Source organism: Culex pipiens, chromosome 1 (assembly GCF_016801865.2).
Source record: "Culex pipiens pallens isolate TS chromosome 1, TS_CPP_V2, whole genome shotgun sequence".
Taxonomy (NCBI): domain Eukaryota; kingdom Metazoa; phylum Arthropoda; class Insecta; order Diptera; family Culicidae; genus Culex; species Culex pipiens.
In genome coordinates, this window is record NC_068937.1 from 56,493,252 (window position 1) to 56,609,707 (window position 116,456).

Genomic DNA, 116,456 nt, shown 5'->3' on the forward strand with positions numbered 1-116,456 from the left:
CCTCCCCCCTACCCCCCCTCGACTTTGATCAGAGTCGAGGGACATAAACTTCAAAAAATATTTGCATCGGCCTAATCTAATTTCAACGAATCATATTTGCAGTTAACTGTACACAGTAGGTTTGACCCACAGAGATTACTCCAAATCCGAATTATTCCGCAATCTACGCCTTCTACGACTAATTTTAACAAAAGCATCAGAGAAACCCCTCAAAAATCTGTTTTGGCATTTCCGCTGTAAAACTGTCATCTTTTCCTATCCTTCTGGAGAAACGAAACGGCCTACTTTTCCCTACTGAATGGAAAATTAATACCGTTCAATACTAGTACATGTTTTACATAAAATTCCATTCATGCAGCGTTTTTTGGAATTGCAAAAAAATGTTATAAGCAACTCGTTGCAAACCTTGATTTTTTCATATAGAAATTAACCATTTTTTTTTACTTCTTCCAGCAGCGCCACCAGCAGGTACCACCACACAACCAACAACAACAACACTACCACCACCACCACCATCGTGAGTAGCAGGCAGTCCTCGACGTGCAGTTCCACCCCGAGTCCGCACTCCGTGAAGGCCTACGTACAAAAGTTCCAACAGCAGCAGGAATCCACAACCGCTACGACAGCCGCCGTTATGCTCCCGATGGAGAATGGATTCTGCGCCGCGGCCGCCGCTACCCTGTGCTGCCTCAAGTGCTCGGAGGAAACCATGGGCGGGGGTCCGGCGTCGGCTGCGGGCTTAGCCGTGGCCGTCGCGACCGTTGCCAGCCGAAAAACGCTCCAGTGTGGCGACAAGGGGATCATCTGCTGAGAGCCGGTTCCCGGCGGAAGACCGCTGAGCTAGTGTTTTGTTTAGGGCGTCAGTGCCCCCCCCCCCCTTCCCCACCTAACCCCTCCCTTACGCGCGCTGGTGTGTAGACTTCGTTCGGAAAACGCTTGATGCGTTACTCGATTCAGGGACGACGGGAATGGTCACACGCGCGGCCGGGGCACGGGGTTATTTTGGGAGAAAGTACTTATGTGAGCGAAAATTGTTCGGGAATCGAACCTACAAATCGGTTGAATATTTTTCGATCCCATTTAGGTTAAGCAGCAGGCGCGTCTTGTAAGTATAGTTCGTTAGAGAGAAGCGTTTTGATCATATTTTAGATCGTAAGTATGTAAGTTTATATTTTGCTATTTATGTAATTTTTCCCCTCCGCAAAACATACAAAAGGTGGAAACAACGAGAGAACTGGATGTTCTGTTCTGAAATCAAAATCCAATCTTTTGAATTGTCCCAACGCGAAGCCATTCGCTGTTGGTCCATTTTAATATGCTTTTCGTACGTTTTGGGTTGGAGCCAAAAATAAAACAAACTTTATTAAATTTGCGGCATTTAAGAAGCGTTCGAAAACGCATTTTTAGTTGGTGAACAATTGATTCGCGTCCCTTTTCCCTTGTTACTAACCCCATGTACATAGTAGATTATTCTCTAGATAAACGAATAAGCGGAAACGAAGTTGATTAGCATCAAGCAGGTCGAGTGACCCTTTGTTATATAGGAAGAATTAGCCAAGAGTTTGTACCCCGTAAATCGTTTCGCCAAACCTCTAAATAAAAAAACAGCCTTAGCTTAAAACCGTTGATTGACAAAGTTTAAATGGGCGTGTTATCGAGAGCAAATGGGACTACCTATTACAAAACAGTTTACACGGAAGTGGCCATTTGTTCGAGTTGTGTATGTGAGCGTGCGTGAAAAATGATCTGAAGCTACAATGCTGTGAATGTGTAAATATTGTCGCACGAAGGAATTGTGTGCGAACAACAACAACACTTACAACGCTTTTTTAACTTATTTCACGCAAATTTGGGCACAGTAAAGCGTTTCTACACGATGCCACTGCTGCTGCAGTGATACCAAAACAAAATCCTTCTACTTATCGTTAGTTTAACTCCCCCAACCAATCAACAAAACCAATTGGCAGGCAAGACATGAAGTTCAAAGTTTTACACCCCCCATTTCCGTTAACTTGTCTTGCAGAATGAGAATGAAAGAAATACTTTATATCTGTAGTAACCTCCAGTCGTTAGATTTTTAGTACATGCTGTTCTTTTTTATACGTGAATTTTAACAACTTTATTTTGTAAGAACGATACAAAAAAACACTCAATCGCGGCTTGGTTCGAGAAAAGAGGTACAATGCTGCTATAGGTTCTAGTGCTTGCTGATGTTTAACTGAACAGTGCAGATTGGGTGACAAATAGATTGTTCGGAAATATGAAAATCATTATGTTTCATTTGCTAAAACTACCGAAAGCCATCAGTTCTCAAATTAAAATTTATTTTAGTAACATTTTCTTATTCTTATTCAAATTATAAACCAAGTGGACTAAATACTTCTATGTATGTATGTATGTATGTATGATCCCCATACCCGCAGGCAACTTGGTCCTGGAACACATGTGAGCGCTAGGTGAACAATTCGATCATCTTTTACTCCATAATCTGTACACCCACGTGCATAAGTTTTTTTGCACGAATTTTAATGCTACAAATACCGGCGCATAGAACAAAATGGTTTCCCGCTTCCCTCCCCAAGCGCCGGAAATTTGTAGCGGGTGTAGGGACACTTTGTATAGACGCCCTTGTTCCCATCACGTCACTGAGGGTATGGAGCGACGAGAAATTAATAAGCATGCCCCCCCAGTCGAACCTTCATTAGAGAAGCAGGCAATCCACAACTCACAGCGAACGACCAAGGGAACACCCTACCGCGTATTTAGTGGAAATTGGCGTAGTTAGTCTTGAGTGGAATGAGTGAATGTAAGCGTATAAGTGAAAGTTTTTTTTGTATTATAACAAGAACGGGCTCACCAAATTATGTATCTTCAATACCAGCTTCATCTTCAGTATCAGAAGTGGTCCGATTTGATTAACTTGAGATCCGTCGACAAACTTGAAACAGCCAGATGGTTGATGATTCGAATTTCCGCCGAGTTTGAAAACATCACCGACGGGACCCAATGGTTGTCCGAGGAAACGCACCCGATGAAGATCACCATCCGCCGATGAGTTGCTACCAGGAAACGTTGACGTTGAAATCCGGAAAGCAGCTCATTTTTTTTTGCAACAGGCTTGGAAAATCCAGAAAGATGTGCTCCTGAAGTCACGCTGGAAACCACCGTCAGGACGCCTTTTCCGCAACCACCACCTTCTCCACTGGATATCGGCAGAGATAACGGCAATTTTTTGCACTTTTTGAAACGAAATTGTAGGAGGAGAAATTGACAGCGATTTTTTTTCGATCCGTACACACGCGAGGCTTACTTCGATCAACCAAGTGGACTAAATACTTCTCATGATTAAAAAAAATACCAGTGCTGCTAAGTTTACTATACTGCCGTTCTACGCATAATTGTCCCATGTTCAAAAAAGTGCAACTGAGAAAAACGCGATTGAAACACAGAAATCGGTCGAAAAACGTCAATCGTGTTTTTCTCAGTTGCACTTTTTTTTAATATGGGACAATTATGCGTAGAACGGCAGTACAATAAATGAAATAATATAGGCTTTATGGATGTCACGCTAAAATCAGCCAAAATTTAATTGTAAGAACTCCATTTTGTGCCTTACCTTTTAACCTTCACAGATCCCCAAAATTTGATTTCAATCCTGAGATGTTCAACGAAATCCGAAAAAACTCCGTGCATATTTGTCATGTAAAGTGATGAAATCTAAATCTTATCGTGCTATCTTGTCACTCCCTGAAAATTGATGTAAGTACGACAACAGGCCAAAGAGATGTCAGGTCAGAACGCGTTTGACGCACGTAAAAGTTAGACTACCGTAAACATTTGTAATCATAACTCGGGACTCCAGCAACCAACTTCAACCAAACTTCGGGACAATGCATAGAATGGTCAACCAAACAAAACGTGTTTGTTATTGTTTACATTGCGTGCTCTAATTTTTTGTTTATTCAAGGTCAAACATTAAAACGCGTTTTGCTCGTAACGTCGAAATGGCGACGTCGTCGAATTACTTGGTGTGAAGATGTCTTGTGGCATTCACAGGAAGAAACAAATAAGATTCAAGTCGAACTGATATTTATTGAACAATTAACACTAATCTCTTATAAACTAATCACAAACTATTATACCACTCCATCGCCCATATTACACCAAATTCGACGGTGACGAAGTCAGCGCACCAAACTCCACGTCCATGCCGCCACCAGTTCCGGATATCGGCCCAAACCCGATGGAATCGCTGGTCAACGCAAAGCTGGACACACTTTTTGTCAAGTTAAAGCCTCCTGCTTGTCCGCCAAATGCCGCACTCCGGTTCATCCGCTCGGTCGCGTCGATAAGGCCCATCATTGTTTCGATTATGTCCTCCTGCTGGGCCGGTGGCAGCTTCGCTACTCGCTTGCCGATGATCTTGAACAGTTCGATGGTTTCCATATTGATGAGTTGGGATAGAGTGAGGTTTAGTTTTGAAAGGGGAATGTTTTTATTGGTTTGGAGGTAGATTTTGCTAGTTGCTTCGATGCTACCTCTAAGAAAAACACGCACACTGCTATGGCGATTCCTAGCGCGTAGAATGTGTACCCATCGAAGAGATGTTCGTTGGTTAAAACCGTTACAGGTTCGTTGCTAAGCGTCATGGTCAGGTAACGCTCGTTCATCCAGTTTGCCTTCCATTTGCTGATAAGTCCCATCCCCAAAATTTGCCCGAGCACCACGTTGAAGCTCTCGATAAGAGGACACGCCCTTCGAAACAGCATGCTGTAGTAGAAGCTGAGCACTTTTTCTTCGGAGATGCGAAAGTTGATGCTGTCCGGGTGTCGCTTGTTGAAGTAGGCGATCATCTCTGGCTGGGAGATCAGGGCGATCCGTTTGCGACTTTGGATCACGTCGGCGAACATCCGCCCGAAGAAGTCCTCGTCAACCAGGGTGAACGTTCCGTTGAACTGATCTGAGTTGGCAAATAGCAGATCGTACAGGACGTTCGAAACCACAAATTGATACCCGTTGGCAGCCATTTTAGCAAAAGAGCTGATATCCGTTGGTTCTGGCTTGGCCGTGAGAAACCCGTACATGGCACAATTGTAACTTTCGCGAATCACAACTCCATAATAAAGCCACAAAAGCATTGCAAATCGAATGAAATTGCCCCTTGGTATCGACGGAAGTGATCCTCCCATCAACGATCGGTACAACATCAGCAGAGAATGATTTTTGAACGAATGGCCAACTGTCACACAGTTGTAACAACTTAATACTGCATACACCAATCCCAGCATGGCCAACACTGAGATCCACACTGTAACCTGGAACGGCTGCAGAAGCCGCTTCAGAGACGATATCGAGACCAACTCCTCGGGAACCACGAAGACGAAATCACTCACGTAATAGCCGGTTGTGATGCTCATCGTTTGCAGCAATTCCTGGTACAGCAGGTAACCACCAAGGGTGAAATCGGCCTCTCCACTAAAAACCAAACCCAGCGCACCAATCGCCGATCCATTCGGGAATATCTGACCCCAAGTAAATCCGTCCGTAGGCACCCTTACATTCACCGTAAAGTTCAGCTTCGACTGAATGATCTCCATCAGTTCGGCACCCTTTCCCGAAAGCACCAGCTGTCCATCGCCCCCCTCAACAACATCCCGGAAGGGAAACCACTTGAACGTTGCCAACCTCAGCGGGCATCCGTGCAGTTGGTCAAGGCTTCCTTCAAAAATCTTACGATTTTCACAAAAGTCACGATTGCAGCGATTCACAATCACCGGTTCGACACACCGACAGCACGTGACGCTATACGGCTGATAGCCAACAAGTGCCAATTCTTCCCCGATCGTCACCGCCAGAACCACGGTGATTATCTGAAGTGACCAAAAGTGGTTCAGAAGTTGGTTCCACCCCTCCGGACCGCTACTTTGCAGTTCACCACCGAGTATGACCACAAAGTGACCACGGAATTCGTAATTTGCGCGTTTCACCTCCCGGATTGCGTTTCGAAAGAACTCCCACGTGTCCAGAAGCCAAATTATCAGCTGACGCTGGTGAAAATTTAGCAACTTCTCATAGCGGATCAAATTGACGGTTATTAAGTTGTCGACGATTTCGAGTAGCAATTCTTCAACTAAATCTCGGGAAGTGTGCACGTTTTCGGTGAAAATGTTGATCTGGTTGTGGAAGGATGCACTGTTGAATCTGATGAGACCAGCTAGGCATGGTGCCAAGAAAGTTGAATTTTGAAAACTGAATACGGCAAAAGGTTGTAAAACTATGAAAAGCAGCATCAACTTCATTTTAAAACTGAACGGTATGAAGGCTGCGATTAATCGAAACAAAGTTAACGGACTGAAATGGTGTGATTAGAACCGCTTGAGTTATGTAAATATTTTATGAGCTTGTCAGACAACGTAACTTGAGGTGATTTGCAGATTACAATTAAATAAATTTAAAACAAAATGCAAGTCAGTCTTTGTTTTTAATATCGATTCTTGAACCTGACTTTTTACAACAACAAAAAATACAATAACAATGTTTAAACTTGTATAAAACTCGAAAACCTTTATTATAAACAGGTAAATTGCCACATTACAAGAGCGAAGCGTAATCGCGGTCTGCCATCTTGAGGCGCGTCTTCCGGTAGAAGGCACAGCTGGGCAGTAGGGTTCGGAGGGTGGCAATCTCCTGCTCGGAGCGCTTTGTTCTGTCCAGCAAGCGGCGCGGTAGTTCGATCGAGCCCAGCGCAGGCAAGCTGGTGGAGATTAGTTCCGACAGCGGAGTTCGGCTGACCGGAAAGATGACATCGGGAGGGTTAAACTGGAAAAAAGAAATTTATTGTTAATTTACAAAATGAATGAGACGAAGACTCACCGAGTCTATGTCCAGGACAAGCTTTTTAATCGATTTGCAAGGCTTAAGTTCTCCGTTGGCATTTATTCCAATGCACTTGAGTCGTAGTTCGGTTAGATGATCCAGCCTGTAGAGTTTATCAAACGTAGATACATCCCAAATGGCCTGCAATTTTATGAAGAATTCGTTATTCTGTTTTAAGTATAAAATTACTCTCATGCAGAAGTTACCCAATCAACTAAACTCAATCGCTGCAGGAATCTCAAGTTCTCACAGATCGCTGAAACAACGCCAGTGCTGTTGAAATTGTTCAACCCGAAACGGAATCGATCCAGCAGTTCCAGCACGACCAGCTTGGGCATCTTTTTCTGAACCTGGCAGAAAAAGGCATCCGGAGAGCTGATTCGAATCGAAAGACACGTCAGCTGGCGCAGCTCGGGAAAGCACTTGAACGACGTCAGCATTGCGGGTTGGACTTCCATTTTGTGTAGAATTAGCTGGCTCAGACGAGGCAGCTTCGAAAGCCTGGAAAATATCGTTGGAGGAACCTGGTTGGCGTCGATGTTCACGATCTTCAGCTGAAGGCACTGGGTCAACGTGCCAATTAGGTCAGCCGTAATGATGTTGTTGAAAAAGCTAATTTCTGTAAGGTTGGTACACTGCTGAATGAGGCTTACAACTTCGTTAGATGAAGCTGGATTGTAGATCGGGTAGAGCAAGCGAAATGTTTCCAGCGAAGGAAATTGTTCCTGGCAAAACGTCAGCTGGTCACGCTCGACGAACCGTGCATCGACGGATAGTACTCGCAGTTGACCACTGAATTTGGCGATAGCTGCAGGGATCTCTGTCCTGTTATCTTCCAGTGGAACTACAATGTTTCTGATGTTTGGAGCGATTACACTCCAGTCGATCACACTGCTGTCTAGGCAATTGGTTCCCAAACTCAAACACTTCAAGTTTGGCAATTGTGGAAAATCGACATCCGGCGAGACATTGTCGGATATCTCCAGTACCGTCTTAACCTTGAGCTCTCGAATACCTTCAAGGATGGACAACAACTGCACTAAATAATTTACAGAAATTTCCGAGTGCAACAGCCTCGCGTCCGGATCTTGCTCAATGCTGACATACTCCAAGCTGTACTGAAATTTGTCCAAAATTTTCAAAAGGTGCCCCTCCTCATCCTCCGCAAACTTGAGCACCACGTTGCGATAGTTCCGTGCACTGTGCTGCAGCACGTGCCAATAGTCATACGGGCGGCGTTGGGCGCAATTCAACTCCAGCAAGACGTCTCCTAGGGCGATGCGCGAAAAGGCGAACCTTGCCCATCGCTGGCTGACGAGGGACGCGGATTTGCGGTCTTCGACGCACAAGTTTGAGATAATTTGCTCAAATACCTGCAACGGAGGATGATCAAGAACTACATTTTACTAGTAATAGCTAAACTCACCTCGTTTGGTAGATCTTCAATAGATAAGCTGTCGGGTTGCATTATGCAGGACACCCAAAAGATACCTGTTGTGGGAAAAATTTCTAATTCTACATGAGCACGTTTGCGCATGCGTTGCAACATTACATACTAGAGGTGGGCAAAAAAAGAGCGAACCGCTCAAAGAGCCGGTTCACTGAAAAGAGCGAACGAACCGTGGCTCACAAAAAAAGAACCGCGGTTCTTTTTTAAACTCCGCTCTTTTGAAAAAACTGTTTCAATATGGCATGATTTTTGTTATAAATATAAATCATTGAATTTCCAAAAATTGTAGTATTAAATTTGTTTTTGAGCATTTAAAATGCAATTTCAAAAATTGCAATGCTTTTAAAAATTAATCCCAAAAGAAAACGATTCTAAACAAAATGAAATAAACTTTTCAGTGTGCAACTGATTGTTCATTCAAGTAAGAAACTTTCAAATTTTAATGAAAATACACCCAAAACTGGCAGCGCTAGTCCGAGAGAATGATGGTCTCGAGTCGAGAGAATAGTGGTACCATTCACGGACGCAGAGAACACAGCTCGAGATGGGCGATAGAACTATTCTCTCGAGGTTCATTTGCAAAAAAAGTTCATCCGTCAAACAAAAAACCAAAAGTGTCGACAACGGGAATCGAACCAGAGACAAACCAATCCAATGACTTAGCTGCCTCGGCCACCACAACTTGGTGACCAAGGAGAAGTCAGAAGTCGATGTATGACACTTGTTGGAGATTTATTGATTCAACTAACAAATGAACTCATTTGTTATGATGGTGTGAGTTGGTACCATTATTCTATCGATTTTGGCACTGAGCCCTCAATAAATTTTGAGAGAACGATTATCTCGATTCTGAATTTTGGGTGTAGAAGTTTTATCCACTGAAAACAATTAAAAAGCATATTGGGATCAATCAAAAATATTTTGATTTTTCGTGAAATTCCGTTGCACAGTACCTAATGCAAAAGTTTTTTTTCGGTTTAAAAAAAGTAAGAGCGAACGAAAATGAGCGGCTCCTAAAAAAGAGCGGTTTTGCCCACCTCTATTACATACCATGCTGTTAGGGTAAGGTCTTCTTTATTTGGATTTGCGTCAGGTTTTGATCAAAATCTCATACAATCTAAGGTATTTTTTCAAAAGGACGGAACATTGGATGTAAACCTATGTAACTTTCTTAGTAAAAACTTGCAATTAGGTTTTACGCAGACTCGGTTTTTAGGTTATAACCTAATTAGGTTTTGCAGCGTGACGTCACAAGCGCACACGCTTACACATTTTTGCTGAGACACATGTGCAAAAAATGTAAACAGTGCAGCCAAGCTGTCAAATTTCTAACCTAGAAACCGAGTCGGCGTAAAACCTAATCCAGATTTTTAAGCGAAGATGGCGTTACGAATGGTGAACGCCCGAAATGTCAAAATCACGCAGTGGTACCAACATTAAAAACAAAGTGTGCCATGGCATGACAGCCACACTTTGTTTTTAATGTTGGTACCACTGCGTGATTTTGACATTTGGGGCGTTCACCATTCGTAACGCTATCCTCGCTTAAAAATCTGGATAGAGCTTTATGACGTTTCGCGTACGCACACTAGCGCACCATTTGATTTTGCTGCCTGACAAAATTTAACCTCACTTTATTTTCGTGTACGTACACGCAATACATACGCACGTAGTTCACTCTATTGGGTTTTACATCGTGACGTTATTTGACAGCTCGTATGCACTTTACATGGTCTTCGTCGATTGTCGACGAATTTCCCCGAACAAAATCGACGACCGCATCGAACTGTGCCAAGTCTATGTAAACAGTGCACTCCTCCAAACCGAGTCGGCGTTAAACCTCATTATTGTCTTTTAAAAGCAGTAACATCATAATCAAACTTTTCGGCAACCTCAGCAAACGTCAAATCAATACAAATTGCTGCCGGATCTTTTTCTCGATCTCTCCCTGAAAAGATCCGGCATGATTTTTTTAGGGTCTGATTTTGCTGAGGGAGCCGGTAAACAAAAATCACTTCGTGCATCACCCTAATGGGACGTTCGATTGAAGGCTAGCTCCGCACTGAGTGCTGCAATCAGAGCTGTTGAAGTGTTTTTTTTTTAAAGAAACTCGCGCTAGTTCCGCACGAATTTCGCCGCCACCTAGGAACTGAAACTCTAGTGCCGCAGTCGGCCGCATTCGATATTTCCGTACACTGAAAATACGCCACACTTTTTAGTCAAGTGCCCAAACACTTGAATGATTCAATAAAGCCACATCTTAGATCTAATTTGTTTGTGTTTGAATTTCAATCCAATCCATTATCAAATTCAAGTGTTTTAGCGATTGACTTTTTGGTATTTTTTTACACCTTATTTTCATTCGGGTGGATCAAATTTTTCAAGTGTTTTGCTCATGAATTTGCCCCACTGTGCTGAACTATTCAAAGTGATGAGGAAAACACTTGAAATTGATCTTGTTTTGATTTGAAATGCAGTTTCGTGACAGCTTCGGCAGACTTTGCTTCGTTTCTTCATTTGTGTTTTGGCGGTCCGGTGTGTTCGTTTTTCGCAAGCTTGAATGACCGCGTGAGTTCGCTGCCGCCATGTTCCTGTCCAGTAAATTGCTTGCCCGGTTTGTGGCCGCGAAGACGAGCATCGTCACAAGGCTGTGTCCGTATGGCCAGCGGAAGGGCTCGGTCTCCCGGACCCGGAAAGAGGCCAACTTTGGCGATAGAGGTGCTTTCCGCAGATTCACCCACTTGGTGAGTGGGGAGAAAGATTTTTTTGTGGGGTTTTGTTTTGATTTTGGGATCTATTTTGTGTGATTTGCAGGAAGGATGCGATTGAGCTGCAGATGCCGTACCAGGAAGCGTTTGATGAAATTAAGGAAAACACCCGCCTGGTGCTGGAGAATCGGTGAGAAGCTGGATTCGAATGCATTCCACCCAGGGGCCAAGCAATGCGTCAAGGCACAGTTTGATTAGATGGAACCGACCGCGGTTCCGAATCAACAAGAAGATTCCCCGGGGGCCTCCATCTCCGCAGAAAGCGGTGGTGGCGAACAACCCGAACCTGATCAGGAGGACGATCCTGAGAGCAGGGACAACCGGAAGAAGAGACAATTCAACAACAAAAAAAAAACAAATTTCCATTTTTGACAAGCAAAGTTGATAGAAAATAAAAGCTGTCAAATTAATTTTATGACGCAACTTCACACAAACATGGATTGATTATAGAAGGAAACACCATTTAAAACCGATAGATATAATGTAGTTTTTCATGTGACACAACACATCAAATTCAAGTGTTGTGCTATTGAATTGACAGCATCTTAAGGTGCCCAAAATTCAAGTGTTTTGCGATTGATTTTTGAGTGCTCTGTACAGCAGGGCCAGATCATGTGTAGAACACTTCGTTAAGCTGTGTAAGTTTTGCTCAGTGTAGTAACAGTTCAATCGAGAAATTAAAAAGAGAGATGTGAGCCGGTAACATGGAGTTAAACTTTCGCAACTATCATGGTAAACTTCACAGAAGCTTGACAGAAAGTTTAACTCCATGTTGCACTTTTAATTTCTCGATAGGGCGAATCTACGTTTGTAAACAAGCAGCCATCCCCCTCTTAATTGACGTGAACTGTCACTTGAGCAAAAGGGATAGACTGCTTGTTTACAAATGCAGATTCGCCCTATTGAACTGTTAAATACTACGGAATTTTTCAGTTTCATGCGAGTTCCACGCACACTGACTAATGACGTTCGATTGAACACTGAGCAAAACTTACACAGCTTAACGAAGTGTTCTACACATGATCTGGCCCTGCTGTACAGAGCACTCAAAAATCAATCGCAAAACACTTGAATTTTGGGCACCTTAAGATGCTGTCAATTCAATAGCACAACACTTGAATTTGATGTGTTGTGTCACATGAAAAACTACATTATATCTATCGGTTTTAAATGGTGTTTCCTTCTATAATCAATCCATGTTTGTGTGAAGTTGCGTCATAAAATTAATTTGACAGCTTTTATTTTCTATCAACTTTGCTTGTCAAAAATGGAAATTTGTTTTTTTTTGTTGTTGAATTGTCTCTTCTTCCGGTTGTCCCTGCTCTCAGGATCGTCCTCCTGATCAGGTTCGGGTTGTTCGCCACCACCGCTTTCTGCGGAGATGGAGGCCCCCGGGGAATCTTCTTGTTGATTCGGAACCGCGGTCGGTTCCATCTAATCAAACTGTGCCTTGACGCATTGCTTGGCCCCTGGGTGGAATGCATTCGAATCCAGCTTCTCACCGATTCTCCAGCACCAGGCGGGTGTTTTCCTTAATTTCATCAAACGCTTCCTGGTACGGCATCTGCAGCTCAATCGCATCCTTCCTGCAAATCACACAAAATAGATCCCAAAATCAAAACAAAACCCCACAAAAAAATCTTTCTCCCCACTCACCAAGTGGGTGAATCTGCGGAAAGCACCTCTATCGCCAAAGTTGGCCTCTTTCCGGGTCCGGGAGACCGAGCCCTTCCGCTGGCCATACGGACACAGCCTTGTGACGATGCTCGTCTTCGCGGCCACAAACCGGGCAAGCAATTTACTGGACAGGAACATGGCGGCAGCGAACTCACGCGGTCATTCAAGCTTGCGAAAAACGAACACACCGGACCGCCAAAACACAAATGAAGAAACGAAGCAAAGTCTGCCGAAGCTGTCACGAAACTGCATTTCAAATCAAAACAAGATCAATTTCAAGTGTTTTCCTCATCACTTTGAATAGTTCAGCACAGTGGGGCAAATTCATGAGCAAAACACTTGAAAAATTTGATCCACCCGAATGAAAATAAGGTGTAAAAAAATACCAAAAAGTCAATCGCTAAAACACTTGAATTTGATAATGGATTGGATTGAAATTCAAACACAAACAAATTAGATCTAAGATGTGGCTTTATTGAATCATTCAAGTGTTTGGGCACTTGACTAAAAAGTGTGGCGTATTTTCAGTGAACCAAAACTGGCGGTTCAAACGAACGTACCATAATGCACAACTGTCAAACTCAAAACACAAACAAACTCCCTTTCTCTCTCGTTTTCTCTGTTTGTTTACATTCCGCCGCAAGTCATGTGTGGGAGCAGTCAGTGGTGGATGAAATTGTGACAAAATTTACCGGATGGAAGCTCCAGCACCGACGTCGGTCTGTCCTGCCGACGAAGACCGGCGGTTACGATGCCGACTATGTTTTCACACCGGGACCAGCTCTCAGTTGGTAGAGGTTTTCTCCAAAAGCCGCGACCTGTCCAAGCGAGTCATCAGCTCCCTGGGAGTGAAGGTATGTTGAGTGAATTTCGATCAGGACTGTAGAGTCGAAGTCGATGGATTTCGGAACTTTTTGAGGTTCCGGAGTCGGACTCGACAAAACTTTTGAAGTTAGAGTCGGCTAATTTTCAATAACTTTGTATGGTTGCTGTTATTGTAGTCAAAGTCTGCCGAATTTGGCTTCGCTGATAAAGCTATTTGATTTTGCAGCCCAGATTTTTGATTATTAAAATAGCTAGTTACATATATTCGTTCAATTGATCATTGTAGATAAATCGGAGCGAAAAGGGCGTCCGGATTTGTACGGTTTGTGAAACTATCGTCGATATCATTCAAAGCTTCCAAGCAGTTTGCAAGCAAACCAATCAGCTGCACCACGATCGGCGGAACTTCCTGCTGTACGAGTCGTTTTGGCCCGGCCACGAGCAGGACGCGGTCAAGGTTACGGAAAAGATGATTTTGAATCACCGCTCCCGGGTTGATAAGACGTTCAGCGATGTTAGCGCCCTCTTACCTAAGGTTGAAGTAGAAACTCAAAACCGACCGATGGTAGCAATTGCGGCCGTCGACTTGGAGAAGGGAGACAATCCGAAAGAACGCGACGATAGCATTCCTGCAACGGAGATGGTTTTGTGTGAGCCAGAAATTAAAGAGGAACCTGGAGAGGAGGACCACTTTATGGAAGAGTTTCCCGGGGAGTTGGATCAAGAGCAGTCGTTTCCTAGCGACTGGGCTGAGAAAGATTGGAGTGATTCGGACAGTGATTTCCGGATAGAAGTTGATTCTGTACCGGGGAATAGCGAATCAGAGGGCGAAGAAGAAACTTCAATTTCGAAGGTAATTAGTTCATAGTTGTAGGTCATATTTTGTCCATGTAACAGTTGTTATTTTTTTAATTCAATTAATTTTTACTTTGCGAAAAAAACAGAAGGTTTTGTATGAAAATTTAATCCAAACGTAAGCTTCCCAAACGCGGACGTGAACTTCAATTACTCAAGAGAACCTTCATGTTCATTGTTTATTTGTCAAGCTTATGTATCGTCATTCGTCATCAGTGTGACAATGGGTCTGTGGGGTGCGATTGTGTCATACAAATTCCAGCATTTTTGTGTGAACGAACTGGATGGATGCCAGAGGCGAATAAGGCATGTTAATCGTACTGCTTGTAAGAGCTAATTAGTCTAGGTTATTTTGTGATTTAGCTCGATTAGCTACCTAACAAAATAAACTCATTCGGTTACCAACCATTAGAGAATTTGTTTCTTTTGGATACTATATTGCTGACGGGAAGGCAAACTGTCGACAAACCCGTTTATCATCTATCGATCTATTAAGGAACAAGTTGGGTCAATGGAGTACGGACAGGGGAGTTCCGCAAATTCGCCGCAAGGGTTCGTAAAATGAAATTCTATCCCCCAGTGTTATTTTTGTGGAACTAAAATTTAAATTATTGATGGCACTAGTGTACTCCAAACATAGCAAACCCAAAGTGTGTTAATACTGGCATTTTGTAAATTAGATTTGTGGAAGTTATTCGAACAGCGGATGCTCTCCAGCACGACGTATGACATTAGCGACGGCATAGTTAGATAAATGCGACCACATGATTATCGGCGAAAAGTTTCTGAGACCGGCCAAATCGAACGACTTCATCAATCGCCCGGACCAAGTGCAAGGTCACCTGCCACTCAGACAACGAGCTATCGAAGGAAGAATTGTTGAAGCGCTAGCGGGCCAGACGTGACCTTTTACCTTCAGCGGAACGGTGGTACAGATTGAACTCTTCTTCGGATTCGAAGGAATCGTTGAAGATCTGGTGTATATGAACCACATACTTGCTGATCAATTTTACCGGGTATAAGCGGACGCTTAAGTTGCTGCCGGTGGCGAACTGACCACTAATCTGTTGGCACAACGGAAAATCCAGACTGTTGGTTAGGGATGGTAAGCAACGTAAGCAGCTCAAGGAGAAAACTAGCATAAGCAAGCTACAACGTTGGTATCCGGTGCGTTTAAGTCCAGCTCGAGCTCGGAAGTTGGTGTGCTGCCATTCGAATGTAAAGAACCACTAAGTACTTGAAGTTTACGTCTGTGTTAGGGAAACGCACGTTTTGCGTAATTCATTGGTTTCAAACCAAACTAAGTTAGCTTCCAAATCTATGTACTGATTACCGTCATCTGGGCGAATTGGGACAGCAGTTTTAGCAATGTTGCAGCCTAATATTTTTCTTTTATGAAGTGGTTTCGGTTAGACCAGATTCAGACCAACAAAATGTGTACATTCATTCCCAAATTTGAAACTTTGAAGAGCTCTAAAACTCTATTCAGACTGTAGTCCCGATTCGCCCCAGATGAGGGTACTATTTCTTTTGTAGAATAATCATGAATTTTTTGTAGCAGATCAAACCGGCCAGAGATCGCAAAAAGCAATCAGATTCTATCGATGAAGAGAAAGATTTAACACCTAATGTCAAGGTTTGGTTTCAAACTACCTTAACTTGCAGACTGAAACTGATAAATTTTCCTTTCAGGATCCCCCGCGTCGCCGTGGTAGAAAGAAGAAAGCTGACGCTGAAAAAGAGCAAACCGAGGACGACGATGATGAGTACGAGCCGAGGGAAAAGGGCAAGCGAGGACCTCGGCGCAAAAAGGTTCGCAAATCTGACCCAAGCGTTTGCGAAATTTGCGGCCAAACCGTAGCTTACTTCGTCAAGGAATCCCACCACAACCAGCATCTCGGCATTCGGCCGTACAAGTGTGACTTTGATGGCTGTGGGCGGACGTACTTTTCGCGCAACGATTTGAGAACGCACAGCAAACGCCACCAGATATCGTACCACGTTTGTGAGATCTGCGGGCGGAACATCAAGGGCGTGGAGTGGTTCCGGCGGCACGTAAAAACTCACACGGAGGGACCACAATTTACGTGTGAGGTGTGCGGGAGCAAGTTCCGCCGGAAAGCGCAACTTCAGACGCACATGGTCACTCATACGGGTAAGTGTCGTCGATGCTACGGGGTGGACTGGAGAGATCGAATACTTGATTATTTGTTTATTCCAGGCCTTACTCCGCACGAGTGTGGAACCTGTGGGAAACGGTTTGCACTGAAGTACAATTTGGAAGCGCACGTGAAACGGCACCTGAAAAAGGAAGAATCAGAACCCGACAGCAAAGAGGACAAGGAAAAGGAGAAAATTGAAGAAGGTCAGAAGGAAAGCGTTCCTGAAAAGCGAACGTGGAAGTACTACGTAAAGTCAGAATCATCCGGTAAGAAGCACCACCTTACATGTGACACATGCGGTGAATCGGTCCACAAGCGGGAAATGGAAGGTCACGTGAACAAACACTTGGGGCGGCGACCTTACTCCTGCGATGTGCCTGGATGTACGCAAGCCTTTTATGGGTTGCGAGGAATTAAGGAACACAAGATGGTGGTTCACTCGGATAAGGTCATTCGGTACGAGTGCAGTATTTGCAACAGGTCCATAAAGGGTTCCGGAACGTTCAAACGCCACGTCATGATGCACAATTCGGACATGAAAGTGTCCTGCCAGCACTGCGGGAAAAAGTTCACCTCCAAGTGAGTACAGAAAAAACATGATCGAAATCCACTTACAACATTGTTCTTTGCTTTTCAGGAGCTACCTCAAGGCGCACGAGCTCAAGCACACCGGTGAGCGTCCGTTTGTCTGTGAAGTTTGCGGAAGCTCATTTGCCATGAAGGCCTGCTGGAAGATGCACATGAAAACGGTTCACCAGCCGGGGAAACCACCAAAGAAGGAGCCGAAGCGGCCGCCGCGCAAGCGCAAGGCTGCCGTAAAAAAAGATCCCCCTTCGGAACCGGCTGCCGCTCAGAAGCAGGTGATCGTGGAACCACCGGTGGTGCCCCCACAGGCGTCGTGGACCATCAACATCCAGACGGCTGAGCAGTACACGCAGTCGCAGCAGCGAAATCAGCATCAAGTGACGGCGCCGCAGCAACAACAGGTCATTGTGCAAATTGTGGAAGCTCCCAGTTATGCCACGGTGGAAACGGTGCGGACTGATCATTCGTACTGACAAGAAATGTAAGTATTTAGTATTTCGCTCTGAAGCATGGAACATAATGTGTACGATATTTTTTTAAAGAGACACATTGTATTATTTAATCATGTTATCACAGTCCTGATTAAGGTAGAATTCTTTAACAACTAACATTTGCTCCAGCCTTTACGCAAGTCTGACAAAAAAAACGTTACTTAATCCACCCTTAGGTGGTTGGCGCCTTCCTCACATTTAAATGGGGGCTATCCAAAATAGACACAAAATGGCGGTGTTTTCAGTGTTTTATCAATTTATTAATTTATTCATACCACTAGATTGGGTAGTCAGATCTTCATATTGCAGGTCACTTATGTGCTTACAACTTATGATAGGGTAGTCAGATGAAAAAAACGAAAACGAAACTATTGGCACTACGCCCCCCGGGGCATGGCCTTCCTCTAACGTGGGATTTCTGCTCCAGCGCCTCTGACGAGACAGGAGAAACCGGGACCGACGTTTTACTTCACCATCCGATAGAAGCTCAGTGGATAAGGCGGGAATCGAACCCGCGTCTCATAGCATCATCGGGATCGGCAGCCGAAGCCGCTACCCCTGCGCCACGAGACCCACAGATCCACGAGGTAGTCAGATCTTCAATTCAATTCTCATGCTTGATCTGAGATCCGGCCTCTAAAAAATACGTAAATAACACTTAAGTGCTTATAACTTTTGATAGGGTTGTCAGATCTTCAATGTCTTGGACGAGTTGGAAAGGTCTTTTAAATACCTGTTTGAAAATGTATAACAAAAACCACCCTTTTTACAATCTTCCGGACTTTTGCTAAATTTGTTTTTAGCATAACTTTTGAAGTACTTAACTATGCAAAATGTGCAAACTTCAAAGGAAACCACAAAGCAAACTTTTGCGATTGCACCGGGAAGTAAGACGTGGAAGGAATCTATATCTAATAAATATTGACCTGATACTTGCACAAATTTTGGTACATATAACATATAAGATTTTGGCGGGACGAATTTTTCAAAAAAAAAAAAGAAAACATTTTACTTTGCATTCATGTTTGGTATTCCCACCCTGATTGAAAAGTCCGTCGGACGTCCGTCGTTTGTCGTCCGTGCAATCGTACGACGTCGCATGACAATGTCGCGCGACTATCGCACGAATGTCAAACGTTTTTGCACCAAAATGTCGTATTTGTCGTGCGATCGATAATCGAAATTGTACGACATTGTCGTACGACATTCGACCGACGTCGCACGGTTTTGTTATTTAGAATGTCGTGCTATTGTCGTGTGCTGTCATTTCGGATTTTTGGGTTATGTTGCAGTTGAAAAAACTGTTGTTTTGTTTTTATTGATTTTTTTTTATTCCAGTTGTCAAAATTTCACAAAAATATTTATTGTACACTTAATTTCACTTGCGGATCGCCGATTCTTCCCCAATTTGGATTCCTTCTGGATTTGCCTTGACCGCAGCTTCCGGCTTGGGTGTTGGTGTTCTTCTGAGGCGGCCGTGGCAGCATCTTGGTCGTGTTGGACTTTTGTTCCTCGACGAGCTGATCAAAACCCGACCCGAAAACGCGACGTCTTGGCGACGATCTTGGATCTCCGACGGATTGATGTTTACCGGAGTACGAGGAAACGTGGGTTTTGTGGAGTACGAGTACGAAAAAAACGGGGCTGCTTTCGTGGATTCTACGGAAGCCACGAGTGACCACACGGGAACGCATTCCGGTTTCCGGTAGAATCAGATTGGAATATGTTTGTTGCCTGAAAAAAATATATCATCAATCAACAATTGGCAAGAATTTATAAATTAAATTCAGATTTCAATAATAATAATAATTATAAAATTTCAATTCAATAAAATTTCAAATATGTTTTTTTGAACTATGAAAGAAAAACTTAATTTATGAACTTTCAAAACTTAAACATTTAAAAAAGAATTATAAATAATGGATGATTAGTATTGAAATCCGAGAATATTATTATTTGAAAATTGAACCTAATTTAAGAATGCTAAAAAAATCTCAAATTCAAAAATTTTAAAATTCTAAAATTTTAATATTCTAAAATTCTAAAATTTTAATATTCTGAAATTCTAAAACTCTAAAATTCTGAAATTCTAAATTTCTAAAATTCTAAAATTCTAAAATTCTAAAATTCTAAAATTCTAAAATTCTAAAATTCTAAAATTCTAAAATTCTAAAATTCTAAAATTCTAAAATTCTAAAATTCTAAAATTCTAAAATTCTAAAATTCTAAAATTCTAAAATTCTAAAATTCTAAAATTCTAAAATTCTAAAATTCTAAAATTCTAAAATTCTAAAATTCTAAAATTCTAAAATTCTAAAATTCTAAAATTCTAAAATTCTAAAATTCTAAAATTCTAAAATTCTAAAATTCTAAAATTCTAAAATTCTAAAATTCTAAAATTCTAAAATTCTAAAATTCTAAAATTCTAAAATTCTAAAATTCTAAAATTCTAAAATTCTAAAATTCTAAAATTCTAAAATTCTAAAATTCTAAAATTCTTAAATTCTAAAATTCTAAAATACTAAAATACTAAAATACTAAAATTCTAAAATTCTAAAATTCTAAAATTCTAAAATTCTAAAATTCTAAAATTCTAAAATTCTAAAATTCTAAAATTCTAAAATTCTAAAATTCTAAAATTCTAAAATTCTAAAATTCTAAAATTCTAAAATTCTAAAATTCTAAAATTCTAAAATTCTAAAATTCTAAAATTCTAAAATTCTAAAATTCTAAAATTCTAAAATTCTAAAATTCTAAAATTCTAAAATTCTAAAATTCTAAAATTCTAAAATTCTAAAATTCTAAAATTCTAAAATTCTAAAATTCTAAAATTCTAAAATTCTAAAATTCTAAAATTCTAAAATTCTAAAATTCTAAAATTCTAAAAATCTAAAATTCTAAAATTCTAAAATTCTAAAATTCTAAAATTCTGAAATTCTAAAATTCTAAAATTCTAAAATTCTTAAATTCTAAAATTCTAAAATTCTAAAATTCTAAAATTCTGAAATTTTTAAAAATTTTAAGTTCCGAAATTCGAAATTAAAAAAAAAAACAATTTTTAAAACTTTAAACAAAACTTGAATTTGTATTTTTTTTAATTTTGTAATAATTTTTTTTTAAATTTTAGTTTGTTAAAGTTTTTTAAATTTGTATTTTATTGAAAATAAAAAAAAAGATCTGAAAAATCAGTTTTTTTTATTTTTAAAATTTTAAGAAACTTATTAAGTTTTCAAATGCCTAGAATTAAAAAATAATAATCTTTGAAATTTTAGAATTTAAAAATATAAATTATTTCAATTATAGAATTTACAATTTTTGAATTTTAGAGCTCATAATTTTTAGAATATTAGAATTCAAAATTCCAACTCGTGCGTCCAACGTTTTGGGAATTTAAGAACTTTATAATGTTAGATTTTTTGTATTTAGAAATTGATGAATTTTAGTACTTAAGAATTAAGGAATTTTAGTGTTTAAGTTTTTGTCAATTAAAAAAAATCTTATTTTTGAATTTAATTTTTTTTCAAAAATATTTGAAGACTTTGAGAATTTTAAGAATTAATAAATTCTAGAATTTAAGAAAAGAATACTAACAATTTGCACAATATCAAGAAATTCAATATTTTTAGAATTTTCGAATTCTTACATTTTTAAGTTCTGAAATGCTAGAATTTTACAACTTTACAATTTCAGCGTTTAAGTTTTTTTTTTAAATTTTTAGTATTTTTGATTTTTTTATTTTTCAGTTAGGAATTATTGGATTGAAAAGTTGAGAATTTGTTATGTTCCATTCATCCTATTTTTAATTTCGATTGTCCAATCGCACTTCCAGCACACCTCCATCGTTTCTAAAACATGACTCACCAGTTCCATTAGGTATGCGTCGCAACCTCCCGCGGACGGTAAAACACCAAACACCAAACACCAACCGCTTCCACGATCGCAAACTGGTTCCTTCCCGTCCCGTCTTCCGGAATGGCCCGCCGAGTAAACCATATTCCCGTCCTCCTCCTCCTCCGCCACGAAGACCGAAATCTGGAATAAAAGACACTTTGATTCTGTCGCTCACCCACTCCGGCCGGAACTTTCCGGCAGAAAAAGTAGTTGAACCTAGTAAACAACTTACCTATTAACCGTCCAAAACCCTCCAAAAGCCTAAAAGCAGCAACAACTGGTTCGACTTGGTTGCAATCAAGTCCGAACAAGATCAACTGAAAAGAACTGTCAAACTGTTTGCGTCGACGATAATCGACGTCGAATTGAAGTAAATCGATTGAAAAAACCATGTCGAGCATGTCGAGTATTTGTCGTCCGTTTGTCGTCCTTTCGACCAATCGATATCGAAACGGTAAAATCACAACCGTGCGACAACTCGTACGACGTGCGACATTTTTCAAACAGGGCAGAGAAGAAATTTTAGTGGTGGTAAAAACTTTTTGCCACAAAAAAGGTGCAGTGGTAATCCTACAGGCATAACCATCATGACGAAGAACTTCGGACACAAAAGTAAATGAAATTTTTATAGTTTTTTAATATTTACGTTTCTTTGCCACAAAATCAATCACGAAATAGTTATTTCGTAAGATCTATTATTTTTGCTCAAAGATGGTCTCATGGTATTTTGACGTTTGATAACGTTTAAAACCTTCAAACGCTTCTTCAGCTAATCATAATGGCAAAATTTTCGGGCCAGTTGATATGAAATCATTTCATCAATTCTCTGTTTCGGCACTTTCGGCAATGAACAATTTTCAAGTAATATTTTGCAAACAATAAAATTTATTACAAAGAGTAATTCAGAACCATGTGTTAAAGACACATCACACAAACCCTAGAGTTTGATACCCATATTGCCCCAAATCTTATGGTTCCGCAAATGTCCCCTTATCGGAACATCCCCGGGGCCTCCGGCCACTCCAGGTGGTGGCCACTACTGCCAAAATGTCAAATTTCATGTCCAGTACCAAAATCCCTAAAGTTTGATACCCATATTGCCCCAACTCTTATGGTTCCGCAAATGTCCCCCTATCGGAACAACCCCGGGGCCTCCGGCCACTCCAGGTGGCGGCCACTACTGCCAAAATGTCAAATTTCATGCCCAGTACCAAAATCCCTAAAGTTTGATACCCATATTGCCTCAACTCTTATGGTTCCGCAAATGTCCCCTTATCGGAACATCCCCGGGGCCTGCGGCCACTCCAGGTGGTGGCCACTACTGCCAAAATGTCAAATTTCATGTCCAGTATCAAAATCCCTAAAGTTTGATACCCATATTGCCCCCACTCTTATGGTTCCGCAAATGTCCCCTTATCGGAACATCCCCGGGGCCTGCGGCCACTCCAGGTGGTGGCCACTACTGCCAAAATGTCAAATTTCATGTCCAGTATCAAAATCCCTAAAGTTTGATACCCATATTGCCCCCACTCTTATGGTTCCGCAAATGTCCCCTTATCGGAACATCCCCGGGGCCTGCGGCCACTCCAGGTGGTGGCCACTACTGCTCAAATGTCAAATTTCATGTCCAGTATCAAAATCCCTAAAGTTTGATACCCATATTGCCCCCACTCTTATGGTTCCGCAAATGTCCCCTTATCGGAACATCCCCGGGGCCTCCGGCCACTCCAAATGGTGGCCACTACTGCCGAACTGTCAAATTTGTCAAAGAGAGAGCAGCTTTCTGTGTAGCTGTGGATTCCGTCACCCCTCGCGTCCTTCCTTGGTTCTGTGCCTCCATGGCAACACGATGCACGAAATCCGGCCGCTTCCTCAACCCGGATGGTAAGGACAGGTTTGATAAAGGATCACGAGCAGCAGCTACCTCGAGGTGTGAAATCCGTCACCGGTTTGGGGGAGCGGGGTGAAGGCAGCTCGCCGAGCTGTGAAATCCGTCACCCCGCGCGTCCTTCCTTGGTTCCGTCCCGCAAAATCTCCATGGCAACGTCGTCCGATCGTGGATTCCTCGTGGCTGGTTTCCTCCTCGGTCCCGCATCAGCATCAGCAGGAGCTCCTTCCAGGTCGGCGTCCAAAATTGATTTGCCTTGATTTTGGATCGGCACCTCCTTTTATATCAAATCGTTTTGGCGTTTGGCGAAGCAGCAGCACAAAAGGAAAGAATCGCCAAATTGTGTCAAGGCCAAACGCAGGCAAGGCTTTGGGGCGGAGTCAAGAGAGAGTGTGCGCGTGTGTATGTTGTGTGCGTGCTTGCTTGCTGTGTGGAAGCAGTTTTATTAATTTAAACTCAGTTTTTAAGTGCTTTAACTAAATTTCATGGCCATTAATTAGGTATAGTAAGAATGCGTGAAATCTCCCCTTTCGTTTGGTGGGTACCACTTTTACGTGTGTTGAACAGGAGCTGAGATATTAATGTTACAAATCTTGCAGTCGCGTTTATTTTCTTTTCGTTACATTTCGCTCCGCGAAATTTTGGATTGCTACCCTGTATAGAGCCCTAAGACGAAGTTCTTCGTCAAAAAACAAGTTAAGCTTAAATACTTGTTTTATATTTTCATGTTTGGATCAGTTTTAGATGACCAAAAATGAAATTTTAGGAGCTCTTACACAAATTGAATAGACAACTTTTTTTAATATTGGTTTTTTACAATATATCGAAATCATGATTAATAAACATTTGAACTCAATATTTTCGACGATATTTTGATTTAAATTCGATTTGAAATCGAAAAATATTTCATAAAGTTGTAAGTTTTTCGCCCATTAATCCGATCATAATATTTGTATTTCACAGGAGAGCGATGTGGCTCTGCCGTGGGTAAATGGATGATCAAACTCTGGTCTCTTGAAAGAACCGTTCCAAGATGGATTTTGTTAACCTGAGTTTATTTGAAGTTTCTGAATAAAATTCATAGAATCCTCAACAAATTGTAGTATAAAATTACGTTTTCAGTGTTGAAAATGTTATTTCAAATATTTCATTGCTTATGAATTTGTCAAATTTGTCCCGCGGTGTACTTTTCCTAGTACAGTAGTTGTTCGGTAACTGGGCTGAGAACGTAGCCCAGTCACCGAATGTTGCCCGTTAACTGGGCTGAACAAAAAATAACGAGGGGACCACCGATGAATAATATTTTCCAGATGAAATAAAAAAATAAAAGTTACTCAAATTTATTTATAATTCTTACTTTTCATATTTCTTTAATTGTAACTTGAAATTAAACAAAAGTTTGATTTTTTTGTTATTTATTAAATATGATTTTTGCATCCATTAACCCCTCGGTCATTTTGGTTTGTTTTGGTTTTTGACGTTTGTCTGCTTTTTAACTGGGCTCCGGCCCAGTTATCGAGCGCCCTGTACATTAAAATAAAAAAAGCAGGTTAAAGAGTGGCTATTGCCCGACTTTTTGAGAGCTAAATAGACATTTTTATGGGGTTCAATAAGGCTTTCTAGGCCCAGTGAAAAAAATATAATTTAACCCAAAAATGGCGAACTCCTCGTCAGAGTGTCCTGATGCAAACATTGATCGAGCTCGAGCTGTCACAGTCCTGCGAAGTATGTTGGCTGTCATATCGAGCGGTCAGTCAAAAAACCAGCTTGAAGTCGCCTTACAAAAAAACTTTTGCTAGAAGGAGAAAGGAAACCTGATGCAAACAAACGTCCAGCTGTAATGTAAACATACTTTGAATGTGTTGGTAAACTTCTGACTAGAAAGCCTTATCGAGAAATTAAATGTGAGAGTGTGTGCGTGCAACATGGAGTTAAACTTTTCAAAGTGCCATGGTAATCTTCACAGCAACTTCACAGAAAGTTTAACTCCATGTTGCACACACTCTCACATTTAATTTCTCGATTGCAACTATCTCATCAATACTTTTGATAGCATTTATAATAATATTTGAACACCACTTAAAAGTTTTCAAACCCTTTATATGCAGTTACCTAGTACATACCATACCAATCAGCATAGCGCACCAGGTACGCGTGCTGTAGCAAGAACCAGACTAGACCAGGCCTGCCCAACGTCCGGCCCGTGAAGCCATTTCATCCGGCCTGCGACGGTTTTTTAAAATAGTTCTATGAACGGCCCTAAAGGCCCTCAGTAAGTAAATTGAATGTCAAAATTATAACAGATATTATAACAAAATATTTATTTGCTTTTGACATAAAATGTTGCTAATTTAACGTTTTGTTTGGATTTTGCTTTTATATTTTTTAAAATGATTTAATTTCATATTTAAACATTCTTTATGTATGAATTTAATTCTTATTATTTCTATATTGATATTTCCAGAGTCTACTATTACACTTGAAAAATGTGCAAACAGATTACAAAAATACACTCAATTTAAGTTGCTTGATGGTTTGGCTGTTTTCACTTATAATTGAATTGTTTCTTTTTTGGGGATTTTTATTGAAATTGATTTTTCATAAATGAGTAAGCAAAAATGTTTTTTTCAGAAGAACTTTTCAATGATATTTTTTCTGGATAAAAGCTTTTCAAAAGGAAATTAATCATATTAAAAATAAAGATCGCGGCAAATATTTTAAAATATTAAAAAAAAATTAAATTGAGTCAAGAAACCACAATTCTTTAATTAGCTTCAGCATTTTTTTTGTTTCATAGGCTTCAATAATTCCAAGAAATTTGAAGAATGTCGCATTTAAAAGTATTCGATATATGGGTCATTCCACCTGAAGTGTGCAAGAAAAAACGCAAATTTGAAAATTACCATCTCCGATTCTGCTCAAATTTGGCAGAGCTGTTGAGACTGTCAAAACATGTAAAAATCCCGAATTTCATCCAAATCGGACCACCCCCTCCATTTTTGTACCCTCCCAAAAAATCGACTTTTTGGCTATTTTTGAGCGAAACCCCTATCTTCGAACGACGATAACTCAGGAACCACAAATCTTAGAGAGTCGGTCTTAGACTCAATTTTGAAGGAAATTGGACGTAGAATCCATTTCCGTGATCAAAATTTGGATTAAAATATTTTTTCTACCTGTATTGCGCAATTGAAAACTTTGAATGGCCGTATCTCAAAACAGCCCTATTTATTTTTTTAAATTTGACCTCACCATCGTATTCCCTGTCCAATTTTACATAAGAATCACTTATGGACAGAAAGGAATATGTTTCGTTCCAGAGATATCGAATTTTAAAGTTTTGAGTATTTATTTGAGATTACCTAAATTAGCTACACTCGCCACATATGCTAGAAGGACTCGGGCGCGCTGATCAATAACTGCTACCTGTTTATTTATTGAAATACGATTTCATCCCAATTAATCATTAGCAAATTAGGCAAAAATTGTAGGAAAATGCTGTATTAATCTTAAATTTAAAAAAATAGTATGGGGTGAATTTATGTGCTAGCCCACAGGACAGAGCAAGAACGACACGCAATACAGAGCAGAATGGAATTCCCGCTGTGCTAGCAGGAAATTGAAATTGATGTTGTAAGTAACACTTAAGAAAAAGTGTACAATACATTATCGTATCAAAAATTATGAATTAACATGAATAATACTCTCGTGAAGCATGATTAAGCAAGAGGATTTCTGGAAAGTATAAAGCTGAAAAAAGTAAGAAAATCACAAAGATTAATTAACCGTTCGAACAATTATCTTTTTTTTTGTCAATCATTTCGAAATCTTGGAAAACGATACAGCTGCTGTCCACATGTATCAGAAGTATATGGTTTCGTTTTTGAAATTAAATGTACCAGAATTGAAAAAAAAATCATCAATTTTTCAGATGAAACTGGTTCACAATATAAAAATCAGTTTAATATGATCATGCTCAATCTTTCAAACCGTAAGGCAGATTTTGGGGTTTATTGCTGAATGACACTATTTTGCTACCGCACATGGCAAAAGCTCTAGAACCCATGAGAATTATTTCATCTACTACATCCAGCTCTACATTTGTTCTTGCTTCAAATAAAAGAAATAATTTGATAAAGTGGGAAGAAATGAGGAATTAGGAAAAATATGAAAACAATAGATTTTTTTTAATTGTGTTGTAAAAACGTTGTAGCATTTGCAAATAAATATTGAAAGTTCAAATTTTACCTAATATGGTTCAATGACACTGACATCAGGAAAAACAGTGCATTCAAAATTACCCAATAAATATTCCTTAAACAAAAAATAGATTGTTCAAGGTATTGATTATCTCAAAATCGTATAAAATTATAAAAATAATTCATCTTACAGAACACCAGGTAGTAATTATTGATCAGCGCGCCCGAGTCCTTCTAGCATATGTGGCGAGTGTAGCTAATTTAGGTAATCTCAAATACTCAAAACTTTAAAATTCGATATCTCTGGAACGAAACATATTCCTTTCTGTCGATAAGTGATTCTTATGTAAAATTGGACGGGGAATACGATGTTGAGGTCAAATTTAAAAAATAAATAGGGCTGTTTTGAGATACGGCCATTCAAAGTTTTGAATTGCGCAATACAGGTAGAAAACATATTTTAATCCAAATTTTGATCACGGAAATGGATTCTACGTCCAATTTCCTTCAAAATTGAGTCTAAGACCGACTCTCTAAGATTTATGGTTCCTGAGTTATCGTCGTTTGAAGATAGGGGTTTTGCTCAAAAATAGCCAAAAAGTCGATTTTTTGGGAGGGTACAAAACTGGAGGGGGTGGTCCGATTTGGATGAAGTTCGGAATTTTTGCATGTTTTGATAGTCTCAACAGCTCTGCCAAATTTGAGCAGAATCGGAGATGGTAATTTTCAAATGGTGTTCCGCTTCAGATGGAATGACCCATATATTTTTCTACACTTTTTTAAATTTTTGATTTTTGAAATTATTTTGAAATGTTTTGTAAAATATTTGAATAAAGGTGAAAAACAAAGAAAAAATTGTTTTTTCGTAAAGAAGATTTGAATCCAAATTACGTTTCAATAAATGTTATCTTGTCTCGTTGATTGTTCAAACTTGAAAAAATGCAACGATGAAATTTTAAAGGTTTTTTTAGTTAATGATATCAGGGTAATTAATTTCAATCGACAAAAACTATACAACACAATTTTAACCCAAACAAAATAAAAATGAATCAAATAAACACATCTTTGAAAGATATCTTAGTTTTTTTTTCGTAAAATCAAGAAATATAAATCTTATTTGCAACACTAGTTTATGTATTTCATTATTTGAAACAACCTAATAAAATAAATTTTATTTTATTTTTTTTTTACTTTTTTCAACTTTTACCAACATTAGTTCCGGCCCGCCACTGCTTCAGAAAAATCAGATCTGGCCCGCAGGGCCAAAAGGTTAGGTACCCCTGGGCTACACGATTGCAGTCATCATGCAGTTAACAGTTTGAAGAGATAGCAGGATATTTCCACTTCAACGCAAACATGAAGCCAAATGGAATACCGAGCAACGACATGCTGTTCAAGATTCGCCCTTATCTGAATTTCCTGAAAATTGAACCTGACCAAAGTATCGACGAAATAACGGAGTCAAAACAAGTTGAAAATTACAGGACGTGCAGGACAGAGTAAAGAGAAATTACAGTACTTCGATGTATACAAGGGAAAGGGGGCTGAAGCTCAGCTTGACTCTCGGAGGAGGAATGATGTACAATTGGTTTTCATAAAACCCGTTGCAACGGGAACCATTTGACGAAACCAAACGCCGAATATCTCTCTGAACCCGGACTATATGCCTAACAAGGACAAACAGGTCAAACGTTGATGTACAAAGGACAAACGGTTCGTTGAAGTCCAGCGCCCAAGCAATGGTAACACAAGAGTATGTGCGGTTTCAATTGAAACGGTTGGGAAAAAATGCTTCTTCCGCATATTAAACCACTTACTCGATGTAAGAAAGGATCCTGCGATGTGCAGGTCATTGTTGTGCATACCGAAAGGTGAGGTGGGTTTTGTAAAAGCTATTGCTTTTCTACTATTGTGTGTTCCTTCAAAATTGTATGCAGGCTAGGCACTTGAAGTTCACATCTGTGTTAGGGAAGTGCAAATTTGTTTGACATAATTAAAAAAGAAATTAAAGTCGAATGCATTCGGACCATTTCGATTTATCTGGTGCATCATTAACAAATAAATAAATGGAAATAAAAAACTATTTTGAATGAAACTATTTTTAAGGCAATTTAAAAAGTATTCAGTATTTCAGTATTTCAGTTTTTATTTGAACTAAATTCGCTGTTATTTTTCTTTTATAATTTCAATCAAATCTCGTTCACTTCTTGAAAACATTCTATGTATATAGTGCATTGGTTTTTTTTTGAAAAGGTAATCTAGAAATTTATTGATAATCGATCTATTCGATCATGCTGTTAAAAATTAAGCTTTCAACATTCTTCAAACTGGCTCCACTTTCCATTCGCTTGACAAACGGTTTCCACGGTACGCTTGTCAGCGCAGAGAATTTTCATATCACACCCCCAGACTCAATGTCATCCCTGCAGAACTGGATGGATGCCAAAGGTTAATAAGGTATGTTAATCGTACTGCTTGTAAGAGATAATTAGTCTAGATTATTTAGTGATTAAGCTCGACTAGCTACCTAACAAAATAAATTCATTCGGTTACCAACCATTAGAGAATTTGTTTCTCTTGGTTACTATACTGCCCCTGATCGCATAAATGTCCCATATGCATTTTCATCATTTTGGAGTTAATGATGCAGTTTGATTCAAAATCGTGTGCTCTTTCAGAAAAGACTATAACATTCAGTACTTTGTTCTAGAAATCAGGAGGAAATCCAGTCTTTTCGCAAAAACTTAACACGTACAGTCATCCCACATATTCGGAACGGTTTCCAGATCGGTCAATGTTCAAAAACCCGATTTAATCCCACCTGGGGTGAGATAGAGCCTTTCTTACAAAAGGATGTTAACGGCAGTTGATTTTTTTTTTTTTTTTTTCAAAGAAATAGCAATATAAAGAATGGTCCATTCATAATACAATTCGAAACTCAACCATATTTTTTCATATAACTGAAAAGCGCTGGTTTTTGCCCCATTTGCCATGGCCGGTTGTAAACTGTGCTCGCACACAAGCATTTTCGATTTTTAAAATCAGAACACATTGTTTTTGAGACAGAGAATTAGCTCACAATTTGCGATGTTCGTAATGTTTTCTGCATATCGCTAAATTGTTCGTATTCTCTGAGTGTTTTTTTGCACTTTTCAAAATATTAAAAATTAACGAGAAAACAAAATAATTCCGTCTTGCTCCAGAGCGTTAAAGTGGTAACAAAATGACTGGCAGAAAGTGTTTCAACACCCGAGAATTTGCCGTGTTGTAAACAACAATGTAACGGTAAAGCCGCATCAATGTTCTTGAAAGCTTTGAAACGCCTACTGTAATTCACTAAACTGTCATTTAGGCGTTAGGCAAAATTGAGAGCTTTCAATAAGCAAGCATTTAGGCGTTTTTGGGATTGGGAAGCATACAACGACTGAGCGCTCGGTGGGACTTCACTACGACAAACGCAAACGTACCGAAGTTGATTAACCACCGTGGTGCGCTGGTACGATGAACAAAAATACTAATACACAAAAAGGCTAGTACCGAAGCTAGAAAACCAAACCCGCGATGTGCGTTGTCACTGGCACATGGGAAGCTTGAACGCTTCCCAGAAATTCGTTCGCTCAGAGTTCGATCAGAGAATGAGCAAAACAAAAAAAGAAAGGCAAAAGAATGAGCATGAGGCTTCAGAACAGATAGCTGCTTGCGTCTAGTTTGCGTTAACTGAAGCTTAGCATAGAAAATAATGATAGGCGATGTGTGATGAACGAGCAATCGATAAAGCAACTTGCACTAAAAGGGGGTAATCTAGTATCAAAACTCTATACGCGCCAGCATCACGCGCCAGCATTGCTCGCGTCTGCATGTGAAGCTCAACTTGGCAACTTGTCGACGAGGCGACGAAAATCGATCGTCCATGATTTTTTGCAGATTTTTCGAATGAATATTTCTCGAGAAATGATTTGGGAACGAACGGGAACACTATACCTTTCTTTAGTAAGAAAGGCAAAAATGGAAATTTTCTAAAATCTGAACGGTAAATCCAAATGAGGTCAAATTTGTTTCAGAACATCGAGTATGGTCTAGATTATGATGTGGAGAAAAAAAATAGATAAAATGCCAAAGGAATAGTTTTGGCATTTGGTGAAAATTGGCTTTTGAGCAGTTCTCTAGGATTTCGGTCATTCGATTTTTTTTTTGTATTTTTTAATCCGACTGAAACTTTTTTGGTGGCTTCGGTATGCCCAAAGAAGCCATTTTGCATCATTAGTTAGTCCATATAATTTTCCATACAAATTTGGCAGCTGTCCATACAAAAATGATGTATGAAAATTCAAAAATCTGTATCTTTTGAAGGAATTTTTTGATCGATTTGGTGTCTTCGGCAAAGTTGTAGGTATAGATACGGACTACACTGAAAAAAAATGATACACGGTAAAAAAAAATTGGTGATTTTTTTATTTAACTTTTTATCACTAAAACTTGATTTACAAAAAAACACTATTTTTAATTTTTTTTATTTTTTGATATGTTTTAGGGGACATAAAATGCCAACTTTTCAGAAATTTCCAGGTTGTGCAAAAAATCATTGACCGAGTTATGAATTTTTTAATCAATACTGATTTTTTCAAAAAATCGAAATTTTGGTCGCAAAAATTTTTCAACTTCATTTTTTGATGTAAAATCAAATTTGCAATAAAAAAGTACTTTAGTGAAATTTTGATAAAGTGCACCGTTTTCAAGTTATAGCCATATTTAAGTGACTTTTTTGAAAATAGTCGCAGTTTTTCATTTTTTTAAATTAGTGCACATGTTTGCCCAGTTTTGAAAAAAATATTTTTGAAAAGCTGAGAAAATTCTCTATATTTTGCTTATTCGGACTTTGTTGATACGACCTTTAGTTGCTGAGATATTGCAATGCAAAGGTTTAAAAACAGGAAAATTGATGTTTTCTAAGTTTCACCCAAACAACCCACCATTTTCTATCTTCAATATCTTAGCAACTAATGGTCCGATTTTCAATGTTAATATATGAAACATTTGTGAAATTTTTCGATCTCTTCGAAAAAAATATTTTTGGAATTTTCAAATCAAGACTAACATTTCAAAAAGGCCAAACATTCAATATTACGCCCTTTTAAAATGTTAGTCTTGATTTGAAAATTTTGAAAATATTTTTTTCGAAGAGATCGAAAAATTTCACAAATGTTTCATATATTAACATTGAAAATCGGACCATTAGTTGCTAAGATATTGAAGATAGAAAATGGTGGGTTGTTTGGGTGAAACTTAGAAAACATCAATTTTCCTGTTTTTAAACCTTTGCATTGCAATATCTCAGCAACTAAAGGTCGTATCAACAAAGTCCGAATAAGCAAAATATAGAGAATTTTCTCAGCTTTTCAAAAATATTTTTTTCAAAACTGGGCAAACATGTGCACTAATTTAAAAAAATGAAAAACTGCGACTATTTTCAAAAAAGTCACTTAAATATGGCTATAACTTGAAAACGGTGCACTTTATCAAAATTTCACTAAAGTACTTTTTTATTGCAAATTTGATTTTACATCGAAAAATGAAGTTGAAAAATTTTTACGACCAAAATTTCGATTTTTTGAAAAAATCAGTATTGATTAAAAAAATCATAACTCGGTCAATAATTTTTTGCACAACCTGGAAATTTCTGAAAAGTTGGCATTTTATGTCCCCTAAAACATATCAAAAAATAAAAAAAATAAAAATAGTGTTTTTTTGTAAATCAAGTTTTAGTGATAAAAAGTTAAATAAAAAAATCACCAAATTTTTTTTACCGTGTATCATTTTTTTCCAGTGTAGTCCGTATCCATACCTACAACTTTGCCGAAGACACCAAATCGATCAAAAAATTCCTTCAAAAGATACAGATTTTTGAATTTTCATACATCATTTTTGTATGGACAGCTGCCAAATTTGTATGGAAAATTATATGGACAAACTAATGATGCAAAATGGTTTCTTTGGGCATACCGAAGGCACCAAAAAAGTTTCAGTCGGATTAAAAAATACAAAAATTAAAATTGAAGAAAAAAGACCGATTTCGTAGAGAATTGCTCTTTTACCTTTTTTAGGGGTTTTTCCCCCTCACAGTGAATTAGTCCACAAGCTGTAAATCAAAAACCACATTACCGACATGGATGAAAATTTGGGAGGATGTAGGGCTGGATAATTGCAATTTTTTGGACAAATAAACGATTTCAATACTTCAATTTTCGACCGAATTTTCATTTGAAAACCGCCTGATTTGGTGAAAACACACTCCGAGTCCCCATAAAAAATGGATAAATTCAAATTTGGTATGGAACTGGTTCAGGTTTAGCACATCCCCTTTCAAATGCGCCCAAGAGAGCTTAAATCCATAATGTGGGCTCTGAGAAACCCCCTACCACAAAATTGAGCACTTTTTTACCACACACGGACGTCACGCGTGCTCTACAGTAAATTAAGCGCCAAAATTCGGATATTGGAGGTAGACGAATTCTGTCATTGTCAATCGATCGGGCGTCGAAAATCGATCGTCCATGATTTTTTGCAGATTTTTCGAATGAATATTTCTCGAGAAATGATTTGGGAACGAAGCTTGATTTGGCGTCGGAGCCAAAAGCAAACACTATACCTTTCTTTAGTAAGAAAGGCAAAAATGGAAATTTTCTAAAATCTGAACGGTAAATCCAAATGAGGTCAAATTTGTTTCAGAACATCGAGTATGGTCTAGATTATGATGTGGAGAAAAAAAAAATAGATAAAATGCCAAAGGAATAGTTTTGGCATTTGGTGAAAATTGGCTTTTACCTTTTTTAGGGGTTTTTCCCCCTCACAGTGAATTAGTCCACAAGCTGTAAATCAAAAACCACATTACCGACATGGATGAAAATTTGGGAGGATGTAGGGCTGGAAAAATGCAATTTTTTGGACAAATAAACGATTTCAATACTTCAATTTTCGACCGAATTTTCATTTGAAAACCGCCTGATTTGGTGAAAACACACTCCGAGTCCCCATAAAAAATGGATAAATTCAAATTTGGTATGGAACTGGTTCAGGTTCAGCACATCCCCTTTCAAATGCGCCCAAGAGAGCTTAAATCCATAATGTGGGCTCTGAGAAACCCCCTACCACAAAATTGAGCACTTTTTTACCACACACGGACGTCACGCGTGCTCTACAGTAAATTAAGCGCCAAAATTCGGATATTGGAGGTAGACGAATTCTGTCATTGTCAATCGATCGGGCGTCGAAAATCGATCGTCCATGATTTTTTGCAGATTTTTCGAATGAATATTTCTCGAGAAATGATTTGGGAACGAAGCTTGATTTGGCGTCGGAGCCAAAAGCAAACACTATACCTTTCTTTAGTAAGAAAGGCAAAAATGGAAATTTTCTAAAATCTGAACGGTAAATCCAAATGAGGTCAAATTTGTTTCAGAACATCGAGTATGGTCTAGATTATGATGTGGAGAAAAAAAATTAGATAAAATGCCAAAGGAATAGTTTTGGCATTTGGTGAAAATTGGCTTTTACCTTTTTTAGGGGTTTTTCCCCCTCACAGTGAATTAGTCCACAAGCTGTAAATCAAAAACCACATTACCGACATGGATGAAAATTTGGGAGGATGTAAGGCTGGATAATTGCAATTTTTTGGACAAATAAACGATTTCAATACTTCAATTTTCGACCGAATTTTCATTTGAAAACCGCCTGATTTGGTGAAAACACACTCCGAGTCCCCATAAAAAATGGATAAATTCAAATTTGGTATGGAACTGGTTCAGGTTCAGCACATCCCCTTTCAAATGCGCCCAAGAGAGCTTAAATCCATAATGTGGGCTCTGAGAAACCCCCTACCACAAAATTGAGCACTTTTTTACCACACACGGACGTCACGCGTGCTCTACAGTAAATTAAGCGCCAAAATTCGGATATTGGAGGTAGACGAATTCTGTCATTGTCAATCGATCGGGCGTCGAAAATCGATCGTCCATGATTTTTTGCAGATTTTTCGAATGAATATTTCTCGAGAAATGATTTGGGAACGAAGCTTGATTTGGCGTCGGAGCCAAAAGCAAACACTATACCTTTCTTTAGTAAGAAAGGCAAAAATGGAAATTTTCTAAAATCTGAACGGTAAATCCAAATGAGGTCAAATTTGTTTCAGAACATCGAGTATGGTCTAGATTATGATGTGGAGAAAAAAAATAGATAAAATGCCAAAGGAATAGTTTTGGCATTTGGTGAAAATTGGCTTTTGAGCAGTTCTCTAGGATTTCGGTCATTCGATTTTTTTTGTATTTTTTAATCCGACTGAAACTTTTTTGGTGGCTTCGGTATGCCCAAAGAAGCCATTTTGCATCATTAGTTAGTCCATATAATTTTCCATACAAATTTGGCAGCTGTCCATACAAAAATGATGTATGAAAATTCAAAAATCTGTATCTTTTGAAGGAATTTTTTGATCGATTTGGTGTCTTCGGCAAAGTTGTAGGTATAGATACGGACTACACTGAAAAAAAATGATACACGGTAAAAAAAAATTGGTGATTTTTTTATTTAACTTTTTATCACTAAAACTTGATTTACAAAAAAACACTATTTTTAATTTTTTTTATTTTTTGATATGTTTTAGGGGACATAAAATGCCAACTTTTCAGAAATTTCCAGGTTGTGCAAAAAATCATTGACCGAGTTATGAATTTTTTAATCAATACTGATTTTTTCAAAAAATCGAAATTTTGGTCGCAAAAATTTTTCAACTTCATTTTTTGATGTAAAATCAAATTTGCAATAAAAAAGTACTTTAGTGAAATTTTGATAAAGTGCACCGTTTTCAAGTTATAGCCATATTTAAGTGACTTTTTTGAAAATAGTCGCAGTTTTTCATTTTTTTAAATTAGTGCACATGTTTGCCCAGTTTTGAAAAAAATATTTTTGAAAAGCTGAGAAAATTCTCTATATTTTGCTTATTCGGACTTTGTTTATACGACCTTTAGTTGCTGAGATATTGCAATGCAAAGGTTTAAAAACAGGAAAATTTATGTTTTCTAAGTCTCTCCCAAACAACCCACCATTTTCTATCTTCAATATCATAGCAACTAATGGTTCGATTTTCAATGTTAATATATGAAACATTTGTGAAATTTTCCGATCTTTTCGAAAAAAATATTTTTGGAATTTTCAAATCAAGACTAACATTTCAAAAAGGCCAAACATTCAATATTACGCCCTTTTAAAATGTTAGTCTTGATTTGAAAATTTTGAAAATATTTTTTTCGAAGAGATCGAAAAATTTCACAAATGTTTCATATATTAACATTGAAAATCGGACCATTAGTTGCTAAGATATTGAAGATAGAAAATGGTGGGTTGTTTGGGTGAAACTTAGAAAACATCAATTTTCCTGTTTTTAAACCTTTGCATTGCAATATCTCAGCAACTAAAGGTCGTATCAACAAAGTCCGAATAAGCAAAATATAGAGAATTTTCTCAGCTTTTCAAAAATATTTTTTTCAAAACTGGGCAAACATGTGCACTAATTTAAAAAAATGAAAAACTGCGACTATTTTCAAAAAAGTCACTTAAATATGGCTATAACTTGAAAACGGTGCACTTTATCAAAATTTCACTAAAGTACTTTTTTATTGCAAATTTGATTTTACATCGAAAAATGAAGTTGAAAAATTTTTACGACCAAAATTTCGATTTTTTGAAAAAATCAGTATTGATTAAAAAAATCATAACTCGGTCAATAATTTTTTGCACAACCTGGAAATTTCTGAAAAGTTGGCATTTTATGTCCCCTAAAACATATCAAAAAATAAAAAAAAATAAAAATAGAGTTTTTTTGTAAATCAAGTTTTAGTGATAAAAAGTTAAATAAAAAAATCACCAAATTTTTTTTACCGTGTATCATTTTTTTCCAGTGTAGTCCGTATCCATACCTACAACTTTGCCGAAGACACCAAATCGATCAAAAAATTCCTTCAAAAGATACAGATTTTTGAATTTTCATACATCATTTTTGTATGGACAGCTGCCAAATTTGTATGGAAAATTATATGGACAAACTAATGATGCAAAATGGTTTCTTTGGGCATACCGAAGGCACCAAAAAAGTTTCAGTCGGATTAAAAAATACAAAAATTAAAATTGAAGAAAAAAGACCGATTTCGTAGAGAATTGCTCTTTTACCTTTTTTAGGGGTTTTTCCCCCTCACAGTGAATTAGTCCACAAGCTGTAAATCAAAAACCACATTACCGACATGGATGAAAATTTGGGAGGATGTAGGGCTGGAAAAATGCAATTTTTTGGACAAATAAACGATTTCAATACTTCAATTTTCGACCGAATTTTCATTTGAAAACCGCCTGATTTGGTGAAAACACACTCCGAGTCCCCATAAAAAATGGATAAATTCAAATTTGGTATGGAACTGGTTCAGGTTCAGCACATCCCCTTTCAAATGCGCCCAAGAGAGCTTAAATCCATAATGTGGGCTCTGAGAAACCCCCTACCACAAAATTGAGCACTTTTTTACCACACACGGACGTCACGCGTGCTCTACAGTAAATTAAGCGCCAAAATTCGGATATTGGAGGTAGACGAATTCTGTCATTGTCAATCGATCGGGCGTCGAAAATCGATCGTCCATGATTTTTTGCAGATTTTTCGAATGAATATTTCTCGAGAAATGATTTGGGAACGAAGCTTGATTTGGCGTCGGAGCCAAAAGCAAACACTATACCTTTCTTTAGTAAGAAAGGCAAAAATGGAAATTTTCTAAAATCTGAACGGTAAATCCAAATGAGGTCAAATTTGTTTCAGAACATCGAGTATGGTCTAGATTATGATGTGGAGAAAAAAAATTAGATAAAATGCCAAAGGAATAGTTTTGGCATTTGGTGAAAATTGGCTTTTACCTTTTTTAGGGGTTTTTCCCCCTCACAGTGAATTAGTCCACAAGCTGTAAATCAAAAACCACATTACCGACATGGATGAAAATTTGGGAGGATGTAGGGCTGGAAAAATGCAATTTTTTGGACAAATAAACGATTTCAATACTTCAATTTTCGACCGAATTTTCATTTGAAAACCGCCTGATTTGGTGAAAACACACTCCGAGTCCCCATAAAAAATGGATAAATTCAAATTTGGTATGGAACTGGTTCAGGTTCAGCACATCCCCTTTCAAATGCGCCCAAGAGAGCTTAAATCCATAATGTGGGCTCTGAGAAACCCCCTACCACAAAATTGAGCACTTTTTTACCACACACGGACGTCACGCGTGCTCTACAGTAAATTAAGCGCCAAAATTCGGATATTGGAGGTAGACGAATTCTGTCATTGTCAATCGATCGGGCGTCGAAAATCGATCGTCCATGATTTTTTGCAGATTTTTCGAATGAATATTTCTCGAGAAATGATTTGGGAACGAAGCTTGATTTGGCGTCGGAGCCAAAAGCAAACACTATACCTTTCTTTAGTAAGAAAGGCAAAAATGGAAATTTTCTAAAATCTGAACGGTAAATCCAAATGAGGTCAAATTTGTTTCAGAACATCGAGTATGGTCTAGATTATGATGTGGAGAAAAAAAATTAGATAAAATGCCAAAGGAATAGTTTTGGCATTTGGTGAAAATTGGCTTTTACCTTTTTTAGGGGTTTTTCCCCCTCACAGTGAATTAGTCCACAAGCTGTAAATCAAAAACCACATTACCGACATGGATGAAAATTTGGGAGGATGTAGGGCTGGAAAAATGCAATTTTTTGGACAAATAAACGATTTCAATACTTCAATTTTCGACCGAATTTTCATTTGAAAACCGCCTGATTTGGTGAAAACACACTCCGAGTCCCCATAAAAAATGGATAAATTCAAATTTGGTATGGAACTGGTTCAGGTTCAGCACATCCCCTTTCAAATGCGCCCAAGAGAGCTTAAATCCATAATGTGGGCTCTGAGAAACCCCCTACCACAAAATTGAGCACTTTTTTACCACACACGGACGTCACGCGTGCTCTACAGTAAATTAAGCGCCAAAATTCGGATATTGGAGGTAGACGAATTCTGTCATTGTCAATCGATCGGGCGTCGAAAATCGATCGTCCATGATTTTTTGCAGATTTTTCGAATGAATATTTCTCGAGAAATGATTTGGGAACGAAGCTTGATTTGGCGTCGGAGCCAAAAGCAAACACTATACCTTTCTTTAGTAAGAAAGGCAAAAATGGAAATTTTCTAAAATCTGAACGGTAAATCCAAATGAGGTCAAATTTGTTTCAGAACATCGAGTATGGTCTAGATTATGATGTGGAGAAAAAAAAAATAGATAAAATGCCAAAGGAATAGTTTTGGCATTTGGTGAAAATTGGCTTTTACCTTTTTTAGGGGTTTTTCCCCCTCACAGTGAATTAGTCCACAAGCTGTAAATCAAAAACCACATTACCGACATGGATGAAAATTTGGGAGGATGTAAGGCTGGATAATTGCAATTTTTTGGACAAATAAACGATTTCAATACTTCAATTTTCGACCGAATTTTCATTTGAAAACCGCCTGATTTGGTGAAAACACACTCCGAGTCCCCATAAAAAATGGATAAATTCAAATTTGGTATGGAACTGGTTCAGGTTCAGCACATCCCCTTTCAAATGCGCCCAAGAGAGCTTAAATCCATAATGTGGGCTCTGAGAAACCCCCTACCACAAAATTGAGCACTTTTTTACCACACACGGACGTCACGCGTGCTCTACAGTAAATTAAGCGCCAAAATTCGGATATTGGAGGTAGACGAATTCTGTCATTGTCAATCGATCGGGCGTCGAAAATCGATCGTCCATGATTTTTTGCAGATTTTTCGAATGAATATTTCTCGAGAAATGATTTGGGAACGAAGCTTGATTTGGCGTCGGAGCCAAAAGCAAACACTATACCTTTCTTTAGTAAGAAAGGCAAAAATCATAGCAAATCGATAATTGAACTTAATGTTTCGCTTTTACCTTCAGCTTTTCTTGCGATATTTCGAATGCAGTATCGAACATCTGCAAATTTTAACTTTTATATGAAGTTTTTGAAGAATTACTTTGACCCTTGAAATCCACAAATTCGGAACACTTTTTTCTTACGAATGTAAACAAACTTTGGATCTCTCCAGGAGTACATATTTTTTACAAAAAAATGACTTCACACTCTGAAACCAATTAAACTCAAGCTTAGTGATGTTTTATACATGGTTTGATAACTTTTTTTGTGAAAATATCAGTTAAATTCAGGTGTTCCACAATTGTGGGAGGCACAATAACATCCCACAATTATGAAACAGGCCATTTGGAGGCAGTGTTTTGCTGCTCTGGACAAAATAGTCTTGGAATGAAGTTTTTGTTCAAAAAGTATTACTTTTACTAGTGAAATAGCAAGATAATGTCCAAATGAAGGTTCTTAAAATAGTAGGGTTGACAGAAAAGCTACTTTTGGCATGCTATTGACAAATTATCATAAAAGTGTTCCGAATTTGTGGGTGTTCCGAATATGTGGGATGACTGTAGCCTTATGTATGGGACAAACTTCAAATGCGTTTTTCTCAGCTTGCTGTTTTTGCATATGGGACATTTATGCGAACATAGGCAGACGGGAAGGCGAACCCGTTAATCATCTATCGACCTATTAAGAAACAAGTTGGGTCTATGAAGTACAAGTGTTATTTTTGTGGAACTAAATTTGCAATTCGAGAACGCCAAGGAAATTTTTTGAAAATGATTTTTTGAAATTTTAAATTATTGACCACACATAGCAAACCTCAAGTGTGTTAATACTGGCATTTTGTAAATAGGATTTGTGGAAGTTATTCGAACAGCGGAAGCTCTCCAGCACGACGCACGACAGCATTATCGACGGCATAGTCAGATAAATGCGACCACATGATCATCAACCGGCCAAATCGAACGACTTCAATGTGAAGGTGATGGAACACACCAGGCTCAACCGGACCAAGTGCAAGGTCACTCAGGCAACGAGCTATCGAAGGCAGAATTGTTGAAGCGCTAGCGGGCCAGGCGTGAATTGTTACCTTCAGCGGATCGGTGGTACAGATTGAACTCTTCTTCGGATACGACGGGATCGTTAAAGATCTGGTGGATATGAACCACATCCTTGCTGATCAATTTTACCGAGTATCAGCGGACGCTTAAGTTGCTGCCGGTGGCGAACGGATCACTAAGCTGTTGGCACAACGAGCCATCGGACAATCCAGACTGTTGTGCAGTTGGTTGATGATAGTTAGCAACGTAAGCAGCTCAAGGAGAAAACTACCAGAAGCAAGCTACAACGTTGGTGTCCGGTGCATTTAAGTCCAGCTCGAGCTCGGAAGTTGGTGTGCTGCCATTCGAATGTAAAGAACCACTAAATACTTGAAGTTTACGTCTGTGTTAGGGAAACGCACGTTTTGCGCAATTCATTGGTTTCAAACCAAACTAAGTTAGTTTCAAAATCTTATACTGCGTACCGTCATCTGGGCGAATTGGGATACATGGGCGAATTGGGACAGCAGCTTTAGCAATGTTGCAGCCTAATATTTTTCTTTTATGAAGTGGTTTCGGTTAGACCAGATTCAGTACTACAAAATGTGTGTATTCATTCCCAAATTTGAAGCTTTTAAGTGCTCTAAAACGTGCTTTACCTATTCAGACTGTAGTCCCGATTCGCCCCAGATGATGGTAATATTTCTTTTGTAGAATAATCATGACCTTTTTCTAGCACGTCAAACCGGCCAGAGATCGCAAAAAGCAATCAGATTCTATCGATGAACACCTAATGTCAAGGTTTGGTTTCAAACTACCTTTGCTTGCAGACTGAAACTGATAAATTTTCCTTTCAGGATCCCTCGCGTCGCCGTGGTAGAAGGAAGAAAGCTGACGCTAAAAAAGAGCAAACAATATTTGAACACCACTTTAAAAGTTTTAAAACACTTATTTTCAGTTACCTAGTTTTCTTTGTAATTACTCCAAAAGTAAATATGTATGATGTTTTAAAGTATTACCTGATTAGTGAGCTGACCACGGGGACGCGCTGTCTTGTTTTTGCATGCTCATTTTCATTTCTATTGTGTCGCTGTTTGTGTGCTTGGGTGCGTGGTTATTATATATATGTGAAGGGATTTTATTAAATGATCATTATATTGCATTATTATATTCAATTGATTATATAACCACACTATATTTTACACTTAACACATTATACAAAACACATATGAAACTGTAAACAGGAGCGTTTGGTACGGTATGCCCACGCATCCTTCCTCCCCTGTAGATTCTGTGAAATGTGCTCCGTTCACAGAATCTGTCTCTGCGGTTAATGCAACGCAGTATGCCTGGCCGCTTTAATTTATGCAATACATCTTCGGGGTTACTCAAGTGTACTGCAATAATTAATATTGACAAGATAGAACTTGGGGCGTAATCTAACCCCAAGTTCTTCCAGGATGCTTTCTTCGGACTGGCTGCGCTTGTGTTCGATTAGATTAGATTAGATGTTTAAAAGTATTACCCGACTACAAGTTTGAGGATGTCAAAATTCTTAACTTCGAAAAATCATTGAAAGCCCATAAATTTTTGAAAAAAAAAACTAATTCTCTTGCCCGATTAAACTTTGGCATTTATAAACTTTATCGATTAAATTAGAATTAAAAAGAGTTCACACACAATTCATAAAATTAAACCGTTTTTCTTCAAAATCCTAGATTTAAATTTGGGTGCTCTCCCTATGGGACCATCCACAAACCACGTGGACACTTTTTTGTAAATTCCAACCCCCCCCCCCCCTCCCTCGTGGACAATTGTCCATACAAAAAAAAACTTTTTTGTATAGAGCGTGGACAATCGCCATACCCCCCCCCCCTAAAGTGTCCACGTGGTTTATGGATGGTCCCCTATATTATTATTCGAAATGATTTTAATGTCCTACAAACATCCAATCTTTAAAATGGCCTTTTTCAAAATTATGAAAAACCTGAAACCTCTAAAATATTACTATCGAATGACTAGACGATTGCAGTCATCATGCAGTTAACAGTTTGAAGAGATAACAGGCTATTTTCACTTTAACGCCAACATGAAACCAATAGGAATACCGAGCTACGACAAGCTGTTCAAGATTCGTCCTTATCTAAATTTCCTGAAAATTAAACCAGAAAGTATCGACGAAATAACGGAGTCGAAACAAGTTGAAAATCACAGGACGTGCAGGACAGAGTAAAGAGCAATTCCAGTACTTCGAAGTATACAAGGGAAAGAAGGCTGAAGCTCCCAACTCTTTGGGGATTCAGTGGGAACATCTTCGTGAAGTTCACTTTGAATCTCGGAGGAGGAATGATGTACAATTGGTTTTCATAAAACCCGAACCATTTGACGAAACCAAACGCCGAATACCTCTCTAAAATCGTACGATATGTTGAACAAGGTCAAACAGGTCAAACGTTGGTGTACAAAGGACAAACGGTTCAACAAAAAATACTTCTTTCGCATATTCAACCACTCTCTCGATATAAGAAAGAATCCTGTGATGTGCATGTCATTGTTGTGCATACCGAAAGGTGAGGTGGGTTTTGTAAAAGCAATCGCTTTTCTACTATAGTGTGTTCCTCCAAAATTGTATGCAGGCTAGGCACTTGAAGTTCACATCTGTGTTAGGGAAGTGCAAATTTAGTTTGAAATAATTAAAGATATTTTTTTAATCGAATGTATTCGTATGGTGCATAAATTATGCCATTTCGATTTATTTGGTGCACAGCAATCAAGGAAGTTGTTGTCTTCTTATTCCAAAATTTTCAAACTTACGGACCCAATCCTGCAACAATCTGATTGTAAAAATGGTCAAACTTTGTTGTAAATAACATTGAAGACAGTACTTTAGGGAATTAATTAAAAATCTTATCGTTCCCGTAGTTTCAAAGATACTAAAAAGTATGCAACAAACATCTAGGTGCAAAAGCTATGGTTGATGTGTACCGTTAAAAACAATGAAATGAAATAAAAAACATTTTTGAAGCAATTTCAACTGTATTCAGTGTTCACAATGTGTGATTTGAACAAAATGTAATTTATATTTTCATTTGACCTAAATTCGCTGTTATTTTTGTTTTATCATTTAGATCAAACCTCACTTACTTCTTTAAAAGGTCCTTTGTACATAGGAAACCCATAGTGCATTGGTTGATTTTGAAAAAGTAATCTACAAATATTATGGATAATCGATCTAATCGATCATGCTTTCAACATTCTTCAAACTGGCTCCACTTTCCGTTCGCTTGACAAACTGTTTCCACGGTACGCTTGTCCGCGCAGAGAATTTTCAGCTGTTCGTTAAACTGATAGGAACTTCCCGATATTATTTTAGCAGCGGAGCTTATCTTTGGTTTACCGCAAGAAATTTCTGTAAAATAAAAAAAAAATGTTAAAATCATCCTAAAATTCTATCATTCGAACACCTACTCGTACATCTCGCCACTATCGGCGACCACTTGCCGGCGATCGAGCATTTAATTATCGGATGGCCCTGCATCACGTACCCCTCCGAGCAGCGGAACTCGATCTCGTCGTCGTAATAGTACCGCGAATCCACCGAGCTGGCCGCAATTTCCATGCCCGGCAGCAGCGGAGGCTGATCGCACAGAACTCCTTCGCAGAAGCTATCAAAGTAACTCCAGTGGCCTTCCGGCGTACACTCCGTGTATCCGGTGCCCTTCATCGTGAAGCCGGCGTTGCACCCGAACCACACGCGATCCCCGACGTTCAGCGTGTCCGCGCGCTTCCGGAACTTTTCGATGCGCAGATCCAGCGGTCGTAGCTCTAGGGCGGTGCTTTCCACCGACTTGATACGGCTGTCGATGGGCGGATCCGGAACGGCACTCAGGCGACATCGTTGGACCAGCATGCGTTCCACTTCGGCCAGGGCGAGAATCTTCTTTAGGGCGTTCCGTTGGTTCTCCAGTTCTTGTTGGCGGGTGTTTTCTTGGTCCCGCAGGTGAGCTTCGTAGATTGGTTGAACCACGTGTTTGAGCAGGTTCTTAATCTTGTCGTTGATGTTTTCTCGTGAGTTGATGTCCAGGAGCACTTCGTCATCGAAGGTCACTTCGCGATCCATCATTATTATGTCAATGAACAGGCAGATAACAAATCGATACGAATCTTCGATTTGCTTGGGCAGTCGGAGCGCTTTGTCGATAGGTTCAATAGTCCCGTACAGGATGTAGTCTAGAAGATTCCGTGGGTTCAAGTTGGCGTCTGGTTTGGTTGTTTTCGACAAGTATTGCAGAAGCTTAGCGTCCATGTTCTGATAGTCTTCTGAAACCGGTACTTTGAACGCAGTTAGATCAGTGAATATGTTGTACGAATCGTCGGAAGGTTGGCAGATAGGTGATTTTTTATCCGGATCTAATGGACTACAACCGTAGAACAAGTAATCTCTCAGTTGCTTCCAAAAGCGGACGTCTGGTCGACGATTGATCTTGATGATCGTTGGGCCAGTTCGTTCGCTTGTCGGACTCAACTCAGTGCTACTGGACACAACTTCTGTTGACATGCAGACAGGAATCGGTATATCCCAGACTCCAGTATCCAAACATGTTAGTAGATTCTCGCCGTCTAGATAATACCCGTCGTTACACCTGACCTCGACCAGCGTACCCACTGCGTAGTTCTCGTACACCTGATTCAAAACTCCTCGCTCCGAAGCGTAGATTAGCATCGAACCTTCGGTTGCCGTCAAAGCAGGACATTTCACTATACTTATGCACTCCGGCGGAGGACTGGACCAATTACCGTGTATCGTACAGCGGGTCGTTTGATCTCCCAATAGATAGAAACCGTCGTCGCACACGAACCTCGCAACCCCGTTGTAGCTTGACTTGGAGATGATCACCTTGCCGTTGAGAATCGAGCTCAGTGAACCACATCGGATTACTGGAAGAAAAAGCTTGTTTAATACACTTGGACGATTGTCCCTCTCTCAACAACAACTTACACTTGCAAAAGCTGTTGGCATCGCTCCACTTGGAAGTCCGCAAGCATACCGTTTCAGACGGTCCGTGCAGCTTGTAACCCTCGTCACAGCTAAAGTACGCCCGGTTTTCGTAGTAGTTCACGAATCCGTTCTGCAGAGTCAAATTTCTCTCGCAGGCACGGCAAAATTCAGATTTGTGCACCTTCACCGATCCCACAACCTTCGACTTCAAGTCAGTCCACTGGATGAGATCACCCTGGTAGGGTTCACAGCTGTAGTACAGTTCTTTTACCTCGTATCCGGCGAGCGATCGACTCCAGAGATCGAAGTACGCCAACTTCCCCACGAATGATTCCGATTCGCTGAAGCTTCCTCCTAGAGAATCCTGTTCCTGTCCGATCACGAACAATCCGTTGGCTTCAATGACCTTACCGGCGCTCAGATCATGTCCTGTCGTATGCAGCTCGCCATCCAGGTAGATCTCGTACACTCCCTTGTGGCTGGTCCAAGTGAGACAAACAAAGTGCCACGATCCATCGTTTATGTAAGCGTTCGTAACCACGTGATCTCCCGATACGTACAAAGCAAATCCGCTGTAATCGGTGAAGGTGAAGGCGTTGTCGGTCTTGGGAGTAGCGTAAGATACTACCGTCCCGTAGTTGAAGTCATCTTTTGTCTCGATCCACGTGCAAAGTGAGATCTCCGTGAGGTTGCGCTTGGGTCCTGCTACCTTGATGTAGTCGTTGGTTCCGGATTTTTCGAAGGACATGACAAAGTCTGGCGTTGTCAACGTCTCACAGAATGCACCGTAGAAGTAGGGTGCACACTCGCAGCGAACCTTCGTGTACAGCTCGTCACCTTCCAAGTCGCTATGTGCACTGATTCTCGAGTTCATCTCACGTAACTTTACCGGCGTGCATCGTCCATTGTTCCTGCAAGGATTCCGATCGCAGGGATTGTCTATCTCGGTGCAGTTGACACCCTTTAACCCTTTGGGACAAACACATGTGAAGTGAGTGGCGAGTGTGATAGCTTGGCGAACATTGACGCAGATAGCTGCTTCGGGACAGGGTACGTAATCGCAAGGTTTCAAGTGGCAACGCTTGCCCATCTGGCCGGGTGGACATGAGCAGCTGTAACCATCTTCAACTACGGAACATATTCCTCCATTTTCACACGGGTTCGGAGAGCAACAGTTCTTCACCAACTCGCAACGATCTCCTTCGTACGGACCCTGGCATTCACATACGGCATAGCCACCAGACTCAACGCAAGTTCCTCCGTTTAGACATATGTCCGATCTGCACGGATCCAGGTATTGTTCACAGTAAGAACCACCGTAAGGAGGCTGGCAAATACACCGAACCGAGGTAGCGCTCAACGCCACACAAGTCCCAGCGTTGTAGCACGGTGCCGAAGCGCATATTTCCAACTGCTTTTCACAATGGGAACCCGCGAAACCCTCGTCACAGGTACAACTGTACAGGTAGTCACTGACAGGATCCGGAACGCATTGACCGTGCGATCCGCACGCGTTCCGATCCGCTAAACACGGCCGAAGAACCTTCGGGACGCAGTCCGCAATGGAGGTCGAACCACGCGGAGAAATGTGCGTCGGCGGACACTTGTCGCAGCTGATGCGGTTGTACAGGCCTTGGTACTCGCCGGGTTCGCACCGGCGGCAGAAGGGCATCAAACTTTTGTGGTACTTTTGGGCCCGTTCCTTCTTCATTAGCTTCAGCTTGGCGATCGTCCCGGGCGGACACTGGGGCTTACACTCGGTGGAGTGCTTACTGTTGGGCTTCCGCGTTGAGTGATACGGCGGACAGTGGATGCAGTCGGACTGACCGGTTATCTCGTTGTACGTCCCCATCGGACAGGAGACGCACGCGTTGGTGGTGTGGTTGTGGTAGGTACCGCGGGGGCATTGCACTAGAAATGTAAAGAAGCATATTTTTTATTTTTAACTCTTGATACGAACTCGACAACTTATTCTTACCGCATGTCAGCTTTTTGGCCACACTACCATGTGGGCAGCGTATCGTTTCGTCCAACTTCAACACGCTGAGGTCCATGTTGAGTTCGCCAAGGCGCTTTCTCAGCTTCTCGTTGTTATTGATGTTTTGTAGTTCCGCTTTAACTCTCTGAAACAAAATTGAATCTCAGTAAAATCTAGCTTGTCTGGTAGATTTATCAAAAACATACCTTAATATTGTCTGACTTCTTCCCGTCATGCTTCCACATCCCAAGCCTTTTCGACAGCTTTGTGTACACGTTGATCTTGATGGACGCGCGATCGTCCCGCTTGTTGTTCTGCCTTCTACCCTTCGTTTGCCCTTCCGTAGGAGCTTCTCTTTTGACGATCTGATATCGCGTCTTGTCGTCGGGTTCATCAACGCTGTCGCACGCCGGTATGCTCGTAGTTATCTCGCAATCCGCTTGATCGCCGCACAGCTGCTCCTTTAGGTTTGCCTCGAACACGGACGAAACCTCGTCCTTGGCTTCGGCGTCCTCGCACAGCGAAGAAACTTCCGTTCCCAGATTGATGGTGAACACCTCCTCCACCGCTACGGGCCGTTCGATCGCCGTGCACTCCGGAACCGACTGCAGGCCCGTATTCCAGGATGGTTTACGGTTATCGCAGAACAGCGTTACTGAGCTGTCGTCCCGATCGTGGAAGCTGTGCTCAAAGTGGCAGGTCACTTCGCACCACGTGTGTGAAGCGTTTTTCGCGCAGATCGTTTCACCGTTTGGTGGGGACGGAAGGTTGTCACATTTGGATTCCTTTACGGTGACGTTCAGCGTGCATTCGGCCACGTTACCTGAAGTGTCCGACGCTCGGTAGACGACGCTGTAGTTGCCGGCCTCGAGGTATCCGAAGTCAACACTTCGTGTCGTGGTTACGTTTTCGTTGGAGTTGTCGAAAACGCTTGGCTCGTCCCATTCTACAAACGTTTCGTTATCGTTGCTTGCATTCGTTAGGTAGAATATCGGAGGATCGTAGCAGTTCTCGATGACGGGAGCTGTACTATCGACTATCTCAACACTGAAGTTACACTTGGCTTTGTTCTTGAACGAATCAACGGCGACGTACGTGAACAGATGAGTTCCGGCGTACAGCTTGGTTCCCTGCTCCTTGATCGCTGGCTTGGACCAAAACGTAAAGTTGTCTCCTCCGTTGTCGAATACGTACGGCCGGTTCAACCGTTTCACGATCGCGTAGTTGAAGTCGTCGTGCATCGGTAGCGTATAATTGTTCGGGCACATTAGGTGTGGCGGCGTCACGTCTATGCAGCGCGGAGTTTTGGCCTTCTGGGTCCAAACACCATTTCGTTTGCCTGCACAGGATTTAGTGGATGGTCCGCCCTTCAACTCGAACCCAAAGTTGCAAACCAGGGTGCAGTTGGACCCGTGGGCGGACTTTTGCTCCGCACAATCCGTTGGATCGTACTGGCTGAAGGGGATTTTCGGCAGCGGAGAGCAGAGAATCTCTAGAAATAAATGGACGCTATGGCATGGACTTCTTCAAATCACAAAATACTTACGTTTGCACGAGGTTTGTAATCCATCCCACTTGGACAGTGGTAAACAGTTCCTGCTGTTCGATCCCACCAGGTAGAACCCGTGGCCACACTTGAACGTGCAGTCCGTATCGATCGGCATCGGTTCAGTGGCACGATCCACCGAAACACTGTAGTTCATCAGAAATGACTTGTTCCTTGGAGAGTAATCGAAGAACAAATTAAGATCCGGATTTTTGCACACTGCCAGTCCATAATAAGGTATTTTCAAAGCAGGGCATGTTTTTACTGGAAAATATAAGTTAAAAGTTAACAATCTAAGAAGTTTCAACCAATCTCTCAAAACTCACAAACACACTTCGGATCATTCCCAGACCATTCTCCGTTTTCCTGGCACAAACGGATGCTGTCCCCGACCAGCTGGTACCCAGACTGACACCTGGTCCCACATGCCGCGTGCAGCACTTGCCCACACCCGCTCGGATGTTTCACGAAGTAACCATTCTCCGGGGGAGTCAACTCGGGACACGTAATCACCTCACAAAGCCCACTTTCGTCGGCCTTGTATCCGGTTTTGCAGATGCAAGCGCTCGAGTTCATCGCCGGAACGTCCACCGTGATGTGGTTTGCATCGGGACAATTTGTGCACTGGTTTGGACCGTTCCAGAACGTACCATTTGGACACGGATGGCAGGCTCCCCGAAGACCGGAACCAGAAAATCCAGACCTGCAAATGCACGAGTAGTGACCCGTAGTGCTACAGCTGCACGTGGCGTTGGGATCGCAACACTCGCCATCCAAGAATTCCTGATCGTCCATGCACAGCACATCGCACAGGCTTGCATTGACAAAGATGCTCTCACCCGTTTTGTAATCGCTGTGCAGGGCTTTCCGCGCCAGCGTCTCAAAGTGGTCAAAACTGTCCAACAGGTAGCAATGGTCACCCTCGGGGGCACTGGCAATGGCATGCAACTCGGCGTAGTTGCCACTTTGAATGCCAATCGAGTAAATCACAACGTTGTTGTCCTTTTTGAGGCGGCCCGCCAGCGGAATCGGATCGCGCCCGTTCGAAAATCCATCCGTGATGAGAAAGATGATTTTTTTACTATCCAGGCGAGCATTTTTGAAGATTTCTTCGGCTTCTTTGAGCGCGCCGTACGTGTACGTTCCTCCGCCGGAAAAGGCGATCCGTGGGACCTGGTAGTTGAGCAACAAGCACTTGTCGTTGTCCTCAACCGATTGCGAGATTTGGTCAATGTGGCGAAACTGTGAAGGAGAAAGGTCAGTTGAATAGATAAATTTAAATTGTAAATCATAAAATAAGTTGACTACACAACTCACAATTATGGAAGTTGATGTCAGTAAACGCTTCAGTTTCGTATGTATGAAAGATTTGGGCTCTCTGAACACACTCAAATCGATAGAAATGAATTTCGTGTCAAAAATAAAAATCGCAGATTTGGGTATTTTTTTAGCCAACCAGAAACACGTGGGTGCGCTTGGTTGCTTAAGATTATTCAATAGCATTTATACCCGAAATTTAAAATTGTATTTATTGGCAGAAAATTCACTTAAATTTAATTTTTGAGTCAAAAATCAGGAGAGTTGGTTAGAGGAAATTGTCTTGTGTTTGGCAGGTTAAGGATTCGATCTGATTTGTCTCATTAATTTAACCATTTATTTTGCAAAACTGGTGATAAACACTTACCTACTCACGTCCTACTAAGGTATTCATTGCTTGATTTTTGTTCAAAGCCTTTTCAGAAGCATAATTAAACGTCAAAGAACTGATGTGCCAACATTAGGTGATCGATAGAATTTTATGCTGTTCCTCTATTAAGTATTGGCCTGACACAATTTAACATGAAATGAAAATTAATGCATCTTGTTTCAAATTTTCAGCAGAAAATTTAAATTCAAGAGATTTGAATATAACTCCAACTCTGAGCTGATTGATTCCAGTAAGTGAAGAAAAATGTGAACATTTTCAAAATTGTTGAAATTTATTGTCATAGCATTCAATTGTTGCAAAAACACAACTCCTATGCCGTCATAAGCACATTTAAAATGTCAGTCTTCATATAATATTTTTTTCCAAAAACATCATAAAAATTTACAAATGTTTTATTTTTATTTTTAAACAATAATCACTCCTTAAAGTTTTTGTGAGAACGTTTTTCTCTAAACATCGAGTTGATTTACGGGTGCCACGATATCTTGAGTTCGGATGGACCACATTGGCTTAAATTTGGGGTGAAGACTCTCAAGACATATCCCGTGGGCAATGGAATAAATTTTCTCAATTTTATCGCTATTGTGTTGGTTTGAAAAATTTAGTGGAAAATAAAAATGATAGAAATCAAAATGTAGAAAAGGAGGGTTTTCCATACTAATTCTCATTCAAAATTGAAATTCAATGCGCAAAGTGTGGATGCAACCAATCGCTCCCAAATTTCGGGGAGTTTTTTAATTGCCTAAAAGCAACAGAAAAAAACCTGTTCTGAAAAATCGACCATCTCGAGCCACCCTAGTGTGTATGACGAAGGCCGATTTTTTAATTTTGCTTTTTCAAAAAATACAAAAATCAAAAACTATCGATTTTTTAAATATGAAAAACATAAAAAAATATTGTTATATTTTGTTAAAATAAACTTTTCGAAAACCGGCCTGCGTCATGCACACACTTGTTAAACGAATCTTCACCAAAATCGTGGCACCCTCATATTCGGAACAGTTTAAAGATCGGCCAATGTTCAAAAAATCATAGCAAATCGATAATTGAACTTAATGATTCGATTTTACCTTCATCTGAAAGCTTTTCTTGCGATCTTTCGAATGCTGCAAATTGTAACTTTCACATCAAGTTTTTGAAGAAAAATTTTGACCCTTGAAATCCACAAATTCGGAACACTTTTTACCTTACGGATGTAAACAAACTTTGGTTCTCTCCATGAGTACATATTTTTTACAAAATACAAAATAATGACTTCACGCACCGACACCAACAAAATTCAAGCTAAGTAATGTTTTATGAATGGTCTGATGGTGTGAAAATATCAGTTAAATTCAGGTGTTCCACAATTGTTGGTGGCACAATAACAATTGACAGAAAAGATGCATTTGGCATGCTGTTGACAAATTATCACTAAAGTGTTCCGAATTTCTGGGTGTTCCGAATATGTGGGATGACTGTACCTATATCTCGACAATGATACAACCAAATGACTTCATATTTGTCTTGTAAACAGATAAACTGTATATTTTTATGCCCTGAACGCAGATTTAAAAAAATATGTGTGCTCATATCAACCTCTGACGTTTTTGTCGATTTACATGTATAATCCCTTAAATATGATACCCCCTCCGCCCTCCGCCCGTCGTGGACAATTGTCCACACAAAAAAAAATGTATGGATCATGAACAACCCTCCACCCCCCCTTCCCCCCTGAAGCAGGGGTGCCAGGTTGCCAGATAAATCTGGCATTGCCAGATTTTTTGAGCGCCAATTAGAAAAAATAATTTTCTATTTCTTCCTCACATTGTTTTATTGACGTATTTTTTTTTTATTTTGTAAAGCTATAATGTATAAAAAGTTAAAATACACAGTTTTTGAACAAAAAATTACTTATTACTTTGAGAAAAGTGGCTTGCCTGATTTTTTACTCTTCAGATCTAGTAACCCTGCCCTGAAGTGTCCACGTGGTTTATTGATGGTTCCATTTGGGCTATAGAGTTATCTAAGCCCGCTCTCACGCACACTTGCACACCATTTGTTTTGCTGGCAGGTACAAAATTTAACCTCAATCTTTTCCGTGTACGTATACGCAATACATGCGCACGTAGATAACTCTATAGAGTTATCTGAGCCTGAGCTCACGCACACTAGCATACCATTTGTTTTTGCTGGTGGGTACAAATTTTAACCTAAAAACCCTTCGTGTCCGCACAGGCAATACATGCCCACGAAGATAACTCTATTACACTGCCACTAGAGTTATCTACGTGCGCATGTATTGCGTATACGTATACGAAAAAGATTAAGGTTAAATTTTGTACCCGCCAGCAAAACAAATGATGTGCTAGTGTGCGTGACATCGGCCTTAGATAACTCTCTACACTCAACCCCAGCTGGTTGGTCACTTTTTCGTTTGACACTTTTTACCTCGTTGGTCGGTCAAAGTCATACTAAAAGTGATGAACTGTCACTTTTTACATGGCGCTCACACACACTATGAAAACAAACGTTTAATAGTGTGTGTGAACTCCGTATAAAAAGGGTGTCAAAGTAAAAATCGACTCCGTTCGTTTGACAACAGTTGATGTCAAATCATCGGCGTTTGAGTTTACTAAATTTGCACTTATTTTACTGCAATTGTAGGTAGATTTTTGTAGTTTTTTTAATTCACTTACAATTTTTTTCTGCGAGCTAAACGTAACCACCGCAACCCTTGTGTAGTTGTAGCTAACGTTAAAATCCGACAGCAGCTTCTTCACAAATTTGATCTCACTCGCAAAGTTCTGCCGGCCCACGCTCGAGCTAGCGTCGATCAGGAACACAATGTCCACCCGTTTGTTTTTCGTTTTGATCTTCTCCACACTCTTCTTGAACGATCCGCTCAGCCGATCAACCTTGACCTTGATAACAGAGTTCTCCGAGCGCAGAATTTCGTTGCTCGCACTGACGGCGGCGGCGGCTTCGTCTGCAGCTCCACTCGTCTTGAACTTTGGGTCTTCGTCGAGGGTAATGTGACTCATTACTGATAAGCCAGGAGGGGGCAGGTCTTGTGGTGCTGGCGCCGCCGAATCGTCATCGTACTCTTGATAGTCCTCGGAGGTTCCCGCGTTGAGCGTTGTTGTTTTAAAAGTGGGTTCGTCGCTTGTTGATTGCGCAGTCGCCAAGCCGGCCGGCCACGTGCTGCTGAGTAACGCCGTAATCGCCACTAGCAGACAGAGTGGCGTCGGGCCCATGGCTGGAATTTGTGGTGATAGCGATGCTGTTTACATAGACGAAGAAAAATGGGGAGAGTGAGAATGTGGAAGTTGGTTTGGATTTAAAAAAAGAATAAAATATTGTCAGGGTTGTTACGAATAATAGCGGATAATTATGTTGCAAATTTTGCACCTAATTCGACACACAGCCAGAAAATATGCACACCTCAAACATGCACTTATTTAAAAAAAATGAAAAACTGCGACTATTTTCTATAAAGTCACCTAAAAATGGATTTAACTTGAAAACGGTGCACTTTATAAAAATTTGACTAAAGTACTTTTTGAATGCAAATTTGATTTTACATCGAAAAATGAAGTTTACAAATTTGTTCGACCAATGTTTTGATTTTTTGAAAAAATCAGTATATCAGATTTTTTGCACAACCTGAAAATTTCTGAAATTTTGGCATTTTTTTTTTCATTTCTTGATATGTTTTAGAGGACATAAACATATCAAGAAATAAAAAAAAATGGGTTTTTTTGCAAATCAAGTTTTAGTGATCAAAAGTTAAATAAAAAACTAACTTAATCCACCTATGTGGTTGTTGCCTTCCTCACTTTTTACCAACATTTGGTGATATGATGGGTTTGGAAACAAATTCTATCTATCTTTTATATATATACAAAATTTCGACGGTTTTGTTCGAACGAGAATCAATTCAACACGGAACGATCGAGGTGCTCTTTCTTGCGTTGGGTTCGTATGGTAAGTTCGTGAGTGCCAAAAAGTTACAACCGATTCCGGAAAATTTGCAGATTATATGGGAAAGGTTTGAATTAAGTTTTGATCACAGGAGGCTGAATAAGCAAAAAAGCCAAAAACGTCAACAAAAAGCAGAACGAACTTTGTCAGGTAAGGCTTGTTTCTCAATAAAAAAAATACACAAATGTCACTTAAGCGGTCATAACTTGAGACTGAGCGTTGTCTGATCTTCAATGTTTTGGACTCATTGGAAAGGTCTTTTGATGACCTATCCAACGATGGTCTGGATGATGGATCCGGACATAGTTTACATACATTTAAGTGAGATCCGGCTTCAAAAAAGTACATAAATACCACTTAAGTGGTCATAACTCGAGACAGGGTTGCCAGAACTTCAATGTTTTGGACTCGTTGGAAAGGTCTTTTGATAACCTAACCAACGATGGGTCGGGTGATGGGTCTGGATGTAGTTTACATGCATTTATGTGAGATCCGATTCGCAACTCTGACACTTTTTTATACGTAACTTTTGAACTACTTATCGGATCTTCAAACAATTCAATAGTGCAGTATGGGGCACCAAACCGGATCGAATGCAACTTATTTGACTCAAATCGCATCAGCCAGTGCCGAGAAAACTTGGCAAGAATTTTGAGCACCAAGGGGAATACGCACACACATACACACACACACACACAGACATTTGTTCAGTTTTCGATTCTGAGTCGATAGGTATACATGAATATAGGTCTACGAGCTGTTTTTCAAAAGTTCATTTTTCGAGCAGGATTATAGCCTTACCTCAGTGAGGAAGGCAAAATCACCAATTTTTTTTACCGAGTACCATTTTTTCCTGTGTAGTCCGTATCCATTAGCCTGTCCCATTTTGAGGCCATGTCGAGGAATTTCAGGTGCTCACTTCTTAAATGATAGATTATGATGTTAGGAACAATGTTTTCTTAGACAAGAAAAAATTATAAAATACTTTCTCGCACCCCCTAGTCGATTTACTGAAAAAGTCACTTTTTTGAACAAATTTTCTAAAATCGCTTGGAATCAATACAAAAACTGTTTCAATCAGGTGTGTATTTTCTTCAAACGATAGGTTTTTGTCCATAGATTAAAATGCACTATCAATATTGGACCAAAATTTAAGTTTTTGGACTCTCCCAGGCGGATTTGTGTCGAAAAAATCGCATTTTTTCGAAACTTTTTTCAGAAATGTTCATTTAATTTAGGATAGCCTATTTTTCCCAGTGAACCCAATACATGTAGGAAATTTCATGGCGAACATTTTTCCCTCTGAGAAAATGCAATTTCAACACTCCAGAGCCGAGATATTTGAGTTTTAGTGAGGAAAAAAATGCCAATTTTCAAAATTTCTCAGAATTCAGAAGCAAGGCCTACTAATTACACGATGTAGCAAGCATATGTCTCAAAGGTCAGGGTATGCTTTTTTATAGTAATTTTGGCCGGTGAATCCGAATCTGAAATCAAATTTCGTGTAAACAGTGATGTTTTGGAGCTACACCCTTTTGGAATGTTATTTGCGTGTTTAAGAGGCAGTTTTTGTAAATATTGCTCGGTTTGTTCTAGAGGTCGTATCGAGGTGCTCCGATTTGGATGAAACTTTCAGCGTTTGTTTGTCTATACATGAGATGAACTCATGCCAAATATGAGCCCTCTACGACAAAGGGAAGTGGGGTAAAACGGGCATTCGAAAGGTCTTTTGAAGCACTTCAAAATGGGCCATAGACATCCAAGATTTTTTTCTGAAAAAAGTTTCGAAAAAATGCGATTTTTTCGACACAAATCCGCCTGGGAGAGTCCAAAAACTTAAATTTTGGTCCAATATTGATAGTGCATCTTAATCTATGGACTATGGGGTGCGAGAAAGTATTTTATTATTTTTTCTTGTCTAAGGAAACATTGTTCCTAACATCATAATCTATCATTTTAGAAGTGAGCACCTGAAATTCCTCGACATGACCTCAAAATGGGACAGGCTAGTATCCATACCTACAACTTTGCCGAAGACACCAAATCGATCAAAAAATTCCTTCTAAAGATACAGATTTTTGAATTTTCATACATCATTTTTGTATGGACAACTGCCAAATTTGTACGGAAAATTATATGGACCATCTAATGATTCAAAATGGCTTCTTTGGGCATACTAAAGGCACCAAAAAAGTTTCAGCCGGATAAAAAAATACAAAAATCAAAATTGAAGAAAAAGACCGATTTCGTGGAGAATTGCTCAGAGGCTAACTCATTGTGATGTTTCAAGCCACAAACCATTATTAAAATGATTGATTTTAGTTTAAATACATGCATAATTTGCATAATGCTCATACATCGTTTAAATCATTTATTTTGATGTTTTTTGGCAGAGATTGAAGAAAAATAAAATTTCTTCTCCAAGCCAAAATTCTTTAAAAAGATTCAAATGCTCAGGGTGTGCAGATTATAACATTTTCAAGACATGTGTCGTGCGAAATTTTTTTCAACACCTGATAATAGAGCTTTATGACGTTTCGCGTACGCACACTAGCGCACCATTTGATTTTGCTGGCCGGACAAAATTTAACCTCACTTTCTTCTCGTGTACGTACACGCAATACATGCGCACGTAGATATCTCTATTGAAAAAATATATAAAAAATTGAATTACAAGCCATAGTATAAGCGTTTAAAAAAATACACCATTCCAGTTATTTTGTATCATAAGTAGTGTAGTCATAAGGTTAGTGAAATTTCACCATTTCACGGACAGCGTGAAATCCGCGAAATTTGGCTTTTTCCGCGAAATCCCGTGAAATGTTATGTTTGTGTGAAAATGTAATGATTTTTCTCAAAATAATTCAACAAACTCAAAAAGGAATAAAAATAATCTTATGAACTACTGTAGAATTAAGCGAGTGAATATCCTGGTTTAATAGAGCACCGGATTTGAGTGATAGAAATGACAGTTCTCCCATAAGTAGAGTAAGTGAAATTTCACGATTTCGCGGACAGCGTGAAATTCGTGAAATTTGGCTTTTTCCGCGGAATCCCGTGAAATTGTATGTTCAATTACTTATATGGGGTTAGTGAATTTTGACGATTCCGCGGAATAAAATTTATGAATTTTCTCAAATATTTTTTTTTTTCAAATTGCTTCATAATAAATATTTTAACCATAAAGACTATTTAAGTAAATTTTATTAGTCTTCGTTTGATAAGCTTGATATGAACCATTTGAAGAATTATTAAAATTTTCAGTTTCTATAGAAACTAACTAAATTTAGTAATATTTTAATTCGCTGTAGTACAAATTTTACTGCTATTTTATTTAAAATGTATGATTTCAAAAGAAATTGAAAGAATCAAGCTTTGTTTTATTTAAAATAAAATGAAGAGTATTTTTAATCTTTGAACTCACCTTTTTAAAACATTTCAGATTTTTTTCTGAGTCCTGTTTTATTTTAGAAATATTTGATTATTTGTGTGAATAATTCCCTTGAAAGTTAAAAAATACATTTTTTTTGTTTTCTGTTCTTATTTTGAATAAAACTTTCGATTTCGTAACAATTTATAATATTTTTGCCTATGGATTTTAAATTTAGTTTTTTTTTTAAAAGAGAGATGAAAACCTTAAACATTATTTTGAATGGTCTAAATGTTGAAGAAAATTTAAACTATTTTAGTCAGTTTATTGAAGAATAATATATAATGAAGCATAAAAAGTAGTTTCTGTGATTTAAACATAAGATTTTCAGAATTATTTTAACATTTTTCACGTTCCGCGAAATTTGCGAGAAATTCGGTGTTTTGAAATTGAGGTCCCCGTGAAATTTGCTATTTTCGAGCGTGAAAAATCACTAAGCCTAAATTCATAAGTTTTGAAAAAATTAAGATCAGCCGATAAAAAAAATAGCGACATAAAACTTTTTTCGGCACAGTCCAGACTCGATTATCCAAAGCGATTGTCCACGCTCCATAGAAAAAAGATTTGTCATGTGGCAAAAGAATTTTTTTCAGCACGAATCGTAAAAAAGTTCAACTTTTCAGCACCAAAAATAGTACAGAAAGTACTACTTTTCAGCAGAGAAAAGTAGTCCGTTTCGTTTCTCACGAATTACAGGAGAAGTTGACAGTTTCACAGCGAAATTGTTAAAAAAAAATGATTCCAAACTCAGGGGAATGCTATTTGAACTTATTTCAGCTGATTCGTGGTTGCCCCGTTTTTTGGGCGATTTTGCAGGGAAAACCCCACATAATAACCCAAAGAGTACAGTCCAAAGAAAAGATTTTTACTCTGCTACTCTGTGGTAAAACGTTAAAATTAGAACCACGAAGGTTTGATCCTCGGGGCATCTTTTGTTTCCGAACTCATGACTAACAACCCTGCATACTTATCGCATAATCAGAGCATTGAAATTACTATTTAAAAAATACGCACAGTTTGAGTACTACACATAAATAAACGTAATTTTTTTATTATTATTTGGGCCGCATCGAAACTACAGTTCGAATAGGGACAGCTGTTACAGACAGCACAATAATGCTTCATATTCGGAAATGGATTAGCAGAATGGCAATAGATTGCGCTAGTTTTTAACAGAATTCAAATATTAGTAACGCCTTTTAATATTCATGTCGTTTTGTCGTTGGCTTAAGCAAGAATACTTACAACTTTCGGTGTGAATTTCGACTCCTTCTCCTACAAAATGATGTCAGTTGTGATTGTTACATCTGCATAAGTAATTATCTTCAAAAAGCACTTTGCTGTGGCCAAACCGTCGCGCATTTGAAACGTTCAGAACTAGGTCCAATTAATGCTTCAAAATAATGTTTTGAAGTCTATTCGATATTCACTAAATGCTGCGAAAACAACAAATTTCACTCAAATGTTTCCGCAAACGCTCATTCACACATTCCATTCACTAAGAAAAACTTCCGTCTATTCACTACAGCAGAGAGGCGACGCACTGATAAGAAGTTTGTGTTAGCTTCCGTTTTCTATAGAGTAACATTCCTAGTATACTCTACTGTAACACTGAAACGCTTAGAAGAGGAGAGCACTTGGATTGAATGTTTCCCGCTCAACGGTCGGCCGAGTACTGATTGAGATTTTAATGTTGTCTGGTTATGCTGAGACTGGCCTGCTTGAACGGCAAAGAACAAACGGGTGGCGTATCACGTTTTGCCCTTTTTTATGCTAGGGTGTTCCAGAAAGTGGGAGTTGCTTTAATAGCATATTTTTGTTTTTTTTTCTAAATATATTTTAATGAAGTGATATTTTCTGTAAGAAAAAAATAAACCAAATATTTTCATTTGTTTATGTTTCTATTAATATATACGATTTTCTGCTTGCTTTTAAAGAATTACAATAATATAAATCAATGTAATAAGCAAATACATATTTAGTACGTTGTTACATTTTCTTTGTCACTTTCCTTCTACTTCACTCGTTGATCCTGCCTGCCCCTCCTTTTTTGGATTATGAAACTTTGCAGGGTTCCGTGCACTCGTGATTGTTACTCTTTGCTCTGTGAAGGTGGTGTGGTTTGGTTGGTTTTAATCACGAAACTTGCGCTTAACTCGCTGATGCTACACAATTTCTCTCGCTCTGCAATACTTTGTACCATTCATTTTCATTATAGAAATTTCTGTCCTAAGATTTCTAGCTCTTCTTCCATCTCATACACGTGTTTGTTGCTGACTTCTTACAATTTGTTTCACTTTTTTTTTGGAAATAAATTTCAATACAATTTTATCGAGTGCTAGTTGAGTCGAAAAATAATCATGAGGTATCACCGTCGTATAAACTTTTTTCTCCTTTAAATTGGTACCAAATGTAAGTTCATGAGAAGATTAATTATAATGATGAAATTTCAACGGTTGATGCCGATTACCCTTTGAAAACATAAATTAAAATATTTACATTCTGTGTTGCGCCAAAACCAGGTATCATTTTAAATCATATCACAATTTCAAATTCAGAACTAAAAATACCAAAAAAGAACACAATGTGCGATAACAACCACACCTCCTCAACAACAAAAATTGTGCAAACGACGGGTACCATCTAATTCATCAAAATGCCAATGTGTTTCAACGATACAAAACGCAAAGCATAACGCTGATGCTGTTTCAGTTTTATTTCTTTCTTCCTTTCTTTTGTTTCGCTACTAACTAGAACTAATCACATTTTGCTGTTTTTTTTTTTATTAAATATTCTGCTCTACATTTTATTATTGATCATAGCTACTTTTTTATGTTTCGATTTCGATATTTTATTCTGTAAGACTTGTTTTTTCTTTCTTTTGCGCCAACATTGAATAACGAGAACAGAAATTGACTGCTGAAATGTTTGTAAGTTAAAAGTACATTTTTCGCAAACAAAAAAATTCCCACAAATAAGGATGCTGACATAAAAAAGTGATTGTTTAATTGTTTGAATTTAAACCATATCGCTGAAAATCCCTTTAAACTCATTCAACTGTAAAAAGAAGCATGTTTGAAACAAATATAAACCTATTTTCTTCATTTAATTTTGTTGGTATTTGATGCACATAGAGATGTTTTAATGAATTATTGTTTATTTGCTCATTCACGATTTTAGTTATTTTATGTATTTTGTTATTCTAAACATAGCGTTCATTGTTTAAATTGGAAATCCTAATAGTGTTTATATTTCAATAATAATATTCTATTTTGTATTATCTGGTATATTCTAATTTTCTTCCTTTCATTCACATATATAATATAGTGCTTTCTTGCATTTATAATATTTTGAATCATTTGTTTATATTCAATCACTGGATTCTTGTCCTCTGCGTTTTTATTTCATTTTATCGTCATCTTTTTAATAATTTGTTACCATAATCTATAAAATATATTATCATCAATTTTCGAACTTCCTTCTTTTGATCAACCGCACTTTTTCATGTTCTGTTTTTGCGTGTTTTCTTGTTTTTTTTTCCTTTTCTCTTTCATCGCCATACTAACAATTTGTTATTGATTTTCGTGTTTGCAGTTGTTGACGCTTTCCAAAATTTCTAACGGGGTTCGGGGTTTGTTACCGCTGGATCGAATAACTATTGCTCTCACAAACTGCTGTGGCTACATGCATTAATTGTTGCTTTATCAATTTAATCATCCCTCCCCTGCTCTGCTCTTTTCATTGTCATTCATAAAAATCTGTTGTTTCGCACCGCACTGTGCTTTTTTGAATTGTTTAGTTTCCTAGTAATTTGTTTGTCTCTTATTTATATACAAATTATAAATATATATGTATATAGCTTCACAATATTTATTTTTTCCATTCCACATTTTAAAACTTTTATAATTATATCAATCATTGATTCTGTTTTGTTAATATCACTATAAATATTTTTTCATCAGATTTCGATCGTCTGTTTTTATAGAATTTTAGTTTGAAAATAATTTGTTAAACTTCCTACCTATGAAGCAATAAAAAAGTAAAGCAAAACAAATTAATTATATGAGATTTTTATGGGTTTAAACTATGAAAAAAGAGACCGAATAAAAGCAAGAAAAATGTCTAACAGGGTACTTTAAAAGTGAAGCGTAAGAAAATTTCTAGATTGACGATTTTTAAGATATTATTTGTATCATTTCACGAGAAAAATGTACAAAACAAAATAATTAATGGATTGGTAATCGAGATAAACATAAAAGTGTAACGTGTACGTTATGATAGCGTTCATTGAAGTATTTGTAATTACAGTCGCATTGTGTCAAAAATATATTCGAGTAGAAAACATAATTCATTTTGAATTCATTTTGGAAATTGTTTTAGCTACCGCCGAATATACAGATAAAAAAAATGCAAGTTTGAGATATTTGAAAAAGCCTTTAGTTTTCAGAAATAAATTAAAACAAAACGAGGAATGCTGAAAAAATAGAACAATGCATTATTTAATTGTTGTATCATGGAAAAAGTTGTTTACTCTACGCAATGAATCTTCCCTCGTTCTGGATGTGTTGTTACCGGTTAGACCAAAATTTGAGCGGCGCAATATTTTGTTAAACTGAAATATCAACTGATTTCATGTTAATTTGGCAAATTCACGTTGTTTTTTTCGAGCTGTTGATTTTGAGAAAATTGGGAGATCGTCACCAACCTTTGACACGTGCGGTGGGTACAATGTTTTATTTAATTTTTATTGTAAATAATGCCTACTACGATGGGTGACGAGGGAAGCAATTCAAACGGGAAACCATATGGATTAGGATGTAACAAAACGGGTTAATAATGCGAGCATTTCAGGGCATGATCCGCTAGATGTACTATGCCCGAATCCCAAAAATTAGCTAGATTGGTTACTATAGGACCTGGCGATTCAACTATGAAGTTTAAATGAGATTTAAACCTTAAATCGTTGCATTTCGGTTTTTGCCAATTTTGAGCCACTTAACGATTTTGGAATCTTTCAAAAACCTCACCAGCTCATAGTTTGTGTTTGTGATTTGTCAACTATTTTGAAGGTTACAGAATTTATATTACTATTACACCGATTTTACGGGTTGAATTTCATTTCAGCTTCAAAAGGACAACGCGCTAGGCCCTGTCGCAACCAATCAAGCTCATATTTGGGATTTGGGCTCATTTTGTTACAGCCTAATATGGATACGTGAGAACTTTAAGCAGGTGATCAGGATGGTAAAATTAGGCATTAAATCATATACAGACCCAATTTTACCGTCAGCTTGAAAATAATATCAAATTTTGATTCGGCAAAGTCTCGTGTACTATGTACTAGGGGAAATATACCCATATAAATCAGTCTAAGCCGTTCGACCAATTTTCATCACTTTTGCTGTTTTGCAAACATTTCCAGATATATCAACACTGGAGAGTTGCTAGCTCACTTTTGTTTGAGCTATTTATTACCTTGGAACAGTCAAAAACACTTTATGAAAGCTGTAATTCATGATCAAAGTGCTGATAGGCCGATAATAGAAATAGGCTGAGAAATGGTATATTTCCCCTATTGGTTCAAACAGACAACGATACTTTTTGAAACTTCTCCTATCAAAGGTAGCTTAAAATTGTTCGAGGGGCCCGTCTATTTTAAGCCTAAGAGCTCTCTTCACTATTGAAAGTATCGTATCAATCAACGACGCTGTACGATTTTCAAAGGGGACGTTAGAAGAATATACTTTTCCGTAAATATTTATCGAAAATATATGTGTAGTGTTAGGTGGCTGCCGCTGTCTCCGCTGCTGAGATTGCCCTCGGCGTCTGCTGCTCATTATTTCTTCTTCCTATTCTTCCTTCATTGTGACTGTGTAAAACGGGCTACGATTTGTTTAGTACCTTCTACTTATTCGCTGACTTGATAGGAATCTGTGTGTGTTTGCTACTGTTCTTCGAGGGAATTGTTAGCGTTTTGTTGATTTATTGTTTTGTTTTTATCTATGTAGAAAATCTTGATGGGATCTCGGTTCTTTGTTTGCTATCAACATACTACTATCGTCGAAACGTGGGCTATCTATTGTTTGTTTGCTTGAGAGATGTAGTTTCACGGCGAGTTTGTAACATTGCAGGAATATGCTCGGTTCAGTGTTTTAGTAAAAAAGGTGCGAAACTTGGGAATTAAACGAAAAAAAAACCAAAACAATTTTTTTTAAATGTAACTCAAAGCAACTCATTAGGCCTTGTTTTTTGGCGGCTGTGTGAATTCAAATGGTCGGTCGAAATCGTGCTCGTTAGGACTACTTTGATCTCAGTAAGCTGACAGTTTTCTATCAGTTTCACATCATAACGCTAAGAAAAAAAATACAAATTGCTTTGATTGATTGATTGATTGTTTTTATTTGACAGAAACAGTCAGCAAAGTGCAGACTGAAAAAACTGTTTATTTTAAATGTGCAATTTCATCAGACAGAGAAAGATGCTTTTGCCTCGCTGACATAACGTCGTCAAACCTTGCAAAATCTTTGAAAAATCCTGCCAAGAGTGGAATACTGAAAAACACAAAACGTTTATCTTCTGCTTTCAACTGAAACCAATGGTCCATGATCCAAGATGAACACTGAAAAATACTCTCTGCAAACCCTGGCCAAGCCGAGTGACGAAACCGGAACTGGCTTCCTCAACCAAAAGATCAAAAACCAAACACGAGGCCTGGGCTTGACGGATCAAAGCATCATCTTGCACGTCGATGATAAGGACTGAAAAAAGGCGACCAGGAAACTCATAACACGTCATAACTACAGCCCCGACTGAATGGAAATTGGAGCATTCGCAAACAGTTTCAAAATCGACTGAAATCGAGAATTTTACATAAATGTGGTATCTAGTTAAAAATAATAGCCGTTGAAACTCATACATTGTTACTCAAAATCAGGAGTCGAAAGAAAGATATCTAATAGAATGAGCCAAATATGACCAAGTTTATTCGACTGTTACGAATAACACATGTTGCGAGTGTTGACTAGTTAAATGAAAGGTAGTTTTTTTTTCTAATAAAAGCGACGTGTAGAGATCGACCAACAAAGACATCAGAAAGAGAAAAAAAAAGGAAACCAAGGAAGAGGAGTAAAATAAAACCAAAGAGTTAATATGTTTGTTTTCTTTGTATCTGTGATGGTTATCATTATAAAATCAATCTTGTTCTTCATCCTAACAACACTTTGCAAGAAAAGGGTTAACAACACTCGATTTTCTTCCGCGTAGTTTCTCCCCCATCTCTCTCTATAATGCTACATTTCACAGTTTTTGTGTATGTTTTGTTCTGCGCTTTCGGCCATTCTTCTTTCTCGTGTATTTTATTTATTATTCATTTAGTTCGCTACCTATCTCTTCAAATAGGATTATGAGAGTAATAATATTCAATTGATCTGCCGTATATAATAATATAGTTTTGTTTTAAGATTTGTTTTGTTTTACATTAAGAGAATAATAAGGAATATGCAATTTTTTCTAACGTGTTGCGTCGCGTTCATTTCACTTCTCTTTCTTTCTTGCTTTTGCATTGCCTCACAAGTTTGATGGCCGTGTGCGACTCGCGCACAAGCAAAAAATTTCTCTTTTTTTTTGTTTTTCATATAAAAAAGTGGCTACAGGCAATAAACAAAAACAAATTGGATTACCCTAAAGATTTGTTAAATTAGATAGCAAAAATAAATTATAAATATTTATATATCATTTTTATTTATAAATCGTCTCTTGTTTATTATTTGTTTTCCTACATTCCTAGTTCACACATCCTGTTCGTAATCATAGTTTGTATTGATTTGTATTTTGTATTTTATTTCCTATTACAAAGTATAAAGAGCAAATGCAATTTCATTTCTGAAAACTAATACGAACGGGTTTTGTTGCGCGCGCACTTTCGATCGCGTTGTACAAATCAGATTGCTTACTAATTGGAAAATAAAAGCTAGTCATCTAAGCGGGTTTTATGCTTCTTCTGACTTCCCCAAATTATTTCTTATTCTTTTGTATAAAAATTAAGGAAAATAAGTTAACGTGCACTAAACGCGTGCAAAAGGAAACAAAGCAATTCGATCGTCCCTGTCATTTTTTGTTTGTGTAAAGTTCTATGTTTTCCCTAGAGATAGAAACGCGATTCGATTCTAAACGGGAAATCAAGCAAAGCAAATGTCAGGTTGTGTAAAAATTACAAAAAAAATCTACTTAACGTTCGCGTTTTCTCCCTTTTCTGCGAATCATCAGTTCAATGGGCTTTTGCTTTGCGTTGTGTGGATTTGTGTTTATAGTGAATTTTTGTTCACTTTCGTCAGTTTGTTACTTGTCGGTACGAAAATATCACTTTTTGCAAGAATTCACGCAAAAACTAATTACAGAGTACAGGGTATAGTTCGAACGAGGACGTGACTCCTCCTAAAAAAAAAAAGCAGGAAATACAGACAGTTTCAATCAGTTGATCGGTTGCTTGGAAGTCGATCAAATGATGTCTCAGCTATTGAGACGCGATTGTGGGGGTGGGGTTTACGCCTGCGACGTGACCGGCGTCTGGCAATAGGGGCACTCGCGCTGAGTTACCGCGCACGAGTCGCACAGCACGTAGTGATTGCACGGCACGAGCGTCACGCTTCGATTGTTCTCCTCGCACTTCATACACTTGGTGGCGGTCTCCAGGTACAGGACCTTTTCGACCTCCTCGATTTCGGCGCGCAGCTTGGCCTAGAGAGAAGATTAGTTCAGTCAGTTTCGCTTGAATGAATACAATCTAACCCAAAAGCAACCCACCTGGATGTTCTTCAACTTTTGCAGCGGCATTCCCCTAAAGTCTGTCGTTCGGAAGTTGGCCGTGCTGTTGCCGGTGATGCTCATGTGTTCCATCTTTTCCTTGAGCGCCTTCACGTGTGACAGGGCCTCGTCGCGCTGCTGTTCGGCTATCACGGTCTGCAAGAAAGGGGAAGATTTTACAATTACAAAGTTTGTTTCTGCTGTAAAAAATGTGAAATTTTGCGGCTCCCTACACCCAAAGAAGAATGTACAATTCATGAATGACGATTTTATCTCCGGTTAAAACAACCAACATCGACATCTCCACATCTCTGTCCAACGGCGGGAGCCCATCTAACACCACCCGGTAGTGTCGGTCGTTTCGTTTTTCATAAGTGTAAAATTCTACCTTCTATTTCTTAAGGAGACAAGGCGTTGAATTTCTGTACAAACCTGGAGCAACATTTGAAAGGGGCGGTACGACATTGCTCTTAGGGCCTTTCGTCCCATTTAATCGCGTGTAATCAAAGGCCGTAAGCGCAATGTCGTACCGCCCTTTTCAAATGTTGCTCCAGAAACATGAAATCGTCGTTGTTTTTGTTTCTCTACTGCCTTGCCAGAAGCTGGAACGGCTTCTTTTGTCACTAAAGCGCATATTTTACCCAAAATTGGATAGCTAGTGTTTTGACAGCTTGTTTGACTTTTGCTTGCAAACGATGGACATCCGGTTGGGCCTCAAGCTGTAGGTGGGGATCAAAGTTGTGTACGCCAGAGGGCGTAGCACCGGCTCGGAGCTTCGGAAAGTAAACAATTTGGAGTAATTTGCCAGAGCGTACTTTCTGGAAGGGCGGAACGTCAAACGTGAAAAAAGACAAAGAAAAAAGTGTGCAGTGGCATGCTGTTGTGGTATGCAAAATCGATCGAGATTAGAAAGAAGCGCCATCCAGAAGATCAACCTGGACGAAGGTAAGTTCTCTTACTACTTTTACTGCTCGGACAACCTGCGGGTCATGAGCTGTCTCCAGATGCTTTGCCATCTAACTCGGTTCTGGGATGCTTCTCTCCAATTCCGACTCGGAACCCCCACACTTTCCAGATCTTCCTCCACTTGGTTCAACCACCTTGCACGTTGCGCCCCGCTCCGCCACGTTACAATCGACTCCGAATTAAGCATCAACTTTACGGGATTGATAGTCTGGTTCGGTTGACGCGCATCCAGCGCGTCCGGCATGCTCGCGACGTATCCGGCCCACCGGATTCGGCCAGCCTTGGCGACCTTCCGAATACTTGGCTTAGCGTAGAGTTGCGCCAGCTCGTGGTTCATCCGTCTCCTCCATAGAGTTATCTACGTGCGCATGTATTGCGTGTACGTAGGGGAGAGTGGGGAGACTTGATCCCCTGTTTTTGTATCGCACAAAACTCTGTCAATTTCTTACAAAACTATGAACTTTTTGCATGAATTGAAAGCTTAAACATTCAACTATGTTTGGCTGATAAGGGTATTTCCCCAGATAAACTCTTCGAATCATGCCAAGTGTTTTAAAAAAATATTTGAAACAGGCATTTTCAAAATGTTGGGGGTAATTTGATCCCCCTTTCATCATTTTGAAAAAATCTTAAGCAAAATGTTTCTTATTCATCTAAACTTTTAATTTTTTATAAGTTTCAGCAATTTCACATTAAACCTGTACGTTTGTGTTCAAAATATAACAAGTTTAGCATGCAAAATATTCAAAAACTAGAAATTTTCTTTTTTAGACCAAAATTGAGCATGTTTACAAAAGCTGGTAATTTTTGTTTACAAAACTTTTGAAAAATGGTTCAAACTGCAGTAAGTTATGTACAACTATACTAAAGGAAACTATGTACGAAAACCCAGCCCAATTATTTAATCTTGAGGCTGATTCCAGTGACTGTAAAAATGCAGGGATCAAGTCTCCCTAAACGCATTTTTTAAACAATTGATTGTAAAAATAGTATGACGATAAATTTAACGTCAAATGCGTAAGGGTTTTGGAGTTGATATGTTTATCAAACAATTCATGTATAAAAAATATTTTTTTGAATAATTTTTGAGTGTTTTCCAGACTTATCGAAACAAAGAAAGAAGATCTCTTGGAAGTTTTTTGTAGCACTTTTTAGAAAAATGTGGGTAACTCAATCTAAACATTTTTTAATTTTTTTCTTTGTTTTCTACAATGAGTTTTAGTCAATTTCGCGCAACTTTCTAGAACAAAGCTAAATGTTTTACCCACATGCTGACGAGATACAGGCTTGGGATCAAGTGTCCCCGGGGATCAAGTCTCCCCACTCTCCCCTACACGAAAAAAAGTGAGGTTAAATTTTGTACCAGCCAGCAAAACAAATGGTGTGCTAGTGTGTGTGAGATCGGGCTTAGATAGCTCTATACAGTGTTCTCACGCACGCCGCCAAAAATCATCCTAAGCACTCGCCGTTTGAAAACTTCAAGCGCTTGTAGGTGCCCGTAGAGAACGACCGGTCGTACATTTGCATTTGCAAAATCTGACAATAATTATGCCAAACGTCCATTTTGCCATACGTCCTTGATGGTTTTTGAACGAGTTATGCCAAACGTCCATTATGCCAAATGTCCATGATGTCTTGGACCAATTATGCCAAACGTCTTTCTTGAAAACCCGTTATGCAGGGTGGCCACCAGATTTCGATTTTCAATTTCCCGGTTTTTTCCCGGTTTTCTCCCGAGCCCAGAAGGAATTTTCCGAAATGTTTTTAAACCAAACTACAATGTTTTTTTTAGGCTAACGTTAGTACCAACATACTTTTTGAACGCATACATTTGGTTCAAAGTTTGAATTCCTCAAGAAAGCTTTCAAATCTTGAGTAAAAAGTAAGTAAGTTGTAAACGAAGCCGTTTTTATCTGTTTCCAATCCAAACATCTAATTTCCATAATGATTGGGATTTTTCATCATCATACATGTAGATTGTTTAACCTCAAAATTTAAAAAATCGTTTTATTTTTTAGAATGAGATTAATTATTACTACAATTTATTAATTTTAAAGAAAAGAATTGCAAAAATAAATTGTTATCAACAGTTGTGTAAATGCTCGTTAATTCGTTAGTTGCCTCGAAAAATCAGGGGGCACAAAATATTAAAAAAAAACATCAAAATTTCAATTGAAATTTAAGTGCAACCAGCTGAAATCAATATAAAATGCATTCCCTTGCGTTTGGAATCATTTTTAAGCATGTTTGGGTTAATTTAATAATCTTTTATTTTTTTAAATTTTACACCTTTAGTTTTTTTTTGTTACCGCCAAATCTTACATTTTTTGAAGACAAAACAAATAAACTAGTGTAAAATGTATTTGAACACTTTTTGCATTCAAATGTTGAGACTATGGATTATTCCCCCACTTGACCCCGGCCAGAGCCGAGGGACAAAAATTTTGAAAAATATTAGCATCGGCCTTATTTTCAACATGATCTCAATTTTTGTGTTGATGTAGTAACCACCTAAAAGTGATTGCCTGTATTTCAAGTGACGTTTTTGTAGCAGAATTCTAAATATATTGTTTTTTTTTTAAATTTCTGAAAATTTTACATAAATTTCAAAAAAAAATCAAATCAAAATCAAATTATTCGCTCTACAGCATTGCCTTGGCGTTCTCGATTGCGAGATTCCTACTCGAAACTAAGTGTTCGAAGGCTTGATTGTTGAGGCAATAGCAAACCTCTTTCTACACCTAAGCTTCCATCCACCCCGGGATTCGAACTGACGACCTTTGGATTGTTAGTCCAACTGCCTTCCAGCGACTCCACCGAGGCAGGACCCAGGGAGACGACTCCTACACCTGGACTGAGCTAACGACCTAACCTTTTTTAGGTTAGTCCGGGACCAACATTTACTTCCCTTCCGACGGAAGGCGTAATCAGACAAATCTCGTCTCGAAAAGTGCCACCGGGACCGTCTGGGATCGAACCCAGGCCGACTGGGTGAGAGGCAATCACGCTTACCCCTACACCATGGTCCCGGCCATGGTGTAGGGGTAAGCGTAATTTCAAACGACATTTAAAAAAACTTTGTCTGGCTGAGAATCTCAAATATTATCAAATAAAATAATATTTACAAACAGAAACTCCATGATATTATTATTTTTATGTTGAAATATGTTATAATTCAACGGTTCTCAACCTTTTCTAGGCTAGGTACCCTTTTTCGTGTTACTTAAGCTGCTGGTACCCCCTAGCGTTCATACATGAAATTTTTCGTTTGCATGAGATTTTTTTACATTCCAATTCACGAAGAAAGAAACATGAATTTTGAAGTATTAAAAATGTCGTAAATCTTGTTTCTAGAGTTGTTTAAAAACATGTACTGGATAGGCCCCACAACGTCCATGTACATTTCTTCAAATCAGTTTTTTTTTTCTTTTTTTTAATAAAGCTTCATAATAAAATGTTGTTTCCTGTTTTTCTTTAAAACTACTGAAAATGTCTTTAAATTTAGAGATTTTTTTTGTAAATTAAATTTTCGTTGTCTTTTTCATTTCTACAAGCATCCCCCATATTTTTTTAAATTTTATTTTTATGGAAATTTAAATTTTGTAAATAGTATTTTTTTGAAGTTGTAGCTATTTTCAATTGAAAAATTATTCTATTAAATGGTTGAGAAAATTCTTTTCTGCTTTCTTTTTTGAACATTTTTTATCCATTCTTTTGTTGCATATACAAATTTAAAACAAATAATTGTAGAAAAAAAAACAAAAAAAAACTCAAAAACAGTGCACTTTACTTCAAATTCATAAAATTCGCCAAAAACAATTCGCCTGTAATTCATTGCACCTTAAGCATGGTTGTTATTTTTTTGATTCAAAGCAATTTGTTTTTTTATTCTCTCAAATATTTTGTTTGGGACAAATGTTCGCCATTGCGGGGTTTGTCCTCCGAACCCCCTGAGACCGCTCGTGGTACCCCCAGGGGTATATGTACCCCAGGTTGAGAATCGCTGGTAGAGGAAACATTTTGCTTTATTAAAAAAAATCACCTTGTAAAAATATAATAGGATACAAAAAACATCCATAACCAAGAAGCATGAGTCTACTACACAAATTCAAACATAGTTTTCGCGAATTCTTCATTTATAATAACAGGAATAATATTCTAATTGAGAAAAGAACATATTGAATAAATTAAAGAGGCTTTTGTAAAATTTTAACTAAACTTAAAATATTTTCCCGGTTTGTCAGTCGAATTCCCGAGTTTTTCCCGGTTTTCTCCCGGTGGATAAAAATCCCGGTTTTTTCCCGGTTTTCCCGGTTTTTTTCCCGAGGTGGCCACCCTGCGTTATGCCAAATGGGGTACACCCAAGAAGCTGAATTGAAAGCCGCCACCCTCTGCGCCGGCAAACCGGAGCAGATCGCGGCAGATCCCTCCGGCAGCGAGAAGATCAACGAGTCACTAGCAACGGCCATCGAAGAGCTTCGCTACGACCCTGATGACAGTTTTTTTTTCGATGCTTGATTCGCCCGGTAAGAGGACGTCTTCAAGAAAGACGGTAAGTTCCACAAGCGCTAGGGGAAATATGCCCATTTTAAGCCTAATAAGCGGTCTTGTTTGAATGATGCTGGATAATCTGGAGTGTTCCTTGAAATTCAGTAAAACCAAGTACACCAACAAGTAGAGCAACTTTGTGTGAACATTTCTGTTTATTTTCACTTTTATTAAAAGTTAAGCTATTCCTTTTACAAGCATTTAAAAAAAATATTTAAAAAACGCATTCTAATCAGTCGTGTGCATTGGGCCACGCCCATTTTTGTATTTTCAGCTTAGTTCTTTTTTTCTTCCAACGCTCGTTTGGGTCTGCTTCGTGCTGCCAAAATTGATGAAATTTTGAGCGAACACTCACGAAAAGTAGCATTTATAGAGAAAGTTTCCTGGCAACACCACAAGCGCTGCTGGTGGTGTTGGTGGCCACCCTTTGTTCTTTATTTGCCCTCGCTTCTCGCTCGGTTTTCTTCAGCCGTCGATTAGAATAGATGGTCAAAATTGAAACGTCAAAAGACTTAGCGCGTTAGTTTTTTTGATGGCGCTTGCTAATTATTTACATGTTTCGGGATTATTTTTCAAGTGAGTGACTAACTAACGGTCAAAAGAACATGTTGCCGGTAGTTGGAAGCAATTTTATATCTTAAGCGCTTTGAAATCGTTAGCGCAAGTGAAAAGATATTGATGGCGACTTCCGTTAAGCAGTTAACCTCTGATCTTGCGTGTGGATGTGTGTGCCACCAAAATGATGAGGAATGGTCTCGCAAAATAGAAGTTATGATCAAAAGTGCATTAAATTTGATCTTTTTGGCCAGTAAGTGGCATACATTTGCGTGCTTACTCGAGGCGGTGCTGTTGCTGGTAAGTTTACAGCCTAAATAGTATTTTTGGAGCTTTAATCGAGCATTAAACTCTCCATATGACAAAGATAGGTGTTTGATTAGAAAGGGTATATTTCCCCTACACTGCCGCTCAAAGCAAGTCCGTCCCATATGTATTTTTGTCGATTTTGAGATAAATCCAGTAGTTGTCTTGTTTGAACATCTACTTTAACCCTATTTAATAAAAAATGTATGTTTGTTCTAAACATTCCAAAATAAAAATCACTTTGGTGCTGTCCCATATGCAAAATAAAGGCAAGTCAGTTCCTTGTATTGAAATGTCTCACAAATCAATAGAAAAAAATGTGTAATTACTATATTTACACAGACTATGTACCTAAGTACACGCAGAACTTATAAACACATAAAATTGTTCAAATTGACGGTATATTTTAAATTTGGAAGCGTAATAGTCGAAACCCTATTCTGCCTTTTTTTTCCTCATGCATAGGATAACCACGGTAATAAAATAAACAACCTACCATTGAGCTAATATTTATTAAGATCAGTACTATTCTTTCTTGTATGAATAGCCATGGTCTGGTTTTAGATTTAGGATCCCCTTCCGTTAAACGATTCTGGATTACTCAATTTAAGGGTCCAGATGTTGATACATGCAATCAAATGTGAATATCTATTTGTTCTGCAGCAAAAGAAATAGAAATAAAACAACATTGCTGGTTAAATACTCCTAGCTGGTAAAATTTATAGAATCATCCGCCAAATTAAATTAACCTGAAACAAACAAAATTTTAGATCATTGATAAAAACAATTTGGAAAATTACCAAAACAAACCAACAAATGACAGGCAAATTTCTGTTGTAAATGTTCAAGCCTACCTTGATAACCTGACAGACTTGCCTTTATTTATGGATAAATAAAGTCAGGTCAGTCCCAGCATGAAAATTTACCAAATTAACCAATAAATTTTAACTTTTTTGAGTAATATTTGGATAGAGGTACTTTTTGAACCAATATTGAAATAATTGTAGAAAAAAGTTTGTAAAAATTGGTGATAAGAAGTGTAAAAAAAGGTGAAACATTTTTTGAGCTTCTCACGGCGATATCTCAGCACTCACTTTTTACATATGGGACGGACTAGATTGGAGCGGCAGTACATGAACAGCATCCTGCCGAAACACACCCGATACTTCAAGTTCGACGAGACTATCACAAAGTCTTCAGGCGACAATAGAATAAAGCGGACGAAGCTGATCAGCAAACTAGAAGCCGATGAAGCTTACTCCCAACGTCCTGTCTAAGATCGGACGCACCCACCTCAAACAAAAAGTCGCTGTCAGCGAAATGATCTCCCCTCTACGTACCTTCCGGTTGCTCTCCTCCATCTGCGCCTTCCACGCCTCGCATGCGTTCGTGGCCTGCATCACCTCCCAGTTCATCATTTGTGCGTTCTTGTTGGCAAGCTCCTCCCGTAGCCGGCCCATCTCGGAGGTAACGAGCGGGGACATCGAGTACGGGTGGTTTGAGTTGGAACCCTTGGCGGCGGCCGCAACCAGCGCTGCCGCAGCGGCTGCATGTTGATGTTGATGCTGATTTTGGTGCATTTGCTGCTGCTGCTGCTGCTGTTGTTGCTGTTGCTGAACGGCTTGCTGCATGTGGTTGTCAAACAGCAGGTTCGTGTTGTTGTTGCTCAGCTCGTTGTTGAGCGAGTTTAGTTCCGATATTCGACTGTGGGGGAAGAGATCAATGAAGAATCGCTCACAAGAGAAGTCCTCGGGGACTTACCTAAGTTCCGGACTAGCTGACAGACCACCATCGCCGCCGGTTAGCACCGGAGAGATGATGTGCGATTGAAAGAAGAGACTATCGGCGTTATTGTGGCCGAACGAGTTCGCCAGCTTCGGTGCCGAGCTGCTGCCAATGTGATGGGCCGTGTTGCCACCGCCGCCGAACATCGCGTCACTCATGCCGAACAGATTGGAGTGCGACGACGGGCTAAAGTTGTTGCTCAGCGAACTGCCAGGAATGTTGACCGGCGCGGATGTTCCTTGGAGGAGGCCTACAAGAAACAATTATAAAAAAAAAACCGACTTCAAACCAAACATCGAACACAACTCACCGGAGATGGAATTGGCCATCGGGGAGCCGGGGATGTTGACCGGGGCGGAGCTGCTCGCCAGCAAACCGGACGAGGCGATTCCGGCGGAAATTGAATTGTCTAAACCGTGCATCGGGTCACGTCGCGCCATATCATCTGTAAAGGGGAAAGTTAAACACTCGTCTCATTTTCCTTGGCTTCAAGTTCCAAATTGATACTCACAAACGCCACCGTCCAGGGAGGAAGCGAAATTCCTGAATGCAGAGTAACACATGCGCTTTCGTTGTTCCTTGTCCAGAGGGCCCATCGTAAGATCGTTGTCAATTGCTAAAAGCTGCATGCGAAGAAGAAAGTGAAAAGTAATTTAGTTCGACCAAAAAGTTGTGCGTATTTTATTCTGTGTTACTAGGCATTGTTACAGAGGGAATGGAATTGGAACCCGCGTCATCTAAGTTGTTCTATGTCAGTCTGTCTAGATCCGAGGGCAAACTAGAGAAGGGAGTCTGTAATCTGCCCATGTGGTTGAGACTTTTGCTGTGTTCATTTCTGTTACGAGCTTTTTAACCCTTTTATTTGAGGCTTGAGTCGAAAACAGCATCATTTCATGGAAAAAAACATTTCAGCAGCAACTTTCGACATTAGTCAGATTTTTTACAAATCAAGTATAGTTTCTAGTAGTACCTATTGCAGCTCGGAGGGCAAGCGACGAATTATGAAAGAATATCAGTTGGCTTTTCGTATGTTTCCACATTTTGCACAATACGGTGAAATGGTGAGACAATTCCTACCTCTTTTGACATCTACACTCCCATCCACCCCGTTATTCGAACTGACGAGCTAAGAATTTTACCTTGTTCTGCGAGACAACCCCTACACCTGGACTTAGCTGACGACCTTACCTCTAAGTTTGTCCGAGACCAAAATTTTCTTCTCTATCCGATGGAAGGCGTAATCAGACAAATCTCATATAAGCCATTTATGTATATGGAACCAGTTGCTCTCGAGAATATCATTTGAAATGTGCGTAAGCTATTTAAAAATTGTTGCATCGAGTTTTTTTTTAATATTTATATCTTATTTATCTCGGAGACGTTGCGTCAGATTAGAAAGCGATCCAAGACAAACATGTAGAAAATTTGACGAGCTTTCTGAAACTTTTGAAAAGTTAGACAATTTTTCGTCTAAATGTAAAAAAAATCATAAATCGATCGAAGGAATCGAAAATTCTATCGTTTTAAGATTCGTGATTTTTTTCTCACTTTGTCGCAGAGCGCGAAAAGATTCGTTCACTATTGAAATTGTTCAGAAAGTTATAACACCGCCACTCAAAACATCAACTTTTTCTTCAAGCTCTCTGGCAGCACCATCAGTTGCATGAGCATCGCGACGCCTACCTCAATCTTTTCTGCAGTGGCAGCAAGTGCTGCCAGAAGAAAGACAAGAATAGGGGAAATATGCACATTCTAATCACTCTAAGCCGTTCGACCAATTCTCATCACTTTTACGTTTTCCGCTATTAAATCAACATTTTCAGATGTTTCAACAATGGAGAGTTGCTTGCTCACTTTTATTTGAGCTATTCATTACTTTGGAACAGTCAAAAACACTTTATGAAAGCTGTAATCCATGATCAAAGTGCTGATAGGCTGATAATAGAAATAGGCTGAGAAAGGGTATAGTTCCCCTATATTGAAGTTTCCAGCGGCTGTGTAATAAATGCTATATATATTTTTTAAATAGTTGATGAATCTTTTCGCACTCTTCCGCAAAGTTGTTCCCTGGAACACGGAAAATGCCGTCAGGTTTTTGAAAAATGCAGAAATAGTTGGGGACTCAAAACTGGCAAAAACTAAAACCCAACGATTATACGGCTTACATCCCATATAGCGTAGCTTGGTTGACCGTACTCTAGATGAGCATAAGGTTGGCGCCGATAAGGAAGAAGAATGCGGGTTTAAATCCCATTAGAACTCCAAAGTCAAAGCGTCACGTCCTATCGTAACCAATCAAGCTCTTATTTTGGGATTCGGGCTCAGTACCCCTAGGAGATCATGCGCTGAAAGACTTGCTAATTTGACCCAGTTTGTTACATCTTAATATACCAGGCTGTTCTCTAGATTTTGCCAGAATTTTAACTTTCATCCATTGTTTGTTTGCCAGATTATTTACCACCAAACAAGTAAGCCTATAGTGTTGACAGTAGTTCTTTTTGAAAAATGAAGTTTTTAAAATTAAGGATTTTAGACATTTTCAGAGGTAATCAAGCTTGACCATTACTTTTACAGGTAAAAAGATACGAATTCGACAAAAAAAAACTATTTTGTGAAGTAGGTATTTTACTTTTACAGTCGGCTCTCTGGCTGTCGATCTTCTCGATATCAATATTACTCCATGTACCGATGAATTCTTCAGTCCCTTCAAACTGCATACTTCGATTGTCTTTATTCCTCGATATTTTCTCTTGCTTGAAGGATCTCTTCCTCGACAATGCACCTGAAAGTACACACAAAATATCTCGGTGTCTATTTTTAGATATCTAAATTTGAATTTGACGGTTTTTAATCACATTATTTATAAATGTTATTTGAAATCAAAATGAATACAAGGTGAAAATCGGTAAATTGAAAGGTAAATTGATCGATTTTTATGGAAAATACTTTGTCTATGTTTAATACGACAACCTTTCTAAGGTGACCAAATATAAAAGGAAATTCTTAATTTTAAATTAGAACAATTTTTGCCTTCCTCACCTCACTGAGGCAAGGCTATAAAATCACTCGAAAAATGAACTTCTTAGATATACCTCCTAGATATACCTTCACGTATACCTATCGACTCAGAATCAAATTCTGAACAAATGTCTGTGGGGATGTGTCTAGACACGATTTTTTCCACACGATTATCTCAGAACTGACTGAACCGATTTTGGCCGGATCCGCCTTATTCTGTTCGTTTTGGGGTCTCCTAAGACCCTATTAAATTTTATTTTGTTTATTAAAGTATTTGAAAAGTTATGCCAAGAAAAAGATTTTTGTAGATACAAAAAAGAGTGATTTTTTGCATAACCTCAAAAGGCCGGGTCTTTTTGTTTACGTGCGAGAGTCGCGCCCGGGGGTAGCGAAGAAGCCGCCATCTTGGAAGTTCAGAAAACAAACACTCAGAATCAGTATTATTCATAGTATATTGGTAACACGAAGTGTGTTATCCTGGTTAAACTCAAAAGTCCCATGCAAATGTGTAAAACCAAACTGAAAAATGTGTAATGCCGATTCACAGTGTACGGGCGCACTGTTTGATCGAACAAAAGAAAAAAAGCAAAAAAAGGTAAACAGAAAAATCACATTTTTCGATATGAATTTTCAGCCAATATTGGGATGGAATCTCCAAGGATATGATAGAATTTGCCATCAGCAACACAATTCACGTGTTTTTTCAGGTATTTATCGTTTGAATTGCGAGAAAATTGAAAATCAAAAACCCAAACAATGGTTTGTTATGGGCTACCATTTGACAGCTAGTGCTTTTGTTGTGGGCTCTCATTTGACAACCGTGCTAATGTCGACTGTTGTCAGTTTGCTTTGGTCGGAATAGGGTTGCCATCCCCCCGGTCGCGCCAGATGCGAAACGCCCGGTTGCCACATTGCTTCAAATGAGAGTCTGCATGTTTTCTGGCAAAGTCTGTATCAGGTATGTATTTTTTGCATAAACTTATTTTATGTAAATGTGAGGAAGGCACCACCCATCTAATGGTGGATTAAGAAACTTTTTTTTTTTAATTTTCACTTACATTATTTTGGGCTAAACATGTTTTTATTCATAATTTTAGAATGTGCGTCATAATTTTAAGCATGTATTTTCCATAAAAATCGATCAATTTACCCTTCAATATACCGATTAAAACTACGTTTTCACTAAGATTCCGCTTAAAAATTATAAATAAATTGATTAAAAACCGTCAAATTCAAATTGAGATATCTAAAAATAGACACCAATAGACACGGAGATATTTTCAGGAAATGTAGTTGAAAGTGTGTACTTTCAGGTGCATTGTTCGGTTTTGCGTCAAACTGCGCTGTTTTGAAAACATAGAAACTTGAAAATAGGCTCAAAATCACTTAAAATGGTTATAACTCCTCAATAAAGGCTCAAAACAAATTGCTGTCTTCGGCAAAGATGTGTAATTTTATGTCATAAACAACTCTTCAGAACTTAGTAGGCCGCTAAAATAATAACATTATGAGTTATCACCAAAAAAGTGCTTTTTTAGACCATTTTTGCAAAAATGGCGTATATCTCGAGTAGATTAAGAGCTACAAATTTGGCGCCTTCCACAAACATTCATGAAATTTTCTCCTCTAAAACTTTGCCCAAGACACCAAAGCCCTACAACGTCATCCAACAAAGTTAGTTTTTTGTTGACACCCTGGAAGGTCGTCACCCTGTATAACTTTAAAAGATAGCCCTTATCAAGTACAACAACTCTTCCCAAGACACCATTTGGCTAGGACGTCAAATAAAGGAGTTATCAATTTATTCCACTTAATTTTGCCATTCCGAACACTGTGCACTGTCAAATAAATTTTGAGAAAATTGTGCCATAGCTAAAAAGATGACATTTTGTGTCTTCTTAAGGAGGTATTAGACTACGACAAACAAACAAACTCGCAGAGGCAAGTTTGGCAAACTGTCAAACACGAAAAAGTGCGAGTTTGTTTGATTGTTGTAGTCTTATACCTCCTTAACCAAAATCAAGAATTTGTTTTTGTGTGAAAACTAGAATTAAAAAAATATTTTAAGTTTTTTTTTTTCTGATAAGTCCTGAGAAATCTCTACAACTTTGCCGAAGACACCAAATTGGTCAAAAAACCGTTCTCGAAGTACAGCATTTAAGATAATTTAATATGTAACCTTTTTTTTTGTATGAACAGCTGCCAACATTGTATGCATTGCAGACTTGTATAGACGATAAAATGATGCAAAATGTCTTTTTTGGTCATAGAAAAATAACATAGAAATGTCATCCAAATACATCGGGGTTTTTGACAAAACACGAAACCTAATTGCTCTCATTAAGTTTTTGAATAAATCAAAATCCCCGTTTGAATTTAAAAGCCGAAGAACCATCTCCAGGAACACTCTAACTAGATCATATTTGGGATTCATTTTCTACGTTCTATCATATAGTGCAAAGTCCATGCAAGTGAGAACAAAGCAATATTTGAGTTCTAGTTTCACTTAAGTTTCTTGTGCAAGCAAAATACAATCTTCTAGGAATGCAGACCATGGCCTCCAAGTTTTGTTGGTTCATTTTTGAATAAAGTGGAAAAAAAGTTAAATTTGTCCATAAGTCATTGTCGAATGCGTTAGATCCAAATCGTTCCCCAAATCGCGGGAGTCGAAATAATAATTTAGAAAACACAATCTCTATGGTCAGAAGGGGGGTTGGCGTAGGTCTGTTTGAAAAAACAACCGATTCGAAGATATGCAATCGAATTTGTTCCGCTAGTTTCGCTTGTTCCCCCACCTGTGCCCGCAGCTCTGGTGTAAACTCCGGAAAGTTGTTGGAGAGCAATGAGCTAGCAGCGCCACCACCGCCGTTGTTGTAAAATGTGGCCTGTAAGCTAGCGCCATTGCAATTGGCGGCCGTCACCGAACCGGCAGAAGCGCCCCCCAGGAGGCAATTATTATGCTTGTTTTGCTGTAACTGTGAACCGGGTGCTTTGTTGTGTGAATTACTATGGTTCGAGCCGAGACTGCTGGTGCTGGCCGATTCACTACTTTCGGCGCCGCTACCGTTCGTTTGCAGCAGCTGGAAGAACGAGTGAAAATTCTGCGGTTCAAGTTCAAATGGTAAAACACCTCCTCCTCCTCCTCCTCCTCCTCCTCCTAATCCTGCCTCCTGCCGTCCTGCCTCCAGATAGCTTAGAACACTCACCGCTAGTTCGTGTTTGTCCTTTTTGCTAAGCGAACCGTTGTCTGGCGGGAGGACCGACGAAATCATATCACTAAGGGCGAGCGCCTGGCTGTCCAAGTCGCGGCCGGTCAGCTCCTCCGTCAGAACGTAAGCTGTAACGAAAAACGAATTTAAGAACTTCCGGCAGACCCCCTTCTCGAAACGCCGATCAGCAAACTTACGTTCCACGTGAGCAAACGCACAAAACACCGACCGCGGACAGTAGCCGGCCTGCTGCACGTCGTTGCACTTGGTTGACTTGTAGATCTCCGGGTGGAATTGCTGCTCGGTGCGCGTGTGACAGTACTGACAGTTGTCACCGGCCTCGCAGTTGGCCGGCTCGCCCCACTCTTCGCCGTGTTTGACGTTCGGGCATGGTGTCGATCTGAGGGTGGAAGACAAGAGCGCATTAACAAACTACGCTGCCGTTGACTGCCGCAAACCACGACTCACCTGTACTTGTACTTGCGCGGGCTACGCCGCTTGTCCTTGCTGTTGTGGTACTGCGGGCAGGCGTAACCCTGGCGGCACAACCGCGGTGGCCGCTTGCACGGTTCCGTTTTGTAGTTGGCCAGCACGTAGTTTGTGTCCTGCCACTTGGGGTCCTCGTTCATCAGGTTGCGCTCCTTGTCCAGCACGTTCGGTCCATTCAGACACTCGCCGCTGGCCTCGGCCGCTTGCAGCGCTTCCAGCTCCTTGATGTCGTAGACGGGCGGGCGCTGGTCGTGGATGCCGTGGGCAAAGGCGCAGTGCTGGCCATTTTTGACGCAGTACCCGCGCGCGTCCGTATCGTGCACGCACATGCACGTCTTGTAGTAGCGCAGGTGGTAGCGACGTTCGGTGTCGCCGGCCGTGCGATGCAAGAAGGGGCAACTGAAAGTAGAGTGGAAACAACGGAAATCAAAACGTTACTTCAGGACTAGTACGAGAAAAGGTGGGACAAGTAATTCTCGACTCAACTATTACAAGTAGTGACCTAGCTAAAGTTCTGTAAAATTTACCTTTGATTGTAAAGGAGCTGAAGGTGAGGGTCACGCAAGGTGCGAAGGTCATTTCAGATGAGGCAACACAGAGGGTATTGTTTCGATTCGCGAAATTTTGAAGAAAAAAAACTGTGTTGATACTCAGTTTATTTCAAATAATCATCTTTGCGGTTATGAATTCCCACATTTAAATATTTTAGGGGTTACATACATGTAAATCGGCAAAAATGTCATGGATTGATATGTGCACACATTAAACATTTATTTCAAATAAAACGCTCCCTTAATGTGCTTTATACGTAAATCAACGAAAACTGCAATTTTTGGACCACTCTAGCACAGGGGTCACCTAAATGGCCACTGCAACTGTCATCCTAATTCGTTATTATTCGATGATATTATTTCTTTTTTGTAATTTTAGATTTTCTCTAAGAATATTTTTTAAAATTAATTGTTTTAAACAACTTTGACTAATTTAAATTTATTAATAACACAGTTTGTTACGAATTTCGTATGGAAAAGTACAAGATGGTATGTCAGAGACATATCCGCACAACATAGGCACTCCAGCCAAAGGCAATTTTTGCAGGGAAAAATAACACTTTTGTGATTTTGGCCCTAAACGGATCGTTTGTTTAAAAATTCAAAAGAACTATTGAAACAAAATTCAATATTTTTTCTAATTTTTTTTTTATCAGTACAACAAGGTTCTAAGTAAATTTGAAAAAAAATACGAATCATGCTTTAAAACTTACTTTTGGTGGCAAAAAATAAATAAATTTCAAAGAAAATCCATATCTATTGAATTTTTAACAAACTTGGAACTTTATATTTACCTAACCTCAAATTTAATTTTATTGAAATTCAAATAACTTAGTCGTTGTAATATTTTTCATTAATTTAATTTGCTCACTACTGGGCTGGAATTTTTAAGAAACACGGAAAGCACTATTGAAAAATATGTTTTTGAAAATAATAATGCATGGACATGTGGTCTACACATGTTCGCATAAATGTCTCAAATGCAAATTCAGCACGTTGGGAGACGAGTTTGAAAAAAATGTGTTATCAAAAATACGCGATCATTTAATTGCATATTCATTCAACAGAGATCCTAATAATGCTCTTATTTATGCTTTTGTGAACTTTTCATAAAAAAAACGTTACTTAATCCACCCTAATGTGGTTGAAGCCTTCCTCACATTGATAAAGTTTTATTTTTCATTTGATAAAGTTGCTAGATCTCCAATCCTTTGGACGTGTTGAAAAGGTCTTCTGGTAACCCATCACGACAGATCCGGATCAGATTATCTGAGATCTTGCCTCTGATAAGTGAAATCTAGACTCTGATAAGTGTCAAGTTAACACTTAAGTGCTCGTGACTTTTGATAGGGTTGTCAGATCTTCAATCTTTTGGGCGCGTTGGATGGGTCTTTTGATTACCCATCTACCGATGGTTCGCATGGTACATCCGAACAACGTTTTCATCAAAATATTTGAGATCCGGCCTATGAAAAGTGTATAAATAACACTTAAGTGCTTATAACTTTTGTTTGGGTTGTCAGATCTTCAATGTCTTGGACTCGTTACAAAGGTCTTTTAAATACCTTTCTAAAAATGTATAACATAACGGGTTTTCTTACAAAAACCACCATTTTTACAATCTTCCGGCCTTTTGTCAAAATCATATTTTTAGCATAACTTTTGAAGTACTTTACAAAACTCCATAATATTAACTAGGGTCTTGTGGGACCCCAAGACGGATCGAATGAGACCAGAACGGTCCAAATCGGTTCTGCCAGTCCGGAGATAATCGAGTGCATTTTTTTCGGTGCACGGACTAACATCCAGACACACGCACAGACATTTGTTCAGAATTCGATTCTGAGTCGATTGGTATACGTGAAGGTGGGTCTTAGAGGTTAAATTAAGAAGTCCATTTTCGAGTGATTTTATAGCCTTCCCCCAGTAAGGTGAGGAAGGCAAAACCGTCCTGATGTGTGATGTCCTTATATTTTAACATTTTCTTCATAGTTCATCAAAATGTTCGCATACCAGCCCGATCAAGGTTTTTCTCAATTCTAAATTAAATTTTCAAAAGGTCCTATCTGCATAATATGTTACTAATCATAACTCATAGGTTGTTTTGAAAATTTACTCTAGAATTGAATCTCAAAAGTGAATGGAATGTACGGTTTTCGGAATGAGCATTCCACAGTGTTCGGAACGGCACAATTAAGTGGAATAAATTGACAACTCTTTTATTTGACGTCCTAGCCAAATGGTGTCTTCGGAAGAAATGTTGTACTTAATAAGGGCCATTGAGATTAAAAAAAAGTGTCCACGTGGTTTGTGGATGGTCCCCACAGAATAGGAATCTATTCCAGTATCTAACCCACGTCAAAAAATGCATATTGAACATTTATGCGAACATGGGCAGAGTACTTGTTTTGAAAATATAAATCTTTAGACAAGTCTTCCCGTTTAAATAATAACTGAAAAAATCAGATCATAGCAATGTAATTACGGGTTAACCCTTTCAGGCCAGAATTTCAAAAAAAAAATATTTTTAGTTAATGATGGGAAAATTATTCTTATGACCATACACTGACAAAAATCAATTCTCGAAATCGTGAATTAAATTCACGAATGCGAGAACCACGTTTATAATGCAAATGAACTTAATTCACGATTACGAGAATTGTTTTTTTTCTGTGTACGAAAATTATAGGCTAGTTTTAGAAATGTTGATATTTGAGTCATATATGACCCATCAGGCCAGAAAAGGTAGAGGACTTAAGGTACCGTAAACTGGGGTAACTTTGATAGCCCAGGGTGACATTGATAGAAATTTGATTTGGCCACTAATTTTGATACATCCAATGTAACAGTAACATTTTAGCATATATGTTCGATAATAAGCTATCTCTTAATGCTTGCAAACTCAAAATTCTCAAAAATGTTTAGATATTAATTTGACGGGCAATTGAAAAACCTATCAAAGTCACAACGGGCTGTCAAAGTCACCCCAGTTTACGGTACTTGTTATTTTGCTTAAAATGGGAGTTTTGAAAGGTTTTTTCCCAACGAAAAAGTTTGTATGTACAATTCTCAAATTAAAATTAACTTAGATAGCTTTTATAAAAAAAATATGAAACTCTACAGTACAAAAAAAAACTTTGCAAATTTCATTGTGGTAAAAAAAACGCAATAAACAAAATACTAACTCAAACGAATCATGCAAATTCAATCGGCTTATCTTGCACACATATCGCCAAAAAATTGCGCTTCCAAAATGTCCAACACACACCGACCATTCTCTAATACGTAATCGCGTGCAGTAAACTTGAACTTGACCGAAGGCCATTCAAATGAAAAAGCGAAAAGCCTCTGCCAAAACCACCAGCACCAATACGCGGCCAGTTTGTTTGCCAAAATTGTGTGAAGAAAATGAAAACGATTGTAGGACGTGTGTTTGAATAACAGCAGCAGCACAGCGCGCAGTCGGCCCAAAACATCGGTTGTAGAAAAACAACAACGCTGTTTCGTGTGCGTCTTTTATGACGATATTCTACGCCGTTCGTTTTCGCTTTCATTTGGGCCAGGCCCCACACGACAGACCGTCGACAGTATGAGCATTAGTCAGAAGCTTAAATAGAAGGAGAGAATCCTCAACTCCACCGTAAGCAATGCATCAGCGTTGCGAATCGATCTGAATTGCTAATGCCTTTTGGAGGATTTGTGAATCTGAAATGTCCTTTGTTTATGCATGATTCATAAATATTAAATCATATTTAAAAGTATAAGCAAAATTCTCAGATCTTTGGCTGGTTAAGAATTTTGTCAAAATCCATTTAGCTGATTCTCACTATTCAAACAAATTATTTCGCAGATGTTTAACAGAAATTTGCTTGCCAACAGCTTATTAAGCGAATTGAGTCATGATTATGTTCCAGAGAGTAATACATCAACATGCAACGCACTCTTAAGTCGCAGTTTCCAAAATACATAATGCCTTTTTATGTCCAAAATTGCCTTCCGACAGGTAACCCTGATTCAATCTATCTCTTTCCCTTTAATGTTATCTTATTGCGTAGCAAAATAAAAGTTTGTTCCATCAGTCGTCAGTAAAAATCATAAACAATTTCAGTACGGCTCCGCTGCACACCAATACAAAATGCTGCAAACCGTATCTAAAACTAACACATAGAAAAAACATGTGATTTTTGTCCACTGCAAGAGTCTTCTAAAAGACGCACAGTGGTACCGGAGCCAACGAACAGTGGTTAAAAATTTATTTGAACTGATCAAATTATTCAATTCAATTAATTTTATTAGTATTTCTTATAACCTAAAAGATATTTGGAGATGCTTTCAATTATGATATTTGATTGTGCTATAGTTTAAACTTGAATAATTAAAAAATCAATCAATTTGGCAAGAGATGGAAAAATTACAAAAAAAAATCTTTGAAACGCAGATCAGCATGAGATGGAAGTGAAAGACATAAAAAACAAGTTAGAAATAAACTTCAACAACAAAAATTGCTCGTGGAAGTTAAAATATAAGCTTTCTAGCCAGAGGCACATTGTAAGACTACAATGTCTATATTTAGGATGTAACAAAATTACTTTTTTGCGGGCATTCAGGGGCTTTTCCGGTGGGTGAACAGAACCAAAATCCAAAAAAATGAGCCCGATTGGACGTAACAGGAGCTGGCGCTCAGCCTCTGAGTTTTAAATGAGATTTGAATATTTTGAGTAAGGGGATACCATTTAACTCCATCGTCGCTCTAATGTTACCATATCAGCACTTTGACGTTCAATTACAGCTCTTACGTTTTCAACTGAAATGGAGTGATAAGTATCTCAATAAGAAGTGAGCAATAGGGTGGTCCAAATCAGGGCTTCCTCGGGGCTGTCCCCTGATGTCCCTCTAAGTCCTTGAATTTTGTATGGGGAAAATCGTCAAAGTATGGAGAAAATCAACTGTTTCAGTTTTTTAACCTGTGGAAGGCGCATTAATTTCATTTTCGGAAGCTATATTTTTCAGCAAAAAACCCAAAAAAAGGTATTTTCGGGGAAGTTTTTATAAATGTAATGTAGATCTTAGTTCTGAGAATTGGTAACAATTGGATCGTTATTGCGCCTTCCACAGATTAAAAACTAAAACATTTGCTTTTCTCCATACATTTTGACGATTTTCCCATACAAACTTCAAGGACTTGAGGAAGGGGTTCCCGTGGTCAGAATGAGCTCAGATTTGAAATATAGCCTAGTAATGGGTCGATCTTTGATTTCAGAGGGTATCCCCGAGTAAGCCTGGATTTGTACAACCCTAGTGAGCAAACAAGTTTCTATCAACAGTTTCACAAAATCTGTTATTTAAATAATCTCCAATCTTCATATAATTTGGGCAGCTATCCTTACAACAATTATATTGAATATTCAAAAATCTTTTTCTTTGCAAAGGCTTATCTGATCGATTTTAGTAAAAGGTGTAATTTTGCTAGCAATAATTTTGCCTTTTTTTGTATTTCACTGCTCATACAATTAAAAAATATTTGTACAAAATAATCATTTTTTAATAAAAATCAGCTGTAGACATGTTTTAGATAACTTAACATGCCTTTTTTTCAAGCAGAAGCACGAGATTGTCAAAGTTTAATATCAAGCAAAACAATGTAAAAGAGCCTAAGCCGAAGTGTAAACAAAGAGTCTATCCTGCTCACGTCAGTTGATGTTTACATTAGAAATGAGCAGGATAGACTCTTTGTTTACACTTCGATTTCGGCCCTATTACAATGTTTTGCTAGATATTGTTGCTTATTTTTGGTCATGATTTTACGAAAGCGTTGAAAAAAAGTCAGAATCAAATTTGACTTGACCTAGGTCTAATGAAAAAATGTAAAGTAACAAGCTTTCGTTACGAATGAATTAAATGTTGCACAGCTGACCTTCAAAAGCAAAAGAGGTTTAAATTTTACGCAAACTTGTTGCGCACATGTTGAAAGCTTCTACAAACAAATTAATTCCAGTTAGACAAATACAATAATCCACGCCTATCTCAATGTGCCAACCAGAATCTGATTAGAAGAGGTGGTTTGTGTGTGCGGGGGGCGACACAACAACACACACTCGTTGCAATGTTATTGGCAGCCAGGGCTTGCTTGTGTGAGTGTGTGCGTAAAGCCAGCATTAAACATTCTCATGAATGAAGTGGCGGCGTCGACGCGCACACTCACTCTCACTTTTCGGCCACCTTGATGATGCAAACACAAAGAAAAACAACTCTCTGGCACCAAGCAGGCCAGTTCGTCGGACAAAGAATCATAAACAAAAACATAAAACCATTTTCCACCTCCCTCTCATGCCACCACCCTTCTGCCTACCCTACAAATTGTGGTTCTTGTTTGGCGATAGCGCGTGTAAAACTGCGCAAAATTACTTCATCCATCGATTTCGGTTAACGTTTTCAAAGAAGAAAAAAAAACTCAGCTTTTATTATTGCACTTCCTGCCGAAAATTCGCTAATCAGCACGGCCAAAAATACAAACTGCAAGCAATCTAAACAAAGATTATGAAATATCAAAGATTTTTTTTTTTTTCTTAACTTATTTTTATTAGGTCCTTTTAGGTGCTGTGACCAGGTTAGGACCGAGGATCAGTAAAACAATATATAATAGCAAAAAAAAAACTCCTTAAATTCCATACTTGGAGATCATGTAACTGACGAGCGTTACTTGGTCCAAGCGGGTCTTGCAGGTCTTGAACCTGACGATGTACTCGGAGAAAATCCCCCACAGCTCAGCCGAACTGTAGAGTACCTCCCCGGCTTCCTCCTTCGTGGCTCCACCGTCTCGGGTGCCACCTTGGCTGCTTCCTGCGGGTCGAGGGCGATCCTTCAATTTTCCGTCCGGAACTGCGCCCGGCAGCGGAGGGAACTCCGCCGGCGTGAACGCCGGAACTGCTGGACTCTGTTTCTCCGCCTTCCTTGCCGGCGGTTTTAGTTTCGACGCCTGCTGTCGCCGCTGGATGAAATCCGCACGCTTGGGGCAGCTGCGGTCCGTAGCTTCGTGGGCACCAGAGCAGTTGGCGCACCGCTTTGGCTGGGCTTCCTGGACTTCGCACTCGTCCGTCTTGTGGGGACCCCCACAGTTGTTGCACCTCCCCTTGAGGTGACAGTTCCTGGTTCCATGACCCAGCTGCAAGCAGTTCCTGCACTGGGTCACGTTCGGTCGCTTGTTCCGGTAGGCCTCCCACCGGATGTGAAATCTTCTCAAGCGCTTGATTTCTCTCAGCTGCTTGAGGCTGGTGTACCCCTTGGGGAACGTAACAATGTACGGGGTTTCCTCTGACGAAGCGAACTCTCCCTTTCTCTTGATGGCGTGCACTTCCACAGCATCCAGGTTTTGCGATTCCTTGAGGTTCTTCTTGACGAATTCAGGTGAAGCCGACGGAAGTCCTCGGACGACGACGCGGAGTTGCCGCTCGCTTCGTTTCTCGTGGGTGTAGAACTCCACTTTGTTCGCAATCAAGTGGGCCCGCGCGGTCTCAAAACGCTCCTCGGAGGAACACAGCAATTTGATCCCAAACGGAGTTAGCTTGTAACTTGGCTTGGTTGTGCACGGCGACATTACAGTCCTCAGCTTGGCGTAGCTCGTATTCTTTACCACCAGAGGTGGTGGTTTCTTGGCCACTGGAACCACTGGAACCGGTGGGACGCTTCCTTTCCTGGCTGGGATACCATTGTTATTGTTGTTGTTGTTCGCCGCCAGCGGGCTGAACTTGTTGTTGTTGAGAAGATTCTCCTCTGGGACATCCCCGACAACGGCTCCGTTGCTGGTCTTCCTTCGCTTCCCCGTTCCATTTACGGAACGAAACTCGTCCCCGTCGGAGGATTCTTCCACCTCCATCCGTAAGCACTGTGCCGCGCCACGAAAACAGCAGAAAAAACAACCGCTGTCTCCGGCTGTCAGACGTAAACTGGAAATATCAAAGATGGCGATGACGCGCGCGTTTTCTTCGTCATGCTGTTGCTTTACGTGCTGCACGTGCACAGCGCTACTAAAGGTGGACAATTTTCCTGATATTGATTCGGTTCATGTAACAATGTCTCTATTTGTTACGCATTCAACTTGTATCTAAAAATTATTTCAATCTTTACACTCGATATGACATTTATGACATTGTTATCCTTCTTTTAACTTTGGTCTGACTTGTATTTTTGCAGCAAGTTTAAAATTCTTAAATTGTTTTTTTTTTTCGGATCAATTTGCCTAATGGCTTTATGAAATGTTGATGGATATGGATACAATCAATGTTTACATATCGAGCTTTTTTTTTTTTTTTTTTTTTTTTGAAAAGGTCCTATTGTGTCTTATATAAGGCTTTCTAGTCAGAAATTTACCAACACATTCAAAGTATGTTTACATGACAGCTGGACGTTTGTTTGCATCAGGTTTCCTATCTCTTTCTAACAATTTTTTTTGTCTAGCGACTTCTAGCTGGTTTATTTGACTGACTGCCCGATATGTCAGCCAACATACTTCGCAGGGCTGTGACAGCTACAGCTCGATCATTGTTTGCATCAGGACACTGTGACGAGGAGTTCGTCATTTTTGAGTTAAATTATATTTTTTTCACTGGGCCTAGAAAGCCTTATGTTTATGAGGCCTAATGAAAAAATCGCAGATTATTGTTTATAGGACCTCATAAAAAAAAGTAAAGGTTTGTTCACTTCCTATTAAGCTGCTGCCTATTTCTATCCCGTTGAAAACACTTTTTAGAAGCTGTAACCGAACGTCAAAGTGCTGATGAGTCATCATTAGGCGCCTGATGGAAATACATGCTCTTCCCTTAGTTTGGTGTTAAGTTCTCACTGAATAGTTTCCGTTCCCAATACACAATGAATTACAAAAAAAAACACAATCCAATTTGAATCACTCATAATTCTGCCCACATTCCACCACCCTCCTGGCCCACTGTGCTCGCACTTACACCTGTAGTAAATACACACTGTCACAACACCACCAACACATGCGCGCACCTCGCAGTAATTTTGCCACGCACACAAACACTCACGCACGATCCGACGTAAAACAACGCGCGGGGCGGCTATTATGCAAGGCAACAAAAGCGAGAGAGCGCGCACCAGAGGTGTAAAAAACAAAAATATTTTGATCGCTGCGTCCCGCTCTCGCACACGACCACCAGATGCACGCTGTCACATACAATCATCAACGCACGTACACACACAGATCGCGTTGTGGTGATGGCATTTTGTTCTTCATGGCCCTCTCGGATCTCTGTTGGCCGCCTCGCGCTTCCAGCACCCATGATGGTGGGATAAAGGACAGAGTGAGACGGGGAGCGGAGAGGAGAAAGAACTTTTTTTCGCTCACTTCCAGCGCAAGCAAATACGCAAAAAAAACCTTTGAAAAATCTGGCCCCGCGGATACTTACTCATCTCCGTCCGGGCAGATTCCGGTCGTTTCGTCGTACTTGGTGCAATAGTTGTCCGCACTGTAGTTGAACGAACCGTCGCGTCTACGCACTGGCCGACGGCGTCGCTGATTCATAAAGTGCCAATTGAAACAGATGAAGGGTCGGTGCTGGTTGCATTTATGCTGCAGAAACGACGGACACTGTTCCACACGAAATTCCTTCAGGTATCTGCAACGAAAACTGCACATTTATACATCTCCGGACGCGCCTCAACCCGAGCTACAAGTTGGGACCACTTTTGGACCGCAAAACCGCTACTTACGTGTAATGATTTGGCTTTTCTGTTTGGGTGCTCAGCAGCCCTCCTTTCGGGTCTGACGACGCCATTTTATGGTTTGTTTATTCAAGCTTCGCTGCAAAGTCGCTGCGAGGGCGCTGCGGGCGCGTTTGTTTTGATCAAAAGTCTGATCTAGCGTCTGACAGCGTCTGTTTGCTGCAGTCGGGACACAATTTTCTTGCAGTTTCCGCCGTTTCAACGCCCAAGATGATGAGGTGAAAACGAAAGGTGAACCCAAAGCCCGGTCCACTTTAAAAAGTGTACACTCAAACCCCGATGGTTTGACACCAACTGTTGTCAAACTAACGGGGTCACTTTTTAGTATGGCATCCCTTTTACACGGAGTTCACACCTAGGTTCACACACACTACTGATCGCAAGACTGAACGTTTGTTTTGATAGTGTGCTTGAGCGCCGTGTAAAAAGTGACAGTTAGTCACTTTTTAGTTTGACTTTGACCAACCAACGGGGTACAAACTAAAAAAGTGTCAAACGAAAAAGTGACCAACCACCGGAGGTTGAGTGTACTCATATCAAGCAAAACAATGTAAAAGGACCGAAGCCGAAGTGTAAACAAAGAGCCTATCCTGCTCGTTCCTAATGTAAACATCAACTGACGCGAGCAGGATAGGCTCTTTGTTTACACTTCGGCTTCGGCCCTTTTACATTGTTTTGCTTGATATTCATATTATAAAAGACAATAGCTTATAGGACCTTTTCAAAAAACACTCTGAAAAAAAAACATTAACATATATATGTTTATAGGACCTATTAAAAAAAAAAAACTCTGGATTTGTTCTGTTACGTCAATACATACTATGATAATAATTACTAAGTATGTATCTTTTGTAGTAGGGGAAAGTGGGGCAAGTGTAACAAGCTAAGGAAATGCTCGTTATAACCCATCAAAAACGTTAAAAATCTGTCGGATTTTTTATAATCATCTTATTCCAGGTCTTGACTAAGACTTTGACAGAACGAGTTTTTAAAAATCATGTTTTTTAATCTAAAAAAATGATTTTAAAAATTTTGATTTTCCGTACGTTCTACTCAACTAGTGGGGCAAGACGAACGGCATGAAGAGCAATGCATGAAACAATGTGTTAATTTGGTAACAATTGAACTGTTATCACTTAGATACAGAAATTAGATTAGAATGTATTTGAAACAATTTTGAAACGTTTCTCTCATTTTTAAAATAAATAATAATATTTTGCAAAAAATTAGATCGTTTTTACGAAAAAAAAAAAATTATTGCTTTGATGAAAAAAAGGAAATTTTCATAATATCACTGTATTTAGCATGGACTCTATTTTATTCCATACTCAAAATCCATATGGTACATTTGCCCTACCTGAACAAGATTTTTTAAAAGCTCTCAACGAAAAAAAAACCAAAAGTTTAAATCATACTTTATAATAGGTGCAAGTCATTTGTAGGGCACTACTGATCTAGGAAAAATAGCAGTTTGATAAAATGAACCTTAAAACGAACCCTAAGCCTTATTTGTACTTTCCAAATATTATAAGAAAACAAAGGTTTTGAAAAAAAAACTTTATTAAATCTATGCCCCGTGGCGTTTACGTCGTTTTGGCAGGCCCCCTTTCCGCTAGCAACAATTCCTCATACTGGAAATAATCAAAAATTGTAAAAAATACGGCCGTACGAGCGATTGTTCCTCTTGCCCCACCATCCCCAACTAAAGTAGGGGAAATATACCCATTTTAATCACTTTTAGTCGTTCGGCAAATTTTCTTCACTTTTGCCATTTTCTGCTATTAAATCAACATTTTCAGATGTATTTATCAACAATGGAGAGTTGCTTGCTCACTTTTATTTCTAGATTAAATTTTAAAAAGGTCCTATCTGCATAGGAAATCCTTAAGAAACCCATGTCTTGAAAATTTAATCTAGATTTGAGCTATTTATTACTTTGGAACAGGCTTGCCACACGTACAGATATTCTGGGCACAGACCAAACACTAAAACTAATTATTTTTACAATTAACATACATTTGAGTAGTTTTTGTAAACTACACTAAAAAGATAAACATTTTTTGCATCTTTTTGCTTGTTCAGTTTTTGATAAAAATATTTTTCTTTAAAGTTATACTTGATTGAGTGTTTGGTCTGTGCCCAGAATATCTGTACATGTGGCAAGCCTGCTTTGGAACAGTCAAAACCGAGGTCAAAACACTTTATGAAAGCTGTAATTCATGATCAAAGTGCTGATAGACCGATAATAGAAATAGGCTGAAAAGGGTATGGTTCCCCTAGATGGTGTGACAAATCGAGCTGACACTCAAAAATTTTTTAATGTTGATAATCCATGATTTGAACCAACTTCACCACAGAAGTTCCACAGCTGCCCGCAGAGGGACGTCAAGATCGTCATCGGAGATATGGACGCCCACAAGGAAAGCGAGAAGATGTAAACCGTCATGAACAGCAACGGCCAGCGGTGCATCAATATCGCAGCTTCCTACGCTATAGTGGTACGAAGCACGTTTTCCCCCGGGCAGAAATCCACAAAGCTTGGACATCACCTAACCAACGAACGAAAACACAAATCGACGGCTGATTTTTCTCGGAAACACGGAATATCCGCACGTATCGAGGTGCGAATATCCACTGCCGTTTAACACTGAGCGGCTGCAAGACACGGCTGTCTTCGAGCAGCAGATGGAAGCGAGCCTACCAAGCCAACAGCGAAAAAAACAGGAAACAGCGCTGGTTCGATGAGGAGTGCCAGCTGCTACTCGACGAGAAGAACGCAGCTTATGCGGTGAAGCTAATAGCCGAGGAGAACGTAGCGCGATACAAACAATCGCTGAAACAGCAGAAAACGGTCTTCAAGTTAAAGAAGCGCTGGCTAGAGGATCGTGATAATGCAACAGGACAATCCAACTACTTACGGACGACATTGATACAATAGCGAGAGACCTAAAGACGGTGAAAAGGGTTGAAACCGGCTCGACGCAAGACGGATTGGATTGGCCATGAATACGACGCAAACAAAGTACATGGGAGGGTGGCTCGAAGGGCATTGCCCCCCCCCCAAGACTCACCCCCTTTAGCTATGGATGGCGATGTGCTGGGGGAGGTGAGCGAGTTCGTGTACTACTGATCACTGGTAACGGCCGGCAACGACACCAGCCTAGAGATCCACATTCGTATCCACTCTACGAATCGCGCCTTTGGATTATGGATAACCTTGACATCTGATTGAGTGCAACCCGACACGAAGCTAACCCTGTACAAGACATTGATTAGACCGGTTGCCCTCTTATTTGGCAGTTCAGCAATACTTAAAATAGTGATTCTTAACATTATTGCTCCATGCTTCCCTTGGATTGTTTTCAGGTGCTTCATTCCATTTTCATTAAAAATCTAAATGCGTGGTTTTGTCTGTAAGTGTTAACAAATCTAGAACAGCAAAGCAGTTGGTAAGTGAAACTCATCAAGTTGGTCGCGGAAAGGGGGCCTGTCGATGTCGAAATCGTTGGAAGAACGTTCCAAGTGGTAGTCGACCAAGCTGAAACTGAGCGGGAAGTAGAGAAGGTATAGGGAACCGAGTCTCTTTGTCTTATCGTTTTTTTTTTTTGTATTTTCTTTCGGTAATAAATGGTAGCACTGTAAAATAAGACAATATTTTATTACATCAAATGAAAAGTGGAAGTAAGTTCTTTAAAATTTTAAGAGTATGGTTTATTTCTTACCTATTTTTAAAACAAATAAGTATTATTGCTTCGTTATTTAAAATATATAAATCAGTTAAAACCGGTCGTGAAGCTTCAAACAGACTTGATCATTTGATCACGCTTTTCACTGAGGGCGCCGTTGGCCAGATTACACAACCCTCCGGTGACCGATGCCGGCATCGGAACCGTCGATCTCGACTCGCTGCCTCCGTTCACCTGGCCCTTTTCTAGATTCTCCATAAAGCTCAAACATTCTCGTATTGCGTACAAAAACTGGTCCGCATTCCCGGCGTTGAACACCATCGGGGGCTTCAGCTTGATCACGTTATCGTCCGGCCCGTCACTGCTGACGAGAATTTTGTGCACCTTCTTCATCCGATCCACCACAGCTTTGGCGGTCTTGGTGGCCGGTGTTCGCGCCTTACGATTCGTAACCAGCTCGATACCCACAAACAGCCCCGTCCCGCGGATGTCGCCGACCATTTCGTACTCGAAACGCAACGCACGACACTGTTCTAGCAGGTACTTGCCCACATTTAAAGCGTTTTCCTGGAGCTTTTCTTCGTCGATGACCCGCATAACGGCGTTCGCGATCGCACAGGAGACTGGATTTCCACCGTACTGAAATTAAAGTTAGGTTTAGATGTTGGAAGAACTATGAGTTGCGCGTTGGCTTACGGTATTAAAGTAGCAAACTCCGGTGGAAGCAAAGCTTTCGGCAATTTCCGGCGTGGTGACGACGGCGCCGACCGGATGTCCATTGCCCATCGGTTTGGCCACGGTCACGATATCTGGAATGACCTCGTGCGGCTCAAAGGCCCAGTAGTGGGTGCCAATGCGGCCAAAGCCCACCTGAACCTCATCGGCAATCGTGACACCTCCGGCATCGCGGATAATCCTATAGAAATAAGCCAAGGTCAGTCAAATCTACCGTTAATACCAACAATAACTATCCAGAACTCACTTGTACACCTTCTTGAAGTAATCCTTCGGCGGGATAATCTGTCCACCACAACTCTGCAAACTTTCGGCAATAAAGGCCGCGATGCCGCTCGGGCTGCTTTCGACCAGTCGCGCTACCTCGTCCGCATACAGCTGGCCCAGATCAGTACCCTCGGGAAAATCGCAATCCCGGATCTTGCCACGATACACGTCCGGGCAGGGTGCCTATGAACGGAATTCGTAGTTTTTTTGTGTGTTTTGCGTTTCTCTTTCATCAGCATGCACGCGAAGATGCGGCGAAGTGTGTTTTTCGGTGGTGCCTTTTCGAGAATTTTTTTTTCGGCACGCGGATTTGAAGAATGTTGAAAGATGAACATGATATCGATTCAAGCCTCGATACTTACGACGTGCACAAAGTCCGGCTTCGGATCGCCGCCCGGTTGGTTAAACTTGTACGGCGAGATGTCCATCACGGCGGATACGTGACCGTGGTAGGCACTGCAAGGAGAAAATTTAGTATTCATTTATATTGTAACCTTTTTTAAGTTTAAAATATTCATATTATAATCTAAAACTACCAAACTGTGACATCACGCCAATTAATTCTTTAAAATTTTAAGCTATGATTCAAGTCAAGCCAACGCGATAGCTATGCAGCTTAGATGGCATGTCGTCGCTATTGAAGGAAAACCTCCCCTAATATATTTCCTTCTTCGCAGAATTCAAATCGGTAGATAAGAGAGGGAGGGCATTGCAAACAAAAGTGTAACGAAAGCCGTGGGAACAAATTTCGCCTTTTTAGAGGGCAAAGCCCAGACGGGTTATCTTAACGATTCGAAGTCTGCGAAAGATAACGTTTTATTTAGATCTGGATCTGAGGCTCAAAGATGTGGGGGTCAGGCTGAACCGATAAACTGACTAGACTGTTCAACTTTTCGATTGGCATTGTGAAAATTGTTTGATACAAACAATCAATTGAACAAACCTACGTTTACACGCTTTTTTAGTTTCAAGATCAAATTCAGTGAAAAAAGTGCATTGGTAATGTCACAAGCATAACCATAATAACCAAATCTGAAAGGCTAGTTTCCAAAGCTGCCACTTGGTGTCGCATGAAAGCTACTTACAACTAATAAGGCTTTCTAGTCAGAAATTTACCAACACATTCAAAGTATGTTTACATGACAGCTGGACGTTTGTTTGCATCAGGTTTCCTATCTCTTTCTAGCAATTTTTTTTTGTCAAGCGATTTCTAGCTGGTTTATTTGACTGACTGCCCGATATGTCAGCCAACATACTTCGCAGGGCTGTGACAGCTACAGCTCGATCATTGTTTGCATCAGGACACTGTGACGAGGAGTTCGTCATTTTTGAGTTAAATTATATTTTTTTCACTGGGCCTAGAAAGCCTTATGCAAACATTTGGACTTGCATATTTAAAACTGAACCATTTAAAACGGTTGTTTTCAGTAGTTTTTTTGCCAAAGACACCAAATCATTTTAAAACCCGTTTTGTTCAATAATTAGATTACAATTTCATTCGACCTAACAAATTGAAGAGAAACTAATAAATTTCAATTAGTTAGTTCTTAAAAAGCGAATCTTCTCGTTTTCGTTTTCGTTTTATGGAGCAAGGTGGGGGACGCGGCCTCAAGTCAGTCCAAGTCCGGTTTCTTGTGGAAAAAAGGTGTGGAAATTAGGTAGTTCTTAATGAGCGAATCTTCTCCGCAATTAAACATTTTCAATATAAACCGCACTCACTGATCCAGCGTGATGACCTCGTGCCGTTTGGTGTGCTGGCGTGCCAGCCTTAGCGCCAGATCGTTCGCCTCCGAGCCGGAATTGACAAAGTAGCAAACGGACAGATCGCCGGGCATCTTTGCCGCCAGCGTTTGGGCACACTTGACCAGCTCGTCGTGCAGGAAGCGATTGTTGGTGGACAGCGTTGCCAGCTGGCGAGATCCGGCTTCCACCACCTTGGGGTGGCAGTGGCCAACTGTTGGAAAGAGGAAAAGGCGAGTTAATTTATTAAAATCGGATTAAAAATATACAGGTACTGTCAAAAAGTGTGTCGCATTGCATCACATTTGGGCTTGTGTAAGCTGCTCAAGATCTCAACCTTGACGAAGGAGTTGTCTGCAAAAATGCCATGTGGCGGTTGGACCACGTGCTGCCCTGCTACAACAGCCTGTAAATCCGGTCTTGCGAGGTGTCGCCCCGTCCGTCCGTGGTCAACATGGGATATTTATGCGTAAGCGGGTAACGTACACATGTTTATACGAGACAGATAATTTTGTTTGCGAAACTCAACTCGGGCATTATAAATAATAAATGCAAAGTTGACTGGTCCCATTACAGGTCCAATTGCACTTTGCTCGAGGGTGTGCAAATAGACAACAAACAATGAACCTTGTCGTTCTTCATATAATCGTGTACAGTCGTCCCACCTCTAGAGAGAACCAAAGTTTGTTTACATCCGTAAGAAAAAAGTGTTCCGAATTTGTGGATTTCAAGGGTCAAAGTTTTTCTTCAAAAACTTGATGCGAAAGTTACAATTTGCAGTTGTTTAATACAGCATTCGAAAGATCGCAAGAAAAGCTTTCAAATGAAGGTTAAAAGAAAATCATTAAGTTCAATTATCGATTTGCTATGATTGTTTGAACATTGGCCGATCTGTAAACTGTTCCGAATATGAGGGATGACTGTATGCGAAACCCAGCCACGCTTATAGTGATGTTGATGGCGCTGATGATGTCCCGACAACGAGATGATAAGCTACTTGTAGAACACAAATATTTACCGTGTTTTGCGCGCGCGCTCGCGCTTTAAACAAAATAATTCGCACCCTCTAGAAGTGGGTGAGTGACAGTTTGTTAACAGTGATAAGGTAAATTTGTTAAATCAGTTTAATTTGACTACACACAGCTTCAAGTTTTTGTATTGTTTAGTACATTTGAGCATCCTCGAGCTGTACAACGCTCAATAAAGCGGCCAGGATACTTTCTATCCTTTTCATAAGTTCACCCGGCGTCACCCTTTTAAAAGGGTATGTCAAAATCAGTACATTTTCGATACCCTTTTAAAGGGTGACGACGGGTGAACTTGAAAAAATGATACTTTTCACTTTGAGTGTATATTTGGGAGTTTCAAACTTCTTCCAAACATTAGCGGTTTAGATGAGAGATAATCGTCCTTCATACTTATTTTAATGAATTTTACACTCCTTATAAATAATCTTGTTTCTGTATTATTTTTTGTTTTATCCATTCTTTCACTTAGTCGTTTTGATATTCTTTGAAACACGATTCTGTACTTATGTTGTAAGTTTTTCTAATCTGAATCTACATACATGAGCAGTTATTTAAATTATTTCACTAGATAAAAGTAAGACTTTTAATAATTTATTTTTGTGATTTAGCCATTATATCAAACATTTTTTGGTGTTATTTAATATATTAAACATGCTGTTCTCTACCTAATTTTAGGACAAATATTCTTACATGAAAACATTTCTGTGAATTTGTTTTTTTTAAACAAGCATTTTTTAATAATCAAAATTTATTCTTCATTCTATGATACATAACACTTCTTGAACAGTTTAATGAGGAAAACGTTTTTAATAAAAGTTCGTGAATTTACTTCTCATTTAAACAATGTTTTTCGTATTATAATTTTTGGGACATCATTAACCACGTGGAAACTTGGGGTGGAGGGTGTTTGGGATTTCTAAAAGTTGTCCACGCTCCTGAAAACATGAATGTTCTCGGCGGGGTTCGATCCCCTGCCCTTTCGTGCAGGCGCATTTGAAATAAACCTCGAAATAAACCTCCATTACCTCGCCAAAAATTGCCAGGGCGATACAGAATTCATCCAATAAAAGATGAGAAGAAAGGTTAAATTTTCATAACAACCTATCCCTCATGGGTTTCCTATGCTGATAGGACCTTTTGAAAATTTAATCTAGATATTGAAAAAGCTTTCCTATTAGAAATTAGAACACAGGAAGAATTCGAACAACAATGCAAACGGTCGTAACCACTCGCCTAGGGTGGCTCCTTAGACCATTCACCTTCCCAAAAACCGTCCAACTCAAAGCAAAACATACTTGGGGACACCGTGGTGATTTGCCCTTGACCCCTTAATTTTTTTTTTGTCTTTTGCTCGTTTGGTAGCTCCGTTTGACAGTTCTCGTGCTTCGATTGATACCTTTGGTTTGAGTTGGCCGTTCTCAAATAAGCTCCAGCCTGGAGCCTCCAGGTTCTCTAGTGCGCAGTGGAGATGGGAGCGGCCGGCAATGGACGGCTGTCATGGTGTTGAGAAATCTGGTTCAGGTGGAGTTGGTTCTATAGAGTAATCTACGTGCGCATGTATTGCGTGTACGTACACGAAAAATATTGAGGTTAAATTTTGTCCGGACAGCAAAATTAAATGGTGCGCTAGTGTGTGTACGCGAAACGTCATAAAGCTCTATTGGCTCTATTGGGGAACTTATGTAAGGCTAATTTGCATTGGCTTAGGTTTCAAAAGAATTGTTTTAATTGTTCCATTCGGAAGACTTGTCATTGGAAAAAAAAATCTATCCAACCTATTAATGTGTCTGGACCAAAGAATATTTTGTTCATATTTGTGCAAAAAAAGTGTCTTATATTGAACGTGAACTCAATATTAAATAAGCATTCAACATAATTGGTTTAGTATTGACGTAAATCAAATAACCAAGCGTGGTCAAACAGCTGGTGAAGTCAGCTCAACCCGTTCCCTCACGATGATGACGAGCGTGAACAAGTCAGACTTCGGAAGCATGCCCTTATCACGTGCTAGTTGGTCCATTTCACACTATCAGCTGGGACTTAAAAACGTGCTTCCCCCTCTCTGTGTAGTGGCAGTGCGCACGCCTTGGAATAGTAAACACTATCAGCTGGACGGAGTGATAACCTGCTGGAAACCAAGTTCCTTCAGGGCAAATATTTACACTCGTCGTCCGCGTCCAGATCCAGACAAGATAAGCTGACCAAAGTTTAGAATCAACGGAAAATTTGAACAAAACATCTTTTTTTAAAGAATTGATACGAAGTTGCTGTTATTGCCGAACCGAGTTTAGACTGTTGGCTTTAAGTCAAACGAGATAACCAGGGGGTCAAATGCGTCAACGGCGAAAATAATGACGACTGATAGGTACTTTCTTCCGAGTGATTATCGTCATTCAGAGTAGACGCAACTGTTAAAAGTGAGATTGTGAAAAATAGTTCACATTATTTCAAAGAGTGATCACTTATAAAAGAATTGTTTATTTTTTCGCAGCGACAACCTGGCTGAAAAAAAACTCACTGAAATTTATTTTCGCTCGTGTTGTTATCACCTTTTTTTTCGTGACGGTAGAGTTTGTATATTTATGGCATTCGAATATATACACCCACAGCAACAGAGGCTGACGGTTGCAAACAAAGACTCGGCATATATTTTCACTTATATTCTACACTCAAACTCCGATGGTTTGACACCAACTCTTGTCAACCCTAGTTCACATACACTACCAAACGTTTGTTTTGACAGTGTGCGTACAAACTAAAAAAGTGTCAAACGAAAAAGTTACCAACCACCGGGGGGTGAGTGTACTTTACTGCAAGCTCAACCATAAACATCCTAATGTGATCTAATTTAAAATCTATTTGAACTTGTTTTATAATGATACATACTCGATACAATTTATTTAAATAAGATTAGGGTAGTAAACGGGTAAGTTTAAATAACATTTAAATTAAATCTCAATCCAACTTTCACCTTAATTCGCATGAAAAGTGACACCCATTTCAGTCATAACTTCAAGAGCTAGTTACTGACCAATGATCACTGCAATAATTAAATCAGCAACTATAGAGTTGAGTAGATGCAATCAAAACTGGTTTTTCTCAATTAGGTAACTGGTTCAACAAGCTTTAAAAAGTGGAATGTTATCATTTAAAGTACTATAATGGCAATTAACCCACCTTCCAAGAACAAGCTATTCCTGAAAACGCTCCCTTCTTGTTCATGCTTAATTATTACAAATCTTAAAACCAAACCCAGCTAAAAACCGGTATTAAAGTAGGCGTATCTAAAATTCATAAATATCTTTATATGCCAAAGTCACACGTGCTTCTCTCAGTAAAACTATAAACATCGTCGCACGCCGTTTCTTGGCAACGGTTTGATTTTATTTACGCTCAGCTGATTTCTAGAGGAAACCCGCAGACATTGTGACTCTCGTAAAGACAAACTATTATTTTCTCTCGCTCTCTCGTTCTTTTTTTCTCTTTTGATTTAATATTAGAATTATAGAGAAAGTGGAAATTGCATTTTACCACAATTTCTGAATGAAAGTGTTTGAATGGCCAAATCAGAAATAAAATTCCAACTTTAACGGAAATCATCACGGGTGACACTTACCATGGGCGACGTTGTTGATACAGTCAAGGTACTGGGTTCCCTCCTCGTCGTACATGTACTGCCCTTGGCCGCGAACTATTTTCAAAGGATCTGTCTTGTAGAAGAGTTGGCACGATTTGCTGCGAATAGTGAGAGAGGAATGGGAAATTGGGTCAGCACTTAGAATATAGGCTTTGTCTTGTCTCAGGTGGAAGGATATAAATATAAACTAAAACTGTCAAGAATAACAATTGATTTTATAAATTTATCTGACACTAATTACACAGCAATACAAATAAAAAAAACTTGAGCAATTCTCTGAGATTTCGGTCATTCGATTTTTTTTGTATATATATTTTTTTTTGTATCCGCCTTTTTTGTGCCTTTGATATGGCCAAAGAAGCCATTTCGCATTATTAGTTTGTCCATATAATTTTCCACACAAATTTGGCAGCTGTCCATATAAAAATGATGTATGAAAATTAAAGAATCTGTATTTTTGAAGTTTTTTTTATCGATTTGGTGTCTTCGGCAAAGTGGTAGGTATGGATAAGGATTACACTGAAAAAAATATAAACGATACAAAAATTTTGGTGATTTTTAATTTCACTTTTTGTCACAAAAACTTGATTTGCAAAAAACACTTTTTTTAATATGTTTCAGGGGACATGTCAACTTTTCATAAATTTCCAGAATGTGTAAAAAATCATTTTTGTTCAGTGTAGTCCATACCTACAACTTTGCCAAAGACACATAATATATCAAAAAATCCTTCAAAAGATACAGATGTTTGAATTTTCATATATCATTTTTGTATGTACACTGTACAGTTGCCAATTTTGTATGTAAAATTATATGGACAAACTAATAATGCAAAATGGCTTCTTTGGGCATACCCAAGGTACCAAAAAAGTTTCAGCCGGATTAAAAAGTACCAGCAACAAAAGCCAATAAAAAACCTATTTTTTACTTTTTTTAAATTTGCTCACTTTTAAAGTTATATGTAGGGGAGAGTGGGGAGACTTGATCCCCGGGGACACTTGATCCCAAGCCTGTATCTCGTCAGCATGTGGGTAAAACAATTAGCTTTGTTCTAGAAAGTTGTGCGAAATTAACTATAACTCATTGTAGAAAACACAGAAAAAAATTAAAAAATGTTTAGATTGAGTTACACACATTTTTCTGAAACGAGCTGCAAAAAACTTCCAAGAGATCTTTTTTTCTTTGTTTTGATATGTATAGTAAACACTCAAAAATTATTCAAAAAAATATTTTTCATACATGAATTGTTTGATAAACTTATCAACTCCAAAACCCTTACGCATTTGATGTTAAATTTATCGTCATACTATTTTTACAATCAATTGTTTAAAAAAGTGAGTTTAGGGAGACTTGATCCCTGCATTTTTACAGTCACTTGAATCTGCCTCAAGATTAAATAATTGGGCTGGGTTTTCATACATGGTTTCCTTTAGTATAGTTGTACATAACTTACTGCAGTTTGTACCTTTTTTCAAAAAATTTTTAAACAAAAATTTTCAGCTTTTGTTAACATGCTTAATTTTGGTCGAAAAAATAATATTTTAAGTTTTTAAATATTTTACATACTAAACTTTTTATATTTTGAACACAAACAGAGCCGTACCTTGGGTCCACGGCGCCCTTGGCGAAGCATCAATTTGGCGCCCCTCACAAATTTACTAGAAATTTGAAATTGAGGTTAATTTTCAATGATTGCTTCAATGAGTTTTGATTTTATAATTGCAATTGGAGACCTTAATATGGTTAAATTCAGAAACACAGTTATTTATTAATTTTTATGTTTAATTTTTAAATAATATTAGACAGGTTGATTTGAAAATTTATTGTGGGAATTACGTTGGCTGAATCTTTCTCAGATTTCATAACACGATAATGAAAGCTACACTGAAAGAAAGGCACATGATAATATCACATGTTTTACACATGAATCTGCCCCATACGACTTGGCATGTGAATGTCACGAGAAAATCACTTGAAAAAAATCAATCGCACGAACTTGCAAATCTAAATGTAAAACACGTTAATTTGATGTGAAAGCTCACATGACTTTGGAATGATGTGCACATGAATTTTGAATGATTTTGTGGTGTAAATGGGATGGTTTTCCAGTGAAATTCATGTGTTCTTGAAATTGTAGTATAGTTTTCTGTATATTTCTAGAAAGATTTTTTGTTGCGATTACAAACACACTTTATTGCACAATAAGTAATTTTTTTAAATAAATTATTTAAACAAAAAACCAACTGGACCGATGGCCTTTTTTTTTACATATTTTCACGTACAACTCTCCATTAAAGGGTTTAATAAAAAAAAACAAGTTCGGTGTCGGCGGCACAGTTTTCTCGTAGTAGGTGCACGGGCGACGGAACAGCTTCCGAGAGCGCTTGTGGTGGTATCGCTGTAGCTGCAGGAACCGGACCTTGGATTTGATTAACAGCTTGATACGGGCTCGAAAGTTCCGGAGTGGTGTCCCCCACCGAATCGACCTTGATTATCCGGATCGAGTGGCCAAGGGCACTGTGATAGAAAACCATCTCGTTCAGCACTTCGATCATGATTTGCTGAAAATACACGAAGAATATTAATATTTATGCAAATTCGAACTGGTTCATTAATTTATTACTTACCAACAAGTTTTTAGACGAAAACATTAATTTTAAAGCCAAAAACTAATATGAATTTGTTCACAGAAACGACTTAGTCGAATACGTCCGTCGTTCATCGCCATCTTATACGAATGAAATTTTTTCACCGAACACCGTTCAATGCCCATACATTTCAATCTCACGTGTTTTTCTCTTCGAAATTATGGGAAAAGTCAAATGGGGCAAATCGAAGTGAAATTCATGTGAATCTGAAATGAACACCTTGCGATAAAAGAATGAAAAAGGATTAGCTTGCCATCAGCTGATTTCAAATGAATATCACATCCATGTGTCATGTTAAACATAATCGAGTCAAAGGAAAAGCATGTGAAATTGTTGTGCCGAATTTTTGAGGAGCTCACGTGAAAAAGCACTTGGTTTTGCTATGTCAGTTTCTTTCAGTGTAGATTTTGTTTTTTATTAATTTATTTTTCAGATAAATGCACAGAATTGAACTATAAATGTTGCTTTAATTTGTTGGCAAATTTGATATTTTTTTCTAAGCCTGTATAAATATGATCTAGTATTAAATTTATTGTATAAGCAAAGAACTTTACCGGATTCGTAAAATAATTAGTTGATTTGGCTTTGGATTTCATTTTGGTGCAATTAGAAAAAAGAAAAAAATCTTTCTTCAAAATAAAAAAAATATTGTTCGATGCCCGTGTCCTCTTTTGTTTTATCTAGATAGGAATCCCAGCAAGCTTAGTACAAAAGAGCAAACCGGCATTGAAGTCTAATTTTTCAACATGCAGCGGCAGAACCATATTTCGTCAAAATCAATTAAAGATCATTCAAAATCCAGCGCAATTCATGATGAAACTTATTTTAATATTTGGGCAAAAATATCAAGATAAGAAATTTTTAATCATTTTAAGTGATTCGCCCATACGAGGCTTGAGAATATTTATCATAATTTTATATTTATAATTATATTTTGCATTGATTTTTTTGATCGGTATATTTTTAATTCGTGATATTAAATTTTATGTTTCAGAAAATTATTTTTTTAAGCAAAGCTATATCAATGTTTTCAAACCTTGAAAAAAATTTTTTTTTTGTTTTTAACTGAAAAAAAAAAGTTTGAATCGTTTCTCATTACCAAAGCTTTTTAGACGATTAAAAAAATAAACAACACCGGTTAAGCTAAAACTGAAAAAGTGATGTTTAGATCATTTTGCGTGCTCTGAAAAATATTTTTTTTCTTGAAAAAATATTGGTTTTATTAGTGAAAATTTAAAGAAGTTTTCCTATTTCAAAACACTAGTATTTTGAAAAAAGAGCAGGCAAATTTCAATGCACGAATTTGCATTTAAAAGCGGTGTATGCACTTCGGAAGGAATCGGTCAAGAAAAATTTCAAATGGGCAGCAGCGGCAGCGAAAGCAAGCCAGAGAGGGTGAATAAGAGCCCAAAAAAACGCTCCCTTTCCTTTGTTCTGCTGTTCGTAAAGCTGGGGGGGGGGGCGACATAAACTTTGAAAAATATTTGCAACGGCCTAAAATGTAAAAATAATTCCGATTTCAAAGAAGCTCGAAATATGACCATCATTTTTGGCTGATTGTGATTTACATCCAAATTAAAATAACATATAGTTGTAAATTTTTGTAGTCTGGAAGGTATTACTTAAACTTCTTTATACAATGTTCCAAACTTTAATGCTGTATTCATTTTGAGAAGCTCTTTCAGAACTCCTTGAACTTTCTGCCACTTGAGCGCCCCTTCTTTGATAAAAAAATAAATTTTCAAAAACACTTCGGTAGAAATATTCATATAATTGATTTAACGCACCCAACTCATATTTTTTTATATTTTAAACCAAATTATTTAGTTATTTATAGTTCTACTTTATAATTTGGCACCCATTCTGTTGCAAATACCTAATGAGAATGTTATAACTGACATGAAAATTTTGTACTATCATCGATTTCGGCGCCCCCCAAGGGCTGGCGCCCTTGGCGGTCGCCAACTGCGCCAACCCCTAGGTACGGCGCTGAACACAAACGTACAGGTTTTATGTGAAATTGCTGTAACTTATAGAGAATTAAAAGTTTGGGTGAATAAGAAACATTTTGCTTAAGATTTCTTCAGAATGTTGAAAGGGGGATCATGTTACCCCTAACATTTTTAAAATGCCCGTTTAAAATATTTTTTTAAAACGCTTGGCATGATTCGAAGAGTTAATCTGATGAAATACCCTCATAAGCCAAACATAGATGAATGTTTAAGCTTTCAACTCATGCAAAAAGTTTATAGTTTTGTGAGAAATTGACAGAGTTATGTGCGATACAAAAAAAGGGGATCATGTCTCCCCACTCTCCCCTATATAAAACATGATAACAGTTACCGTTGGTCAAGAGTGGAATATTTGCCATTTGGATTGTAGTTAAATTTTGCAAGAGTAAGACATTTTCAAATCAAATTATTTTATACCGTAAACTGTGGTCAATCGGGACACATGGGGCGAATTGAGACAGCAGTTTTAACCATTTTGGAACACAATATTTTGATTTTTCTGGTTGGTTTCGGTTAGAACAGACTCAGACCAACAAAATGTGTACATTAGGGTTACAAGAAAAATTGGAAATTTCGGAAAATCGCAAGAGATACCCCCTGGATCGATTCATTAGGCAAAAACAAGTAACAGTGCCAATTTTGAGCCAAATCGGTTAAGGCTAAGGGGTCGCTTTTCATCGTTTAAGTTTATATGTGGAAAATCACAAAAAGGTATGGGGAAAAACATCGCTTCAGGATTTTTGCAGCAGGTGGCGCAGGTCTCGCTCAAAATTGACCAAGTGTGAGATTCTTGTAGGAAATTTAATTACCTACAACTTTGTAGAAGGGTGCAAGACGATCCGAGTTGATCCTGATGAGTTATTAGCAATGCGATGAAAAGAAATCGGCTTATATACTTGAAAGTATACAAGGGGTATATAGGAAGTATACAAGAAAATATTTTTTTTCTGGAAAAATCACCAAAAATCAGGATCCGATTTGGTTCAAAATTGGCACAGATACTTATTTTTGCATTATGAATCGAGTCAGATGGTATCTCTGATGTCGATTTTTTTATTGTCACCCTAGTGTACATCCATTTCCAAATTTAAAAGCTTTAAGAGTTCTAAAAACTGCTGTCCCTATTCAGACTGAAGTCCCGATTCGCCCAGATTACGGTATTCGTCAAGTTAAAAGTTAAATTTGCATACAAAACAAAAAAAAATAGTTTTAATTTTCAGTATACTGAAAGTATTTTTTTCAGAAATCTTTATTTTTTGTCAAAACATAGAGATGCATTCTGGTAAACGCTCAACCATTTGGGTTCGTTCAAAATAATTTTGAATATTAGAAAATTTTGAAAGAAAACCTCATTAATACTAAGAAACTAGTAAAAAAATCGGTTTACAAAACAGTAGTATTGATTTATATTGCATTGTACAACCGTTGTTCATTTTAAATATATTTAAATGGTGGCTTTATTTTTTATACTTTTGATTGAAAATAGACGTGCTGTGTATCTTGTGAACTTTTAAATAGCACAGGACTCGCTTAGCCAAACAGACCGTTACAAAAATAACAAACACCAAAGTGGATATAGAATTTGATTCTTACGTAACGCAACTGAAACTAAGATTTTTTGTTCAAGACAGATTTTGTTTATACTTTACACAAGTTTACTTTAATTTACTCACCCGATATGCTTGTTGCGAAGCTTAATGGTATCATTTTTCGGCATATCTTCTTTGGCTTCCATGATGTGCTGCATGGATTCACAATTTTTTATTCTCACACAAAACAAACAAAATCTTAATTTCACACACGAAAAGGTACTTGTTTTTTGGTGGGTTGATGGCTATTGCGCACGTGCTATTTTTTTATTCTACACCAAAAAGAAACACTGCTCTAAGGTCGAGGACGTCCCAAAGAGTTCAATCAACTGGCTTTAAAAATAGTACACAACCTATATTCGTGTGTTTTTTTGCTGTTGTTGTAGATGGTGTGGAAGGATTTGCCAGCTGTGCCACGCCGTGCTGCTAAGCCGCAAACGACCCCGCTTAGACACCACAAAGGAGGAGGAGGAGGTTGATGCTTTTCATCGGAATGATAACGTCAAACTGAGTCAAAACGGTGGAGGCTCGCTACTATTTGTATTCGTCGTACGATCTCTCAAAAACTCTTGACGGGAGAAGTTGATTTGACTCTCGCGTTGCTCATGATGAGAGACTAGACAGACCATATGATATGGATGGGGTAAAATGTAAATGGTGATGAGGATGAAAAGGATGTTGAACTCTCAAATCGGAAGCTTATCATCATTTGTTTAAACTGAAAGCACTAAGCATGATCAGCAAAAAAAACTGCGAAATCAAAAAACACTCTGTTTAGCGATATTTAACAATTAGAGTTAAAATAAAATCTCTTTATGGTACACAAATTATATTAAAATTTTACAAAAATGCAGCATATTTATAAACTAGTTCACTGCATAATTGTCTCGGGGGTCTCAATTAGCTCTATGTGATCCACTCTTACCACCCGTATTGGTACATAATGCTTCGTAAAACTAATGATTCGTGAAATTTTTTGAAATTAAATATGCCTTTATTGAACTTTTTTATAATAATTATATTTCATTTACATGTTAAGTGGTATGGCTTAATGCTCTTCATCTTTGTTGTATTTTTCGTTTTATTATTAACTGTTCACATTCATTTATATACATCAAAGTGTTTTACATTTTTGCATTGAATCTAATACATTTGAGTAAAAAGGCAACAACTAATCCTAAAAAAAAGGAAATTCATTGAAATATTCAAAATCATTAGAACGAGTTAGCTACGAACTGTATTTTAAGATAAATCCTCCAAGCGTTCTTACTTGTTCCTGGCGAGTTTTGCACCCACGCAGAGTTTTTGTCATCTTGATGAAAATGTTCAGAAGTTCTTGTGGTGAAAACAGGTCACTACTGCCTTCACCCGTTGATGCTGGTTGGTTTTCCCTCGATTGCTGACTGAAACTTGGTGGTGTTGTTTTCTCTGCAACTTTTTGCCGCTGGTTCGACTCGTCATCTTGAAGACTTCGGTCACGTTCAACTTAAGAGTTTTTAGCTCTTCTTTCAGCAAACTAACATCCATGTCGTACAGGCCACGGAGGACCTGTTTCATGGGGCGTTTACTTGGATCGTCATGGCTGTAGTATTCAATATTGTATTGTTCAGGAAATCCCGAACGTAGTTGTAATCCTTTCTGCCAGGTAGCAGAATTTTGAGTCCATCAGCACACACGCGAATGGAAGCTCGTAAAGCACCAGATTTGATAAACCCTATCAGCCACTTTCGCACCGAATCCGATGACGACTGGGCCGTAGCCCAGTTAAAAAGCAGTAGTTGTCAGTTTCAGCCACTTGCGAACTGTCAGTGAGAGCCGCCTTCATTTTTTGTTACTGTGCTTATTTGGTTGGAGCAGCACTGTATTTGAAGTAAAATAAATTTAAAAAAGTTTTTTAATTTGTAAATGTATTTTTGTACTGAGACAATTACAACAGAAACTAAAATAAAATAAAATACCTGATTAACGTTTATTTATTTTATTTTTTATAATTTTTGATAAGATTCAGTTTAAATTATGTATCAAAGAGATGGAGGTGTGAGAGGGACATACTCAATGTTTGCATTTGTTTATTGCTGATTTCAGAAACCTAATCAAAAGAAGAATCAATTCGAATTTCCAGTGTAAGAACGGGCCTTGACCGATCTTATGCACCATGATGAACACGCACTGCTCTTACACCTACATCTCACTCTTGCTCTGAGTCAGTACGAGCAACACGCTAGAACACGCTTTGAGTGTTTTTGTTTGATGTAAGTATGAGCGCCTAACCATTTATAGTGTGCCTATCGATTTTCATTAAAGCAAAAACTGTTTTATTTTTTAGTTTGAATTCCAAAACTAATGTTTTTACTGTGTATTGTTTTCTCCTGAAATCTTCCCTAATGTTGAGTTGTGTTCATCTGTTGCTATTTCTTCTGTCGCGGTGTTTTGTTCCAATGTTTTGGATGTCATTCAAAAGTTCCAATGTTTTGGCATGTCATTCAAAAGTTTATCAAAAGTACAATAATGTTATGTGTGTGATTTGCAATATATTGTGTAAGGACTCGAACCATACTTGTTTGAAGAAAAGGGCGTAAATTAAAACAATAGACAATAAAGGAAAGCAAACTACATAAAGTTTGATACTGAAAGAATAATTGTTGTTTGCAGGAAAGAAGAGTATAGGAGCCGATGAAAATGACATTTTAATAAATAAATAAGTAAATGGGTAAAGGAAAGATCAATGAATGAAGTTAACATCGTTTGCATATTAAGGAGAACTGTTTTTGTTAGGAAAAACACGTTTCAGTATTTATTGGGAAATTAAGGTAGAAAAGTAGAAAGAAGTGAAGCAAAATTAAGTTACAGTACTTGTTCGGTAACTGGGCTTGTTTAACTGGACTGCCCTTTAACTGGGCTGTAGCCCACTTTAAAAGCAGACAAACGTAAAATAACCAAGCAAACCGGAATGATGAGGGGCCAGTGGATGCAAAAGCAAGTTCAGCAAATTAAAAATCATATTTAAGTATTAATGAAATGTTAAGTTAAAATTAAAGGAGAGCTCTGAAACAAATTTAAGCAACCATCATTTTTACATTTGAAGAGAAAATGTTATGCATCTAGTGATTTTTCGTTCAGGCCAGTTTGCGAGCAGCATTGGGTGACTGTGCAACATTTTCAGCCTAGTTAGCGAACAAGTAACTACTGTTGTTGAAAATGTGCAGAAGAAATACCCCGTGCCGCGATGTTCTAGGTACCTACGTCCACAACAGTTCGTTCAACATGCTGTGAATCAAAACAATACCTTTTACAATCACAAATGACTTCCGTTTCCCACATTACCGCTGCTCTGCAAAGAAAGAGATTTTAGTAGAATATAAAAAAAAACTATAAAATAACGATACAGTTACATTCGGGAACCTGAAAGACATCAGGATTTCTAATATTGTTGCTATTGTTTGCAGTGTGATAATAGAGTTATCTAAGCCCGATCTCACACACACTAGCACACCATTTGTTTTGCTGGCTGGTACAAAATTTAACCTCACTTTTTTTCGTGTACGTACACGCAATACATGCGCACGTAGATAACTCTATATCACTCCGAAGCGGTTGTCGTTGTGCAATCGTCCTCCAGTCATAGGCGCGTACTCAAGGCGGTTTTAAAAACACCCAAAAAGCAAAAACTGGAAATTTGGTTTATTGGACCTTTTCAAAAAAAAAAACTCCAGGGATGAACTAGAGATCAAATTTGGTAGGGGCAGGGGGGGGCAGAATGGGCCACCCTTGGTTTTGGGCTTTACAATGGATTTAAACCAAAAGTAAGGCAAGGGTCTTATAAAGGACGTCAAATAAATTCACCATACCGAAAACTACGTTTGAATTCATTGTATTTTTCGAATTATAAGCAAAAATGTAAATTTATTGACAAAACCTCGCAAATGTTGTTTATTTCGAGGTTTTGCCTTCCTCACCTTACTGAGGAAAGGCTATACAATCACTCGAAAAATGAACTTTTTGATTTGACCTCGTAGACCCACCTTCACGTATACATATCGACTCAGAATCAAGTCCTGAGCAAATGTCTGTGTGGATGTGTGTAGGTGGGTGGACAAAAAAATTGTCATCTGTCGATTATCTCCGGACTGGATTAACGGATTTTGACCGTATTAGTCTCATTCGATCCGTCTTGGGGTCCCATAGGTCTCTTTTTAAAATCAGCATGTTTAGTTAAGCACTTCAAAAGTTATGCTAAAAAAAAACGATTTTGACGTATGTCCGGAAGATTGTAAAAAGGGCGTTTTTTGCAAGAAAACCTATCATGTTATACATTTTCAGAAAGGTATTAAAAAGACCTTTCCAATGAGCCCAAAACATCGTGGATCTGAACCCTATCAAAAGTTATCAGCACTTAAGTGTTATTTATACACTTTTTGTAGGCCGGATCTAAGATATTTCAATGAAAATGATGTCCGGGTCCATCATGCGACCTGTCGTTAGTTAGATAATCGAAAGACCTTTCAAATGAGAGACGTCGAAGATCTGACAACCAAATCAAAAGTTATTAGCACTTACGTGTTATTCATACACATTTTGGAGGCCGGATTTCAGATATTGTGATAGAAATATTGTCTGAATCTTCCATGCGAACTATCGTTGAATAGTTTTTTATCAGATCTTGCCGATGAGTCAGAAATATTGAAGGTCAGCGAACCCTATCAAAAGAAATGAGTAATAAAGTTGATTTGTTAAACATGTTAAGGGGGAATATTGCTATTTTTACTGAATGAATTGATTTTATGAATGTGAGGAAGGCACCAACCACCTAAAGGTGGATTAAGTAATGTTTTTAAATAAGCTTTCTCGAAAGTTAGATTGTTTGAAAAAGTTTGTTCAATGTTTATAATGTTACCAGGAGCTATTACGAAGGTAATCAAACAACAACGGAACCTCAAATCAATTTAGAGGCTTGGTGGTGGAAGTGTTAAATTAAAATCCACTTGGGGGCAGAATGGACCACCCTTTTCCTGCCTTATAAAAACAATCAAAAGTTATGAAATTTTGGTTAAATGGATTATGTCGCTCCTGGTAGCTTCACAAATCACGTTTAATGCAACATTAGTTGATTTTTTAGTTGTTTTGATGCTTATTTGTAAAAATAATGTCTTATTTCAACATATTACAACTATTTTCAAAAATGTTTGCTAAAAATTTTCATCAACCAAGTATACAACATTGAAGAGAACATCCCAAAGCATAAGCCTACTACACTGAATTCATAAATTTGTATGTTTGTCTATGGTTTTTGGCGCATTTTACTTAGGCGGGCCATTCTGCCCCAACCCCCCCCTCCCCTGCCCCTACCTGCTTTGCTACGCACGGTGGGAGACTCGGGGGAAAACTCGGGAGCAAATTTGGTGGTAATCAAATCGGGTAGCAAATTGTTGAACTCTCGACATTTTCGGATTTTTTTTAATTTTCAGCAGAATAAAAAAGTTTTATAAAATTTTAGCATTTCTAGGCATGAATCAACGCATAATTATTGATTTTGAATGTAAACAAGAGCAAAAAACAAAAAAAAAATTGCCCCCCGCGGTGGGCTTGTTTCGGTGGCAAATTTGCTACACTAGCGGAGGGGATGATGGAGTTTTTTCATGGTGGCAAATTTGATCTCGGTATTCATGAGCCGGGTGTAAATTTGATTTGCACCCCAGCGCTGCAGATGCCCTTATGAATTTCTCAACATTTTTTTCTATCAGTAAACATGCCATTAATTTTTCATTTTATGTATTTTTTTCTTTATTTTCCATAGATTTTCTCGTCAACCACTCACT

General features: G+C 38.7%; 7 protein-coding genes across 13 annotated transcripts in view; 2 read left to right on the forward strand and 5 right to left on the reverse strand.

The window, feature by feature from the left end:
* The window catches only part of LOC120426454 (death-associated protein kinase related), a 163,937-nt gene extending 161,670 nt beyond the window's left edge, over positions 1-2,267 (forward strand). Inside the window, exon 6 of one of the 2 annotated variants that reach the window (XM_052706084.1) lies at positions 457-2,267. In XM_052706084.1, the coding sequence (XP_052562044.1) occupies positions 457-811 (355 nt within the window). In that variant the 3' untranslated portion in view covers positions 812-2,267. Of the gene's footprint in view, positions 1-453 lie in introns of both variants that reach the window. The other variant, XM_052706082.1, reaches the window with a different exon arrangement.
* A 1,853-nt stretch (positions 2,268-4,120) lies between these two features.
* LOC120426466 (uncharacterized) lies at positions 4,121-6,371 on the reverse strand. Its single transcript, XM_039591228.2, has 2 exons — positions 4,539-6,371; positions 4,121-4,422 (listed from the first exon to the last, which is right to left on the reverse strand). The coding sequence occupies exons 1-2, from the start codon at positions 6,297-6,299 to the stop codon at positions 4,159-4,161; spliced, it is 2,025 nt and encodes a 674-aa protein (XP_039447162.1). The 5' UTR covers positions 6,300-6,371; the 3' UTR covers positions 4,121-4,158.
* A 110-nt stretch (positions 6,372-6,481) lies between these two features.
* On the reverse strand, positions 6,482-9,468 carry LOC120426473 (uncharacterized). 2 transcript variants are annotated; one of them, XM_039591237.2, is made up of 5 exons: positions 9,377-9,468; positions 8,303-8,367; positions 7,083-8,249; positions 6,874-7,017; positions 6,482-6,819 (listed from the first exon to the last, which is right to left on the reverse strand). In XM_039591237.2, the coding sequence occupies exons 2-5, from the start codon at positions 8,342-8,344 to the stop codon at positions 6,592-6,594; spliced, it is 1,581 nt and encodes a 526-aa protein (XP_039447171.1). In that variant the 5' UTR covers positions 8,345-8,367; positions 9,377-9,468; the 3' UTR covers positions 6,482-6,591. The 2 variants fall into 2 exon arrangements, with proteins under 2 accessions (XP_039447171.1, XP_039447170.1); XM_039591236.2 differs by lacking the exon at positions 9,377-9,468 and having other exon boundaries at positions 8,303-8,438.
* A 3,914-nt stretch (positions 9,469-13,382) lies between these two features.
* On the forward strand, positions 13,383-17,739 carry LOC120426467 (zinc finger protein 62 homolog). Of its 2 annotated transcripts, none has more exons than XM_039591230.2 (6): positions 13,383-13,625; positions 13,883-14,449; positions 16,010-16,087; positions 16,144-16,606; positions 16,673-17,192; positions 17,251-17,739. In XM_039591230.2, exons 1-6 carry the CDS (start codon positions 13,467-13,469, stop codon positions 17,669-17,671), a joined length of 2,208 nt encoding a protein of 735 aa, XP_039447164.1. In that variant the 5' UTR covers positions 13,383-13,466; the 3' UTR covers positions 17,672-17,739. The 2 variants fall into 2 exon arrangements, with proteins under 2 accessions (XP_039447164.1, XP_039447165.1); XM_039591231.2 differs by having other exon boundaries at positions 16,013-16,087.
* A 27,012-nt stretch (positions 17,740-44,751) lies between these two features.
* Positions 44,752-61,005, reverse strand: LOC120426472 (sushi, von Willebrand factor type A, EGF and pentraxin domain-containing protein 1-like). Its single transcript, XM_039591235.2, has 9 exons — positions 60,577-61,005; positions 54,617-55,200; positions 50,557-51,472; positions 50,231-50,494; positions 48,891-50,176; positions 48,685-48,829; positions 46,707-48,617; positions 45,176-46,645; positions 44,752-45,116 (listed from the first exon to the last, which is right to left on the reverse strand). Exons 2-9 carry the CDS (start codon positions 55,172-55,174, stop codon positions 44,956-44,958), a joined length of 6,711 nt encoding a protein of 2,236 aa, XP_039447169.1. The 5' UTR covers positions 55,175-55,200; positions 60,577-61,005; the 3' UTR covers positions 44,752-44,955.
* A 1,055-nt stretch (positions 61,006-62,060) lies between these two features.
* Positions 62,061-93,595, reverse strand: LOC120426459 (RING finger protein unkempt-like). 4 transcript variants are annotated; one of them, XR_008212040.1, is made up of 12 exons: positions 93,287-93,595; positions 92,983-93,192; positions 82,989-83,408; positions 82,718-82,920; positions 82,107-82,648; positions 76,805-76,916; positions 76,604-76,738; positions 76,270-76,543; positions 75,849-76,212; positions 68,134-68,289; positions 63,863-68,067; positions 62,061-63,805 (listed from the first exon to the last, which is right to left on the reverse strand). XR_008212040.1 is itself a non-coding variant. In XM_039591222.2 (12 exons), the coding sequence occupies exons 1-12, from the start codon at positions 93,349-93,351 to the stop codon at positions 67,873-67,875; spliced, it is 2,562 nt and encodes an 853-aa protein (XP_039447156.1). In that variant the 5' UTR covers positions 93,352-93,593; the 3' UTR covers positions 62,061-67,872. The 4 variants fall into 4 exon arrangements, 3 of the variants coding, with proteins under 3 accessions (XP_039447156.1, XP_039447155.1, XP_039447157.1); XM_039591222.2 differs by having other exon boundaries at positions 62,061-68,067; positions 82,107-82,391; positions 82,518-82,648; positions 92,983-93,204; positions 93,287-93,593; XM_039591221.2 differs by having other exon boundaries at positions 62,061-68,067.
* Positions 93,596-96,937: 3,342 nt separating this feature from the next.
* LOC120426460 (alanine--glyoxylate aminotransferase 2-like) lies at positions 96,938-111,145 on the reverse strand. The gene is made up of 7 exons (XM_039591224.2): positions 110,725-111,145; positions 104,371-104,489; positions 99,706-99,940; positions 98,349-98,442; positions 97,967-98,169; positions 97,681-97,900; positions 96,938-97,623 (listed from the first exon to the last, which is right to left on the reverse strand). The coding sequence occupies exons 1-7, from the start codon at positions 110,796-110,798 to the stop codon at positions 97,096-97,098; spliced, it is 1,473 nt and encodes a 490-aa protein (XP_039447158.1). The 5' UTR covers positions 110,799-111,145; the 3' UTR covers positions 96,938-97,095.
* Between the last annotated feature and the right edge of the window lie 5,311 nt (positions 111,146-116,456).

Coding starts and splice junctions, on each gene's coding strand:
- LOC120426466 (XM_039591228.2), bottom strand. CDS start 6,299: ATGAAGTTGATGCTGCTTTTCATAGTTTTACAACCTTTTGCCGTATTC. Junction 4,423..4,538: donor TGTGCGTGTTTTTCTTAGAG/GTAGCATCGAAG, acceptor GAACTGTTCAAG/ATCATCGGCAAGCGAGTAGC.
- LOC120426473 (XM_039591236.2), bottom strand. CDS start 8,425: ATGTTGCAACGCATGCGCAAACGTGCTCATGTAGAATTAGAAATTTTT. Junction 8,250..8,302: donor TTGAAGATCTACCAAACGAG/GTGAGTTTAGCT, acceptor CCTCCGTTGCAG/GTATTTGAGCAAATTATCTC. Junction 6,820..6,873: donor TTGTCCTGGACATAGACTCG/GTGAGTCTTCGT, acceptor TCTTTTTTCCAG/TTTAACCCTCCCGATGTCAT.
- LOC120426467 (XM_039591230.2), top strand. CDS start 13,467: ATGGAAGCTCCAGCACCGACGTCGGTCTGTCCTGCCGACGAAGACCGG. Junction 13,626..13,882: donor TCAGCTCCCTGGGAGTGAAG/GTATGTTGAGTG, acceptor TGATCATTGTAG/ATAAATCGGAGCGAAAAGGG. Junction 16,607..16,672: donor GCACATGGTCACTCATACGG/GTAAGTGTCGTC, acceptor TGTTTATTCCAG/GCCTTACTCCGCACGAGTGT.
- LOC120426472 (XM_039591235.2), bottom strand. CDS start 55,174: ATGGGCCCGACGCCACTCTGTCTGCTAGTGGCGATTACGGCGTTACTC. Junction 50,495..50,556: donor GAATGATCCGAAGTGTGTTT/GTGAGTTTTGAG, acceptor TATATTTTCCAG/TAAAAACATGCCCTGCTTTG. Junction 50,177..50,230: donor ATTACAAACCTCGTGCAAAC/GTAAGTATTTTG, acceptor ATTTATTTCTAG/AGATTCTCTGCTCTCCGCTG.
- LOC120426459 (XM_039591221.2), bottom strand. CDS start 93,351: ATGGCGTCGTCAGACCCGAAAGGAGGGCTGCTGAGCACCCAAACAGAA. Junction 93,193..93,286: donor GAAAAGCCAAATCATTACAC/GTAAGTAGCGGT, acceptor TTTTCGTTGCAG/ATACCTGAAGGAATTTCGTG. Junction 76,917..82,106: donor CACCAGAGCTGCGGGCACAG/GTGGGGGAACAA, acceptor CTTCGCATGCAG/CTTTTAGCAATTGACAACGA.
- LOC120426460 (XM_039591224.2), bottom strand. CDS start 110,798: ATGCAGCACATCATGGAAGCCAAAGAAGATATGCCGAAAAATGATACC. Junction 98,443..99,705: donor GAGGTCATCACGCTGGATCA/GTGAGTGCGGTT, acceptor TTCTCCTTGCAG/TGCCTACCACGGTCACGTAT. Junction 97,624..97,680: donor GAGTTTGCTACTTTAATACC/GTAAGCCAACGC, acceptor CTTTAATTTCAG/TACGGTGGAAATCCAGTCTC.